This window comes from Apodemus sylvaticus, chromosome 11 (assembly GCF_947179515.1).
Source record: "Apodemus sylvaticus chromosome 11, mApoSyl1.1, whole genome shotgun sequence".
In the NCBI taxonomy this organism is placed as follows: domain Eukaryota; kingdom Metazoa; phylum Chordata; class Mammalia; order Rodentia; family Muridae; genus Apodemus; species Apodemus sylvaticus.
Genome location: NC_067482.1, coordinates 81588277 through 81728929, shown reverse-complemented (window position 1 = coordinate 81728929; position 140653 = coordinate 81588277). Strand labels below are relative to the sequence as shown.

Genomic DNA, 140653 nt, shown 5'->3' with positions numbered 1-140653 from the left:
CTTGGTGGGCAGGGCACCTGCGTGAAGACCTGGGTTAGCATCCCCAGAACCCACGGAAAAAGCTAAGCAGGCATGGCAGACACCTGTAACCCCAAAACTCAAGAGGCAAGGAGAGCTTTCATATGTATGCACACATATATGCTTACACACACATACAAGCACAAACGTGCGCACACACACACACACACGGAGAAAGAACACTGTTATTTACATCTTGAAGCAGTAAGTCTGTAACACTGAGTCACAAACTGGTCCCTCCTTCCCCAGCTCCAGTTACAGAGACTCTACCCCAGCCAACCTCAAGGGGAAGGATCCTACCTTCAACAGCAGCTCCCAGTCTGCGCCTACAGTTTCCCCCTGGGAGGAAAAGGTACACGGCATTCCCTGAGCCACATGTTGTAGGAACTCTGTCCACTTTGGGCGATGAGTCCAGAAGGACAGAGGCTCCTTCTCACGCAGCCCCCACTTCTACAAATGCTATGCAGAAGCATGATCAGCCATTGATACTGGTTCTCCACTGAGCTTACAGGCCGGGAAGAGGCTGTACACTGAGAGAAGAAAGCCAAGGATGCCGGGAGCTGTCGTCCCCTTTGCCAATGCCTACTTCGAGGCCAGAAAGGCCTCTGTGACGGAATCAAGTCGCCGTAACACCTCAATATCCAGGAGAGTAACACTGAGGTCCCACCTAGTGGGAGAGGCAGGCTGTTAAGACAGAAATCTCATTAGTTCTGGTGGTGGAGATGGGTTACAATGTGAAACAGAGCAGAGGTCCGAGCCAAAGGTGTCACAGACGACAGAGCTCCACTGACTCCATTAAGGCTGAGAAGGTTAGTGGTGAGTGAGCCGCCGAGAAGGCTCAGCGGGTGTGGGTGCAGGGCACTAGCCGCCAAGCCTGATCCACATGGTAGAGACAGAGAGCGGAGTTCTGCGAGTTCTCCTCTGGCCTCCACACATGTATCCCCTGGAGGGAGGCAAAGTATGTTGAAGTCTTGGCTCCAAGCAAAAAACAGGATCTTTGCAGAAGTACTCACCTTATAATGAGCCCATTTGGGCGGGCCCCAGTCCATGTGAGCAGTATTCTCACAAAAAGAGATGCTGGGACACAGGGACGAACACACAGAGGGGAAGTGATGTGAGATCACATGGAATCACACTGAGAGAAGTTGGTCAGATGGAGGCGGAGTCAGAAGTCAGAATAACGCCATCGCCATCGCCATCACAGTGCAAGGAATGCTTGGGGCCATGAGAAGCCAGGCAGAGGCAATAAAAGATCATGTCCCCATCGGGGTCACAGAACTGTTAAGAGAAACTCCCACTGTGTCCAGTCACTTGGTTTCTGATTCTCGGTGGCAGCTACAGGCCACGATTAAAGATATAAAACACTGAAGTTCAAGAAGGACAGAGAACCCTAAAAAGAATCGCACTGGGTAGTGAGACTGAGTAACTGAAACCTTCTATAGAAACAACCCAGGCCCAGAAGACTGAACGGACAAACTCCACCAAGCATCTAAAGAATTAACAGAAACCATCCGCATACTCTTCAGATAACAGAACAGGAAATCCGGACTTCTCTGCTCTCTTACTCATTCTGTGAGGCCACTTTTACCTTGGTAGCAAAAGCCAAAGTCGTTCCTAGGAAGAAAGTGGTAACTCTCTCAAAAACCTTCGCTAAACACCAGCCATGCGAGTTCAGCAGCATGTAAGAATGAGTACACACCATGGCCAAGGGGAGAAAACGCAAAGATTGTTCAACATACAGAAACCAGTGCAGTGTACCGTGCAGAACGGAGGATGAGGGACCATGCAGCTCGGGAAAAACATTTGAAAAAAAAAATGTGTTTTGGACACACACACACAACCTGAAAGAGAATACATTCAAGGCTATGTAGGAAATCTCAGAGTTAATACCACACTCAGGGTTAAAAGGCTGAGGTATTTTCTCCTGGGGCCAGGAAAAGACAAGAATGTCTGGTTTTAGCACGTCTATTCAACACAGAGCTGGAGGTTCAAACCAGAGCAGTTGGCAGGAAAGAAACAAAAGATCCAAATTGGAAAGGAAGACCAGAAAGCAACCGAACTTTGAAAGAAATGGTTTTCCATGCACGAAGCTCTGAGGAGGCACACAGAGCTGAGAGCGAGACTCCACAGCTCTGAAAGGACACAGGGACGAACCAAGGCACACCTGAAGTTACACTGCGCTGGAGAGATGGCTCAGCGGTCAGGAGCACTGGCTGCTTTTGCAGAGGATCCAGGTTTGGTTCCTAGCACCACATGGTACTCAAAAACATCTCCACCCAGGTCCTGGAGATCCACACCCTCTCCTGGCCTCTCTTGGTATCAGACATGCATGACGTGGTGCAATACAACACACATGCAGGCAAACATTCATACACATAAAAGTAATGTCTATTTTAAGTACTAATAAACATCCATAAAGAAAGGAAGTAAATTTGATAATAATATAGTCAAAAAGAATTCTTGGTATTCAATTTATCCTTTGGATAGTTTGCATATGCTCGGCCCAGGGAGCAGGACTATTAGAAGATGTGGCCCTGTTGGAGTAGGTGTGTCACTGTGGGCGTGAGAAATAAGACCCTCACCCTAGCTGCCTGGAAGTCAGTGTTCTGTAGCAGCCTTCAGATGAAGATGCAGAACTCTCAGCTCCTCCTGCACCATGCCTGCCTGGATGCTGCTATGCTCCTGCCTTGATAATGGACTGAGCCTCTGCACCTGGAAGCCAGCCCCAACTAAATGTTGTCCCTTTAAGAGTTGCTTTGGTCATGGTGTCTGTTCACAGCAGTAAAACCCTAACCAATACACCAATCAAGGCCAAAATCTGTACTCTGTAAACTATAAAACCTAGGATCTATATACATGGAAAGTTAGCCCATGTTCATCAACTGGCATATTTAATATTAAGATGTCAGTACTACTGTGGTTAATATTGACTTCAACTTGACAAGATCTAGACTCATCTATGAGAAAGTCTCTGACACTCTTGTGATGGATTTTTCTTGATTCTGTTAACTGAACCAAGAACACCCATCTTAGATGTGGGCAGCACCTTCTGGTAGAGGACCAGATATTAAAAAAATCCTAGGGAGGGGCACTTTGCATTTTGCCTGCTTCCTTTTGCCTCCCGCTGGCTGGGTTTTCTGCTGTATCGCCATTGTCGCTGGGGTCGCCACCCTTTGCTGCCATCAGAACTTAGATTCTTCAGCCTTTAGCATGAACTGAAAACCAATGGCTCTCCAGCAGTCAACCACTGGCAGACTGGGGGTGCTGGGGTGTCTACCCTCACGGACGGAGCAGCTGCCGGGTCCTCAGCATCTTCAGTATGATGTCATCGACTGTTGCACTGCCCAGTCCTTATCCTATCACCAGGCTAATAAAGCCTCTTTTAGGTATCTATTCATCCAATCAGCTTCGTTCCTTTGGAGAACCCTAAGTCAGTTACCTAATGCTCTCGATCCAATGCAATCACTATAAAGATCACACAAGTGTCCCTTGGAGTAACTCAACCGAGTGGCAGTTAGGGGTGGTGGGGCATGGCTGGAATCTCAGCACTTGGAAGGCAGAGGCAGGAAGATCTGGGCTCAAGGTCATTTTCAGCTACATAGTGAGTGTATGGCCAGCCAACCACAGGCTGGAAAGATGACTCAGTAAAGCGCTAGGGAGCCAGCATGAAGCCCAGTTCCAGTCCTCAGACCCCCAGCAACACTGGGGCTTTTTGGTCTTTTTGTTTTGTTTTGTTTTGTTTTGTTTTGTTTTGTTTTTAAAGCAAGTGACTGGAGATACAGCTCAACATCTCAACAGTTGGAATCACATTCTGCTCTTGCAGAGGACCTGGGTATTGTTGGCCAATCAGTCCAACCAAATAGTGCGCTCTGATTTCAGTGAGAGGCCATGCCTCAAAAAGACAGGGTAGAGAGCCAAAGGGATGGCTTAGTAGTCAAGAGCACCAGCTTTTCTTCCAGAGGACCTGGGTTCGATTCCCAACACCCACCTGGTAGCTCACACTCCTCCATAATTCCAGTTCCAGAAGTTCTATTGGACAAGGGATACTTTGCAACAAAATGTATCTCCAGAGATAAAGAAGACCTTTAACAACCATCCTGGGTGGTTTTTGTCAACTTGACACAAGCCGGGGTCACCTGGGAAGAGGAAACCTCAGGTGAGAAAATGCCTCCATTAGACTGATGTGCAGGCAAGTGTGCAGGGCATTCTCTTGACTGATGTAGGAGGGCTCAGCCCACTGTGGGAGACGCCAGCCCGGGCAGGAGGTGGTCCTCCTATAAGAAAGCAAGCTGAGCAAGAGGCCAGTAGGCAGCATCCCTCTGCCTCAGTTCCTGCCTCCAGATTCCTGCCTTGGGGTCCTACCTTGATGTCCCCTCATGACAGGGACAAGTATATAAAGCCTTCCCACCCTGAGTACTTTATGGTCATAGTGTTTTATCACAGCAATCAAAGCCTAGCTAAGACACACTAAAGGCTCAATTCAACAAGAGGATTCAACAGGCCAAAGCATAATCTTTCTACCAACAGCATCAAAATACACGCTCCAAAACCGAAGAGGGCTGAGAATCTTAATTGCTCTTGCTCTTAATAATTTAAAGAAAACACAGATTTATATAAATGTTTTGTTTTATGTTTTCTGTATGGGCATGCATTGTGTCTGTCTGAGCATATGATACATGTATGATATGATACATACGTCTCTGTGCCCTCAAAGGCCAAATGCAGGTCTTGAATCCTTTGAAGCTGATCTCCAGGAATTTTGAGCTGCTCTCATGTGGGTGCCAACAGTGGAATTCATGTCTTCTAGAGGAGCAGGAAGCTCTCTTAACTTTTAACTTCTGAGCCATCTCTCTGGCCCCAGAAACAGACTTCGGCAAATAAATCAAAATTTAGAGAATTCTGATGTTTTCCATAGGCATCTACTTACAAAATCTCCTTTGAGATCTGAGCCAGGGTCACACCTTTAATACCAACCAGCACTCCGGAGGCAGAAGAAAGCTGATCTCTGTGAATCTGAGGCCAGCCTGATCTACAGAGCAAGTTCTAGGACAATCAGAACGACACAGAGAACCCCTGTCTCAATAAAAGGCAAAAGAAAAAAGAAAGGCTTTATACCACTGGCTCCCAGATTCCTGTTCTCTGCTCCCACAGACTGGCTGCTCCCAGCCTCCAGTCACCCCTCCAGGGCCCCGAGGCTGCAGACTATTCCCACACACGGCTGTCTTCTCCGTGCACCTCAGGGTGCTGACACCAAGTTCTACTTTAACCTACCTCTAGGCTCTGAAGTACTTCAAAGGGAATAATTACACAAGGTGTCCTAGTTTGCTGGTCTGTTGCTGTGGTAATCACCGTCCGAAACCAACTTAGAGGAGGGAATGGTTCTGTTGAGCTCACAGGTTCACCATCAGGCGAGGGGATGGCAGGAAGTGACCTGAAGGCAGAAACCATGACGGAAAGCTGCCCGTGGCTTGCTTCCCCTGCTGGCTGGAGACCTTGCTTATACAACCCAGAGCCACCACCCCAAGGGTGGTACAGCTCATGGCGCCCTAGGGCCTCCTGCATCAATTGGCAATCAAGACAGGTCAGTCTGATAGAAGCAATTCCTCAGTTGTGGCCCTTCTTCCCAGGTATGTCAAGCTGACAACCAAGATTAGAAAGAAAGACAACCTTTTGAAGGTGAGCCAAAGATACTCCTCCCTGATTTAAGAGGGGAGAGGGCACCAAAATGTGCCCACTCAAAACCACAAAAACTAAGAGCTCTAAGCCCAACCCTTCTAGAGAATTCTATCTCTGAGGGTAAACACATGATCTAGAACAGGACAGCGGACTGGGCAGCACACTAAACCCCCCTGGGCCCCAGCCTGGGCCTACTGAATGGGTGAGGTGAGGACCGGAGGGTCCCTGTTTGTTAAAATCCCCAAAGTGTCCACTGTAATGCACCCAGCAGGCTAAGAATGCACAAGAGAAAGCATGTGCATTCAGGTGTACAGGCCTCACGCAGAGCTCATTCTCCGCCGACATACTTGGATCAGACTTTATCCTCTGATAAAGCCCCAAAGATGTCCCATCTGCAGGTCTGAGGACCGAGATGTGTGTGTAAATCACCAATCAGCAGAGAGCAGCAGCCCTGCCCAAGCACTTAGGCCTTGACACACTTAACCACTGAGCCTCAGCGTCTCTGGACCAAGGGCCTGCTCCCCACATCAACACCCGACTCCTCACCTTCCTCAGTCAATCTCAAGAAAGCATCATTCTTCCTGCCCCCTCCAGTTAAATGACAGGAAGGCCACGCCCTGGAAATAAAGCTGCTTACCCAAACACAGAGTGAGCATCTGAGCCAGGGCCATCTAAGGTGCCAGCCGTGTCCCCTGCTCAGCAGCACTTGGCACGCCTGATAGGTGGAAAAGCGGCCCTGCCTCATGCCGGGATAGTCCCTTAGGGGCTGCATGCAGGCAGATGACAGTGAAGACACACTATGTTCCTTTCTCCCATAGGCCTCCTTGTTCCATAAACACCCTGCGTCTCCCCGCCCAGGGCTCAGAAAGTCACTGGATGCTTACCATCTCTGCATTCCCAGATGAGGCCTTGTGAGTCCCTGCTGCGGTCCTCTCAGGACCCTAGCAGAGGGTCTGACCTCCACCCAACATCTGAACAGACGCCAGCCAGGCACACCCCACCCATCACACGCTCTGGTGACCCACATTCCCACTCTTGCCCTCCTAGACCTGGGCCTAAAACAGCCCCCTCAGCCTGCCCAGCCAACCAAACCACCAAGGTCCTCCCACTCCCCTCCCCCATCTCCTTTTCCATTCTGCACCTTGATCATCTTCTCTCTCCCTCTTCCTTTTCTTCTCTTCACCCTGGACGACAGAAAGAATTCTAGGAGGCAGGTGAACGATGACTGATTTCCTCCCTTCCATCACACACACACACACACACACACACACACACCAGGTCTGGTCGGAACAGGCTTGCTCAGCCCTTCCTCCACGTCTTTACCACCCTCAGGCAAGTGAACCCAACTTCCTAAGAAGAAAGGGTGAGGAGTCTCTCTCTCACCACACTCCTGCCTCCCAGCTCTGCCTTAAATCCCTGCGTACCCCAGTTTTCACATTTTCCAGTGTTTCAGTGTGCCCCAGAAGCTTTGCATACCCTAAAACTTCCATGTGCCCCAGAAACTCCACACCACCAAAACCTCTGTGTGCCCCAGACCCCTCTGTGGCCCCATAATGCTCACATGCCCCAAAATCAACACACACCCCAAAATCTCCAAGTGCCCCAGATCTCTGAAAATCCCAGTATCTCCAAGCACCCCAGGAATTACTGTGAATGCTAGAATCTTTGCCCATTTCCAGAAGCCTTGTTTACCCCGGAACCCCTCAGGGCATGGCCTAGCAAGAGTCTGTCCCAGGCAGGTGTGAATTGCCATCTAGAACTGTGTGCCACCCTCAAGCAGACCTTCCCTGCCCTGATCAGGGGTGTTTCAAAAAAGCTCTGGGCCCACCCTAGGCAAACATAGGGTCACAAGTGCCCTTCCAGTGTACCCCAGTCTGTCACCATTTCAGATGCATACAAAACTAAAAGGGCTTCCAGAGCCACCCCACAACCCACCCAAAATGACAGCAATCTTGAGTATAGATCCTGACCCCTGGGACTTCATGAAAGTGGGTCACCGCCACTCAAGCTACTGGCTGATCTGTAAAGTTCTCAGGAACTGGGACCCATTCCGGACGGTTCCGTTCTGAAACAAAGAGCACTCAGCCCTGTGCGACTTTTGTCTCGGTGACTTCCAGATGCCGAGAAATGATAAACGGCCGGACAGATGCATTTCCTAGAGACCGGTCCTTTGTCGTCAGTCATCTGGAAATGAAGCCAGGTGCTTTCATCTTCCATGGAAATGGACACAACCAGACTGGGGTGCATAGGCCATGGGCTGCTGGCATTGGGGGGCTCTAGGCTGTTCCGTGCCCTGTGCCTATGCTAAGGGCTGTTCTCTCCCTTCACCTGAATTCCCATATGGGAAATGGGCCAAAGGGCCTCCAAAGGCAGCTCCAGCACTAAAAATCCCATGTTTAACAAAACACCTTCTTCAAGACCTTACGTCTCCAGCACTGCCTACCACCCACTCGGCGTAAGATGAGTGTGACAGGTGACACGGGCGGCAGAGCACATTGCTATAACTCAGGATAAGAATTGGGACACCATGTTTATATTCCTGGATACACACACGTGCACACACGCGTGCACACACAGATCCCAGGGGTGCTCTCACTCACGGTGGTAAGAACACATGTACCAGGGGTCTCCTCTGCTCTACCATGAGCATTTTGGCTCCGCAGCAAAGTGACTGGCCCGAACTCAACTGACTCAAGCCAGCCAACACAGCAGTACTCCGCAGCTGCACTCATGCCGTAATTAGGGAAACTGAGGCTAAGAGCCAATATGTGGATACCTGCTGGACTCCTCACCCCAGAACCCTGAGCAGCACTAAAGTGTCCCTGTAGAGTACTTTAGAATTCAAGGACGCCCACAGGCCCAGACCTTTATTGTTTGGACACGATGACTCTCCTGACGCTGCTCTCTGCAATGACTAGGCCCCGAATCTACACAGCCTAGAGTTCCAGACATCACAGGGTCGGCAAAGCCCTCATGGCGGTCAGCATTCCTAGGAGCTAGGAAGCTCAGCTCCTCCTTTCCAGAGCTCAGAGCCCACCTTGGCCAGACTGCATGTGACAGTACAGGTTTCATCTCTGACTCGGCTGGCCAGAGTCACAGCAGCCAGGTCTGTGAGAAGGCTGGGCCTGACCAACCACTAAGAAGCCCGGGCCCCTGGGTGAGGAGGACATCGGGGACTTCCAAAGCAGGGTGGGAAGGTGGCCATTGGAGACTAGGACTGCTAGGATTTCATGCGGTTTCTATGTTGCTTCCCAGTTCCAGACTAGGAACAGGCAGGAGAGACAGAGATGCAGTTTCCTCCCAAATAAACTCTGGACCTTCTTTCCTCTAGAAACCAAAATCCCCACCAGGGAAGCCTTGCATTGGAGGCTTGCTGAAATCCCAAAGCAGCACACTGACTTCTGGAAGTGGCCACAGTCCCAGCCCTTCAACATAAAACTCTATCCTAGCCTGGGCGCCTACCGTGGAACACAAAACACAGCCTCACCCTGCAAACAGAGACCTCTTCAAAGGGAAAGAACTAACTGCTGGGTCTGGCCCACCTCTGTCCCAACTCCCAGACCGCATCCCAAGTCATCAACACTGGGGAAGATGCTGCAAAAAGGTCCAACTTCATCTTACGGCCGAGGAGGCTAAACCAGAAGAGTGAGGAAAAGATCCTAAAGAACTCAGGGGCCATGGCCCTGGAGGACAGAGTCGTGCACCCCGCCCCACCCCACCCCACTCCCACCCAACCCCCCACCCTCCTACTACACACACACACACACACACACACACAGCCAACTGCTTCCCTCCCAGTTCTGGCCAGGCGCTGGTCTGCCCAGCAGCTCCAGCACTTGGTGAGCCCTTCTCCCATCAAACCACTCCTCAGACACACAGATACAGTCATTCACACTCAGAGGCACAGATACATGCACACACGTGTGTAAACATACATATACACATACGTGTACATATATCATCTTATTTATCCTTGGGTAACTTCTTCAGTAAGATACTTCTTTTTTTCCTTTTGTAGTATTCCTTTTTTAATAGTTTTATTCTTTGAAATTTTATATGCGTATACAAAGTATTTTGAGCATATCCACCCCTACTCTCCCCGCCCCATTAAGCTCCCTCAGGCTCCCTTAATATGTCTCCCTACTAACTTTATGCGCTCCACACCCCTTTCAAAACAAGCTTAATATTTATTCCATTTCTGTCTTGGAGAGCAATGTTTCTCTCTGAGTCCAATTTTCTCACTGGAAAAGGATTCTGATTACCTGCACCTGTGTGCCACGCCACGTGCTCAGGGCAGGACGGGAAGCTCACTGCCTCACCCAAAGACCCTTCCCTAGACCCCAGGACATCGCAGCGCCGCGAGGAATCCTGCGCGTCCTTTGCAGCCCAAAACCTTTTCCCTCGGCTCCTCTCAGGTTGGAGGAGCCATGAAGACCCGCCACAAAACCTGCAGGATGCGCTGGAGTCAGCGCGCCTGCGTCCTTTCCAAACTCTGGTACTAAAGGAGAGCGCAGCCTAGGCTCGACGCGGGAAGGAGAGAGTCCGCGTGGGACCCAAGGCCCCGAGGAGATGGAGTGCCCCAACCCAAATGTCTCCTTACCGCAAAGCAGCAGCAACAGAGGGAGAAGGTGTAGCGGCTGTGCTGGGGTCTCCATGGCCAGCTAAGATGCACCCGGCTTGCAGCAACAAGCAGAGGTGGGAGGTTTGGGGCGGGACCAGGGCGGGACCTCAGAGAGCCCCAACCCAGGCCACGCCCCTACTCCGCCCCCTGACTCTCGCCGCTGCCTAAAATCCTCAGCTTTTTTCTGGAGAAGCAGGTGACGGGGACTGGAGGTGTGGAGAGAGGGGAGTCGCGTTGGACTCTGGACTGGAACAGAGGAAGGGAAAGTGGAGTCGGGTTCGGGAGAGCTATCCCAGCGGCGGGACTAGGAAAGGGGTTCTGACCGGAAGACTGCGGTTCTGGCTGGGGTGAACTGGATACACACCTTAGCGTCAAACTGGGAAGCCAGCTGGGGAAATGAAGGGACGCAGTACAGGTTGATAGAGGGGAGCCAGGCAGAAGATGGACAAGAGGTTGAACCTGGAGAAATCCGGAGTTCATCCTTGCAGGTCCCCGTGGGACCCCTGTAAGACAGGCACTTAAATTTAAACAGAGACAAGTGTGAGAGCCCTGTCTCCAAGGGACAGGAAAGACTGAAGAAGGCTGCTACCTTCTACCAGACTGTCCTACCAGACTGAGGCAGTGAGGAGGGGAGCTTAGGTGTGCACACGGGCAAACACAAACCGCTAAGTCAGAAGCAAACTGCGGGCAGGCAGGTCCGTGAGTGCAGCCTTCGAGGGCCTGGCTTCTGGAAGCGTCGGGTAGGAAGAAGAGAAAAGTCTCCAGTTTCTCCCACCATAGGTCACTTAACCAAAACAAATCACTTCTGTCCCTCAGCCCCAAGACACCTTCCCGTCCCCAACGTTGGGACCACTCCTCAGCAACAGAAAAGCAGAACCCTTTGTCCCCCGGAAGCTTTTTGTCCCTCCAGCCCTGGGAAGATGGCTTCCCCGCCTGAGCAAGCGCTCCAGTCTCCCACAGCCCATCACTGAGCCCCGCTGGCCTTTCCTGACCTAGAAAGGCTCCCTACAACTTTCTGTGAATTTTCACTGAGAAAATTCTGGTCGAAGCCGGAACTGATTCAGGGGAGAGAGTGTTTGAAATTTTAAAAACAAACAGAAACAAACAAGCAAACAAACAAACAAAAACCTGTAACTAATTTAGGGCTGCAGAGATGTCTCAGTGGTTAAGGGCATTCACAGAGGGCTTGGGTTTGGTTCCACAGGTAGTGGAGGTGGTTCATGGTCACCTGTAACTCCAGCTCCGTGGGACCCAGTCCGTTCTGGCCTCTGAGGGCACCGCGTGCAACTGTGCACACCCATACACATAAACTAAATAAATCTCAAAGATTAAAAAAAATATATATATAGCATTTTTAAAAGCCAGATAGCAGAGAAAGCCTAGGAAGCCGGGGCTTGCTGCAACAACAACCAAGGAGTTTAGTTAAAATTAAAATTGATTTAACTTGGTCAGTCAACCTGCTTCAGCCTAAAGAGGTACAGGACAGGTCTAGAGGAGCCAGCATCTAGGCCACAGTCCCCTCCCCTGTGCTAAGAGGTAGAGACACTAATCAGGACAAAAAGGATAACCCGGCAGGTTGTTCTTGGAGGAAGTTTGGGTTGGTTGTCCCACAACCTGAAGACAGAAGCAGGAAGACGGACCGTGCACCAGCTCAGCCACGGCTCAGCAGTGACAAACACTCAGCAGTGACAAGTGACAAACGCAGCCTGTGCCTCAGGTGGCACCAGCTCAGGGCAGCTGGGGTTGCATCCTTGGCCTATGTGGGAAATGCTCACTGGTTCTGCTGTGGGAAAACCTTACTCAGTCCACAGAGGTGAGTCCCAACCCCTCAGCTACACAGGGCTGCCCATCCCCCTGGCCCGCCCCAGGGCCTCTGATCCCGCTGAGAGGCAACTAGGCCACATCTACAAAGCAGAGCCTTCCCTGCCTGCTCAGCCCGTGGCCTACTGTGACAGGGTCTGCTACTACAGGTTGATTTAGCATAGGTTGTGAGGAAGGGCAGTGCCAAAGAGAGGCCAGCACGAGGACCACCATTCAGCCTTCCTGAGGTAGGGCCACCTGCTCTGCCCATCCTTCTCCTTCCCACCCCGTACCCTGGCTAGGTGGCACAAGTGGCCCTGCACAGAACTGTCTCATCCACTCAGAGTCACCAGCACAGATCCTGCTCCCTATTCTACGTAACGCCCAGACGGACTTCTGGGGCCCTGGCAGTGCCAAGCAAGCTGCCCAGACAGGCATGGGCCAGGGACAGTCAGAGCCAGGCTGCTTTTGGTGGTCTGCCCACAGAGATCCTCTGACCATAGGGATACAGGGCTGAGGGACAGAATCCCTCTCAGAAGACATCCGCCACTGTGGAGAAGCATCTGCGGACACGCCGGAGGATCCATGGTTGTCACAGACTCCCATTGTCCGTCCACAATACCCTGACTCCTGGCCTGAGCCAGGCCTCTCTGATGGCCATGATCCCTCAAATTTAGCAGCAGTAAAGGGCTGGAGAGGCCTGGGCTAAGACGTAATAACTTGGATGCCTCATTTTCTCTCTCAGCACTTGGTAGGGCTGGCTTCTTAGGGGAAAACCGGAGCTGTGTCTGGCCTCCCTGGGGTAGAGAGCTTACCTAATGGTCCAGTTCCGACAGGAACGTGGTTGAGGGTGGGGCTTGAGCAATGCCAACCCAACCTGCCCCACACAGATTCCCCTGCCCTAGGGTTCTCGGCAGCTGAGGTGATGCCGCATAGAGATGAAGAGGGGTTGCCCTGGCAGAACAGCAGGCATGGGGAAGTGGAGGATGGGGGCTAGGGCAAGGCCCCTTGGCTGATGCCTGAAGTCATCATGCCTGTGGGCTGGATGCCCTGGGGTCAGGAATGCTGACCATCTGCTGGGGCCATCGTTCTGAGGACAACAGCATATTAATCAATGAGCAGTCAGCCCTGGAACATTAGGCAAGGACCTCTTAGAGCCATCCTGGGACAGGAGGCCCCACAGTGGCTACTGCATCCCTCATATACTCTCAGCCCGCCAGCAAGACCACCGGGGAATCCAGCTGTTAATCTCAGCTATTTTCCATCCACTACGGGAATGGTCCCTCCTCCCACACGTGTGCACGCGGAATGGTCCCTCCTCCCACACGTGTGCACGCGGAATGGTCCCTCCTCCCACACGAGTGCACGCGGAATGGTCCCTCCTCCCACACGAGTGCATGCATCTATAGTCTAGGGCTCGCCAAGCTGAGCCCTCCTGTGCCTGCATCTTGTGCTCTAGGGTTCTCTGACCCCAACGTCATTCACAAGCCGCCAGTCAATTAATCTTCCTCTTAAATGTTTAAGGATGTTCTCCTCCACACTCAGCTTCTAAGAGGACATTGTGATCAGATAGCACCCCATTTCCACCTCACAGGAATGCACAGCATCTTGCCTGGCCCTCTCCCTGAACTGCACACTTCTGCCATATAGCTGCACACACAGGCACATACATGTGCATGCAGTGTGCACACACAAGCACACATACACATTGCACGTATAGCACACACATATGTACACATAATACAATACACACATATACGTGTACACATAAAACACATCGTGCACAAATACATGCACACACACATACAAGACACATACACAAATCACACACAGACATACTAACTACACATATAACACCACACACAGAGACACAGACACACACACACACACAATTGCACACGTACTCAAGAAACATCAGAGATCTCCGTTTCTTTTCCCATCAAGACTGCCTCAGAGACATTCCTGATGATTTGGCGCCCCCTGCTGGAACAATATTTAAATAACAGCCTCTCATCGTAGATAAAGTTGATACACCTGCAGAAGGGAGAATTACATAAAGGAATGTTTCTGACCCAGCCTACAACTCACTATCCAAGTTTTGTCTTCTTTTTAAAATGTATTTTAATTAATGCATAGTAATAATATATATTTATAAGGTCCAGTGAAGCTCTTCAATACAATGACCAAGTCAGGGAAACTGGCCTATCTATTGCCTCAGACAAATGTCCTTTCTGTTGAGAACCTTTAAAACCCACTCTACTGACTACATTTAAATATTCGTTTTAAATCACTGTCAATCACAGTAATTCTTTGCTATAAAACATTTGGAAGGGACTGGAGAGATGGCTCGGTGGTTTAGAGCATTGGTTGCTCTTGCAGAAGAGGTGGGGTTTCTCCCAGCACCCACCTGGCAACTTGAAACAGATCCAGTTCCAGGGGGTCCAACACCCTCTTTTGACCTCTGCAAGCGCCAGGCATGTACATGCAGGCAAAATACTCGTGCCTGTAAAATAAGCATTCCTTAAATTATAGCCGATCATTTAGAAGCGTATCCTTTCTGCCCCTCCGTTTCATAAATGTCAGAACCTAGACACGCCAGGGAAGGGGGATCGAGCTGCCTCCGTCAGACTGGCCTGTGGAGCATTTTCTTGCTGGTTGATGTGGAAGAGCCCAGCCCACTGTGACTGATGCCACCCCTGGGCAGGTGTGCCTCGATTACGTAAGAATCAGGGCACAGTAAGCAGTGCTCCTCCGTGGTTTCTGCCTCGTGCTCTGGCCAGAGTTGTACCTTGGCCTCCCTTGGTGGTTGACTGTAATGTTGTAAAATGAAATAAGCCCTCCCTCCCCTCCCCCATGTTGCTGCTGGTCGTGGTGTTTCTCACAGCCACAGGAAAGCAAACCGGATCTCTGCCGTCCACTTACATATACACCCATGAGCCAGACGCTCTAGGACACATTGTTCTAGTCTCCGATTCTCTGGAAGCAACCTTATTTTGCTTGATGTCACACCCCAGTTCCATCCCTGCTGCAGAGCCACAGAATCTCATCCTCCTGTGGCTTAATACCTGTCTGTCATATAGAGGAACTGAATTTTCTTTATTTCTGCATTGGTGATCGACTCCTTCCCTTGACTGCTGTGAAGAGTGACGTGTAAGCATACAAGTGTAAGCGCCCCTCTGTCTGACCGCCTCCAGTTCCGCTGGTTAGACCCACCAGCAGAATCATGGCATCGGGCGATAGCTCTATTTCTAGCTTTTTGAGAAAGATCTGGGCACTTTCCATGACTGTACTAATTTACAGACAGCAAGGGAGTTTGTCCTTCCTAACATATTAGCAAGCATCAGATTATTTTAATAAATCATTCTCTTTTTTTAAAGATGTATTTATTTTATGTATGTGAGTACACTGTAGCTGTCTTCAGACACACCAGAAGAGGGCATCAGATCCCATTACAGATGGTTGTGAGTCACCATGTGGTTGCTGGGAATTGAACTCAGGACCTCTGGAAGAACAATCAGTGCTTTTAACCACTGAGCCATCTCTCCAGTCCCAAGCATCAGATATTAAAACAGTGTTTTTTGGTTTTGTTTGTTTGTTTAAAATTAGGGCTGGTTTTACATTTTTTGGCTAATTGACTATTTAAAAAAAACATAGCCATTTATTCAGGGCACCTGTCTATTTTTAAATCACACTATTTGACTTTTGCTGTTGAGTTCCTTACACATTCCTGAAATTAATCCCTTGTAAGATAATAGGAAACATTTTCCCCTAATCCCTGAATTGTTATTTCACACGAGTCTCTTTTGCTGATAGAAGCTTTTAATTTTATATGATCTCCTCTGTCAAGTTACTTTTGTTTTGGAATCATAATAAAAAAGTCTTTTCCCAGAGTTAAGTCTTGAAGCATTTTACACACACACACACACACACACACACACACACACACACCACACTTTTAGAGGTTTATTTGTATTTTTTAATTGTATTGTGTGTTTTTAGTACTTTATTGATATCCATATTCATAGGGATGTTGGTCTATAGTTTTCTTTTTTCTGTGCTGGTTCTTTTAAAGTTTGGTCAGACTCAGTATGAAAGCCCCCTGGTCTCAGGATTTTCTTTGCTAGGAGCCTCTTTATTACTTATTCCATCCTGTTTACCAGACTGCTTGGGTTTTCTGTCTTTGTGTCCTGATTTTAGTAATCTGTATTATCTGGAATGACTATATCCTACCTTTAATCCCACTCAGAAGGCAAAAGCAGGTGGGTTTCTGTGAGTTTGAGTTCGAGGCCAGCCTGGTCTATAGCAGGAGCTCCAGTCCATCCAGGGCTGCATTGTGAGACCCTTCAATAGATAGATAGATAGATAGATAGATAGATAGACAGACAGACAGACAGACGGGTGCGTGTATGGATGCATTGATAGAATCATGGGCGGATGCATGCATGGATAGACACACGGACACACGGACTCATGGGCGCATGGATGGATGGAAAGGATGCACCGCCCCACTCCCTCCTGTGGGTTTCTGTTGAGCAGTCTGCTCTTTGTGAGTGAGGATTCTGTCACATATGAGTCTTTGTCTTGCTGCTTGATGACTCTTCTTGTCCCGCTTTTGGCAGTAATAGGCCTCAGACAGGATCTTTCTTATTCCTTATTGAATCTGTTGCAGGTTCCCTGAGCTCCCTAGTATCTTGTCATTGCCCCAAAATACAGCCTTTAGCAGTTAAGTCACTGCGCAGGTCTTCTGTGTTCTGTCCCTCCTCCTTCTAGACTGCTCTCTATTTTAGTTGTATGTTTCTTCATTTTTAATTTATGTATGCGGTTGATTTGCCTTCGTGGATGTCGGCGCACCACTTGCACGAAGCGCTTGCAAGTGTCAAATCCCCTTGCAGCTGGAGTTACCCACGCGGTAAACCACCAAGTGGGTGATGGGAAAGGAGCCCCGGGTCCTCGGGAAGAGCAGTCAGTGCTCTTAACTGCTGAGTACCTCTCCAGCCCCAAGGACTACTCATTATGTTAAGGTTTGCTTGCTTAGCAAGTATCGTATCTCCTTTATCCTTCTGTTCCTCTGTCCCGGGCATGTGTGTGTGCGTGTTTTATTTCAGAAGACCTGCCTGAGAGCTCAGAAGTTCTTCAGCCTAATCAACTGGACCCTTGGGGGTCTCCACTGTGCCATTCTTTTTTTTTTTTTTCCATATTGTCTTTATTTATGGAAGTCTTTAGCTACAGGGTTTCTGGCTGGCACATTCTTATGATCTCTAGTTCTGCTGAATGTATCATTCTCTTGAATCCTTTACTAGGCAGTTTCCCTCTGGAGGCACCACGGCGTCCCCTCACCCTCTCCCGCTCCCGGTGTCCCTGGACTGGTGTCTGTGTAGCAGCTACGTCAGTTGCCCTTACCAGGTTTTTTAACAGTGTTATGGGAGCTTTTTGCTTTGTTTTTTTTTGTGTGTGTGTGTGTGTTTTAAGATGGGGTCTAGCATGTAGTCCTGGCTAGCCTGGCACTTTATATATAGACCAGGATGCTGCAAACTCACAGAGATTCCCCTGCCTCCGCCTCCCAAGTACTGGGATTAAAGATACATATGCCACCACTTCTGGACGACCTTTACTAATTTAGTAGTGTGATTTATATAGTAAAAGTAAAAGGTATATTGGAGATGTGTCCCAGCTGTCGATGGGATATTCAGCGCCGACTTTGGTTCCAAGTCGAAGGTCCAGTATGACACACACACAGCAGTCCCATAGTTCCTCGGGGCTTGGCAACATTTGAGAGCCGTGTGAGGACCAACTACATCAGTGAGTTAAAATGAAGCACCTATCAGTGCTGAAAGCTATGTGGGAGAATACACTGAGCTTCCGTAGCGGATCTGTGCATAGAGGCACGTCCCTCTTCCCCATGGCCAACAGTAGGCAGAGCTGAGATCAGCATCTCAGGGCCTGGTGCTGTTATGCCATATTTACTCAGTGAGAGTTTACGTGTTGTCCACACCCGTGGGTGCAGTGTGGTCCTTACAAGTGTGAGATATATAACATGTGAGAGGTGTGATCGTATGAGTGTGTGATGTGTGTGCAGTACTTGAGTGTGTATAATGAGTGAATGTGTGTTATGATAGTGTCCATGATGTAGAATGCTCTGTGTGTGTGTGTGTTATATGTAAGTGTTCAGACAGAGTCTCAGTGGCCTTAGAGGGACAAAATTAGCAATCCCTTTCACCTTCCCATGACTTCTTTCCCTCCACTATGGACTATGACCTTACTAATCTCGCTCCTGCCAGCTGCCTGTGAAGGGTCAGAACTGGCACCTGGAGCCTACCTGTGGTCCTCAACAGAGCCTTCCCTTATTTGATGTCAGCAACCTGAAAGTATCAACAGTAGCAAAATTACAGTTGTGAAGTAGTAACAAAAATCATTTTATGATTGGGGGTCAGTACAACATGAGGAACTCTACTAAAGGGCCACAGCATTAGGAAGATTGAGGACTGTTGTTTTACGGGGAGATGACACACATTCTACCCTGCAAGAGAACACATTAAGCTCAGAAGGTAAACAACTCAATGGCTCCAGGAAGCCTTCGAAGCTGGCGCGATGCACCAGGCCCCTCCTCCCTAAGCAGATATAAGCAGTAAAGAATGCTGAGACACACTCTGCAATGAACTGAGGTGCTGGGCAGAGGTCCAAGCCAGCTGAGCTACCTGGAGACGACACTCCCCAAGCTTTCGAGCTGCCTGCAGGCTGTGCAGCCTGCTCCAGGTTTCCAGCTTCCTGTAAATTGCCCCCTATGCTGGTGCTGATGCAACTGTCTTTGAGTCGTTTCTGCGCCTGAAGGTAGCCCCGATAGAGCTCACTAGTTCATCAAGAGGGACTTTGGTAGCACCCTTCCTTTAATCTTTCTGTAATCAATAGACAATTGTTTGTGTCTCCCCAGAAATGGTGTCACACAACAGGCCTGAACAGCACATTGCGAGCATAAAGCAGTTCCTTCAGGCCTGGATTTTCCATCTCCTGAGAAAGGATAGTGCCAGAATTGTTTCCTCTGCATCCTTCAGGGGAGAGTTTTCAGGGCAGACTATGATGTGGACTTGTGTAAGCACACGTGTACAGAAATCTTGCAACCAACAGAAGAAAGTAAAATAACACAGGTAAAATTTTAAGTTTGTTCTGCAGCAAATGTAGACAAATTCTCTTTTGGGTGAGTTTTCCTTCAATATGTAGTCAGTATGTAAAACTCTTTTTTTCAAAGATTCATTTATTATTATATGTAAGTACACTGTAGCTGTCTTCAGACACACTAGAAGAGGGTGTCAGATTTCTTTACAGATGTTGGTAAGCCACCATGTGGTTGCTAGGATTTGAACTTCAGACCCTTGGAAGAACAGTCAGTGCTCTTAACTGCTGAGCCATCTCTCCAGCCCCCCAGTGTGTAAAACTCCTAATGAGGTCATCTGCATTGCTCTTTTACACTGTCTTGTTTGTTTGTTTGTTTGTTTGTTTGTTTGTTTTTGGAGACAGGGTTTCTCTGTGTAGCCCTGGCTGCCTTGGAACTCACTCTGTAGACCAGGCTGGCTTCGAACTCAGAAATCCACCTGCCTCTGCCTTCCAAGTGCTGGGATTAAAGGTGTGCGCCACCACTGCCTGGCTCACACTATCTTTAAATTTTGCTTCATAGTTGACATTTAAAATTCATTTCAGCAAAAAAACAAAAAAAAACAAAAAACAAAAACAAAAAACAAAGGCAGTGATGGCGCACGCCTTTAATCCCTGCACTTGGAAGGCAGAGGCAGGCAGATTTCTGAGTTCAAAGCCAGCCTGGTCTACAGAGTGAGTTCCAGGACAGCCAGGGCTACACAGAGAAACCCTGTCTCGGGGGAAAAAAACAAAAACACCTAAAATTCACCTCAGTTCAGATAGTACTCCTGGATCTGCCTTAGTTTTGTTTGTTTGTTTGTTTGTTTGTTTAATTTATAGTTGAAAAAACAGACTCAAGACTGAGTCCCAGCACTTGGGAGACAGAAGCAGAGGGTGCATTTGAGGCCAGCCTAGGCTACAAAGCAAGGCCCTGTCTAAAAAGGGGGAAGGGAGGGTGGAGCAGGGACATGGTTCGGAACGTGAAGACGCGACGCCTGGGAGCCCGAATGTGAGCCCTAGGGATCACATGGTAAGAGAGAAACAGCTCCAGAAGCTTCTCCTCTCATCTTCACATTCACACACTCATACACACTCATACACATACTCACACATATATACATGCTCTCACACACACACATTCACACACACATTCACATACACACTCACGCATACTCACACATACATACATGCTCACACACAGACACACACACATTCACACACACATTCACATACACACTCACACATATACACACATACACAGTCATACACACATTCACACACATACACACACACACATACACACACTCATACAATATGCATACATGCTCACACACATACACACACACATTCACACACACACATACATATACACACATACACATGCTCACACTTACGCATACACTCACACACACATATAAAGTTAATAAACATATTTCTAAAGCAGAAGTAGATCAAAAGGCAGCTAGCTCCCCAGCTGCACCTCTCAAGCTGGAGGACCCCATGAGTCGCGCTAATGCTCAGAAGAAGGGAACAAAGCTAACAATGGTCCAGAGCGCGAACAGAGGTGAGCTGAGAGCCCCTAGCCCTGGTTAAGATGCACGCAGCTTTTAGGCGAACAAGGATATTCACACAATCTCCCCTATATTCTCCAAGAAAGACGTAGTATTCTCCACACAGATGTAGTCACTTGACCTCAGAGTCAAAATCTCCAGGAAAGAGCCATCAGGAAAGCGGTGCGGCTGAACAGGCTGGGTCAACGGGGACAGCACATACCATGGAGGAAGCAAGGAAAAGAACCGGGAGCTCAGGACTTGGCTTTGACCTAGAAAGGATGGAAGAAAGCCTGGGATTGGGCAACCAGAAGCTGTTTCTCATAAAGCATCTGCAGTAACTCACGTGGGCCAGTAGAGGGAGCTGTCGAGCGTTTTGTAATTTCCCGGGGGGGGGGGCGGGGGGCGGTGCTTGTTTGTTTGTCTTCATTTTTTGGTTTTTCGGTTTTTTGGGGGGTGGGGGATGGCTTTTTTGTTGTTGTTGTTTGGGTTGTTTTGTTTTGTTTTTGTTTTGTTTACCTGAGTTCCCATGGCAAACTCAGGGGCTTTGTCTGAGGTGGATATGCAACAGAGCAACAGAGACGCAGCTTTGAGATGTCAGGGCCGCTGTTCTTTCTCAGCAGAGGAAACGCCTGGCAAGAGCTATCCAAGGTTGATGCTACCAGCGCTGCGATGGCCACACGGGTGTGAGCTGGCCCTTCTTCCTTCCCTGCTTTACTAGGTCTGACCAACAAGGAGGCGGGAAGCAGCAGCTCTTCTCCAGGACTGCGAGCTGAAGATGCCCACGGAGTTCCTGGCTTTCTCATCTCGCCAGCGCTTTGGCTTCGAGACTGGTTCCCAAAGAGGAGGCGGGTCCAAACTGGCTGTCTTCTGACTCACTAGCACCCAGGAAGAGCCTGTCCACCATGCAAGCCATGTCCAGAACATGCCTGAAAAGGGGTCTCTGCCCAGGGGCTTGTAAGGCAGACTTGCAAGGAGGCCGCACATCATCTTTACAATGAGCACGACGTTAAACAACTCCGTAACCCTGAGTAACCAGAGCTTGACCAGTAACTGACAGCTTTCTGTTTTCTAGCCCTACTTCAACCCGAGGTCAATCAGAGAAGACGCCCCCAGCCTCCCCAAGCAGCTGCCAGCGGGCCTCCCCTTCGCTTATGAAGCTATCAGCTGCCGTCTCCCCTGGCTGCCTGGGACTCTATCACTGCATGGAGGTGGCTGGCCCCTTGTCGTACCCCTTCTGTCTACCAACACGCTGTCTTCATTTGAATGGTCTTTGCTTATTCTCATACCAGGAAGCAAAGTTGATAGTGGGCGTGGCCACGCCCAGGGAACTCAGGCGTGCTCATGTGCTCCCCATGGGCCAGCCGCTCAAACTTCAGTCCCTGAAGGTGGACAGGGGGAGGGGGGCGGGCAGTTAGTGGGTCTCTTTGTCCCTCTTCCCACTGTGGCCACATTGAACAAATCTCATTTGTTAAAGTTGGCCCTTCTGGTTGGTTTACTGAGGAGAGGTGGCTGACCCTGACTGAGGGCAGATTCTGATGCCCCAAGTGTAGCAACAGCAGTGTCGTGATAATGTGCGGTAGAATGGTCTCTGGGATTCACGCAAACTCCGTACCTGGGAAACTTTGCAGCTTCTAGCTTCACTGACTCCAGACTACACACGGTTCCCGTAGTCCTCGTCTTCTCCAGAGTCTTTTTCTCCTTCTTCTTTTGTTTTTCATGTGTATGGATGTTCTGCCTGTGTATGTGTCTGTGTACCGCTGGTGTGCCTAGTGCCCTCAGAGGATCCTCTGGAACTAGAGCCTATAGATACCACCATGTAGGTGCTGGGGCTCAAACCTGTTCCTCTCTGGACGAGGAGCCGGTGTTTCAAGTCCCCTTTTTCACTCACTTTCTAACATCCAGTGAAGAGCAGAATGTCTAGCCTGTGCTGGTACTCTAGGGTGACAGTCCAGGCCTTCTGCAGATTCTCTGCCTGCTCTCTCTCTATGGAGAGAGAGGGGGGGGAGGGAGAGAGAGAGAGAGAGAGAGAGAGAGAGAGAGAGTTTTATGCATGAGTGCTTTGCCTGCATGTGTGTCTGTGCACTGTGTGTATGCAGTCCTCAGAGACTAGAAGAACCCACTGGTGGATCCCCAGGGACTGGGGTCACAGATAGTTGTGAGCCACCGTGTGGGCGCTGGGAACCGAGCCAAGGTCCTCTGCAAGAGCAGCCAGCACTTCTAAGCACTGAGCCACCTCTCCAGACCTGCTGCTTCCTGGGGGCATAATGTCCACCATCTTCAACTTTTTATTTCAATCTTTTCTTCTTTTCGCTTTGGTTTCATCTTCACCCTTCCCTTTTTCCCAGGCTTTGACAAATCACTTCACCAAGCCAGTCTTGATCTCCTCCTGTGGGAACCAGCCATGGCCCACTGAGCATCCACAGAAGATTTTTATTTATATCTGTCTATTATTATATTTAATATAAGCATTAAACACATTCAATGTTATTAATATATTTTATATTGTGCTTGTTAATATTTATAATTTATGAATATTTATTAAGACTTATGTGTGTGTGCACAAATGCGTGCATGTGTGAAGGGATGTCACGCGAGTGCAGGCGCCGAGGGAGAACAGAAGAAGGCCTACGTTCTAGAGTCAGAATCACAGGTGGTTGTGCGCCAACAGATTTGAATCCTGAGAGACAAACTTGGTCCTCTACAAGATCACCAGTACCCTTAACAACGGAGCCATCTTTCCAGGCCCTGAAAATAATTTTTAATGGCACTAATAATTAGGGGCACTAATAATTTTTCAAAGATTTTAGTTATTTGTATTTTGTGCATATGAATATTTTACTTCATGTAAGTGCAGTACACCCGCAGTGCCCACAAAGGCCAGAGGCAAGTCCCCTAGAGCTGGACTTAGGTGCCATCCTTGGAACCATGTGGGTTCTAGGAACCAAGCCTGCATCTTCAGTAAAAGCACCAAGTGCTCGTAACTGTTGAACCACATGTCAGGCCCTAAAAAGCAACAATTTTTATGTGTCGAGGGCAGTTCTGGCTCTGGGCTCCCTGAACCACTTTCAGCAGACTGGAACACCTGACGAAGTCTCTATTACAGGGAAAATTCAGGGACTCCTCCCAGGCATTTCCTCTCAGACCCAAGGTTGAGCCCCAGTGAACTCCTCACCCTGGCCTAAGAAGTGGAAAGAAAGAGAAAGTTCAGGCTCCTTTTCCAAGGCGGGGCCCAGCTTGATGCTCTGATCCCTACTATCTTCCAAGATCTGCAAGACTGCCCTGAATCTACCTCTAAATCACAGCATGACTGAAAAAAAACATCCCCCCTAGACCCTAAAGGGTTTCCTGGGCCTGTTTAGAAACTACTTTTTTATCGCTTGCTAATTCTCCACAGTCACTGATCTGAGTCCTGAGACCCTCCTGGCAGGTTTCTGGAGGAGGGAGTAGCAGCTTGAACTTCTCCTCTCACCAGAGGAGAGCCCAGGCTCTCCCCCTTCTCACCAAGGGGCTTAACACCTCACCCCTTCTCTGCACCCCTGCCTTCTTGCTCAAACATGGCGACCCCAGACTCCATGACAGCCAGCCCCTGCCTCCTCTATACCATGCTGTCCTGGGGCAGCAAGTCAGCTTGCTTCCTTTCACATTTGTGTGTGTGTGTGTGTGTGTGTGTATGTGTGTGTGTGTGTGTCAGTGTGGAGGTCAGAGGATAGCCATCCATCCTCCACGGTCTACCTCAGGCAACTGCCTACACCTGCGCTTTAGATACCTGGAAGCCTTTCACCTTACACCAGTCAGAATGGCTAAGATTAAAAACTCAGAAGACAGCAGGTGTTGGCAAGGGTGTGGAGAAAGAGGAACACTCCTCCAATGCTGGTGGGATGAGGACCCTGCAATATCACTCCTGGGCATTTACCCAGAGGATTTCCTGGCATGCAATAAGGACACATGCTCTACTATGTTCATAGCAGCATTATTTATAATAGCCAGAAGCTGGAAAGAACCCAGATGTCCCTCAATAGAGGAATGGATACAGAAAATGTGGTATATATACACAATGGAATACTACTCAGCAATTAAAAACAACGAATTCATGAAATTCTTAGGCAAATGGTTGGATCTGGAAAATATCATCCTAAGTGAGGTAACCCAATCACAAAAGAACACACATGGAATGCAGTTACTGATAAGTGGATATTAATTAGCCCAGAAGCTCTGAATACCCAAGACACAATTCACATATCAAATGACTCCCAAGAAGGGGGAAAGAGGTTCCTGGTCCTGAAAATGCTTGTTCCAGCATTGTAGGGGAATACCAGGACAGAGAAGTAGGAGGGGGTTGATAGGAGAATGAGCGGAGGGAAGACGGCTTAGGGAACTTATGGAGATGAGGGAACCGGGAAAGGGAAAATCATTTTGGATGTAAACAAAGAATATTGAAAATTAAAAAATTATAATAAAATATAAAATAAAAATATAAACATCAATTCAAAAAAAAGCCTCACAGCTGGGGAGGAGCTGCTCAGGGAGCACCTCTGGAGGCTGCATCCCATCCCCCGACACAGACGAGCACTAGCTAATGAACCACAAGGGAACATGCTAATGCTGCGTAATCCAGGACAGCAGCCATGCAGCTGCCACCTCCTTGCTGTTGCCGAGAGCAGCCAGCGCCAGCTGGGGTGTCTGACACACTCGCCCTTGGCGCTGCCGAGCAGGGCACAGACCACACTATATACGGATACGATGAGGAGTGTGAGGGTGTGGAGAGAGCCTCAGAATGAGCAGGCAAGGACTATGGCTAAGGTCTGCCCTCAGGGCAGTGACCCCAGCGACAGGATGACACACAGCCATGACTCCGCTGGAGAGGGAGAGACCCTCACTCAAAGTTCCTAAATGCCATGGCCAAGAATGAGGGTAGGACGTTCACCTGGGAGCCATAAAATCACTACAAGAAAGAAGCGAGTTCTTGGAGCAGCCTGTCTGCTGCTCAGAGGTTTAGGGGAAATCCCAACCCAACCGACCCTGTAGGACAAAAAGTGCAGAGTGTGCTACCAAAGCCCGGTGCCCTCCCCATCCCCGCCATGCAGAGTCGACGGGGCATGACGGAGCCCATACACATTGGAAGAACAGCCTGACACAGGCAAGCCAAGAACCAGAGCACCCCCAGGGCACAAGAACCCCATGCCCCTTGCCGCTGGGCCTGGTGAATTCAGAGTACCGGCTTCATTCCTAGAACCTTCTGGCTTCCCGACCTGGCCTGCAGGCTCTGAGATGTGTGCACCAAATGAACTCCTTGTTCAGCCAGGGCCTCTCTGTCCTCCCTACACTTCCCCCACCACACAGAAACACACATCCTCAACTGACCAGGGTCACCCTGGGCCCCAAGGCCAGGTTCCCTCAGGTACTAGGACAGAAGTACAGACTTCTGCTCTCCCCTCTGTCCATACAGAGTGCAGAGAGGAGAGATCCCACAGTTGCACCCTAAATCCAGTGTGCAGTGTTTGTGATAAGGGTCTCTAAGTAGCCCTCGCTGGCCTCGAGCTCACTACGTAGACCAGGCTGGCCTTGAACCCACAGAGATCTGCTTGCCTTTGGCACCTTCTTCTGGGATCAAAAGTGTGTGCCACCATGCACAGCTCTAAAACTGATTCTTATAGAAGCTGAGAAAATGCTTCAAAATGGCAGCTTCAAATTGGCAGCCTTGGGCTGGAGAGATGGCTCAATGGTTAAGAGCACTGACTGTTCTTCCAGAGGTCCTGAGTTCAATTCCCAGCAACCACATGGTGGCTCACAACCATCTGTAATGAATCCGATGTCCTCTTCTGGTGTGTCTGAAGACAGCTACAGTGTATTCACATACATAAAATAAATAAATGAATCTAAAAAAAAAAAAAAAAAAAAGATGTCAGTAGCCTGCTAGCAGAGCTGACTGTTCCCCAACCTCTAACAGTGCTTCCTGAAAATCTTGACAAGATGTCCAGGACTGCCCACAGCTCTGACACTTTCTGTGTGTATGCACGGAGGGAGAATATAATACAGGCATTTCAAAATATAGATGCAAGTCAGGCGGTGGTGGCGCACGCCTGTAATCCCAGCACTCTGAGAGGCAGAGGCAGGCAGATTTCTGAGTTTGAGGCCAGCCTTGTCTACAGAGTGAGTTCCAGGACAGCCGGGGCTACACAGAGAAACCCTGTCTCAAAAAAACCAAATCAAAATAAAATAAAAAAATAAAAAACAAAATACAGATGCAGATATATATAGTGTCTCTCTCTCTGTCTCTGTCTCTGTTTCTGTCTCTCTGTCTCTGTCTCTCTGTCTGTGTGTGTGTGTGTGTGTGTTGCTGGAGAGTGTATCCAGGGTGCTTTCTTCACACATGGTAGGCAAAAGCTCTACTTTTGTGCATATACATACATATATATACACATGTGTATGTATGTATGTATGTGTATATATATATATATTTTTCTCTCCATGCTGTCCTGGAACTTCCTCTGCAGACCAGGCTGCTCTTGAATTCACAGAGATCCACTCGCCTCTGCCTTCCAAGCGATGGTTTGCCCACCACACCTGACCAGAGAGGATCTTTCCAAGCTTCCGTGGACACCTTCTGCTCGGGGGAGGGGGGAGGGGAGGTGTGCTCTCATTCTTCATCATTGTGTTGTGAAGTATGAAGTGTGTCCAGTATGAAAGCTGCCGCTGCTCCCTCCATCTTCAGGGAGCTCTGGGCGCAGGAGCAAATGACTTACCTGAAGTAGAGTGAAGACAGCAAAGGCCAATCCCCAGGGCAGCCCTGCTTGGGGGCCATGGGACTGAAAGGGCAGGAAAAGAGGAGGGACAGGGCAGCTGTGGTGCAGAGTAGGGGGGGGGGACTGCGCATCTCCTGGAGAGCCTGAGGAAAAGATGAGTCTGACCCAGTGCCTAACCCATGAGCAGGAGCAGCTCTGGGCGGTTAACACACAGGAGAATTTTACACGGAGGAAAATGACCCTTGGTGTCCCAGCCCCATACAAAAGTACTTAGGGACAGAACCACAGGGTTAATTGTGACAGGAAAAACAGAGGCCCAGGCTCTGTGGCTTCAGTTGTGAATCCAGGCACTCGATAGGTGGGGGCCGGGTGAGGGTGCTCAGCCTTTAGGAGCACTGGTGGCCCCTTCATCTCCCTGCCCCCACACAGCAGATCACAACCGGCTGGAACTCCAGTTCCAGAGGGGCTGATGCTCTCTTTGGCTTCGATGGCACTGCACACATGCACAGACATATACACAGACATATGCACAGGCAAAACACACATACACACAGAGTAAAAATAGCACATTGGTATTAGTGGGCTGGTGAGGTGGTGGAGCAGGTAAAAGTATTTGCCATGCAAGCCTCACTTGTCTGACTTTGATCCCTGGAGCCCACAGTGGAAGGACAGAGACAGCTCCTGAAAGTTGTCTTCTGACCTATACACACACTCACACATACACGCGCACACCCACACCCACACTCACACACACACACACACCATAGCACACATGTTGTGTATTCACCCACCTCTCTGTACACACACATACACACACTCACACACACACACATCATAGCACACATGTTGTGTATTCACCCACCTCTCTGTACACACACATACACACATTCACACACACACACACACACATACCATAACACACATGTTGTATATTTACCCACCTCTCTGTACACACACACACACACACTTACACACACCATAGGACACTCAAACACACTCAAACACACACACTATAGACGTACTAATAATAAACAATGACGTAATAGTGACACTGCATCTTTAACTATCAGTCTATCCTCATGGGCAAGATGCGTGCGCTTAATGGCTGGTGTTGAGAAGATGGAGCCCTTGTGGCCATCTGTGCCAGCAGGAGTCCAGAACTGGGACGGCCTCCTGGAAGAAACCTAGACAGGACATGGGCAAAACTTGAAACCTGTTCCTCAACAAGGCTGCTTCTGTATTTGAATCCTGCAGAGCCCTTTCTGCCCTTGTGCACATTTGTGATAGTAACAAATCAGGCACAAGGGGTAGAGGGTGGGCCTGGAGAGATGGCTCAGAGGAAGGAACTTGGTATTCTATACAGCAGAGAACCCAGCATCAATTCCCAGCCCCGAAATGGTGGAGCATAAGCATCCTTAACTCCAGTTGTAGAGTCTAACACCCTCTTCTGGTCTCCATGGGCACCAGGCATACATGACATGGAACACAAAAATACAGACAGACAAAACATTCAAACACTACATGTAAAATAAAATAAGGAATCAGGAACATTTCCTGGATAGACCAGGAAATAGGTGGTCACATCCATGACGCTATGGGGTTGGGAATATATGGAGAAACCCTGTGTTTACAACTGTGATCATCAGCTTGAAATTCTCAGTTGTTTCTCCTTTGAGCCTGTGTCCGTAAGCACAGCAGGACAGTGATACACAGGCAAGAATAACAGCCAGTGGGCATAGGACACAGAGTGCATCAGGCCTGGCTCCATACATACGGAGCCCCAGCAAGACACAGGGAGAACAGAGCTCTGGCTCCTAAGACACAGGGCCTTCTGGGAAACTCAGGCAGACGAGAAACCCTGGCCAGCCCTTCCCTGGTGGCCCCCCTTCTGTTCCAGCAAAGGCGGAAATGGAAACAGGGGTAGAAGCAGGGCGTTGGCAGAGCATAGATGTGACTTAGACCTGGATAACACAAGCATGGTAGTGGCCTGAGAGTGGCCTAAATGTGGGGGTGACTGTGACTGCATTAGATGGAACAGCAAATGCTAATGTGCCTGCTGTGGAACACCGGCCCACACACGGGACCGGGGCACCGCAACTTCCACAAGGCAGAGAAGCCTAAAAGCATGCTCAGGAAGAAAAGCATGCTCACACTCAACGGGCTGCCTACCGTCAGGTCCCGTTTACGTGAGACACCCAGAATAGACAAACATGGGAACAGAGCAGAGAGGTGATTGCCGAGGTCTGGGGGCTCAGGGGACTAGCCAGAGGCTGCTAGTAGGCACAGGCTTCCCTTTGGAGCCGGCCTGAAATGAAATATCAAGGCTACATCCTGAGAGCGTGTGCCCTGAGACGACGTATCCAAAGAGAGGCCATGGGCCACCAGCGAACACCTCTGGCCAGATGAAGGAGTATGGCCTGCACCACGGGCTGGCGCTGACGGAGGCACACAGTCACTCTGTGTCATTACACCCCCTTCCTTGCAAGAGAAATCAAGGAAATGTCCCAAGAGCCATGGGGCACAGTGCCCAGCAGGACATCCCTTCCTGCCCCATGACACCCTTGGCACAGTTTGGGCCTTTCTGGGAAGTGGCCTTCCAGTGTGCCCTGCACAGGTAGCTCCTTTGCCATGTGTGCAAGGAGCAAGTGCCACCACATTCCTGTAAAAACTTTTTAGAAAACTCCAGAAAAGCACCCGGAAAAGAAGTCATCCCCTGATGTAACCCCAAGCAGGGGCTTGTTCGACACCCCCTATCTTATTTTCTATGTGACTGTACAAATTTGGAGCTCAGAATTTACTTGGTCTGTGAAGGGTTCCAACACAACCATTCAAAGTGACACTTGTCACATTCGTCACAGATCTTATTTCTTCCTTCTCTGGTCCTTCATTTTCATAATAAAAAAGTATTACCTTTTAAGTAGAAAAAAATGACCACCCTTACAAAGCACTTTTTAAAAATGGCCTCCATTGTGGCCTCTATTCCTGGCAGCCTGGGTCTGCTCTCTCTGTGTGTCCAAGAAGGAAGTGCTTTAGCCCATCTAGGGCTATGCCAGCCTGCCCCCTCCCCAGTCTTCCTCCTGTGGGTCCTTTAAATGCAGCTGGGCACGCAGGCAGCCACCAGTCGCTTGCCTGCCACCAACACCATGCGTTGCTTCACCAGCCTCGTGCTCGGCCTGCTGGCCCTGGAGGTGGTCCTCGCTCGGAACCTGCAGGAACAAGTCTTCAACTCAGGTAGGCCCCCCGGGCTGATCCCAGCTGTCCATGCTGAAGAGGCAAGGAACGAAAGGACACCCCCAGGGGAGAATCCAAGGATGGCAGGAAGTAGGGGCCTGTCCCACACAAGTGGCACAGCCAGGGACCTGGGTGGAAAATGTTCAGGTGGAGAGACAGGTTGATGGGAGTTACCCTCAGGCCCTGGTCACTTCTGGTCAGATTCATGATGCTCTACCTATAATGATGAGCCTGTGGCTTACTGCTCCACCCAGGACCATGAGCCTGTGGCTTACTGCTCCGCCTAGGACCATGAGCCTGTGGCTTGCTGCTCTGCCTAGGACCATGAGCCTGTGGCTTGCTGCTCTGCCTAGGACCATGAGCCTGTGGCTTGCTGCTCTGCCCAGGACCATAAGCCTGTGGCTTGCTGTTCTGCCTAGGACCATGAGCCTGTGGCTTGCTGCTCTGCCTAGGACCATGAGCCTGTAGCTTGCTGCTCTGCCTAGGACCATGAGCCTGTGGCTTACTGCTCTGCCCAGGATCATGAGCCTCTGACCTAATGCTCTGCCAATGAACATGAGCCTGTGTCTCAATGCTCTGCCCAGGACCACAAGCCTGTGGCTCAATGCTCTGCCCAGGACCACGAGCCTGTGATGTGCTTCCTAACATTCACAGCTGCATTCTCATGCTTCTATCACCCAGACCACAATGCTGGCAGGTTTTTGGGGGGTTGGGGGTTTTTTTGGTTTTGGTTTGGTTTGGTTTGGTTTGGTTTGGTTTGGTTTGGTTTGGTTTGGTCACCTTTAAGACTCCTCAAAGGCTTGGTTCTTTGTAGCTTCTACCCATGTCTCCAGGCCTTTTTCTGAGAAGCCTTAGAAGTGAGGGTGACATCTGGGCCCCCATTTACCTCCCTGTCTTCTGTGCAGTTCAGTCCATGTGCCCTGACAGCTCCAGTGAGGAGGAAGGGTGCATCAACTGTCAAAGCAGAGAGGCGTGCGCCCAGAACACCATGTGTTCCTCCAGTTCCTGTGATCAGACCAGCAAAATTGTCAACAGTAAGTCCCCACCCAATCCTGGTGGTGGGGAGGAGCCAGCAGGGTCAAGAGTCTTCCTGGGAGGACACATAGCCCTTTACCCACACACCAACTCTGTGAGCCCCCATCACCTGCCAGACCCTCCCTGCCGCCTGCTGCCCATCCTGGCCCCTGGGGTCTTGGGCTTCCAAGATAGGACAGACCTCAGCCAATGCCCCTTCACAAAATGGGGTCTTTTCAGTCAGGAGTTCAGTAAGGTGCACTCAGCAAAGCTTGGTCATGAAAGGGCTTCGGGAGGTAAGAGAGTGACCATCTCTCCCCAGTTGGTGTTCCAAAAGCTGGCCGCTGCCCCTGGAATCCACTCGGGATGCTTGCTGCTGGGATATGCCCAAAGGTGGGAGGCTGCTTCAGTGACAGTGAATGTTCTGGCAACATGAAATGCTGCAACGTTGGCTGTGTCATGCAGTGTACACCCCCAATGCCAGGTATGCAGCATCAAGACCCTGGCACCCCCTCTCCCCCAGACCTCCTCTGGCCACCACCTTACCTTTCATCAGATCCAAGAGCAGATACGATGTGAGAACAGCCCAGGACTAGGTCCCAGGGTAGGGGAGAATGTCCTAGCCAGTCCACGGACACCACCTGCAAGCCTGTGGGGACTTGCTGTGGCCAATCATGGTGAAAATGAATGTCAGTGAACAAGGGGGCCCAAGAGAGCAGAGCACCGCTCTAGCACTCAGAGTGCATCCCAGTGAGTCTAGGAGCCACGTGGTGCCTTTGGCACTTAACCCGAGGAAAACTGTGAAGTGCTCAAAGTTGAGAAAGTGAGCTCAAATCCAGCTGTCCCTGTCCACCTGGACGTCCCTCCTGGAGGTGAGCGTGTCTCACCCACCTGTCTGTGGCTGATAGGGGGGCAGTGTAAAGAATTGTGCATGCTCATCTGCAAAGCCAATAAAGGTCCCCCCCCCACGTCCCTGGAATACTGGATCTGACAGGGACAGAAGCAGAGGTAAGCTCCCTCTTCTCACTCCCATCCATATCCCCTACAGAGATACCCTTGCAGTGAGCAGCCGGCCCTGGGATCCCTGCCTGTCAGGAGTGACCAGCCCAAGCCTGTACAGCAAGAACCTTCGCTCTTGGATCCAGAGAGAACATAATGCTTTCTATCTGCTGCTAATAAAATCCATTTGGCTTTATGTCTCTGTCTGTCTGTCCTGCGCTCCTGAAAGAATGGCAAAGCAAGCACGGGCCTGCATTACCCTAGGATCTCCAGGGTGGCAAGGCGGCCACAGGTGATTCCCCAGTGGTGAACAAGCACGGGAGGGTGGGATGCTGAGTCAGGCTTGCTGAGCCGCAGCCAAACTCCATCCAGACTGTGGGACCGAGGTGGACCTCAGGACCAGGAGAGGCCTCGTTGTCACCTGGCTCCAGAGGAAGGAGCACCTTCTGCATCTGAGTCCTTCCAAGGTGTGACCAGCCCCAGCCCCAGACAGAGCAGACGCTAAGTTTGCAAGGGGCTTGTCTTAATTGGGGTTTCTATTGCCGAAATAAAACATGATGACCAAAAAAGCAAGCTGGGGAGGAAAGGGTTTATTTGGCTTATACGCTCGTGTCATTCATCGCTGAAGGAAGTTGGAACAGAAAATCAGACAGGGCAGGGACCTGGAGGCGGAAGCTGGTGCAGAGGCCATGGAAGGTGCTGCTTACTGGCTTGCGTCCCCTGGCCTTCTCAGCCTGCTTTCTTATAGAACCCAGGACCACCAGCCCAGGGATGGCACCACCACAGGGTGGCTCCTCCCACCCCAATCAATAATTAGGTAAGAAAATGTCTTATAGCTGGATCTTAAGGAGGCATTTCTTCAATTAAGGTTTCATCCATTCAGATAACTCAAGTTTTACATCAAGTTGACATAGGACTAGCCTGCACAGGGCCCTGAAACCTTAGCTAGACTGGGAGCATGGAGGAAGCAGGCACATTAATCGAGTGTGCAGGGTAGGGTCGGCCACTCACTGACACAGCTCCCAGCCAGCCTCGCATGGGCTCTCCAGCAAGGCGTGTGTGCCCTACTCAGCCACAAGCAGCTTAACGCACAGCTCAGGACAATCCTGACACTGTCAGCCTGGATTCACGTCAGACTCCACAAGTCAGAGGTTCAGAGCCAACTTCAGATGCCAGCTCCAAGTCTGGAGAGCCCCACATTCCCGACTAGGTCGCTCCCACTGTCCCTCAGTAACTGGAAGCAGAGATGTTCTAAAGAGAGACTCGTGACCCCTCCCTTCGGGTATCAGGCTACTGAGGAATCCCGCTCTGGGAGATTAAAGGACAGAAGCGCTGGCTTGTCAGAAGGAACCTGTCTCTTGTACTGGTCATTTGTTTTGTTTTTGTTTTTCCATCAACTTGACCCAAGCCATGGTCACCCAGGGAGAGGGACCCTCATTTGAGATTCCCTCAGATTGGACTGTAGACATTCAGGGCATTTTCTCGATTAGTAATTGGTGTGGGAGAACCCGGGTCACTGTGGGTGGTGCCATCCCTGGGCAGGTAGCCCTGGAGGTATATTAAAAAATAAAGAAATAAAACCAGGCTAAACAAGTCAGAGTGAGCAAGCCAGTACAGTCCCTCCATGGTCTTTGCTTCAGTTCCTGCTTTGAATTCCTGCCCTTCAAAATGGACTACACTGAAACTGTAATAAGCCCTTTCCTCCCCACAAGTAGCTTTTGATCATGGTGTTTATCACAGCAATGCAAGCTTCCCAAGAGGAGATTTCACATAGAGCTGACAATTCACCAGACCACCATACCTTGGGATAGATTGGAGCAGAGCCGACGACGGGTCGGTGATGGGCAGGACCACATCTTGTCCAGGACTGCTCAACTGTGTGTGCCTCTTGCCCCCTATGTAAGCTAAACCTCACCCAGGACCTCAAAGATGGACCTAGGGAGTCAATGGGCCTCTTTTACTTGTTCCTCAGCATAGCTACAGTGAGTAAGTCTCCTTTCTGTTTTTCACTACTAAATGATTCTTTAATTGGTGTACTGAGGACAGACGGCTGAGCTAGCTTGTTAGGGCTGCCAGAGCCCAGGCCTTGACACTGACTACTCCAGAAATAGCTTCAAGGTAAGCAAGCCATTAGAATAACTCATAAAAGCACTTCAAACACCAAGCTTATAAAAATGCATTTGTCGTGAAGGACAGAGATCAGGAGTAGCCAGATTGTCTCAGTCAATGTTTTATTGCTGTGAAGAGACACAGTAGCCACAACAACCCTTATAAGATTTTAATTTAAACAAGGCAGTGGTGGCACACGACTTTAATCCCAGCACTTGAGAGGCAGAAGCAAGCGGATTTCTGAGTTTGAGGCCAGCCTGGTCTACAGAGTGAGTCCCAGGAAGTCAGGGGCCATACAGAGAAACCCTGTCTCGAAAAACAAACAAAAAATAAATTAATAAGAAGAAGAATAAGCTGGGCGGTGGTGGTGCACGCCTGTAATCCCAGCACTCTGGGAGGCAGAGGCAGGCGGATTTCTGAGTTCGAGGACAGCCTGGTCTACCGAGTGAGTTCCAGGACAGCCAGGGCTACACAGAGAAACCCTGTCTCAAAAAAAAAACCAAATCCAAAAAAGAAGAAGAAGAAGAAGAAGAAGAAGAAGAAGAAGAAGAGGAAGAGGAAGAGGAAGAGGAAGAGGAAGAGGAAGAGGAAGAAGAGGAAGAGGAAGAGGAAGAGGAAGAAGAAGAGGAAGAAGAAGAAGAAGAAGAAGAAATTTTAATATATTTTTTTGGTTTCTTGGATTTGGTTTTTTTGAGACAGAGTTTCTCTGTATAGCCCTGACGAACTCAACCTACAGACCAGGCTGGCCTTGAACTCTCCCAGAGTGCTGGGATTACAGGCATAAGCCACCACCACCCAGATAATTTTAATATAATTTAATTGGGGTCTACATTTAATTGGCTTACATTTTCAGAGGCTTAGTTCATTACTGTCAAGATGGAAGCCTGGTGGCACAGAGGCAAAGGTGGTGCTAGAGAAGAAGCTAAACATTCTACATCCCAACCCACAGGCAACAGGGAGAGCGGGTGCCACTGGGCCTGGTTTGGGCTTTTGAAACCCCAAAGACCACCCCTAGTGATATATTTCTTCTAACAATAAGGCTATACCTCCCAACCCCTAATGGCCAAGCATTTACATCTTCGAGCCTATGGGACCTCTCTTATTCAAAACATCACACATATGAAGAGACACGGGGTGGGGCCGAGGGGTGGAAGATGCAAGAGCATCCCTATGGGACAGACACCTACCAGGCACACCAGAAGTTTTCCTAAGCTTTTAAGAAGGTTTCATTACATAATCATGATCGGTTAAACTAATGATTGATTGTTGGTGACTGAATTCAACCACCATCCCCTCTCTCCTACCTGAAGGTCGTGAGTTGAGCTGGGGTCCAGCCCACACTAATCCTGAGCCCAGCCTTTGTGGTGACCAGCCCATCTGAACCTGCAGAAGCCCCCATATGAGCAGCCCTTATTTGAAGCTGTGGAACCCAACCTCTGAAACCTCTATACTGGGAAGATAAACATCTTGGTGTTACACACACACACACACACACACACACACACAAAACCACATGAAAAATGCAAAAGTAATTCAGCAAGGGCAAGGCAATTTCTTTTTGAAAAAGGAAGCTTGTGTCAAAAACCAAACCAAGCTTGGCGGTGGTGGCGCACGCCTTTAATCCCAGCACTTGGGAGGCAGAGCAGGTGGATTTCTGAGTTCGAGGCCAGCCTGGTCTACAAAGTGAGTTCCAGGACAGCCAGGGCTACACAGAGAAACCCTGTCTCGAAAAAAAGAAAGAAAGAAAGAAAGAAAGAAAGAAAGAAAGAAAGAAAGAAAGAAAGAAAGAAAGAAAGAAAGAAAGAAAGAAAGAAGCACTCTTGGCCAAAATAGCCTCCATCTTTCAACTCTGATGTAAGTGGTGACTGTGTTTCATCCCATTGCTGGGAGCTCAACTTCATAATTGATGGGACTGACATTCTGACGTAATTGGCTAATGAGAATAAAGAGGAAAGAGGGGACTTGGAAAATATGGGTCCTTGTTAGGCTAACTACCTGTGTAGGAAAATACAAAACAAAGCTGATTCTTATACCCATCTGCAGCTATGATTTGGCTGCATCTCAAATGAACTGGATCAGACTAGGGTAGTATTTTATAGTACTTTCCTCTGAGATAAGAATCCTCCATCTTGGAGAGAACCCTAAAAAGGCAAGGGATTTTCTAAAAAGTGGTAAGGGGTGGCAGCTAAAGCTAAAAAATTCCATCCTGCAGAGAAGCTAGTTAAAACTCAGGGAGTTAAGTTTATCCCAGCAACCCCATGGTGGGTGGCTCCCAACCATCTGTAATGAGATCAGATGCCCTCTTCTAGTGTGTATGAAGACAGCTACAGTGTACTTACATATAATAAACAAAACTTTTTTTAAAAAAAGCTCAGGAAGTAAACAACACAAAACTTTCAGAAAGTTTCTGAAACTGACCATCTGCACTAAGCTCCTCATTCCTCAAATTTATATAAGCAGTAAAAAATGAGACACACTTAAGCCAGCAAGCCCCGTGGAAAAACTCAGACCAGTGAGCTACCTGTAAAGGACCCTCTGCAACCCATTCAGGCACCTACAGGCTGTGCAGCGTGCTCCAGGTTCCCAGTTTTCATGAGCCTTACTCATACAGGGTGGGCTTTTGGTGATTAAGTTGACTTTGAGTCACTCTGCTCATATAAGTGACCCTCTGTGGTAGTCTGAATGAGAATCGTCCATAGGTTCATGTGCTTGAATACTTAGTTCTCAGTTGGTGGAACCCTTTGGGAAGGATTAGGGGGTGTGGCCTTTTGGAGATGTGTCACCAAGGTTTCAAAAGTCCATGCTATTCCCAGTGTACGTTCCTTGTCTCTCTGCCTCCTACTGTGGATCAAGATGCAAATCATCAGCTACTGCTTCAACTCTGTAAGTAACCCAAAGAAAACTCATTGTTTCATCAAGTTGGACTTTGGCGGAGCACTTATTTCAGTCCACTTATTGGTACCCTGTCAGGGCTGAGTAGACATGTGTTCATGTCTCTCCTTTCTTGCCCCTTACCAGTCAGAATAAAGGGTAGGTCATGTGGCTTTGCTATCTTAAGGCCCAAGTACTGGGAAGGTTAATTGTAATTGTCAATTTGACTGGATATAGAATCAGCATGGAGGAGCTGGAGAAATGGCTCAGTGGTTAAGAGCACTGGCTGTTCTTCCAGAGGTACTGAGTTCAATTCCCAGCAACAACATGGTGATTCACAACCATCTGTAATGGGATCTGATGCCCTCTTCTGGTGTGTCTGAAGACAGTGACAGTATACTCATATATATAAAATAAATAAATCATTATGGAAAAAAAGATAAAATCAGCATGGAAACAGACCTCTGAGTGTGCTTATTAAGATGTTTCTAGACATTAGTCATTAGGGAAATGCAAATCAAAACAACCCTGAGATTTCATCTTACACCAGTCAGAATGGCTAAGATTAAAAATTCAGGAGACAGCAGGTGTTGGCGAGGATATAGAGAAAGAGGAACACTCCTCCACTGCTGGTGGGGTTGCAAATTGGTACAACCACTCTGGAAATCAGTCTGGTGGTTCTTCAGAAAACTGGGCATGTCACTTCTGGAGGATCCTGCTATACCACTCCTGGGCATATACCCAGAGGATTCCCCAGCAGGTAATAAGAATACGTGCTCCACTATGTTCATAGCAGCCCTATTTATAATAGCCAGAAGCTGGAAAGAACCCAGGTATCCCTCAATGGAGGAATGGATACAAAAAATGTGGTATATTTACACAATGGAGTACTATTCAGCCATTAAAAACAATGAATTCATGAAATTCTTAGACAAATGGATGGAGCTGGAGAACATCATACTAAGTGAGGTAACCCAGTCTCAAAATATTAATCATGGTATGCACTCACTAATAAGTGGATATTAGCCTAGAAAATTGGAATACCCAAGACATAATCCACACATCAAATGATGTACAAGAAGAACGGAGGAGTGGCCTGGTTCTGGAAAGACTCAGTGTAGCAGTATAAGGCAAAACCAGAACAGGGAAGTGGGAAGGGGTGGATGGGAGAACAGGGGGAGGGAAGAGGGCTTATGGGACTTTCAGGGAGTGGGGGGCCAGAAAAGGGGAAATAATTTGAAATGTAAATTAAAAATAGATCAAATAAAAAAAAAAGAAAAGAAAAAAGATGTTTTTAGAAGAGTTTAATGAGGAAAGAAAACCCACTTGAATGGGGGAGGGGTGGAGAACACCAGCCTGGGGTCTAGACTACCAGACGAAATGAAGAAAAGAAAGTCCAAAGTTAAAGCCAGGCATGGTGACACACAACTTTTTCTTTTAATTTTATTTATTTATTTTATTTATTTAATGTATGACTGCTCTGGGGCATGTACATCCTCAGGCCAGAAGAGGGCACCAGATCCCTTTACAGATGGTTGTGAGCCAACATGTAGGAATTTAACTCAGGACCTCTGAGTCAAGTCAAGAGGTTAAGTCAGTGCTCTTAACCTCTAAGTCATCTCACCAGCCACTCGCACACATCTTTAATTACAGCACTCAAAAGGCAGAGGCAGGGGAATATCTAATTTTAAATTATCTTTAAATTAAAATTTAATTTTAAAATATCTAATTTTTTAAAAAGGCAGAGGCAGGAGAATCTCTGAGTTTGAGGCCAGCCTGGTCTACCAAGTGAGTTACAGGACAGCCAGGACTGCTCTGGAGACTGTCTCTAACCCTCTCTTCCCCTCAAAAAAAAAAAAAAACAAAACAAAACAAAAAACAAAAAAACAACTGACCATCATCATTCCTTTCTGCTTTCTGACTGTAAAAGTAATAGTGACAGAAGAAAGAGCATCATGATCAAAATGGGGAACTAGGGAAACAGCTCGGTGGGTAAGAGCACATCCCGTGAAAGTAAGAAGCCCTGAGTTCGGATCTCCAGCACACACAGGAAAGCTGTGTGTGGCTATATGTGCCTGTAAACTCTAGCACTGACGGTGGAAGAGGAGAGATTCTGGGAATTTGCTGGCTGTCAGACTTAGCTAAAGTGGCACGCTTCAGTTTCAGTTAAGACTCTGATCAACACCCAACATTCTCCTCTGCCGTTCATAGGCAAGCACACACACACACACACACACACACAACCAGAGCAGTGTATAACAAAACTGCACACTTGAACACCTGGGAGGCGAGAAGAAAGCACTTATGCAAAAGACGGGTAAAGGGTCCTGCCACTGGGGAACTTGGGATTTTTCCATTCTCGGGAGTATTTTTCTTTTTGTTTTCTTAAGGTTTATTGCTATGCGCAGTTGTTTACATGAATTTACATGCATGAGGAGGCCAGATTCCTTGGAACTAGAGTTGCAGGCTGTTGTGAGGTGCCATGTGGGTGCTAGGAGGCAAACTCCGATCCTCTGCAAGAGCAGTAGGTGTCCCTAACCCTTGACCCATCTCTGGAGTCTGTTTTTCTTTTTCTTAATGTCTCTATCAGTATCCAAGTGTCTTTGGTCCAGTTCCTTGTTGTTCTGGGACACAGGGACCTGGAACTCTCAGCAGGCTCCCCTCTGGACTCAGAGCCACACCTGTAACAATGTTACTATGTCTGGACTCAGATCCACACCTGTAACAATGTTACTGTGTCTGGACTCAGACCCACACCTGTAACAATGTTACTGTGTCTGGACTCAGACCCACACCTGTAACAATGTTACTAGCTGTGTCTGGACTCAGACCCACACCTGTAACAATGTTACTAGCTGTGACTGGCTCCTGCTGCTCTACCTTCTCCTCCTGGAAGGACTGAGCCAAATAACCCCTCCCTTCCTCCCTCCTTTCCTTCTTCAGTTACTTTACTTTTGGTCACAGCAACAAGGAAATGTGGAGCTATTTCTTCTTCTTCACAGGTCTTTTTCTTTCAGATGCTGCCAATGCTGGCTAACTTATTTTGTTTTGTTTTTTGTTTGTTTGTGTGTGGGGGGGGGTATTTTGTTTTATCAACTTGACACAAGCCAGGGTCCTCTGGGAGGAGGATCTCAGTTGAAAATAATGTCTCCATCAAGACTGGCCTGTAGGCAAGCCTGGGGAGCATTTTCTTGATTGATGATTAATGCGAGAGGGCCCAGCCAACTGTGGGCAGTGTCCCCCCCCACACACACACACAGGTGGTCCTGGATGCTATAAGAAGACAGGGGAGTGGCCAGTTCCTTTATGAGCTATTGAAGTAAGCTTATGGATTGTTTCTAGCCTGTGTAGCCCCCAAATAAAAGGCGCGGAAACATGATATCTTATTAGTAAGCTGTTGGCTTCAGGCTGGGCAGACTCTCACCCACACCCCAGCATAGGACCCATGGGACTTGCCAACTGCGTCCTGCTCTGTTTGCTTTGCTCCATGTGTGTCTTCATAGCGGTTTTCTCTTGACCACGCGTCATCCTGCCGTGTGGCCACCTCTTTCTCCCCTACCTTTTCCCTTCTCCTCATGGTCCCTACCTGAGACCCCCTACTCCATCTTAAGTTCCACCTTCCTCTCCCTGCAGCCCAGTCACAGGCTCTAGTCTTTTATTGTCCAGTCAGAGATTATTGGGGAGCATTCTTTCTTGAATCAGAAACCTGCTTAATAAAATTATGCATATAAATAGGGAATGCATAATTTTTATTCCTAATCAGACTTGAACTCAGAAATCCACCTGCCTCTGCCTCCCAAGTGCTGGATTAAAGGCACATGCCACCATTGCCCGGCTAAGATACTACTATTGTATTGATCCAAAGTGGAGATTTATATGTGTAAGAGTGTGTGTGTGTGTGTGTAAATATGTATGTGCATAATACATATATTATACACATACATAAACATGTTATGTAATATGTATGTGTAATATATATGTGTACAGAATATCTTGTGTATTATATGAGTGGATTACCTGTCAATTGAAAAACATATGACCAGAGTAGAATAGAAGGTTGGACATCTGGGAGGCAGAAGTAATTCTGGGATAGAGCCAGGAGTGGAAGATTCACCAAGGAAGATGTGATTAGACAAGATGCATGGTACCTGAGCACAGGAAGCCAGCCACACAGCAGAATGTAGATTAAAGTAAATGGGTTTTAATAAGTTATGTTTTAGTCAGAGAAGAGCCTAGCTATACGGTCAAGATATTTGTAATATTTTGAGTCTGAGTCTTATTTTTGGGAGCATGGGGCTAGAAGGAAGAACCAAGTCCTAACATATACATATGTATGTACACATATATTATTATATTATAAATATACCATTATATCATATATAATTGTCTTAGGTTTCATTGCTGTGAAGAGACGCCATGACCAAGGCAACTCCTTTTTTTCAATATTTGAAATTGTGCTTTAATTATAACCTTCCTCCCTTCCCTCCAAGGCAATTCCTATTTAATTAGGACTGGCTTACAGCTTCAGAGGTTCAGTCCATTATCATCATGGCAGGAAGCATGGCGGCATCCAGGCAGACATGGTGCTGGAGAAGATGCTGAGAGTTCTGCATCTTGAGCAGAAGGCAGCCAGGAAAATCCAGCTTCCTCAGGCAGCTAGGAGGAAGCTCTCCTCTGCAATGGGTGGAGCCTGAGCATAGGAGACCTCTGAAGCCCCACCCACAGTGACAGTTCTCCAACAAGGCCACACCTCCTAACAGTACCACTTCCTATGGACCAAGCATTGATTCAAGCTACCACAATATTTTTATATTAATATATTATATGTCATCAATATATAATGTAAGTATTCTGATATATATGTATGTATGTATGTATCTCCCAGAAAGAGCTGAGGGAAACTTCATTAATAGTTGTTTGTCACTGGCATTTCTCATACCAGACAGCTGTACCTCTCTCTCCTTTGAGGTGGTCTGACTCACTGGTGAGTACAGGCTCATAGTGATTCAAATCTTTCATTCAACTAAGCGTGTCACTTCAATCGCATTGCTTATACTGCTGGTTCTATATTTTCCATTCTAAAAAATAATCTTTCTGCATAGAAAGGCCAGTCAAGCAAAAGTTAGTGATTCCATCTTGTACCTTCTGGGTCTGAGGTGAGGTGGTGTCAGGCTCTGCTGGCTGCTGTGTGCTCAGGTGACTCTGTGGGCTCTGTGCCTGGAGCTGAAGGCCGGTTCAGTTTCAGCGTCTACACCATTCACTTCAGGAACAGTGATCCTTCCTTTCATTCCCTCAAGTCACCACAGGACTAGGCTCATCCTCCCCACTGAGGCCAGATGGAAGCAGCCCAGTTAGGGGAACAGTGTCCACAGGCAGGCAACAGAGTCAGGGTAAGCCTCAAGAAGCATTTTTAACAGCACATCAGTCAATACAATGCCCATGTCCAGATTGCAACCTGATTTTGGGTCACAGAACTTAGTATTTAAATACATCATGCACAAGACCAACCCCAGCAATGGCCTCTGCTCCAGTTTCTGCCTTGAATTCCTGTCCTTTCTTTGATGATGATATATGATGTAGAAATGTAAGCCAAACAAACCCTTTCCTCCTCCACAAGTTGCTTTTAGCTATGGTTTTTATCACAGCGATAGAAACCTAACATTGGCCAAAGTCCGTCTTAAATCCCCTATCTAATACTTTGGGGTCCCTTGCTCTTTTCCTTTTTTTTTTTTTTTTTTTTTTTTTTTTTTTTGTGCTAAATTCTTTTACATTCCAAATGCTTTCCCCTTTCCCCGTTCCCCATATGTCCCATAAGCCCTCTTCTCTCCACCCATTCTCCAATCACCTCCCTCCTTTTTCTCTGTCCTGGTACTCCACTACAATGCTAGATCAAGCTTTTCCAGGATCAGGGTCCTCTCCTTACTTCTTCAGGGGAGTCATTTGATATGCTAATTGTGTCTTGGGTATTCAGAGCTTCTGGGCTAATTAATATCCACTTATCAGAGATTGCATTCCATGTGTATTCTTTTGTGATTGGGTTACCTCACTTAGGATATTTTCCAGTTATAACCATTTGCCTAAAACTTTCATGAATTCATTGTTTTTAATTGCTGAGTGGTATTCCATTGTGTAAATATACCACATTTTCTGTATCCATTCCTCCATTGAGGGACATCTGGGTTTTTTCCAGCTTCTGGCTATTATAAATAAGGCTGCTATGAACATAGTGGAGCACGTGTCCTTATTGCATGCTGGGGAATCCTCTGGGTATATGCCCAGGAGAGGTATAGCAGGGTCCTCCGCCAGTGTCATGTCCAGTTTTCTGAGGAAACACCAGACTGATTTCCATAGTGGTTGTACCATCTTGCAATTCCACCAGCAGTAGAGGAGTGTTCCTCTTTCTCCACATCCTCGCCAACACCTGCTGTCTCCTGAGTTTTTAACCTTAGCCGTTCTGACTGGTGTGAGGTGAAATCTCAGGGTTGTTTTGATTTGCATTTCCCTAATGACTAATGATGTTGAACATTTCTTAAGGTGCTTCTCAGCCATCCAAATTTCTTCAGGTGAAAATTCTTTTAGATCTGTACCCCATTTTTTGTTTGTTTGCTTTTGGTTTTTCGAGACAGGGTTTCTCTGTATAACCCTGGCTGTCCTGGAACTCACTCTGTAGACCAGGCTGGCCTCAAACTCAGAAATCTGCCTGCCTCTGCCAAAGTGCTGGGATTAAAGACATGCGCCACCACTGCCCAGCTTACCCCATTTTTAAATAGGGTTATTTGGTTCCCTGGGATCTAACTTCTTGAGTTCTTTGTATATATTGGATATTAGCCCTCTATCAGATGTAGAGTTGGTGAAGATCTTTTCCCAATTTGTTGGTTGCTGTTTTGTCCTTTTGACAGTGTCCTTTGCCTTACAGAAACTTTGTTATTTTATGAGGTCCCATTTGTCAATTCTTGATCTTAGAGCATAAGCTATTGGTGTTCTGTTCAGGAACTTTTCCCCTGTACCCATGTCCTCAAGGGTTTTCCCCAGTTTCTTTTCCATTCGTTTCAGTGTTTTTACTGGTTTTACATGGAGGTCCTTGATCCACTTGGAGTTGAGCTTAGTACAAAGAGGTAAGAATGGATCAATTCGAATTCTTCTGCATGCTGACCTCCAGTTGAACCAGCACCATTGTTGAAAAGGCTATCTTTTTTCCACTGGATGTTTTCCACTCCTTTGTCAAAGATCAAGTGACCATAGCTGTATGGATTCATTTCTGGGTCTTCAATTCTATTCCATTGATCCACTTGCCTGTCAGTGTGCATCCTTTCATGCTAAAAGTCTTAGAAAGAACAGGAATTCAAGGCCCATACCGAAACATAGTTAAAGCAATATACAGCAAACCATGGTAGCCAACATCAAACTAAATGGAGATAAACTTGAAGCAATCCCACTAAAAACAGGGACTAGACAAGGCTGCCCTCTCTCTCCATATCTTTTCAATATAGTACTTGAAGTTCTAGCTAGAGCAATTAGACAACATAAGGAGGTCAAAGGGATACAAATTGGAAAGGAAGAAATCAAATTATCATTATTTGCAGATGATATGATAGTATACTTAAGTGACCCAAAAAACTCCACCAGAGAACTCCTACAGCTGGTAAAGAACTTCAGCAAAGTGGCAGGTTACAAAATCAACTCAAGCAAATCAGTTGCCTTCCTATACTCAAAGGATAAGCAGGCTGAGAAAGAAGTTGGGGAAATGATACCCTTCACAATAGCCACAAACAATATAAAGTATATTGGTGTGACTCTAACCAAACAAATAAAAGATCTGTATGAGAAGAACTTCAGGTCTCTAAAGAAGGAAATTGAAGAAGACCTCAGAAAATGGAAAAATCTTCCATGCTCGTGGATTGGCAGGATTAATGTAGTTAAAATGGCCATCTTGCCAAAAGCAATCTACAGATTCAATGCAATCCCCATCAAAATCCCAACTCAGTTCTTCATGGAGTTAGAAAAAGCAATTCTCAAATTCATCTGGAATAACAAAAAACCCAGGATAGCTAAAACTATTCTCAACAGTAAAAGAACTTCTGGAGGAACCAGTATCCCGGACCTCAAGCAGTGATACAGAGCAATTGTGTTATAAACCGCATGGCCTTGGCCTTGCCCTTTCCCAAAGCTCTACTTGCCTGTCATGGTGGCTGACCTGTAAGCCCCAATCTCAAACTGGGTGGCTCCAGCTCCTAACCGCGTGGATGCCTGCCACCCAGTGACTGACTGGTGAACTGCCCAGCTCAAGTTGCTGTGGCTCTACCTTCTCTCCTCCACTCCCCAGCTCTCCTCCAGGCAGCTTGGAGGTTTGTGGCTAACCTGCCCTGGGGTTTTTTTGTTGAACTCTAATTGTCCTAGGCTTCCATTTGGGTGTGTTTCTGAATTATTTTATTAATAAGAACCCTAAGAAAGAAGCCTGATTCCCCAGGCACTATATAATGGCTCTCCTGGGGCTCCCCAAGAACACATTTTCCCTACCTTTTAATTATTTAATTGGCAGAGAAAATGAACCCATTCCCGTACTTCTAGCTGCCATCAGTTCTGCTGGCCATCTGGGGCTACAAGGCCTCTGGCACCTGGCCTAGCCTGTGGTGCCAGGGAACTGTGACTAGGTGTGGGCAGAAGGTGAGGTTGGTACACAGCTTTGAGGAGCCTTGAGTGGAGGTGCTGTCTTCAGAGGCTCCAACCCTTCACTGAACTGTTGCAGAATATCTGATCACACTTTGAGCCCAAGATTGTGTTATTTACTGGAAAACCTGTTGTGGTGTGGCAGCTCTTAGCAAACATCTTTAATCCCTCTAACTGGAATGCAGACACACCCTTAGCACACACTTTTAATCCCAAACAATGAAGGTAAAGTTAGTTTGTAGAAGGAAGTATTCATGTTAGAAAGTTATGTCTACCTGAGTGGCAGATGAAGTGACAAATCAGAGAAAGATTTGACACAACAGGATCTTCCCAGTTCTCAGGAGGAGAGGAAAGAGAAACTACTGGGGGCAGCACAGAGAAAAGGAAGGAGGCAGTTTGACTGCGAGAATTATACAGAGACAGACTGCAGAGAACAAGTTAGACACAGGTGAAGACAGAACAAGCCAGAGAATGAGAAGGAACAAGAAGGCTACAACAGATTGCCAAAGTTAGTAGGAGTCCAAGCAAAACAAAAAGTCAAGAGGCCAAGAACAAAGCCAGCTTCAATCAGTCAGCATGGAGGGGAGTTTGAGCCAGAGCAGCTGAGTTGAACAACCAGCCAGAGCTCAGAAAGAGCTAAAAAGAGCGAGATTACTCAGCACTAAGGCTCAGAGGCTGAAAACATTCTAGGCTTAGGTAAGATTGTGCAGAGTCTAGACACTTCCAAGACTAGGCCTAGTTAGCAAACAGAGGCAATAAGCTTTTGAGACGACAATTACATCAGGTAAATAAAAGATACTTTTACACTGAACATGAGACTCCACTGTCAGCCCTTTCACGAGGAGCTTAGGTCCATGCTTGCCTTGAGCCTGTGTCTTCACGGATCAGAATCCCATCTGGCTTGCCAGCTATGGTTTGAATAGGCTCATATATGTCAATGCTTGGTCTGCAGTTGGAACTGTTTGAGAAAAATTAGGACACAGGGTGGGAGGGGAGGGCTTTGAGGCTTTAAAAGCTCTACCAATCCCATTTAGCCTCTTGCTCTCCGCTACTGCTCCTGCCCGCCTGCCTGCTGCCAAGCTCTGCCATAATGGTCTGAACTCAGCCTCTGCAACTGTAAACAAGCTCTCAATTAAACGCTTCCTTGTTCATAATGGTTTTGACAAAGCAATAGAAAAGCAACTAAGAAACCAGAGATGTTTCCCACCACTGGGCTGTCTGGGATGGTTAGTTCCCAAGATATAGGTCACCTCCTATCCTGCTCTGGGAAGACCCTTCTCAAAACTCACAACTAAGGATAATAGTGTAATTCATGGGCTGGAGAGATGGCTCAGTGGTTCAGAGCTCTGACTGTTCTTCTGAAGGTCCTGAGTGTTGGTATCAGGACCTCCAAAACCTGTGACATCACATAAGCGACAGCACGACCTATACACCTGTTGCCAAGGCAACAGCCACCATAGTCCCAGAATCCACTGGGCTCACCTTTACCTGCAACCACGTCACCATCCGTGTATATATGAGAAGCATCCCCCTTTCTCTCTTCCCCTCTCCTCTTTCCACCATCACCTTTGCCCTTTGCCTTCTCAATAAACCTCATGTGGAACTGTTTGGCCTGGTGTGGTCTTTCTGGAGCTGCCGCTGCTGCCCACCGACCCCAACACTGAGTTCAAATCCCAGCAACCACATGGTGGCTCACAACCATGTATAGAGATCTGACGCCCTCTTCTGGTGTGACCGAAGGCAGCTACAGTGACTTAGATATAATAATAAAAATCTCTGGGCAAGTGGCTGACCAGAGCGAGCAGATGTCCTGAGTTCAAATCCCAGCAACCACATAATGGCTCACAACCATCAGTACAGCTACAATGTACTCATATACATAAAGTGAATCTTTAAAAAAAAAAAAAAAAAACTAATTCACAGTGAGGAGACCACAGTCACCAGGAGCCTACATTACAGGGGAAGCCCACACTCACAGGTTGTATAACCTGGTGATACCACTCCACTCAGGTTTCAGTGACCACAAAGACCTGTATATTGGTGCAGTATCAGAGGAGATGGGGAATCTCTATGTAGCCAGGCCAGGCTCTGAAAGACCAGAAAGCATCAACTCTCCAGTTGCTCTCTAACAATCTAAATTATGCTTATTGATAAAAATGTGAAGAGCTTAATTTTACTGTTTTGTGTGTACGGGTCTATGTGTGCACCACCCCTTGCAGTGCTAAGAGAAGTCAGAAGAGGTCGTCAGATGACCCAGGGCTGAAGTTGTAGAGGGCTGTGAGCCACTACATGGGTACTGGAGATCCGATCAGGGCCCGGGGCGCCCTGGAATAGCCAGCTCTTAACCACTGAGCCTTTTATTTCATTAATCCAGTCCCAGCACTAAGAATTTTAATCTTCCTCAGCTGGGTGTGGGGTGATGGTCTTTAAAGTCCATTTTGTCTTTTTGTTGTTGTCGTTGTTTTTGCTTTTGGTATTCTAAGAAACTACTGTTTAATCCAAAATAGTAAAAAACTGTGTTTCCCCTTAAGAGTTTTACACCGCCGGGTGGGGTAGTGGTGGCGCACGCCTTTAATCCCAGCACTTGGGAGGCAGAGGCAGGTGGATTTCTTGAGTTTGAGGCCAGCCTGGTCTACAGACTGAGTTCCAGGACAGCCAGGGCTACACAGAGAAATCCTGTCTGAAAAAAACAAAAAAACAAAAAAAAAAGTTTTACACCTATATATCTCTGACCTATTTGAGCTAAATTTTGTATTCAGTAGGAGACTCTTAAACAAGAACAACCTGGTGTGACAATATAGTCCTAGCTACTGTGAGGCTAAAGCAAAAGGAGCTACCCTGGGTAATTCAGCAATCTGTTGTTAAACAAGAACCAGAGTTTATGCGTCATTTTAGCCACAAAGAGGAATAGCAATACACTCTTACAAACATAAAAAATTTTTAAGGAATAAAAAAAGTTAAACGGGCTGGAGAGGTGGCTCAGCGGTTAAGAGCACCGACTGCTCTTCCAAAGGTCCTGAGTTCAAATCCCAGCAACCACATGGTGGCTCACAACCATCTGTAATGAGATCTGACGCCCTCTTCTGGTGTGTCTGAGGACAGCTACAGTGTACTTACATATAATTGAAAGAAAGAAAGAAAGAAAGAAAGAAAGAAAGAAAGAAAGAAAGAAAGAAAGAAAGAAAGAAAGAAAGTAAGTAAGTTAAACTTTTCTGTTTTACAAAATCAGGGCCAGCAAGATAACTTAGTGGGAACCTGGCAGTGGTGGCCCATGCCTTTAATCCTGCACTTGGGAGGCAGACGGAGGGGTATCTCTGAGTTCAAGGCCAGCCTGATCTACACAGTGAATTCCAGGACAGCCAAGACTACATAGAGAAACCCTGTTTAGAAAAACAAACAAATAGTTTAGGGGGTAAAGGCAATTTCCAGGATCCCACATGATGGAAGAAACACATTTCCCCAAATTTTCCACATTTGAACCAGAGATCAGAAATCCAGTCTCTGCTTCCCTAGCACTGGGAATTCAGGGAAGATTCGCCGCCCTACCATCCTACTCATCTCCTGACTGGGATTTTAAAGTGTGTGCCATCACTCCCGGCTGTTCTGCTTCCTGAAACGGAGTCTCGACAGTAGTACAGGCTAGCCCTCAGACCCCTGCGTCCATTACTGAGATTACGAGAATTTATAGGTGTGCCATTGTATATGGTCTGATCTTTAGCTGTTTAATCTAGACAAACTACTTGCATTTCCCAAAAGACTTTCAGCTGGAGCTACAACTCGCTTCTCTGTAATTAGTCGCCACTCTCACGCCTCTCCTACAAGACCTGTGAAAGGCCCAAGGAAATAGGGCAGAACGGACCGACATTAGAGTCGCTACCCAAACACCGCACAAGTGGGAGATTCTGGCCCGACCTACCCTGCCTTCCAGAATTCACCTTCTCCCTTCCGTCTCAGTTTCCCACTACCAGCCTCCCACTACGCTTCTCAATACCAGAAGCCTGAGCGCTGCAAAGATGGCGACTGCGCAGAACGGGCGGAGGGCGTGGCTTCCGCACCAGAGCACTCAACCACCTAGCTTCCGGCGCGCGCCGGTGACGTACGTGAGCGCGCCGGGCCGCGTGGAGGCGGTACGGCTGATGGAGGTCAGTGAGGGTGATCGCTGCACCAGTCTGGCGTCATGGAGAGACTGGGTTTCTGAGCGTGGGTATCCGAGACGGGAAGGGTGACTGGGAAGGGCAGCAGTTGGTAAGGGCCGGCGGGGCTGTTGTGGGGGCAGCCAGGAAAGAGGCTTTTGACTCCGTGACCCAAGGGCGCTGGCCGGTTGCGCATTCGGTTCCGGCCTGCGATTGCGCACGCGCCCCTCACCCCGCGTTGGACACGAGGCCCAGCCGGGGAAGCTATACTGCCCGCAGTGACCCTTGGCGTCCCCTACCAGTTGCTTTTCGTGGTTCTGCATTTTAGATTTCAGGCTTGATATTTACTTAGTCGCAGGTTTGATTTAAATTGCTTTTTAGAGTTGTCTTGAAAATCGATAATGTTTGTCAGCGCTTCTTTACTGTCTGGGTTCATTAAGTGGTGGATATTGGGTTTGGGCAGATACCCCCTTCCTAAGCCATGTTTTATATCCCTATAAGTATAATTAAGACAGTCTTTTTACAGCTGCAGTAATGTGCTCGTGTAACAATAAAATAAGCCAGCCCTGTATCCGATTTCCGGAAGCAGAAACAAATTTAAGATGTTTTCTGCTTTGGTTGAAGCACGGCCCAGTAACTTGTCTCATCTGGTTCCTATCTCACTTTAGGGAACAAGACTGGCAGAATTGTCGAAAGAAACGTCATGTGGATATGTAGCATGTTCTAGAAAAAGGTAACATTTTGCTGGACTTAGAAAAAGGCAGTGTTTTGCCATGCACTGTGGAATACGGAGCCTGTATTTTAGGGATTGAGTTAAGATTGGCAAGGTGGTGACTCGGGGTGATGTTAGGGCTTGTTTGCAGTGATCGATTCAGTGTTTGAGTTTTGCTTTTAAGGGTTCTGGGGTGTGACTCAGTTGGAACTGCTTGTCTAGCTCACATAAAGACCTAGATTTGATCCTTAGCACTGCATAAAACCAGGAGTGGTTGGATATCTATAATCTCAGCACTTGGAAGGTGGAGGCAAGAGGAATAAAAGTTCAAGGTCATCCTCGGCTTCATAAAGTAATTGTCTTTTTTTTTTAAAGCCTATTAAAATGTTTTTCTTCATTTGTACGTCTGTGATGTGAGCATGGATACACATGCAGGCACACAGAGGCCCAGAGAGTCAGATCCCTGGAGCTGGAGTTACAGGCAGTTGTGAGTCACTCAATGAGGGTGCTAGGGTCTGAATTTTGATTATCTGGAAGAATCATGTGACTTAGAATATTTAAGCCAATAATATTTTGGTCCTGGATACCTTTGAAGTTAGGAACAAAATAACCTAGTGTTGTGTAAGACACACATGCCCAGATTTGCATCAAGGAAGCATTAAGGGGGGACCTGAGGAGTTTGAAAGTACAACTAAATGCTGAGCTGTGATATCTGGCCCTCTGTCCTGAAGCAGAAGCTCCCAGGACTTAGGCCTCAGAAAGTGTAGTTTCATATGTAATGGGTGTTAAAACAAAGGATTGAGGCAGTTAAAAATCGCTGTATCTTCCTGTCATTACAGTGGTTCCTGTCTAAGTTCATGTAATACTCCCTTTTCTTTTCAGGACTTTGGAGTCCACTACTAGGAGTCTCCCCTCCCTCCCTCCTCCCTGTCCCCACCATCATGGCAGTTCGCCTGATGAAGCAGTGCACCTGCCTGCTCAGAGAAGCTACCCGCCTAGTTCCTATCGTTGCTCCAGTTGGCCGACTAAGACTTGCTGGAGTGGCCTGTAAGACTTTGACTTCCTCCGTCAGTTCCCCCTCCTCAGGTTCCTTGACGGAGCTGTTGGGGAAAGAGCAGGTGTTTACTCCCTACCCAGAGCACCAAGAGGTAGACTACCTCATTGAGAAAGCCACCGAGCCAGAGAAGCTGCTGGAGCTGCTAGGCACGCATCACAGCCTGCACCACAATCAAGCGGCCCTCATACTCATCCGGCTGTCCTACCTGCTGTCTGGGAAGCCAAAGGAAAAGGCCTTGCTTGCAGAGGATGCTCGCTTTCAGCAACTTGTCAGGCTCGTTGACAGTCAGGTGAGCAGTTACCATGTACATGGGGAAAGTAGCCACTGGTGATGGCTGTAGATGGGCCTTCTGGCATTTGGGTTGGGGCTAGGGGGTTGATTTTCCTTTTTTTTTTTTTTTTTTGGTTTTTTTCGAGACAGGGTTTCTCTGTGTAGCCCTGGCTGTCCTGGAACTCACTCTGTAGATCAAGCTGGCCTCGAACTCAGAAATCCTCCTGCCTCTGCCTCCCAGAGTTCAGGTGTGCGCCACCACGCCCGGCTCCTCTTGGCATTTCTTATTCTAGTTCTCAAAGATGATTGCTGTGCTTTGTGTTTATCCGCTCAGGAGCCTGTTAAGTCATTCAGAGACAGGCAGCCATGCCTGGCATCAGAAGTAGAGGAGATGAGCCTGGTCCTTTCCAGTTCCTTCTCAGCAGCAGAGCCTTAGCTTACATCCCTACCAATCCCTCAATGTCTGGTTGCCCACTGACACCGTTCTTGAAGTCAGAAGAGATTCAGTATGACTAATGGAGGGTCCCTAAACCTAGGACTGCATTCTTGCCACATTCAGACCTTCAAAGAATGAATGTGAGGATGAGATAAGGCCTATTTGTATGGTTCTGCAGCCCTTCTCAACAAGAGCCAGTTTGTGTCTGTGAGGAAAGACTCCCTCACACAGCTCTTCCCTGGGTTCCATCAGCTAAGAGGAAGTACAAAGTACAAACCTGCACTGGCCAAACTGACCCTCGCTTCCTAGTTCTGTGTGATAAAGGTTGAGCTAAATGCTTAAAAAGTTGTAGGTTTCAAATCACTGAAAGATGTGGCTATTTTTAGCAAGGTACATGGTATAGAAAGAACTCTTTCTTGTTCTCTTCATAGTTAAGCATGTTACATAGCTTACACTGCATTAGGCCAGACTCACTTGTTTCTTCCTGAGTATCTAGTTCATAAATAATCTTAAACCCCTTAGTCTGTGAGGTTCTGGGTTGTTGGGTTTTTTATCGTTCGTTTTTGTTTTGTTTATTGCTCCCATAGATAACTTAAAAGTCTTAAAATATAAGACTAAACTTTGTTTTACAGAATTATAAGACAATAACAGTAGAAACAAAGAAGTTTTGTAGTTTTAAATGGTTATTTGTTTTATTTGTTAGTATTGAATGCATGCAGAAGTCGGAGTACACCTTAGAGAAGTCAGCTTTCGCCATCCACAGGGCTTAACCGCAAGCATGTTGGCCTTCTAAATTATCTCCAAGGTCGAAAAACAGGCCTTTATGGTGTAAAATGATGGTGGGGTTTGCTGCCATCCAAGTTTGAAAACTGCAGCTCTAAAGCCTCTGCCTAGAAATACAGAGGTCCAAGAGGCCCCACATGGCCACAGTTTCCTAGTAGGCTCCCTTCATGCAGAGCACTGCTTCCTGTGTGAGCTCTAGCGTTCCTTGAGACTCTGTGCTAATCCCATTGTGTGTGCGCGAACATAAGGTGACTTATCGAGGAGGGTGTGAGGGTGCAGGCTCCCAGACCTGCCATGCTTGCCCTGCCTGCTCAGCCCTTCAGACAGCAGCCTCCCCATGCCCGGCCCACCTCCTTCACCATGCCATCCTTCAGAGGCCATGAGAGGCGCAGACTTGCCACGAGTAATGACAGTCCTTCTCATCACACCATTTGCCCACCCCTATGGTGGGCTCTTAGCCAAAGTGGCCTTTCCCCATAGCTCCTAAGTCAGTCCGTACACAGATGAATCAGTGTCTTCATAAAAGTCGGGTGGCAGTAGAACAGGATCTGGACTCAGAACTATTTTGAGACTTGGGGGGGGGGGGGGACAATGTCACATCACCAGAAACTTGTTGAAGAAGGGTTGGAGCCTTACAGGTTCAAAATAATTTTTCTAAAGAAAAATTGTGGGTTTGTTTTTATTTGCTTTCTTTTTCTTGTCCAATACCTAAAAATGTGTCATTGTAAGCAAAAGTAGTAAGTCTATCCCAGAACTGGCCCGAAAGCTGTGCTGTGGGAGGCAAGGCCCACAGTTAGCTGTCGAGTTTGCAGCTCAGGAACACACCACATGGCTCTGTCAGCCACATCAGATTGAATCTGTATTCAGGAGTCTCTTAACACTTAGGACTCTTTCTCGCACTGGCAGACTACCTAGGCCGCCCGCCTCTGGTAAAGCACTACATTCTTGGGAGGCTGAGGGAGTATGCTCCCGCACACAGGTCCTGGGAGGTTCTTGTGGGAGTGGCTGCTCAGAAGAGTTGTGTTAAACACCCTTGGAAGTGGCTTTGTACCAGCCTGGCCTCTTTTGTATAGATAACGTCTGTCTGGCATGGGACCCTCGTAAAGCTGCTGCGGAGCCTGTACACACTAGTGCCTCCTCGGAGCTCCAAGGAGCTGCAGTCCGTGGAGCAGGAAGTGCGCTGGCGGCTGCGGAGGCTCAAGTACAAGCACTTGGTCTTCCTGGCTGAGTCATGTGCCTCCTTCATGAAGGAGCAGCACTCCCAGGAGCTGCTGGCTGAGCTGCTGATGCACCTGGAGAGGCGCTGGACAGAGATCAATGACAGCCGTACATTGGTGACCATGATGACAATGGCTGGGCGCTTCTCAGAGTCCCTGATGAACCACCTGGAAGACAAGGTATGGGGCTGAGAACACACCTTCTGGGACTTTGGGCCTCTTCCTTGGGTGATAGTCTTCCTCAGAAAGGGAAATGGGATTGGAGCCCTGAAAGCGTCTGTTCAGTCTCAGCCTGTAATCACATGGGAGAGGGCTCCAGCCACACAAATATAGCATCTAACCATAAGAAGTGGGTTTGGCGGACGACTTATGAAGTTAACACAGGAGTCCTGGTTAGACCTGCGCTATCCCATGCACAGCTCGGCTGCTAGCTGTCCACTGCCCCTTCCTGTTGCTATCCCTGCAGTCAAGTCAAATTCAGTTCCTATCCTCTCATGATGGGAGCTGGCCCAAATGGCTGCTACAGCAAGCTCTGCTGCTCATGGGCCCTATGTCCCTGGCCCTGGGACCTAGGGATAAGTTTGGTTGCAGACATTGCGCTCCAGGCCCACGAGTCCCTGGGGCAGGCAAGAAGGCTGGTTCTGTGTAGCCGGGTCTGTGTTGAGTCAGCTCAGGCCCAGTTGCTGTCTCACAGGGGCTGCACTGGATGGGACCCCTGCCCCCAGCTCATCCCAACCACCTCAGCTGATCCCTGCGCGGCTGTGGTTGACAGTGCCTGGAGCTGGTGGAGCAGTTTGGCCCTGATGAGCTGCGGAAGGTGCTAGTGACGCTGGCAGCACAGAGCCGGCGGTCGGTGCCCTTGCTGCGGGCCATCTCCTACCACTTGGTACAGAAGCCCTTCCCGATGACGAAAGGCATGCTCCTGGACCTGGCCTATGCCTATGGTAAGAAGAGAGCCCTGGCCAGAGGTGCTTGCAGCTGTGTCAAATTCAGTGCCTGTCCTAATGATGGCAAGCACTGGCCAAGAAGGCTGCCATAGAAACGCTTGTGACTGCTGAGCCCTGTCCCCCATGCTAGGTTCAGGGATAAATTTAGTCACAGACATCACGCCCCTAGATGTGAAGTCTACAGTGGGGTGGAGTGTGGGCGTGGGACGTTGACCTCCCCACAGCTGATCTCTGGTGTCTGCTCCTTCCCACAGGGAAGCTCAGTTTCCACCAAACCCAAGTGTCCCAGCGCCTGGCTGCTGACCTCCTACCCTTCATTCCCACCATGTCGCCTGGGGAGGTGGCCCGCTGCGCCAAGTCCTTTGCCTTCCTCAAGTGGCTCAACCTGCCTTTGTTTGAAGCCTTTACTCAGGTGAGTTGGATCACAGGGCCGTCTGTAAGGCCTCCGTTGGGAACCGCTGCTTAATCATGAGGGCAGAGCCAAGCTGTACAGCCTCGTTTGTGGTCGGAACTACAGATTTGTCTCCTACTTGGAAAGTAGTGTCTGGTGGTGAGGGGAACATACTTAGCAGTTGCCTGTTTCGTTCCTGAGTGTCCTGTTTCCACTCATCCTGGGGCAGCCACAGCGGCACCCAGGAAGGGGAGGCAGCTTGTACCCCCAGCTGTTGACCGCGCCCAGCAGTATTGTGTGAAGACATGGAGCTCTTGTGCGTGTCCCTGTAGCTGGCAGAGGGTTTCTAAAGCCACTGTGAGGGCGCTGAGGTCTGAAGCTGCTGCTGGCTAAACAGTTGGAGCTCTAGGGGGAGAACATGGCTGCTGGGCTCTGACTTTGCCCCTCTGATGTCTTAGCACCTCCTGAGCAGAGCGCAGGATGTCTCCCTGCCCCATCTGTGCAGCATTCTGCTTGCCTTTGCCCGACTGAACTTTCACCCTGAACAAGAGGATCAGTTCTTCAATTTGGTATGAGCACTGAGCCACCACTTCCGACACACTGGCTTCTAGAAGTGGGGGTGGGCACAGCATTCGACATGGGAGAATGGGTAGACTACTGGGGCATTGCCTAGTGTGATTCTGGGAGCAGCCAGCCAGGGCCAGCAGCTACATCACCATCTAGGAGCCCTGACCAAACATTCTTAGGTCATCTCAGCGCCTCGGGGAGTATCACAGGGGGGGTTGAGACCTTGGATCGCTGCTACGGGCTGGGTTGAGTCAAATGGCTAAATAGCACCAGGATACTGGAGTCCAGGCACAGGGAAGAGTCCTTGTATGTCTGGGGTTGGTGTAGGCCTTACCAAGTCAGGATGTTGGTCTTGCTTTCCAGTAGCCGCCTCTGGCCCCAGTAGGACAGGTCAAGAACACAGGTTGGCTGCACACTTTCCTAGCTGAACCTGCTTTCTTTACTGTACTCCTTGCCCAGGTGCATGAGAAGCTGGACTCCATGCTGGGGAGCCTGGAGCCAGCCCTCCAGGTGGACCTGGTGTGGGCACTGTGCGTGCTGCAGCAAGTGCACGAGGCAGAGCTGCGAGCAGTTCTCCATCCTGGACTCCACACGCAGTTTCTAGGTGAGGCTTCTTCCTGCACACATCGTAAGCATGTACTCTACTGTAACATGGAGGCTCTCTGGTCTACCAGCCAGGGAGGAAACTGGAGCAGAGACAGGAGAAGGCCAGAGCGCACAAAGCACATCCTCAGGGCTTTTTCCACCACTCCCTGCAGATGGCCTACGGGTGTTTTTTTTTTTTTTTGGTTTTGTTTTTGTTTTGTTTTGTTTTTTGTTTTTTTTGGTTTTTTTTTTTGGTTTTTTGGATTTTGGGTTTTTTTTTCGAGACAGGGTTTCTCTGTGTAGCCCTGGCTGTCCCGGAACTCACTCTGTAGACCAGGCTAGCCTCGAACTCAGAGATCCGCCTGCCTCTGCCTCCCAGAGTGCTGGGATTACAGGCGTGAGCCACCACTGCCCGGCGGCCTACGATCTTAACTTTGGAACACCAGCCTAGGGCTGGGTGGGAACTACTGCTGTATTTCTTTTTCTTTTTTTTTTTTTTTCTTTTTTTTTTTAAGATAGATGTATTTATTTATTTATTTATTTATCTATTTATCTATCTATCTATTTATTTATTTATTTATTTATTTATTTATTATATGTACATACACTGTAATTCTCCTCAGACACCAGAAGAGGACATCAGATCTCTTTACAGATGGTTGTGAGCCACCATGTGGGTGCTGGGATTCGAACTCACGACCTTCGGAAGAGCAGTCGGTACTCTTAGCCGCTTAACTATTTCTCCAGCCCTACTGCTGTATTTCTTGTGATGCCCATTCTGCACCTGCTGCTGTACATCAGCCTACCTTTTCTCTCCCTCCCCCAGAGAGCAAGTCTCCAAAGGACCAGAGTACCTTCCAGAAGCTGGTCCACATCAACACCACCGCCCTGCTGGAACACCCTGAATATAAAGGCCCTTTCCTGCCAGCCTCGGCCGTAGCCCCCAGTCCCTCACCCTCTAATAAGATGACACCCCTACAGAAGGAACTGCAGGAGACACTGAAGGCACTGCTGGAGAACACTGACAAGGGCAGCCTGGAGGTGGCCACACAGTATGGCTGGGTGCTGGGTAAGGGTTCCCCTCCTCTGGGAAAGGGTCTGAGTCTTCTTTTATTTATTTTTTTTTTTTTTTTTTTTTAAGATTTATTTCATGTATGTGAGTACACTGATGCTATCTTTAGACTTACCAGAAGAGGGCATTGGATCCCATTACAGATGGTTGTGAGCCACCATGTGGTTGCTGGGAATTGAACTCAGGACCTCTGGAAGAACAGTCAGTGCTCTTTACTGCTGAGCCATCTCTCCCGCCACCAGGGTCTAAGTCTTACCGGGTCCTTTGTAACCCTGCATGGCATAGCAGGCAACAACCCAGAGAACTGTGGGTACCTCCTGCTAATGCCTATCTGTGTGTGCACAGTGGGGTCTGAGGCATCACCTACAGGTCTCATCCTGTCCCCTCCCTGCAGATGCAGAGGTGCTCCTGGATGCTGATGGCCACGTTCTGCCCCTTAGAAATTTTGTCGCTCCTCACCTTGCCCAGCCGGTTGGGAGCCAGCCATTACCCCCAGGAGCTAAAAGGTATGTGGCCAGGGATCCCGGTCATGTCCTGGTAAGGGATGCAGCAGTACTGCTGTTCTCCAGTGCCCTTAATGCCTAGCTCTTGATCTGAGAACAGGCTTTAGGAGCACCCTTTTCTCTTATTAGGATCGCTTTCCTACGCTGGGAGTTCCCCAACTTCAACAGCAGAAGCAAGGACTTGTTAGGCCGTTTTGCCCTGGCCCGTCGACACGTGCTGGCTGCAGGCTTCCTGGTGGTAGATGTGAGTACCTGTTGAGCAAGGTCACTGCAGAGGGAGAATCCCAGAGAGCTAGGAGATGGATGGATGGATGGATGGATGGATGGATGGATGCCCAGTTCTGGAGCCTAAGCTAGGCACCTCTCCCCTCCCCCACCGTGCTGCACAGCCCGGGGACCTCTTGCTCTGCCTTTGGAGCTGCTGTGACCGCTGCTGCTGTGTGACTGGAGCTGCAGCGCAGGAATGCCTCAGTGCTCAGATCACATATGAAGTGCTGAGTTTCCTACAAAACGAACAGTCATAGCTTTGAGTGCTACATAAAGTTTCTGTCACATTTTCTTCAGTAGCCTTGCTGGGACCTATCTGGTTTGCAATCTCTTTGTCCCTGCCCGAACCAGGGCCTTTCCATGTGCATAGCCTCGCACTCTGTGCTCTTCCTGAACACTTTGAGGCCAAGGCCTGGGTGTTTAGAGCTGTCAGTCAACAGCATTGATGGAGTGGGGAGGCCACCATAGTCCGTGTGACCTGTCTCTGCTGCCCTCTTCCAGGTCCCGTATTATGAGTGGCTGGATCTGAAGTCTGAGTGGCAGAAAAGCGCCTACCTCAAGGACAAGATGCGGAAAGCAGTGGCTGAGGAGCTAGCCAAATGACCTTTCCCATCAGCTCAGGCTGCTCCAGAGACCTGACTCTCAGGGACCCAGCAGAGAGTGCCGGCAGGGCAGAGTTGTCGCCCACCATCAGAGGTGAACTGTCTGTAGGGCTTTGGCCAGAGTAGGGGGTGCTCAGCATCTCCGAGGGACAGGTGGTCCTAATAAACTCTTTTGTTTTGGTGGATGTCAGGTGTCTTCCCAGGCTCTGTATCTGTCTCCTCTCTCCCTTATTTTGGACACATACACACACACCCTCCTCCCAGTTCCCCAATAATGCCCGCATGGTGTGTGTGCCACGGCAGAGAAGGACCGACTTGAGAGACAGAAGACCTGAGACTTAGTAAATGGGTGGGGTCCTGGACACTGGAGCTTCCCAGGAAGTGTACTTGGAGTGTATAGCAGAGTTGTGACTGCTGTCCTGAGAGGTCCCCACACACCATGTCACTAGCGTGCATGAAGGGGACAGGTGCTGTGAAGGCATTTGGAAGGCTCTGGTTCTGGGACAAGAGTAAAGTCCACTTGGCTGATACCACAAGATCCACAGTCAGACTGTCACTCTCATGACTAATACATCCAACGTGGGGGCCACCCTTCCAGGTGGAGCCCTGGGTCCTCTGCAGCTGTGAGTAGCAGCAGATGTCTATCTTCTACCTTCTTCAGGAGACCCCCATGGGGAGTCATACAACAAAGGGGTTTTTGTTTTGTTTGTTTGGTTTTGGTTTTTTCGAGACAGGGTTTCTCTGTGTAGCCCTGGCTGTCCTGGAACTCACTCTGTAGACCAGGCTGGCCTTGAACTCAGAAATTCACCTACCTCTGCCGCCCAAGTGCTGGGATTACAGACATGCGCCACCACCGCCCGGCAACAAAGGGGTTCTTACCCTACTTGGTACATTCCTCCCAAAGCACCAGTCTGAGTCCTCTGTGTGACTTAGCACTTCTGTTGTCCTGCACAGACTGTTGGTTACCACAGGTGAAGAAGCAGAAAAGCAGCTAGAACTGGCTTACAGGAAGGAGCATCTGGCCACATGTATTGGCTAGTTTCAACTTGACACAGGCTGGAGTTATCACAGAGAAGGGAGTTTCAGTTGGGGAGGTGCCTCCATGAGATCCAGCTATGGGGCATTTTCTCAGTTAGTGATCAAGTGGGGAGGGCCCCTTGTGGGTGGTAGCACCTTTGGGCTGGTGCTCTTGGGTTCTATAAGAGAGCAGGCTGAGCAAGCCAGGGGAAGCAAGCCAGTAAGAAACATCCCTCCATGGCCTCTGCATCGGCTCCTGCTTCCTGACCTGCTTGAGTTCCAGTCCTGACTTCCTTTATGATGAACAGCAATGCAGAAGTGTAAGCTGAATAAACCCTTTCCTCCCCAACTTGCTTCTTGTTTGTTCAGGAATAGAAACCCTGACTAAGACACCACAGTTTGTCTAGGTTGAGGTGGGTCCGCAGTGCTGACAGGCCAGATGGTGTATGAGGAAATAAAAATGGTGCTCACCACGTGGGCCACTGGCTTTTCTTTTGAGCCAATGGAGATCTCCAACTAATACTTGGGTGGCTTTGTCAGTGGTAGAACTGCTACAGAGCCACCCTGGTGCTGGCAATCAGAAGTCAGCTGAAGAGATGCCCGTCATCACAGGTCCTTAGGACACCTGGCCCATATTAACTACCTGTAGCTGTCACCGTTCCACTGATACCGTCTTCTCTAAGAGTAGAACGTAGGGGCTCCGGATGGAAGCTGGCAATACATTTTCTAGATTGATGTAGCTAGTCCAGTTTTGTGTAGGTGTGTGTCTCCGAGTGGGCGTGTGCACACGAGTGAAGGTGCCTGTGGAGAACAGGCATCAAGTGCCCTGGACTGATGTGGGTGGTGAGACCTGAACTCAGGTGTTCTGGAAGAACAGCTAGTGTTCTCGGTTGCTGAGCTCTACTCAGCCTCTGTTGCAGTACTTAGAAATTGCTTGTGATGGGGGTTTAAGTTACTGGTATTTTCTGGGCATCATTTGTCTTTGATAAAACTGATGAGCATGTGTTACCTGTCCGTCTTCTGAAATGTGCCAGTACTCTGTGTTGAGGTGGTTTTTATGGTAGAGTGTGTGTGGCTGTTTGCAGTGCTGAGATCAAACCCGGGATCCTGCACATGCTTGGTAAGTGCTCGGCTGCTGAGCTATGCTTCCAAACCTAATCAAGTAGGTTTGATGGTTTTAAAGGATTCTAGGTCTTAGTCCTTTGTTGGGTATGCAATTTGCAAATATCTTCTTCCAGTCAATAGCCCTCGTAATTGGGCTTTTTATAGAGCTCGAAATTTTCATTAACTCAGTTATTCATTTTCCCTTTTATAGGTTGTACTTCTGTGTCAAATCTTATGAATTGTAAGAGTCCCAAAGTTTTCCTAAAAGCGTTGACGATTTTAAGTCTTTGATCCATTTTTTCTCATCTTGTGATGAGCATTGATGTTATATCTGCATGCGTGTCTGTGTGAGGATGTCAGATCCCGTAGAACTGGAGTGAACAGGCACTTGTGAGCTGCCATGTGGGTGCTGGAAATTGATCCAAACTTGGCTTTTCTGAAAGAGCAGCCGGTGACGGCTCTTAGCCGCTGAGCCATCTCTCCAGCCCAGTGCTTGTCTTCAATGGGAGGAACTTCTTGCTTGGCTTCTTAGTGCACTTGAGTGTGCAGACCAGAGTTCAGCCTAGGTGCTAGTCCTCGGGCACTGTCCACACTTTGTTGTTTACTTTCTGATTCATTCATTTATGTATTTATTGGTGATGTGGTGTCTCACAGGATTTTGCCAAGTAGGCCAGACTGGCTGGCAAGTGAGCCCTGGGGTCCTTCTGTCTCTGCCTTGCCAAGTCTGGAAGCACGTGCACTCTCGGGTCAAGCTCAGGTCCTCGCACTTAGAGCAAGCACTTTACAGTTTTTGTGAGGCTTGGGGTGGGGGTGGGGCTTTAGGTTGTCAGGGTGCTCCAGATCCTGTGTTGGGAAGCCCTCCTCCCCTGTTGGTTTTTGTATTTGTACTTCTGTAAAAAGTTTACATATTTTTCTGTCCATTTCTGAGTTCGGGGGCTGTTGATATGCTTGCTGTCTGTGGCAGTGCTAAGTATTCTAAAGTCCCATGGCTTCACAATCGCCCTGGGCCGGGCATGGTGCTGTACTCCTATAACCCAGTACTTAGAGGAACTGAAGCAGTAAGATTGCACGTTTGAGCTAGCCTGAGCTATCTGTGTTTAGCCGGGTATAGGGACTCCAGCTTTAATCCCAGCACTTGAGTGACAGAAGGAGGCAGATCTGAGTTCAATGGTAGCCTGATTTACAAGAGTTCTGGATAGCAAGGACTACATAATGAGACTCTGTCTCAAAAAAATTGCTTACTGAGTCCTCTTGTTCAAGAAGGTTTCAGTTGTAGCTCCTTTGTCTTTCCACTGAGGTTTTAGTGTGAGATTTTAATAGAGATTGCACTAAGTCTACTGAGCTATTTGGGGAGGCATGTCATTAGTGTCCTGAATTGTTCAAAACAAAATGTCTCATTTCTTTGTAGGTTTTTTTTTCCTCCCCTCTTCTCTTCAAGACAGGGTTTCTCTGTAGTCCTGACTGTCCTGGAACTCATTCTGTAGACCAGGCTGGCCTTGAACTCAGAAATCCGCCTGCCTCTGCCTCGCAAGTGCTGGGATTACAGGCGTGCCCATCACCACCGGCAGATCTTGAATTTGTAATCCTGATCTTCCTGCCACCTCCTCCCAAGTACCTAGTCCTGGAATTACAGGAGTGTGCCAGTATTCTGTGTGCTGGGTTCTCTAGGGGAACAGAGCCAGTGGACGGCTTGCTCTCTTTGCATTGGAGAGCTGAGACCCTGGTGTTTGCTTACCCTCAAGGCCAGCTGACTGAGTTATGTCAGTCTTGTGCTCAAGATCTGGAGCATTCCTGGAGTCACTTGTCATCAGTCCAGTTTGAAAGGCTGGAGATGTCGAGTTCCAGTGTTTAGTCAAAGGGGCGTGGCAGCAATGCCAGCAAGGAGCAGTGTGGACAAACAAGCTGTGCCGTGCTCCCTCTGGCCAGGGGGTACATGTGCTCAGGTGTTTGGTGAGCCACCATGCTTGGCAGGGGGCTTCTCACCCTTGTAGAATTACCTCAGTTGTTTTTTACATATGGTTAATGTTAGTGAGGCCATAGGTGATTTGTGAACCACGCAGATGTTGGAGAGTTGGATGCCAAGCTCACTTGACTTCAGTGTGCATTGCTGGGGTAGTCAGTCTTTAGGTTTGCTGTTTCAATGGTTCGTAGTCATGGCTGCCTAGTTTTTTTACTTTATAATGGTAGCTGGGCATGAAAGCCATTGTATGTGTATGAGAGTAAGCTAGAGGATAGTTTGTCCGACTTTAGGTGTATATAGCATGCTAGTTAAAAGTAAACACAAATGCCTGAGTGTGTGTGTGTACGTGTTCAATGGACAACATTATTCACAGTCCTTGCTTCTGTGACTTAACAAGTGTCCTTAGCTGGTGTCCTTAGCTGGTGCCTTCCTCTAGTCCTTCACCCACGGCAAGCATGTCAACAGGCCTTGGCTCTTTCATCCCTGAAGGGTCTGGCCCTTGTCATTCCTATTTGAACTGGGTTGGAGCTTCCCAGTGGACTTAATCACAGGACATGGCCACACCAGAGTGTCCCTGAAAGGATCTCTGCACTGATAGCCTGACTTCCACATTGGAGAAGCAATCCAGTTCCCTCTTGGTCATAAGTCACACCTTCAACACAAGAATTGCTTGCTTGAACTTGTTTAAGTCTGTTTGTTGGGGGAGGTGTTTGGTTGGTTGGTTTTTTTGAGACAGGGTCTCTCAAAGCCCTGGCTGTCCTGGAGCTCACGATATAGATCAGCCTGGCCTCAAACACAACAGAGACGCACTTGCCTCTGTCTCAAGTGCTGGAATTAAAGTTGTGTGCCACCACACCCAGCTATCTACTTTCTTAACCTGTTGACTCAAGGGCATCAGGAGCCCAAACCGTCTTAGCTTACAGTCCAGTGGGGTGTTTGTTGTGCTTCTGGGCAGAGGCATTCCCTGTTCTGGTACCAGAGTTTCTTGGCCAGCAGAAAACAATGTTGCAGAGTTAGAAAGCAAAAGGTTTTTGTGTCACTAGGAGTGGTAGTGAGTGGTGCTGTTCATACCCCTCGGTTGCCATACCCATGAATCCCTGTCATATATTGAATAATGATTCAGAGCACAGGCTTCTGGGGAATCGTGACTCAGCCCTTGAATTTTGGTTGAATTTACTTCCTATTCTTCGATGCACATATGCTTTACAACAAGTCCAGTATAGCTGCTACCTTGAGCTCACCTGGTTTAGTCAGCGTGATGTCATTGAGTGGACCAAAAGCAGCTAGGAGCTCATGCCAAGCAGGGCACAGGGAACACGGGATGGCAGGAGGCGTGTGAAGTCTCAAAGCCTGCTCCGGTGACACACTTCCTAATCCTTTCTTAATGGTTCAAACTGAGACTGTGTATTCATACACCCCGGTGGGGCCATCCTCACTGAACCACACTGCTTCACAACAGATGGTAAGTCTCAGGAGAATTATATCTGGGACTTCCAGCTGAGAAGTCCTGTTAAGATGTGGGTGACATAGTGTGAGAATGTGAACCATTCCTACCTAGAGACTGCTTTGCTGGGATGTGGGGTCCAAATGTCAGCTTGATATGACATGTCCTGCGCCTCCTTCAGGTATAGTACAGGGGTCTGAGGAAGAGGTTGGGCTCCGCCAGACAGCCCTGCAGTTGGGCCAAGGGCCTTGAAAAACAAATGATGACACTGGTATTTTTTCTGGAACAAATTTTTAAATTTTATGTTAATTTCACTTTTTGACAGAAATTCAATCTAGTTTTTGGTTTGGGGTTTTTGTTTTGTTGTGTTTCTTTGGAGACAGAGAGTCTTATCAGGTAGTTCTGACTGAGCTGGTACTCACTGTGTATACTAGGCTGGTCTTGACCTTGGGAGTAAATTCTGTTTCTGTCTCCCAAGCACTGGAATTTGTGGGACATACTCTCAGGCCCTGCTTTGAACCTGAAGATTTATTTTACTTTCCCCCCTCCCTTTTTTTTGGTTTTTGTTTTTATTTTTGTTTGTTTTGGGTTTTGGCTTTTTTGAGACAGGGTTTCTCTGTGTAACCCTGGTTGTCCTGGACCTCACTTTGTAGACCAGGCTGGCCTTGAAATCCGCCTGCCTCTGCCTCCCAAGTGCTGGGATTAAAGGCATGCGCCACCACTGCCCGACTTTGTTTTCTAAAACAGGGTTTCTCTGTAGCCCTGGCTGTCTTGGAACTTGCTCTACCTACCTCTGCCTCTGCCTCCCAAGTGTTGGAATTAAAGGTGTAGGTCACCGATGCCTGACTTGCTTTTATTTTTTTTAGACAGGGTCTTACTGGTTAGCCCTGGCTGTCCTGCAACATACTACCAAGCCCGGTTATTAAATATGTTGGTACTGTTTTATAGACTAGAAAAAATGTTTTGAGGAATCTAAGGACATTCTGGGGGAGGGGGAGTTGTTTGGTTGGTTAGTTTGGTTTTTTTCGAGACAGGATTTCTCCGTATAGCCCTGGCTGTCCTGGAACTCTGTAGACCAGGCTGGCCTCGAACTCAGAAATCCGCTTGCCTCTGTCTCCCAAGTGCTGGGATTAAAGGTGTGTGCCACCACCGCCCAGCTCAGACATCTTTTAAATGTATGTTTTATGAGACTGTCAGAACGACTCCGCTGGTAAAGCCACTCTCCGCCAAGCCTAACCACCTGAGTCTAATCCCTAGTACCAGCATGGTGGACACAGCCAACTCCTCCGAGCTGTTCTCTGATTTCCACATATGCAGTGACATGTGCACACACCACACAGTGGCCTTTAATCCCACTCAGAGGCAGACAGATCTCTGAGTTCGATGCACACCTGGTCTACATAGTTAGTTCCAGGACAGCCAGGGATACACAAGGAAACCCTGTCTTGAAACAAACAAAAGCATAATTTAAAAAAAAAAAATCAAGACACTTGAAAAGTTAAGTCTTGGTTCTGGAGAGATGGCTCAGTGGTTAAGAGCACTGACTGCTCTTCCAGAGGTCCTGAGTTCAATTCCCAGCAACCACGTGGTTGCTCACCATCTGGAATGAATGAGATCTGATGCCCTCTTCTGGTGTGTCTGATGAAGACAGTGATAGTGTACTCATAAATAAATCTTTAAGAAAAAGAAAAGTCTTAAAAATCCAGTCTCTCAACTGTGGACTTTTGTAAAATGCAAAATAAGTAATGCACTTGTATTCCAGGAGGGAAGAACCAGGACCCCGTTGCCAAGGCAAGCCCCAGCAGTTCAATATAGTTCAATGGCGATCTGGGCTCCCAACAGGCCCGTGGAGTCTTCCAAGCTCTGTCCATGGAGGTTGTCTCCAGACCCCACCCACAGCTGTTATTAGTGGTCCCACAGACCTGGGGTCTCCGATACACTGTTCTCAGCTGCTCTCCATAACCATTCATGTCTTCAGTACTAGTAAAGTAATTGCAAAACCATCTGGGATACTCTTACACAATAAAGCTCTACAACCAGCCTGAAATTAAGCTTTGGTCCTGCTGGGTCACAAGTTCTGTGTGCTGACCCTGAGAAAATACTTTCTCAGAAGATTTTGCCTCAGTGATGCTAGTCTCTATTAATCACAGCTCAGCTTTTTTCCAGGCCCAGCTAACCATTGTCAATTGTCTCAGTAAAGCAAAGGTTCACTTCAGTGGTTCTGGTCTCTTGTTAAAATCATAGCTGACTCTTAAGCCCCAGCTAACCAGAAATCACAGAATTCTTGTTTGTTTGTTTGTTTGTTTTGGGGTTTTTTTCGAGACAGGGTTTCTCTGTGTAGCCCTGGCTGTCCTGGAACTCTGTAGTCCAGGCTGGCCTCGAACTCAGAAATTTGCCTGCCTCTGCCTCCCAAGTGCTGGGATTAAAGGCGTGTGCCACCACCGCCTGGCGAAACCACAGATTCTTAATTCAAAATATTACACAGATGCCCCCAGTAGAGTCTTTGCTTTAACAAGCCAGGTCTCCATCCTTTGCACCTCTCTCAACATTTTTGTCTTCAAACCCTACCACAGCTCATTAAGCTCTCAGTAGCCAATGGTCTTTTCTAACCCAAAGCTCCAGATGCTTCCACGATCTTCCCACAGAACAACGCGATCACACCACCACAGCCACACACCCAGTTTCTGGTGCCAGTTGTTGGATTAGTTTGCTTTCTGTTGCTGTGATAAACACCAGGAACAAAAGCAACTAGGGGCTGGGTGGTGGTGCACACCTTTGGCCCCAGCACTCTAGAGCATGCAGATGATCTCTGTGAGTTCGAGGCCAGCCTGTCTACAGTTTGAGCACCAGAACTACACAGAAAAAAAAAAAAAAAAACTTCAAAAGGTGTGGGGGGGGGGGTCACAGGAGGAAACAACTTAGGTCCTTGGAGGTGAAGTAAGAGTCTTTAAGTGGAATATAAAGTCAAATATCAGGAGAACTGGGTGGTTTGTCAGCAACAGAGAGGCGTGGGGCAGTTTTGCAGGAGATGCTGGTCTTAGGTTTGGATTTGGTGGAGGATAATGGTGCCGGGGGACATTGGTGTGCACCTCAAGTCAGGTACAGGGGAGTAGGGAACAGCACCTGGCTTCCTGTGGACCCAGAAGATCCTATACATTGGACACTCCCTCCTTGCTTGCGTCAATAGCTACTAATTTCCCTGGCTCCAGCTCACAGATGACAATGTGTCATTCATTCATCTGGTGCCTGGCACTGAGAGTGGAGGCCCGGGGACGCACTGAGCATTGCAACAGTCGGGATGGAAGCATAGTCCATTTCAGGAAAGGAAATGGTAAGCATCATCTCTGGAGATGTGGCACAGGGCTGGCGGAAAGAGAGTAGGGTACATTTCTTCCCTGACCTAAAGAACTGAAGGGTGAAGGAAACAAAGCAGACCGCTAGAAGTCAGAGCTAGAAGTCAAAGATCCGGCTCAGCCCAAGAGCTGGAGCCACTTCCCCCGGCGGCGCACTCAGTTCCATCTCCCGTTGCCACAGAGACAGGAGGTAGTTGCTATGGAGACTGCCTGCCAGGACCAGCCAATCCCAAGCTGCTGTTTCAGCTCATCTTGGGGCTTAGGGGCTTAGGATCCTTCCCTGGGTTCCCTGTGTCCTCTGTCCAGTCATTGAGCGATAGGTTGGGCCATCACTTATTAAAGTGGCCCTTCCCCTTCTGCGGAATATATAGCTATTGTCCCATATTAACCCGCACCCCTGGTTCTGGAGACACCTTTTGCCTCTTTCCAGTTAAGAGACGATGTCACCTTGGGAGGAGTCTGGCCTCCTAGCGGGTCCTTGGATGCTGCGGGAAAGGCAGGGCAGGGCGCAGCCTTCTGGCCCTAGACTCAGCAGTGGGAGAGAGGCGAAGGGATGAGCGAAGGGAACGAGCGCCCTCCCTCTGGCGCTCCGCAGTGCTCCGCGCGCTGGCGCACGCTCACTCGGCTTGATAGGCGGGCGGGGCAGCGCTGACGTCATTTACGCGCCCCCCTCCCCCAGCAGAGGGGCGGTGGCCGTGCTGGCTACTCCCAGCGCATTGACGGACAGAGGGACAGAGAGCCAGGGCTATCGGCAGGCACACGTCCAGGCCATGCCCGGGGAGGCTGCGGGCGCTGAGCTGCCGCTGCCTGAGGCAGGAGGGCCTGGATCCCGCACAGGTGAGACCGAGACCGCGCCGGCTTCTCTTTCTGGCTCAGTACCTTTCTCTGGCTTTCTCTCTCCTCCATCCCTCTGCCTTCTCACAGTCCCCTCCCGTCTTTCCAGACCAGTTCTTCCCTCCACCTGCGTCTTTCCCCATCCCCTAGCCCCAGGATTTCATGAAGCCTGGAGGCCACAGACAGCACCCTCCCAGCCTTGAAGCGCTGAAGGGCAGCGTCTCGGCCTTTCACTCTGGGCTGAGGGGGACCGAACTCTTTGGACCAAGTCCCATATACTTGTGTCTCTGTGCCACATTGCGTTCCATTGTCCACAGAGAGCTGAGCCCCAGAACCGAGCGTGGGGTGGCAGGTTTGGAAGTGGGAGGCCCAGAGGGTCCTTGCAGACTCATCCTGTGACCACCAGAGGGTCCTTAGAGGTACCTTGGGTGCCCAGGGGAGCAAGTGGCTAGACTTAGAAGGGAGTTGTAGGACCGATGGAACCTGGGAGCCCAGCCAGAGGACACAGGCAGAGCTAGGTCCAAGAGGTGGGGCCCTGAACAGCTTTCCCAGCCAGCAGTGGTCTTACTATGCAGCTCTTGGAGAAGAAGAGGCATTAAATGTTGGTAGAGGTCAGTCCACTTGCAGGCCTGAGGATACTCTAAGTTTGAATGGTCCCTGCTGGAGATGGGCTGTGTGTAACTTGGGCAAAGCCAAGGGCACCTTGCTGGGTGCAAGAAGTTATCTAGGGACAGGATGGACAAGAACGGGGATGGTACCCAGTGCTGTGCCAGGGTCCTGATTGAGGGCTAACAGTTCCCACCCTACTCTTGCTGGGGGACAAGCAATCCAGGCTGGGACTCCTCAGACACAGTCATAAGCTGGTTTGCTTGGTGACCTTGAATCTCACACACACACACACACACACACACACACACACACCTTGGCTTTTTATTTCCCTTCCATTTTAACCTTGGCCCAATTCTGCCCTACTGCCCTGGGGCCACACTAGGAAGTAGAGATGCCAAGAGCCTGACTTGGGAACACCCAGTGAGGGCTACTAGCCACACCCACGTCCAGTGCCATGTCCCTCAAAGAACCTGAAGGAAGCCCTTTCCCTGTCTGTCAGGAACCCTGATTGCCCTAATAGCCCAGCTTCGGGTCAATGAGTCCAGCTGATGTCAAAGAGCCCAGTGCTCAGACCTTCCTGAGAGCAGATATCAGGGAGGTAAGCTGTCTCCCCTCAGCTTCCCTCTCATCCTGGCTGAGAACTGCTCAGCAGCTGAGAAAGACAAAGCCGCACGGTGCAGGCAATGTTGCCCTGTCACCAGCGAGCATGGTAAAGCCAGCAGCAGCGTTGGCTGTGTGCCTGCTGGAGCGGCGGCCCCTAGGCGCTGCCCCTCCCCCCTCACAGAGGACGAGAACTGAGCTCTGGGGACACGGGAAGGCTTTAAGTGGATACTTCAAAGAGATGTGTGTCTGGCCATGGTCCAGGTGAGGGAGGGGCTGTCACAGAGTCTTTAAGAATGGGCACTCAGAGAAACGCTTACATGGTTGAGCTAAAAGCCAGGAGACTTGAGTGGATGTGCAGAGTGACCTGAGTAGGGGACGTGTAGCTCAGCAAGAGGCAAGGCAGCATTAGCCAGGAGGATAGGAGGGAGTGTGGGGTGCGGCCATCTGGGGAGCTTTCTTGCTACCTTCCTAAGTCCCTAAGTACTTTCTGACCCACAGTGCTCCACGGCCTGAGCATGTATGTGGTGGAGCACATCTGACACTCCAGAAAGAGTGTCAGCTTTTGTGAGCACCGGTACCTGACCCAGAGGGTGCCTGAGACCTAGAGAAGGACCCCAGGGCAGGCCAGGAGCTCCCAGCATGGTAGAAGACCTGTGACCATGAGCGGCCGCCTCCATGGAGAAGACATGGACAGCCTTCCCTCAGCTGTTCCTGTTCCCATGGGCATCACTTCCCACCACAGCCCTTTTGAGCGGGTTGCTGCAACTCTGTGGTGCATGTCTGTCTCTATTCTCCAGAAATTTAGCTCTGTGCAGGGTTATGCTGAGAGCTCTGAGGAACCCAAGGTTGGCCTCAAGTAGAGGCACAAGGGAGGAGAGACATGGGCTAGGGGCAAAAGGTCCTGCTTACAGTAGACCTGGAGTGTTCCAGAGCTGTAGTGTGCAGGACCCCTGCCCTTGTCACAGGAAGGAACTGGCGCTGTCCAGTGGGCTCCCATGCCGCTCTGTCCCTGCCAAGCCCAGCTGAACCAAGCTGAACCAGGAAGCTGGATTCTGAACAGATAATTGCTAGTTGTGCCTTTGCTGAAGTGCCCCCCCCCCCCCCGCCCGCCAAAAAAGGCCTCAGTTTCTAATATACAACAGCACTCACGCTCTCCTTCTTACAAAGCCTCTGTCAGCAGCTGCCTGACCTGCTGAAACACCTGGAAATTCTTCCTCAAATACACTTTGCCTACAGGCCACTGTCTTCTCCACTAACCTCCCTGAGCAGCCCTCCTCTGGAATTGTATCCATGGAAACCCGCCCGTCTGCGTGCTCAGCGCCTCACCTGACCTGGCCCTCAGATGTGTCCAGAGGGCATCTCATGTCCTTTTCTGTCTCCACAGATCGTTCATGTGATGCAGCTATTGCAACCATCCTGAAAGAGGACCAACTAGAGCCCCATAGCCTGACCCCGGGGCCTAGTCCTCTGGCCCTCACATTCCTGTCCAGCAAGCCAGGTGCCCGGCCCCCGCCCGAGGGGGCCAGCTGGGATGCAGGGCCCAGTGGGGCTGCCTCAGCCTGGGTGGACCCAGCAGAGGGCAGCCCAAGCCTAGTGGTCCTCCCTGAGGACCTGCCTCTCCGGCCTGTGCCTGCCGAAGTCCCTCTCCCCACCACCCTGGAGCCCCGCATCGTGATGGGTGAGGAGACATGTCAGGTCACTCCTTCCCCCAGGGCAGCCTGGCCAGTGCTCAGGGACCAGGAGGGTGGGCACATTGCCCTGCACCCCCCTCCGGAGCTGTGTTCTCAGGGTGATCCTCCTGTGCCTTCCCCTACCCCTGATCTCGAGTCTTACTTCACACCGCCCTCTACTCCAACCGAGACCACCTATGCCCTGCTTCCTGACCGTGGGCCCCACAGGGACGCCTGGGATCTGGAGGCCGAGCTGCTGGGTGAGCTGCTGGATTCAACGCCAGCCTCACCCTCCGGCTCCTACATCACAGCAGATGGGGACAGCTGGGCCTCATCGCCTTCCTGTTCCCTCAGCCTTCCAGCTGCAGCTGAAGAGTTGGACTTGCCCTCCGACTGGGGCCTGTCCCCATCAGGGTCAGTGGTAGATGAACTAGAGCCACACCCCGCAGACCCTCCAGAGCCCCCATCCTCTGAGTCCAGCCTCTCTGCAGACAGCAGCTCTTCCTGGAGCCAAGAGGGCCATTTCTTTGACCCGAACTACCTGGCTAACGACCCCATGATCCCTGCCACCCTACTACCCTTCCGGGGTAGCCTCATCTTCCAGGTGGAGGCTGTGGAGGTGACACCATTGCCCCAAGAGGAGGAGGAAGATGAAGAGGAGGTAGGTGGTACTGCTGATGCTGCTGATGCCGCCGCCCCAGATGGAGAGGGTGAGGACGACAGCACATCTGCCTCCTTCCTGCAGTCACTGTCCGACCTGTCCATCATTGAGGGCATGGATGAGGCCTTCGCCTTCCGGGATGATACCTCGGCAGCCTCCTCTGACTCAGACTCAGCTTCCTATGCAGGGGCAGATGACGACAGGCTGTACAGCGGGGAGCCCCATGCTCAGCCCAGTGCTACAAGTACAGGGCAGGGTTGCAGAAGCAGGGCCTCATGGCCAGGGGTAGAGTGCACACCTCAGACCTCAGAGCAAGAGATCTGTCTTACCAATAGCCAGGAATCCGTTGCAGAAATAGCAGAAGAGATCCTAACTTTAGGCATAGAGTCTGAAGCTTCCAGGACACCTCTGGATCAGCAAGTAGCTCCAGGCCCCCAGTTGGAGGAAGCTACCACAGGGACCCCTAGGGCAGGGAACAAAGTTGACTTGGTTGCTGAACAAGCATCCAAGGCTCTTCCTGAGCCCTGCCAGAAGGGGGGAAGCACGACCTTAGGCTGTAAGCCCCTCAGTGCAGAGGCAATACCAGATCTGCAGGAAGAAGCAAGCTCCGCCTTGTGTCCAGTCCTTCTTGAGAACTTGAAGGAAGCAGGCCAGGGCCTTTCCTCTACACTGGAGTCTGTGGTTGTGGCTTCAGTGGGGCCCTGGAAGGCTGAGGGAGGTGTCACAATACCACAGGATCCCCTTATGACACTACTCCCACCCCTGCAAAGTCCAGATCCCTCCTCAGGTCCAGAGTTTGTGGCTGTAGTTGCACTAGAGCCCCAGCAGGATGAGGGGTGTGTCACAGTACTCCAGGATGTCCCTGTGGTATCACCTCCACCCCTACAAAATACAGATCCCACCTCAGGTCCAGAGGCTACGGCCAAGGCTATATTTGAGTTTCAACATGCTAAGGAAGGTATCCCAGGACTCCAGGATTCCCCTGTGGTATCATCCTCAGCCCTGCAAGGGTCAGACCCCACCTCAGAGCCAGAAGCTGAGGTTGTGGTCACAGTGAGGTCCCAGCAGGATGAAGGGGTTGTCACAGTACCCCAGGGGTCTCCTACAGCATCAGCTCTAGTCCTGCAAAGCTCAGATCCCACTTTAGACCAAGAAGCTGAGGTTGCTGCCACACTGGGACCACAGCAGGCTGAAGAGGACACCTCCATACCCCAGGTGGCCCCAATAGCATTACCTTCACCGCTGCCAGGCTTAGATTCAACCTCAGACTTAGAATCTGAGGTTGCAGGCACATCGGAGTCCCAGCAGGATGAAGGGATTGCCACAGCAACCCAGGACACCCCTGTGGTGACACCTCCACCCCTCCAAGGTACAGATTCCACCTTGGATCCAGAGCTGATGATAGCTCAAGACACCTCTCAGGCCCTGCAGAGAGAAGCAGGCTACACCCCAGAGACCACGCCTTCTGTCTCTGAGGCCCATCAGGAACTAGGTGTGGCCTTAGGACCAAGGCCAGTGCCTAAGGAGCAGGATGCGGAGCCTCCTCCACACCCAGCATGCCCTGCTTCAAAGCAAGCCCAACAGAATGGCTCAGAGCCAGCTGTAAAGAGCGACAACTTCGGGACTCCAGGAGAAGAATCAGGTCCCACGTTGAGCACAAAGACCTCTGAGCCCACATCGTGCATGAGGGAGAACGTAGCTGAAAACATATCTGCAGCCAAACAAGAAGCACGTCTTGAAGCCCACGATGGGATCAAGACCCACTCACCTCAAAGAGAGGCCTTGAGGGCCAAGAACAAGCGTGGTAGAGGCCCCAAACCACCAGGGCAGGGGAACGGGCCCAAGTCAGCCGCAGCCCAAGGTACCACGGAGCCTTCCAAGGCACACTGTGCTGCGCACTCTGGGGTCAGCCAGCCACAGCTGATGAACCCAGCCGGACAGGGGAAGAGCCTGGGCAGCAAGCACACCTCAGGCCCCAGGCTTCCTGCGGCTCCATCTGTACAAGCCAGGCTAGGTTCCTGCCCAGGGTCCCCAGCAAGAGCCACATGCACACCAAGCAGGGTGTCCTCTGAAGAGACTGCCGGGTGTGAACCAGCCTTCCCGCACCTGGAGCCTATGCTGGGCCTGGGCACTGGAGAAGAGCCCAAGGGGACCCCTGGTACCTTTAATCTTTCCCCAGAAAACTCTGCTGGCGACCCACTCACCACACCTCAGAATAGGTTTCTGGACCCTGACCCTGACCCTGATCCTTCTGCTCCCAGTGCCCTCGACAGGGCATCCCAATCATCCCCAGGGCCCCCAGACCCCTGCCCGTGCCCCAATCCCCAGAAAACCTCTGCGGAAGAGAAGCCCCCAGCCTCTCATGGTCTGCTGCCTCGGGCAGGAGCCCAGGGAGCTGCCACCATTATCACCTCAGGATCCACAAAGCCTCTGGGAGCCCGGCAGCGCGTCAGCCTCTCCCCTCACTCCACCCTCAACGCCAAGGTGACCCCCACAGATGCCAAAGACCTGGCTTGCATCATCTCAAGCCCCTGCCAAGTGCCTCCTCCCTCTGGGACCCAGAACCCATCGGGCCCTCGAGGGTTCTCAGCTCATGAAGAAGAGGATGAGGATGGCCTGGAGGAAGGTAAGGGGATGGTGGGGGTGGGGTCAGTGCCTGGGCCAGCCGGACTCTTCCCAGGGAGGCACTAGAGGATGGGACTGGTGGACCCTCGGCGCGGGTAAGAGGCCTTCATACCATCCCCCTTCCCCAGACTCGCAGAGGGCCCCAGGCTCTGGCCAGCATTCGGATAGCCACGGGGAGTCGTCCGGTGAGCTGGATGAGGAGCTGTCACCTCAGAGATCGCAGTGCCCCGCACAGGTGCTGGCCCCAGACGGGTGTGGGTCTCTGGGTGAGCACCTGCCCAGCTCCTACAGACGCTGAGCCTTTGCCTCCCTACAGGGCCCAGCAGGCAGCACTGAGGAGACCATTGCCAAAGCCAAGCAAAGTCGCAGTGAGAAGAAGGCTCGAAAGGTCAGCTGAGACCCCGAGAGTCCTGGGAGAGGACACAGAAAGGGAGGCGTCCTTATTAACTAACGCCCCTCAGACCTGGCAGCCTGTGAAATGCTATCCACGAGGAGGCTTGAGTCAAATCTAGTAACCCAGCCCTCCCACTGAACCCTGAGGAGGCCCTTACAGAGGGAGGCCTGCCTGACAAGGGGAAGGGCAACCATCGGGAAAGGCTCTGAATCTGCCGCTCTCCGCCTCAGGCAATGTCGAAGCTGGGCTTACGGCAGATTCAGGGAGTCACCAGGGTCACCATCCAGAAGTCCAAGAACATCCTGTTTGTCATCGCCAAGCCAGATGTCTTCAAGAGCCCTGCCTCAGATACCTACGTGGTCTTCGGCGAGGCCAAGGTCTGTGGGGGCTATGACCGCGCTGTGGTCTGGGGGGAGGGCGGGAGTCAGCGAGCTCTGCTCACGGCTATCTGCCCTGCAGATCGAGGACCTGTCCCAGCAAGCACACAAGGCTGCGGCAGAGAAGTTCAAGGTGCCCTCGGAGTCCTCAGCCCTGGGCCCTGAGCTGGCACCTGGGCCCCGTGTGAGGCCAGAGTGTGAGGAGCAAGAGGAGGAAGATGAGGTGAGGCCCGGAGGCTCTGGACACTTTGGCAGTGCCTGGGTGGAGGTTAGGGTGGGGTTTACTCTGCCTGGGCAGCACCCTGCGTCAAGGGGTCTCGGCAGCTTAAGTCACCTTCTTATTCCCTTCCTCTAGGTAGAGGAGGCTGGGCTAGAACCTCGGGACATTGAGCTGGTGATGGCCCAGGCCAATGTGTCCAGGGCAAAGGCTGTACGGGCCCTGAAGGACAACCACAGTGACATTGTCAATGCTATCATGGTGAGCAAATATGGGCTCTTTTTTCAACCCAGATGTCCCTAGGAGGTCCTTCACAAAAGACCCTCTGCTAACATGTCGCTTCTTCTGCAGGAACTGACAATGTAGCTGCTGACTGGAAGCTGGGGCCTTTCTGCCTCTCCTCAGCTCCACAACTCAATAAATTGGTGTCACATGATCACCCTCTGGAGTCCCTCCCCTAAGTTTTGTGGTATGGGCTCTTCACCCCAGGTGTCTCCTCGCGGCCTTTGATGTCTGGTCACTGCCCTCTAGTGTCCCCTTGGCACCTGGTATCCTTTGCTACCTCGGTCACCTCATTGCTCGGCACCATCACTGATCTCTGCTGTTACCTCACTGCCCTCTGGTGTCTCCCTCCTGTGGCCTTGTCATCCCCAGGGTCCCTTCGCCTCTCTCTGGCACCCACCATGCCCATGTACCCCGCCCTCTCCTCCTGTAGCTCTGGCTGCAGAAGTGTGGCTGCCCCAATCCTTTACTCCCAGGTGCCCCTGCTAGTGTGCATATAGAACACTAGGACATAACTGAGCACAGGGTGGACATCAGCCTGTCTGCAGTAGCTTCACTTCAAGGGGAACATGAGCTGCATGTGAAGTGGGAGACCACCTCAATAGTGTCTCGACTTCCTTGGCTTGGCCTAGGCTCCCATGTCTAGACCCAGGACAGGTGACAGGGGAATTCTGTCAAATACTATCCTAAAGCCATGGTACTGCTGAGGAAAGCACCCCAGGGACACTGTGGCTTGTGCTGGATACAACGGAGGTGCCCAAAGAGCCCCAAGGGCTCTGGCACAACCATCCCAGGCCTTCTGTCCAGGACACGGAGCCTCCTCCCCAAGTATGGACGGCAGAGGCGTGTGACCAGTCTCCTCGGCCTAGCTTTCTAGGGCAGCCTGACCCCAGGTCACGCCCCTCCTCTTCCAGTGACTGAAGAGCTTATGGGGTCTAGGGCGTAGAGGCCAGAATGAAGTTGACAGGCCTGGGAAGAGCTGCCGGACAGGGGCAGAGTGAAGGCCTTGGGACCCATGCTAGCCTTCCTGCAGCCGAGTCCCCGCTCTGCAGGCTGCACTCTCCTTACACACTGTACTCCAGATCAGCAAGGAGGCCTAGGGACAGGGACAGAGTGTGGGGCTGTCCTTGGGATAATCTATACACAGAATGCATAGGTCAAGGTAGCCCTGACATGTGAGAGATACCAAAATGCCCGCTCCTGTCCCTTGTCCACAGAGCCAAGCAGAAGCCCCAGTGGTCCCTTCTAACCCAGCCTAGGAAGCAATGGGCAGTCATGGTCCAGGAGACAGGCCACAACAGACCCCTCCCCATTTGTGACAACATGGCTTTCAACCAATTGGAATAGAAAAAACTGCTTGACAACTGGAGATTAAATTATTCACATTGCAGTAAACTTCTTTTTAAGGTCTCTGAGGAGTAGAAGAGGAAAGTCATGTGCAAATATCAGCTGTCCACGGACGGCCAGGCCAGCAGGACTGCTCTCCCTGCCAGCCGCACCTGGCCCTCCCCGAGTGGGGATGTGCTACAGGCATTGCTGAGCCCCTGAGGAATAGGCACAGAGGTGTCTGCCCAGGGTTGGGCACATGTCCTGTGGCAGCTCTCCACTCCTTCACAGTAGAGGACCTAGCCTGGAGCCACCTTCGTTGGCAGCCCCTCCCTAGCTCCAAGCTGGGAAGGGCTGGCACTCAGGCCTGGGCGCTCCTCCCAGGAAGGCCTGGGCCGGCCGGCGGTGTGAGACAAGTGTGTGCTGCCCCGCTCCTTCACGCTGAGTCCTGGTCCATGCTGCAGCCTAGCGCTTCAATGTCACTACTGATGTCCGAAATCATGCGGTCCCATTCATCCCCCTCTGAGGGCGCCGAGTGGTCATCAGGGCTGCCTGTGGTCCTGTTCCCATTGGTGGTGGATGTGGAGGTGGTGCTCAGGGCACGGCGATGCCTGCCAAAGCTGTCAGTGATGATGCCACGGCCATCTTTCACGCCAATAGTCTCCAGGAAGTTCTCAAAGTGCTGACTGTCCTTCTCAGGTATAAAAGGCCTCAGACCTGCGAACATAGAACACCAGGGTGACAACTGGGGAGGGGGGCACTCAGGACCCCCACACCACACAAGCTGTGCTCTGGAGCCAGGTTTAATTAAATCTGCCTGACAAGGGCCCCGCTATGACTAGCTTGCCGTCTGTCAATCTCACCCTCTTTGGCTTTGAGGCGTGGCATCAGCCTGTCTAAGAGGACAGAATGCAAAATCCACAAAGCCATTGGCAATGAGGTCTGTCCTCAGGGCCAGGACTCATGCTAACACCAGTCCTACTCAGGAGGACCAGTATCTCAGAATCCCAGAACCTTGATGTGGGCAGGCAGGCTGGGTTCACCCAGAGAGGCTAAGTTTACAGACAGCATTCTCCTGAGGTGGAGCCTTTAAGAGAACCTCCACGTATCACTTACACTACTAATTACAAAACACAGGAGACAGAAGGTGAGGCGCTCGAGGCCATCCTCCCCTATACAGAGTCTGGCCAGCCTGGCCTGCGTGCGACTCTGTATTCCTACAAACCCTGCTTAACTGGGGGCCAGGAGCTGGGCAAGGCCTGGAGGCTGACGGAACTGCCTGCCCGATGCAGGCCCTGAGCAGCAGGTACCCACAGCTCAACGTTCTTCCAACCTACTTTTTCTGAGTCTTGCTACATAGCTCAAAGCTAATCTTGAACTTGCTATCCTGCCTCTGTCTCCTACGTGACTGGGTCCTATCGTGCCTGGCTCTAGTGCCATTTCTGGCATTGAGGTAGCCAAGAACAAAATGGGAAGGAGCGGCTTCAGGCTTCTGAATGTGCATTCTGGGCTAGACGCCAGGGACCTGACCCTGCAGGGAGTGAGGCGCTCAGACTAGACTCTTGTTTCTAGTCTCCAGTCCTTCCCGACCAAAGACAGCCCCAGGCAGGCAGCTGCCGCTCACCAGGCCAATACAAAACACCCTTGATTTCCTGAGAGCACAGGGAAGACCCTCAGACTTCCAGTGAGCTGCTGCCAGTTCACTGGGTGCTGACTGCTGGACGAAGGGAAACCACAGAGGCACCGCTCGCTGTTCCTTCCAGGGGTGAGGCTGATGTGGCAGGCCGAAGGCCTAGACTGGCAGCGACTCTGAAGACTGCCAGGTGCTCCGGGTGTCTTGTACAAGGCTGGGTCCTTCTATCTAGGCGGTGTCTTTACTTCTCCACTCAACACATTTCTACATGCTCCCCAAAACCCACTGAAAAGACACCCCCTTAAAGAATCCCCTGACTCTTTGCAGCAGCAGTTGATTTGAGGGGTTTTGTTTAGACTCAGTCTCAGGACCCTCTTCACGCTTCCTGGCAGAGCCATCTGCTCAGCCCAAGGCTCTGAGCAGAGTGAGGAGGGTGGACGGGCCCTTCCAAGGACATGTCAGTGCTGCAGCCTCAGCCAAGCTGGGATGAGACACACGAGATGGAGCTCCTCCCCTCTGCACTCTGCACAGTCCCAAGGGGACCAGCAGCCCGGAGCCCCACTCACCAAGCAGCAGGAACTTGCGGCTGTCTCCATAGAGCTGCCGCAGGCTGATGCAAAACTCGTGGATAGAGGCCCCATTGCGGTACTCATGAAGCAGAGCGGCAAACTGCTGGATCTCCTGTGACGACAGCTTGGTACGTAGCTGTGAGGGAACAGAAGTGCGGAGGAAGGAGGACTTAGCATGAACCTGCTCTACAGTCAGCATGCTAGCCATGTGTCTTGTCGTCAGGCCCAGCAGAGGAGCTACACAGGGAACCAGGGCAAACAGATCTGTTGGCTGCTGTGAAACAAAGGTCCTCAGGAGGGCTAAAGGGGATGAAGCTAGCTCTGCATGAACAGCAAGGGCACATACATGACCTGGGGGTACACAGATCCAGAAGGTGACTTCAAAGACAGAGGCATCAGGCCTAGGCACCAACCAAGCTGCTGTTTCTAATCAGTACCTGCACAGTCCAGCTCAGGCCCACAGACCCCACAGACCAGATGGTAAAAGCAGGCCAGTGACGTGGCCGCCGCCTACCGTGAGCATGTAGTCCTGCAGCAGCTCCGTGGCACTGGTACTCAACTCACTCTCGCTGACAGTCTTGCTATGGGGTGACGTCTGCATGCAGAAGGGCAAAGGTGGCAGGCCTCCCGTATCCCCGGAGTCCGGGAAGCAGCTGCAAAGGCACAAGGCACAGTGTGGGTGGGCCCCTCACAACCCAACCTCGTGTTTCTGGTGCGGGCTGGGGCCTGTCATCCTGGTCACAAAGACAAGCAGCGGACACTGACTAAGGAACAACTGCTTGGGTATAAGCCTCATGTGGGGACCAAAGAGATCCCAGGGTCAGCCAACCTCAGTTAATCTGACACCTAGTGAAGTGACTCTCAGATGGACCATAGGCAAAGGGAGACAAAAGGCCAGCTAGGGCAGAAGGCCTGGCCAGAGCTGACAGACAGCAAAAGAGGGTCAGGAAGGCGGAAGAATGTACAGGCAGAGCTAACAGGCTTTAGAAGAGTGCAAGGCAGCACCATTTTGTACCTTTTCCAAGGTCCCTTCTGGAGGCCACAGAAGGTAGGGAAGAGGGACTGGCAGGGCCTAGAGGTGGACATTGGGGATATTGGGCTCTGTGGTGCTGAAGAGAACTTGTAGGGCCAAGCTAGAACCAGACACATCAGACCCAGCATCTGATTATGCGCAGTGCGTGTACTTACAAGGTGCTGGCGTCGGCGTCGTAACCGTCCTTCATGTCCACTTTCGTGGAAGAGTCATCTGTGCAAAAGGTGGAGAGGACATAGAGGTTGAGAACCGCTGCTCTAGAGGCTTCAGTCACCTTCACCACATGGACATCTCTGCCTTTCTTTCTTTTTAGATTTATTTATTATTGTATCTAAGTACACTGTCTTCAGACACACCAGAAGAGGGCATCAGATCTCTTTACAGATGGTTGTGAACCACTATATGGTTGCTGGGATTTGAACTCAGGACCTTTGGAAGAGCAGACAGTACTCCTAACTGCTGAGCCATATCTCCAGCACCCTAAAGCCATTCTTGTATTTTTTCTTTTGAGGGGGCGGGGAGCATCTCTGCCTTTCTTGATAGCCTCGCCTCCCACTGACACACAAGGAAGCCATGTTGAGCTTTTCCTTACCATGATCCCTCACCCAGCGTCACAGACTGAGCAGACACTGAGTTTAGCCGTTCCAGTGTGCAGACCACTATTGCTGGACTACCCAGCCTGTGCTGTGTGGGCCAATCCAATGAACCCTTTGTAGTATACATTCTATAGGGTTTGTTCCATAAAGAACACTAATAGATTATAGGATGAGGAGCAGGGCCTTGGCAGAGAGACCTGAGTGTGTGGTTTGTAGACCTCTGAAACTGGCCTGTAGGAGGAATGTGGAAGTGTTGAGAACTTAGGGCTTACCGGGACATTCTGGAAGACCAGAATGGTGACAGAAATGCACATGGTGAAACTGCTCACACATTCAGATATGGACCAGGCTCTATCGGGAACTAGGTTAGAGGCCATTCAGGTTACATCCTGGTGAAGAAGCTGGTAGTATCTGCTCGTGTCCTGAACAATGTATTTATTTCATGGGAATTTCAAGGTGGGACAGCACTAGGCGTCAGTGAGATCACTGCTCACCACCTGATCTGGGAGGACGGGGAGACCTCAAATAAAGCTGAAGGGGCTTCCTGCTCCTTGGAAACAATTACCCAACAAAGTGTGTGCTGCTGCCACTGTGATCCATGAGGTCAAGAGTGGGGTACAACTTGACAGTGCTGTCCACGTGGTATTGGTGACACAGGCATGAAGAAAGCAAGACTGAAGGACCGAGGGGCCGTGGCATCTTACTCCACAGTTACAGAAAGCTGCTAAAGCCGAGCAACATTCAGTAGGGTCAGAGTCCCACAAGGAGGCCCAGAGGTGAGGTGCCACTGTGTGGGCTGGGTCGGAAGGCTGTGTGGCATCCGTAGCTGAGAAACCAGGAGGGAGAAGAGCAAGTGGGGCTGGAACACATCGAAGCTAGTGACCCCTTCCCGGGGAGCCTTGCTGACCCCCACCACCATGCCTTCCCCTCCAGCGCTGACTGCCCCCACCACGAGGAACAGGCAGTAATCCATCCCTCCCCTACATTGCACCTTGCTAGGCATTCAGGTACAGCAATGAGAACAGTAACTCATGTAAGAAGTGTGCTTTTTAAAAACAGGGTCTGGGGCTGGAGAGATGGCTCAGCGGGTAAGAGCACCAACTGCTCTTCCAAAGGTCATGAGTTCAAATCCCAGCATCCACATGGTGGCTCACAACCATCCGTAAAGAGATCTGACATCCTATTCTGATGTCTGAAGACAGCTACAGTGTACTTACATATAATAAATAAATAAATATTTAAAAAAAACAACAACAACAGGGTCTGGCTCTGTAGCCCAGGCTGGTCTCAAACTTGTAGCAATCCTCCTGCCTCTATTTCCTGGGTTCTAGGATAACAGGTATGTGACCACACCCAGACAGGAGCTGATTCTCCAAGGTCCTCTGGCTCTTCCTGCCACTCTCCATTTGCTGGTCTCAGCCTCTCACAAAGCAGAACAATGTCAAGCAGTCTGCCTGTGGTCTTGCAAGGGACTGAGAGCTGCTGAGGTATACCAAAGGGGAGGGTCCAAAAAGGAGGGTCCCCCAAACATGCTCCAGCCAGCCAGTTCCACAGCATCCCTGTCTGGGAGCACAAGCTTCCAGATGAACTGCTCACACCCCTACCCAACCCCCCCACTTCCATTCAACATACCGCTGTGCAGGGACAGGTGGTGGGTAGGCGTGGAGGCCCCATCAAATATCGCTCTGTCCAGAAAGTCGATGGTGGACTCCGTGTAAACAATCTGGAAGACCTGGCTGAGCAGGGAGCACAGCTCCTCGGCAGCGACCTACGGGAGTGAGGGACAACGGCTGTCCTCAGTGGCTAAAGCTGCAGACAGCACTTTCCCAGTCTCTAGGGTACCCATAATGTCTCAGAGGCACCACAAATAGAAATGGGGAGCAGAGCAGAACCAAAGGGCCCAGTGCCTCCCACAACCCAGAGGGTTATCCGAAACAAACGGTGCCTGAGAAGAGGCCCATTGAGGCCTCACGGGCCTCTAGAGACCACGCTAGACATGGGTGCTGGCGTCAGCTCTGCCTCCTCTCTCTCTAACTGGTCATCAATATGTTCAAAATTCCCGTCTGAGCTCAAGTAAAAGAGAGAAGACCCTGGTCTCACTTCTGACCTTAGAGACATTTCCAAAAGAACTATATATGTAGTTCTATAACAGTGTGTTGTTTAAAACAGGGCTTCTTTAAAGGGTTAATTTTGTCCAGAACCGTAGATGTGCCGGTATCTGGGGACATTGCTCTATACTCTACAGTGCATGGGTAACTGCCCACAACACAGTAGCTGAGTGAGCGCATCACTAGCATGTAGGCCAGGGGAGTGAGCCAGAGGATGGTTAGGTGGGCAGTCACCACAGCCAATGAAAGAGGCAAAAACTACGTGGAAGATGTCACGTGACTGCTGAGGCTCCACGGCTCCCCTCTGTGCCACTGTGACTGCCCATGTGCTGAGGAAATGCTAACTGTGTTTGAAGTACCAGGCAGGTGTGGTGTGCAGGTCACTATGCCTGTAGCCATCGCTGTCAGTCAGTCAGTGTGAGGGTGGGGAGAGGCACTCCAAAGAGTAGACAGGTAAGCAGACGCTGCGGACCATCTCAGGGACTGGCCAAGAGAGCCCTGGGCAAGGCTGCCAGAGGACAGCGAGGTAGACCCAGGCACGGGAGGTGCACTCTGGGGCCCGGGAGTGTGGGCGGGCTGCTGTGGTTACACGTGGGGACACGGATTAGGTCATGGGCAGGACTTGTGCAGGGAGAAACGGCGGGCGGGAAGGGACGATGTGTGAAGCAGTGCTAGACAGTGCTGAAGAAGGGGCTGGCTAGGGCCAGGGTTCTCAGGAGGCCATGAAGAACAGTGCTAGGGTCAGGTCTTGGGTGGGGCTGGGCTAGAGGCAAGGCAGTCTCTGATCACAGGCAGGACCAGGGTGTGAGCTGGGTCTTGGGCAAGACTTGGACTGCGGATAGGCAGAGGCTGTGGATAGCTCTGGTCCACAACAGGGAGGTCTCACCTTGCTCTCTGTGGCCATGATGACCAGGCAACATGCCTCTACTGGCCCCACTGCACTTTCTGACAAGGAACCTGCGCTGAGGCCTCTAGAACTTTCTGCACACAGACTTTGGCTGGGAGAGATGCCTGGGTCCTGGGCTGAGAAGTAAACACATCAGGTTAGAGCAGTGCATGGGGCAGGCAGGAGGGCAGCTGAGGCACCAGCAGGAACATTCACTCCCCAAGGGCCTGTGAGATGTCTCAGTGGGAAAGCACTTGCCACACAAGGCCGACAACCTGAGCTCCATCCCCAGAGACCCAGGATGGTAGGAGAAGAGAAGCAACTCCACCGAGCTGTCCTCTGACCTCTACGCACACACCACATCACACGTGTTCACCTCAGTAATGTGCACATCCACAATATGTGTGCCTGTGTGCCTCTCTCTCTGTGTGTGTGTGTGTATAAAATAAAAATATTTAGTTACAAATAAATCAATAAATCAAATCCAGCCCCTAGTCCCTCCAAACAAATCTAGCTTGTGAGAGGCGCGGGGCACCTAAGCACCCATCTTCATACCCCACTATGTGCCAACCATGCCAGCTGGTACTCAACTGCTCCGAGCTACAAAGGCAGGAGCTCACACAACTCAAGTTAACAGACTACAAATACTCCCAACAGGGGTCCACACCTCCAGGGAGTTTGGGCCTGAGGCACACTCTTGCTGCAGATGGACCTGAAACCTGTGCATGGCCTAGCTATGGATAAGGACAGGCCCAAGGCCACATCCTCACACTGTACACAAAATGTCGATACAGAAAACACAAAGCTGTCCGGGGAGTGGGGCTCTGAGGCCAGCCTGGGAAAGCGCTGGGACCGTGCACTAAGCTGAGAGGTGGCCTATTGTCACTCTCCTCTGTGTGTGCCGAAGGCAAAGCTGGAGAAACATGAGGCTTTAGCCACAGACCTGGGAACACAGGCAGAGACAGGCTTAGGCCAGACGGAGGTGGGAGTGAGACAATGGCCTTGAGCCCCAGTGAGATCCTGGGACAGCAGTGTCCTCACAACGGCACAGACTAACGGTCTTACTGAGCACAGGGTTTCTCTGAGTGCATGCGCCATGCAGCACAGGCAGAATCACATCCAGGGCTTGGCCATTTTTCAACGAATAACTAGCTCAGTCTTCTTCATATTGTTCACATGCTCTCACTGCAGCATACTAGATACAGGAGGAAACTAAATATACTATTAAAGCCAGGCACGGTGCAGCCTGCCTGCAATGCCAGTGCTTGGGAGACAAGAAGCAGAAGAATCATCTTGAGTTCAAGGCCTCCGTGGGCTAGCCAGTGAACCTAAGACCAGCCTCAGCAAAATAGTCTCAAAAATATTAAATAAATTAAATGAATATGAATTAAAAAACCCAGAAGGCCAGGGCTGTGGCTCAGCTAGTATATGTCTACGCCCCACCCCCACCACAGAGAGACTATGAATGTATTATTATAAGTTAGTTCACTTGTTTCTATTTTTGTTAACATTTTAAACCAGCTTCTTGGCCCTCGGTGGGCAGCTGTGAAGTGTGGGTGCCAGCCAGATGCCATCTGTGAGGATGTCACTTCTCCCCTCTGGGTGGCAGGCTGAGGGCCACCCAGGCTGCTCTGTGCCCCAGCCTCAGACCTGCCCGTCTCTCCTCCATCATAAAAACACTCTGGCCGACGCTCAGGCTCCCCGTTTCACCCACTCTCCAAGGTGAATGGGCCCTGAGCTCTCCACACTGGCCTGCCCCTAGCGACCCTCTGGACAGAAGAGGCACACAGGTGCTTGCCTCGTGCAAGGAGGTGTCCAGAGAGCAGTACCGATTCGTCTGCCTGGCTCTGCATGGGGAAACTACAAGCCAAAACCCAAACCAGCCCAATGTGCCGGAAGCCTCAATCAGAGCGGATGCACAGACGCTCCTGCCAGAGAGGCCAGCCCTGGGACACGGGGCTGCCTTCCCTGCTGCTGAGGGAGGAGCTCAATCTCTGTACTGCTTCTCATGTTTTTGGAATGTTCCTTATATGGAGGGAAATCTCTATTTTTCTCTTCCTTAACAATTTATTCTAATGATTCAAGCAGAGAAACATTCCTGCAGCATGAGGAATATAGGGACCACTTCTCTATACCAGCTTAAAATGCCCACAGGAACCTGGTCAGGAGCCGGTCTCCTCCCTCTCTTCTCTGAGGGTCAAGAGCCAAGGAACACCTTGGTGATGCTGGGCAGAGTGGTGGGACTAAAGCAGAAGGAACCAGGTCAAGGCCACCTACCCTCACCCACTTGTGAGAGGAGACTCAGAGGCTCCTCTCCGGTATATTATAGATGTTAACTGAGGTAATTCTTGTCAGGTACTTTGTACTAGGTTTGAGTCATGTTAAATTGACATTTGTTTGTTTGTTTGTTTGTTTGTTTGTTTTCTGAGACAGGGTTTCTCTGTATAGCCCTGGCTGTCCTGGAACTCACTCTGTAGACCAGGCTGGCCTCGAACTCAGAAATTCACCTGCCTCTGCCTCCCAAGTGCTGGGATTAAAGGCGTGCGCCATCACTGCCTTTGTTTTTGTTTGACATTTTTACAGATTAAAACAGTTAGGGACAATTTCATACTGCTCAACCTAACTCAATGCCTAGCATCAACCGAACAGGCTCATTCAACTCTGAGAAGAGAAACAAAGCACTATGATTTGGATGCTAAATATGTGGCAAAGACTTGGCCTCATGGTGGCGCTACCAGGAAGTGAGAAAATTTTCAGGAAGTGCTTTGGTCACCAGCACGCTCTCAAAAGAAGCCATGGGGCCCAGCCCTCTTCCTCTTTTGGGCTTTCTGGCTGTGAATGCCATGCAGTCCTCACCTGCACCAAAAGCCTAGAAGCAATGGTCTCTTGACCACAGACTGGAACGTTGGAAGCCAAGAGCCAAGCAAGCCTGGTCCCCTTGCTGCAGGCTGAGAATGGCGGCTCACCTGTGGAACCCGCTGGAGCAGGACTGCCATAAGTAGAAGGCTGCCCCGGACCTCAGGGTGAATTCCAGGTCAGATGCGATTAGAGTGAGATCTTAACTAAAAATAAGCCTCTGCACTCCGTAAGTTAAATAATTCAGGGGAGCTTGTCCAGATGAACTTGGTAACAGACTGTCGTCTGTGTGAGGACAAGTATCTACCACATGTATCTACACACGTGTGGATGTGACTGAGCTGGGCAGCCAAGTGCATTCAAGTCTATGGGTGTATGACATCCACAACTGTGTTTATGTAGTGTGTGTGGTATGGGACGTGGGAGTTGGAAAAGAAAACATGGTGTGTGAGTGTGCGGGGCAGGGAAATGAGCCATCCTACACAGACAAGGCGGAGCAGTCTACAGACAAGGTGGAGCAGTCTACAGACAAGGCGGAGCAGTCTACACAGACAAGAGGGAGCAGTCTACACAGACAAGGAGAGCAGTCTACAGACAAGGCGGAGCAGTCTACAGACAAGGTGGAGCAGTCTACAGACAAGGCAGAGCAGTCTACACAGACAAGAGGGAGCAGTCTACACAGACAAGGAGAGCAGTCTACAGACAAGGCATAGCAGCTAACTCATTACTAGTATCAGAAGCCACTCACACTCTTCCCATACCGTGAAGAAGGCTAGACCATCTGACCCTGTGCCTTGTCACCAGCCTATCCCAAACACTCACAGTGGCGCAGCAAGCCTAGGCCGGTGCGCCTGGGCCAGCACAGGCCGGGCAGACTCCCCCTCATTTCTCACTGGCTTAGATGTTAGGGTGGACACCCAGAAGCTCATAGAAGCTTGGGTGTGAAGGCAGGCAGGACCCGTGAGCATCCGCAGGAGGAGCAGCACCCTGCTGTCAGAACATGGAGGCAGCACTGGGGCCGGGAGAACTGTCTTTGCTGTCCCAACTTTGGAAACACTGGGGCTCAAAATGTAGACTGGAAGGCTAGATGTGGGGGGCACACCTTAACTTCAGTATACAGGAGGCAGAGTCGGGGAGATCTCTGAAAGTTCTAAGACAGCCAGGGTTATGTAGAGACACCGTCTCATTAAAAACAAACAAAACTAAAACAGAATAAAACAAATGTGGGTTGGGTTCAGAGGAAGTCCCTGTTACAGCTTCGATCACCACCCTTCTTTCTGTACCTAAGCAGTGGAGGCGACATCAATTATGGGGAGCAAGGGCTGAGGAGTCACCAGAAGACAGGTGTTTTCGAGACAGGGTCTCACTATATAGCCCTGGCTGTCCTGGAACTCACTTTAGAGACCAAGCCTGAACTCACAGAGATCCACCTGCCTCTGAGCACACCTGGCCCAGGAAAAACTTTATTTGAACACTGACCCTGAATATTGTATTCCTCAATTCTCCAAGGGCCCTAAGTGTGGCAGGGACCCTGGGTCAGAAGCTCACAGCAGGAAATCTAATTTATAGCCATAACAGGTGGCAGAGCCTAGCCTGGAGCTGCAGAAGCCATCTCCACCATGTCAGGAAACCAGGGATCCTCCTTAGGAGGTGGACCCCCAGACCACCCACCCCATCCATACCTGTTTTCAGGACCACCAGGTGTGCAGCATCGTCTCGGACGTAGGAGACAGCAGCGATGTCGTGGATGGGCACCCTGAGGATAATGTCCTCCCCGTCCCTCCAGGCCAGCTTGACATTGTAGGCAGACAGACTGAGCACAGCATCATGCTCCTGAGTCAGGTGCCCAGGGAGTTGGTGGGAACGCTGCAAAGAATCACAGGCATCAGAAATGCAGGGCCACTATATCTCGCCCTCCTCGGGGAGCGCGGTGCTGGCCTCAGTCCGTGCAACTGGTTCTAAGCCAAGGAGAGGTGACAAGTGCTGCTCCCTCAGCACTCAGCACTCACTCCAAGGGTGTCAACGTGTTTGAATCATGTGGGGGATTCTTCTGGAACTACCTTTTAGATCCAGATTTCAGTATCTGGAAATCTAGAATATCTTCAAACTGAGTTTGGGAAGCAGCTCAAAACCAAGTCTAAAGATTAAAGGTCCCAACTAGGAAACCATCTTTGTCTGAAGACTTTGTAGAGCCAAGAACACCCACAAAGGGATAGAGCTGGGGGGTCAGGCTGAGGTCAAAGGTGAGGGACCAGGGGCTGCTGCAGGCTAAGAGCACACTCCGGAGGGGCTATTACCTTTGCCTTGTCTATGAAATGCAGGATTTCCGTCCTACTGGAAGGGTTCAGGTAGCCGGGAATCGATGTTAACTGGCCTAAATACTGCAAGAGAGGGAGGAAAAGTACTGTGAGAACAGTCAGGACTACTGCTGTCGCTACAGAACACAGATCCATAGCCTGTCCTGGGGCCACCAGGCCCACTGTCTTCTGCACTCTCAGAAGAGCCCTGCTTTTGTTGTTGTTGTTTTTTTGTTTGTTTTGTTTTTGGATTTGGTTTTTCTCGAGACAGGGTTTCTCTGTGTAGCCCTGGCTGTCCTGGAACTCACTCTGTAGACCAGGATGGCCTCGAACTCAGAAATCCGCCTGCCTCTGCCTCCCAGAGAGCTGGGATTACAGGTGTGCACTACCACCGCCCGGCTTTTTTTTTTTTTTTTTTTTTATTTCAAGACACGGTTTCCTTGTGTAGCTCTGACTGTCCTGGAACTCACTCTTTAGCCAGACTGATTCATTGATTGTCTGTCTGTCTGTCTACTTACCTATCATGTGCTTTGTATGTTTTGTTTTTAACTTGCGTGTGTATCTGTGTTTGCCAGGGTCCTCTGGAAGAGCAGCCGCATTGCTCTTAAGCCCTGGGCCATCTCTCGAGCCCCTAGTCCTACATGCTTACTGAAGTCTCAGCAGCTGTACAGAATCTTCCCATAGTTCCTACTGTTCTGTGTTCACGACTGGCATCCAAAGTCTTTCAAGACTAGTTTGGATAGAATAGAGGCCTAGATGCTCACTGTTGGGGCACTGTGTATAGCCCTACTAAAAAAAAATTTTAAAAGGGGGCTGGAGAGATGGCTCAGTGGTTAAGAGTACTGACTGCTTTTCCAGAGGTCCTGAGTTCAATTCCCAGCAACCATGTGGTGGCTCACAACCATCTATAAAGGGTTCTAATGCCCTCTTCTGGTGTTTCCGAAGACAGCTACAGTGTACCCATATAAATAAAATAAATCTTAAAAAAAAAAAAGCGGTTCATTCCACAAATGCACACAAATGGAAAAGTGAAGTGTGTAGCTTGAATGCACCCCCAGAATCCATGTTTGACACTTAACCCTTCAGTAAGAGCATTGAAAGGTAGAGATGGGGGGCGCGTCACAAAGGCTCTGCCCTTAGAAATGAGTTAATGACACAACAGCAGAAGCAGGGCCTTGCTTTAGCCTTTTAATTTTATGTGTGTGGATGTTTGCTTGCATGCGTCTGTGCACCTCTTGTGTGTCGTGCCCTCACTGGCAGGAGGCATGAGACCCCCTGGAACTAGAATTACACACTAGATGTGAGGCACCACATGGATGGTGAGAATAAAACTAGGACCGGCTAAGAGAGGAGCCACTGCTGCTAACCACTGCGTTACAGATGCTGTAAACACAACTGCACTTACACATTGTCATGGTTTGTCTATGCTCAGCCTAGGGAGTGGCACTATTACACCTGTTGGAGTAAGTATGGCCTTGTTGGAGTAGGTGTGTCACTGTGGGAGTGGGTTTTAAGACCCTCATCCTAGCTGCCTGGCAGCCAGTATTCTGTTAGCAGCCTTCAGATGATGTAGAACTCTCAGCTCCTCCCGCACCATGCCTGCCTGGATGCTGCCATGCTCCTGCCTTGATGATAATGGAATGAATGAACTTCTGAACCTGTAAGCCAGCCCCAACTAAATGTTGTCCTTTTATAAGACTTGCCATGGTCATGGTGTCTGTTCACAGCAATAAAACCCTAACTAAGACACGGACCACAAGAGGACATTGAATTTCCTGAGACTAAAGTTATAGATGGTTGTGAGCCACCACGTGGGTGCTGGCAATCATACCCAGGTCGGCTGGAAAAACTACTAAGGATCTCTCGACTCCTTCTATCTTTCCTCGACAACATCTTGCTACGTTCTGGCTGGCTTAGAACTCACTATACAATCCAGGCTGGCCTTAAACTCCCAGCACCCACATGGCAGCTCACTACCATCTGTAACTCCATTTCCAGGGAATCCAACGCTGCCTTCTGGCTTCTCCAAGCACCAGATGCACATGTGGTGCACACACACACACACAGGCACTCACATATACACATATACACAAGATACAAATAAATACATGAAATAACTTGATCAGAATCTGTGATCTACATGAAGAAATAATATGTAAATAAAGGTAAAACCAAATCTTCTATTTTCTTATTTTAACTGCCCTAAAAGCAGCTGACTGAGAATAAACACAGCAACAATCCACGGGGCGAGAATGGTTTAAGAGTAAGTGAAACAGCAAAGAAAAAATAAAAAGCTGTTCCTGGGATGGGGATGGGCTGCGTATCCCTAATCCACAACTCTGAACATTTTGAGGGTCAACATGATGCCTGTGGTGGTTAGAACAGCTATGGCCTGAATGCTTGGTCCAAAAGGAGTGGCACTATTAGGAGGTGTGGCTTTGTTGGAGTGGGTGTGGCCTTTTTGAAAGTAGTATGCGACTACAGGGGTGCCTCTGAGGTCTCCTATGCTCAAGCTCCACCCACTATGGAATTCTAGTCTCCTCCTGGCTGCCTGTGGATGGAGATGTACAACTCTCAGCTCCTTCTCCAGCACCATGTCTGCCCGCATGCTGCCAAGCTTCCCACCATGACAATAATGGACTAAGCCTCTGAAGTGTTAGCAGCCTCCAACTACCCTTCATAAGAGTTGCCATAGTCATGGTATCTCTTTACAGCAATAAAGCCTGAACTAAGACAAGGTTCAAAAGTCCCAAACTGTGGAGTGTTCTGGATTTCCAGGGATGCTCAACCCATAAAACATTATATAAACATTCCAATGTCAGAAAACACCAATATCTGAAACACCTTTGTTGTTTTCCTGCTAAAGGTTACTCAAGTAGTCTTCAGTAGTAAAACAGCCACAACTCCGTATGAAACAGGACTACAGTGTCTGAAAGCAGAGCAAGATTAGTTGTAAATGCTTTCTGCAAATCTAAAGGTATTAAATTAAGTTAATATAATTTGGATTAAACTTGTATGTATGTATGTATGTATGTATGTATGTATGTATGTATGTGATATGGCCAGAGAGAAGAAAAACATGACTGTACAAAATGTTCAGATAAAACCAAAAAAAGCAGAAAGAGAAAGAAAAAAAAACAAAAAACAAAAACCAAGGGAAGGAAAAAGGCTAAATATACCAAGTATTAACCTAGCTACCCCACTATTTACTCTAATACGAGTAGTCTAAATATACCAGTTCATAGGGAGCCTGGGTACTGGGAGTACAGCATGTGAGATGTGAGGCCTCACTTCAATCCTAGTACAAGGTACACACACAAGGCACACACACTCATGAGGCGCGGGGGGAGGGGGTGGGGGAGGGGGAGGGACACACAAAAACACAAAGACCTGGGTTCAAATCCCCAGAGCCAATATACAAAGCAGTGGGCATGGTCCCACGGGTACCTGTAACCCTAGTGCTGTGGGTGGTTAAGACAGGAGGATCGCCAGATTTGTTGGCTGCCAGCCTAGTCCAGGAAGAAAGCCTGTCTCAAGGGAATATCGTAGAAAGTGATAAAGCAGGACACCAGATGCTCTTTTCCTGGCCTTCGTGAAACTACAGGCATACACACACACACACACACACACACACACACATACACACACAGAAAAAAGGACAAATACTGTCAGACTGGATGTTACTTATTTTATATTGTTATTGTTTGCTTCGAGACAGGGTCTGTGTTACCCTGGCTACCCTGGAACAGACTGGCCTCCAACAAGTTCCTTCTGTCTCCCCACTACTGAGATTACAGGCAAGAACCACTCAGCCCAGATTGGATTTTAAAATAAAGCAAGACCTAGTTATGTTCTCTAAAGGAAAGCATTTTGCAAATGAAGATGTATACAGATTAAGAGAAAACAGAAAAAGTTCTCTTGAGGTAGTGCTCAATGAAAGAAAACCAATGCTGGCACACCTGTAATCCCAGCACTTGGGAGGCAGAGGCAGGGGGATTTCTGAGTTCGAGGCCAGCCTGGTCTACAGAGTGAGTTCCAGGACAGCCAGGGCTATACAGAGAAACCCTGTCTCGGAAAAAACAAAAACAAAAACAAAAACAAAAAATAAATAAATAAATGTTCATTCACAAGCTAACACACACGCGCACACACACACACATGCACACACACACTGTTTCTCTATACAGTCCTGGCTATCCTAGAACTTGCTGTGTAGACCAGCTGGTGTCAAACTCAGAGATTCGCCTGCCTCTGCCTCCCGAGTGCTGGGACTAAAGGTAAGTCACAATCACCAAGCTTCAAGTATTTTCTTAAAGAATCACACTGGAGTAGAGATTTATGTCCTTGAGACTGGAAGGTTTTGTGTTGATTTTATTTTATCAGGGTAATAAATGTGCACGATTAAAAATCAATTGTGTATAGACTAATATAAAAACCACCAACCCAGTCAACCAGAACAATCCTATGAGCCATTTATAACAGGCAGCCTTGCTAGAGTCTGAGCCTGGTGCATGGCCATTTAAAATAAATATTGAATTTATATTGCTATTGTTTCATTTATCATTTTTAAGACATTATCTTCCAATTTTTCCTGGCTGTCCTGGAACATGTTCTGTAGACTAGGCTGGCCTCAAAAAGATGCCTCTGCCCCTGCCCCTGCCCCTGCCCCTGCCCCTCGAGTGCTGGGATGAAAAGGGTGCGCATGGCCAAGCTGATTATTTGCCACTTTAAATTAATGTTATTGCCAACAGTCCATCCCTTCCCCCTCCTTTTATTACACCGCCCAGGATGGCCTTGAACTCCTGCTCTCCTGAGCAGCTGGGACCACAGAAGTGCATCACCATGCCCAGCTATGCACAATCCTTTGGGGGGGGAGGATTTGGATTTGGTTTTTTTGAGACAGGGTTTCTCTGTGTAGCCCTGGCTGTCCTGGAACTTACTCTAGCCTTGAACTCAGAAATCCGCCTGCCTCTGCCTTCCAGAGTGCTGGGATTACAGGTTTGTGCCTACACGATCCTTTCTTTCTTCCTTGTTTGCTCTGTCTCTGTCTGTCTGTCTGTCTGTCTGTCTGTCTCTCTCTCTCTCTCTCTCTCACACACACACACACACAGTAAACTTTGTTTTTCATGTAAACAAACCTTTGCAGTTCAGTGGGATAAACGACTTTTTAGAAGTCAAGTGTTGAGCAGCATCGTAACTAACACTGGGGTTTTAAGAAAGGGCAGACTCCCTTCCAGCATCAAGCTGAGAGCCCGGGCTTTGCATCCTCCCCAGTACCAGGTACTGCTACGTTTTACTCAGCTTTTGGTTAGCAGTGTGCTGCTATGTGGCTTCTGCCTGCACTCCCCTGCCACCTAGGCCTGCAGAACATTCTTCTATGCCTAGATAGCTCTTCCCTTACCTCCTCACTGCAGTGTCTCTGCACCTGCCCTAACTGAACTGTATAGTGTTCACACTGAGTCTGCAAAGGTTCTCCTGTATTCTAGATACTAGCCTGAGTCAGACATGTGGTTTGCAAATATTTGTGTTCAGTCAGTAGGATGTGTCTCATCTCTTCTTTTGTGGTATGAGGATAGAACCCAGGGTCTTGTGCACACAGTGAACACGCTGCTGCTGTCTCCATCCTCACATGCAGGGTGGAAATTTTCAGTTTTCCTTTTATGCATCCTTTCTGGTGTCATCCATGACCTCTGCCTGGCCAGAGACCATGGAATTACTTTCTTTCAGTCCCCTCCAACGCCCTTACAAGTTTTGTTAAGTGGGCCCTTAAGCCCACAGTCCATGCTACGTTGGCTTTGGTGAAGGTGTCCAGTGGCAGGCAAGGTCCCTTTCTGTCTCTGCTGCTCTGGGATGGCTGCTGGCGTGGCACCTCCCCTCCCCACAGCACGGCTCTTACCCTGGCACCGTGTGATCCACGCGGGCTTACTGGTACACTCATGATGCTCTCCTATGGCCCAGTTCATGGCAGCCCGCTGCATCTGGGTACAGGAACAATCCAATGCAAGCCGAACCTGGGCGGCTGTCTGACCACTCTTCTACAGTCTTTGCAGACACATTTCTGACTAATCTTGCTTCTGTCTACAGAAACAGCTTGCTGGTCTTGTGACAGAAACTGTCATCACAAGCTATTCAGATCCCCTATTCATCCTGGGGCCTAGCTCATGCTTTCCAAGCTTCTGGTCCATTCCTAGGACCCTGAGAATTGACATGAATTAGGCGAACCTTCCAGCTTACAACACATGCCAGCGTGCGTGCGTGCGTGCGTGCGTGTGTGTGTGTGTCTGTGTGTATACACACATGTGATGTATATGCCTATGTGGAGCCCTGCGGTGGAGGTGGTTGTTTCTCTGGAGCTGTCCACCTTGTTGGTTGAGTCAGGGTGTCTCTCAAGGTCCTAAACGACTATTCTTTCAGAGGACTCGCATTCCCAGCATCTGCTCACGTGCATACATACCTCTAACCTCTGCAGGCACTATACTCAACAGCACACAGACACACACACACATACACACACCACATATACTTAAAAATAATAAAAAGAAATTTAAAAATACAAAATTAGAATCTTTGTTATTTTGTTATTAACAGTATGTCCTCTTGTCTTTTTGAGACTATTATATACAGACATGTGCTGCCTAGTGATGACTTGGCCAACAATAGCTAATATAACAATGGTTCCCTAAGATCATGAAGGCACCAATTTTCCCAATGCTAAGGAACTGTGTGGCCATCTGAACATCCCAGTGCAACATACGGGTCAATCCACAGTGATATGGTCTAAACAAGGTGGAATACATTAAAAGCTACACAAGAGCAATATAGCACATGTACAGCACTCAGTCATAATAAATGCCTGATATTAATATGTCAACCTGACAGAGTCTAGGAGCCAAACCTGTAGGCAGGCATGCCTGTGAGAGAGCGTCTAGACTAGACTACTGAAGTGGGAACTATGGAATTATGACAGGCCACCCTCGCAGCAGGCCACACAGCAGCATCCCAAACTGAGTAAAAAGTCAGTGAGCGGAGCGTTGCCATGCGTCCCCTGTGCCTCCTGCCGTGGGTGCTGTGGGACCAGCGCCCCATGGTCCTGATGCCTTGACTTTCCAGGAACCAGAAGAAACCCCCCTTGGTTGTTTGTACCAGCTAGTTTGTTAAAGCAGAGAGAAGTACTTAATATAACTGTGTTACTGGTCTTTGTGTTTACTTTGTTATACTTTTTAGCATTTGAATACTCCTATCTAAAAGTTTATAAGCCGGGCAGTAGTGGCGCATGCCGTTAATCCCCGCACTTGGGAGACAGAGGCAGGCAGATTTCTGAATTTGAGGCCAGCCTGGTCTTCAGAGTGAGTTCCAGGACAGTCAGGGCTATATAGAGAAACCCTGTCTCCAAAAACTAAATTAAACTAAACTAAAAAATACAATACAATACAATACAATACAATACAATACATATAATACAATACGCACCCACCCATAACCTGGTCTCTTGGGAGCAGAGGGAGGAAGACCTTCAGTTAAGGGCAGCCTGAGACACACAGTGAAGTATTGTCTCAGAAAAGCAAACCAGAGCTAGAGAGACGGCTGAGGTCTTCCAGAAGACCTGGGTTCCCTTTCTCAGCCGCAGATCCAGGGAAGCCCACATCCTCCTCTGGCCTCTGTGGCGCATATGGTATACAGACATCCAGGGAAATAAAACATCTGTATGTATAAAACCAATCAATCCATACATTTAAATATTTTAAAAACCAAAATCTCAGTTTGTTCTTCTCAGCTGAAAGCAGTTCACTAGCAGCCAGTGGCAGACCAGCCCGTCTCCTCCCATCACTCATCTCCTGTTACCCCAAAGAGTGACTGGTTACACCCATCCACACATAGGTTCGCACTCTGACGTTCACAGCAACAAAGCTATCCAACAGCGTGTTCCTCAGAACACAGCCCACTGTCAGCAAGCACAGTGCCCACTGCTGCCCTCACTTCAGAGCCATGGCCTTCACATTCATGTGCATTGTCTTGGGCTCAATGTCAGAAGTTTGCCACAAACGTGTACTTTTATGCTCTGCTGCCTGGGTTTAAAGGAGGCCCTGAAGAGCTGACTGAAGATGTACACTGGGCAGAGTTTGCATCCCCTAGCTGAATAGCAGATAATTCCTAGGGTCAGTATGGAACTTCCCAGCTACATCAAGGAGACGCGACACTTGGGTAGGAGAGGCCCATTCGGACATTCTGGAAGCCTGGACACAGGGGCTGTGGATTCACGCCACCCCTAACAGGCTCCGACTTAGCTTCCCTCCTTCAGATGGGGTCTCTCCCACCCACTCCTATTCCAGGTGTCAGTAAAGCCAAAGCCCACCTCTCAGTGTGGAGGGGGCCTACGGATCCATGTTTAGTCAGCCCAGGAGTGCCCTGAGCCACTGGACTCTGTCCTCCGCAGGGACCTGACCCAGCTGGAGCCAGCAACGAGGCTACCAGTGGGCTTCCGTGGCCATCACCTGCCCTCTTCTCGCTGCACTCATGGCTTTCTATCATTTTAGGGACATAACACAGCTTGAGTAGTCTTTTGGGCACAAGCCCGAGACATAAGGCCTCCAGTGTCAGGCTGAGTGTAAGGGCCTGGAACAAGCACCTGCTATCATCTGCAGATTGGAGGAGGTGAGGTTTCCCTGTTCTACAAGCTATTCATGGCCTTCAACACAGAGTGGTGTTCTGCCAAACAAAGGATCAGAAACCAAAGCTTGGGACTGGGATTGGGACTGGGACTGGGACTGTGTTTAAGTTCTCATCATTAGATCCATCCAGAGGCAACACAGAGGGTAGGGCACAGGCCGACGTATCTGTGCAGAGCTGGCCATGACCTGCTTGGCAGGCATGCCCTGTGGCCCACGGTGACTTACCTTCACCTCCTTCTCGATGTAGTCGCTCAGCAGTCTGTCTGGCTCGACGCGCTCAGGCAGTGCCAGCACCACAGTGTGCAGAGGGCGCCTCTCGGTCACCTTCTCATGGGCTTTCTTATCTCTGCTCTTTTCACCTTTTAGGAATACTCGTTTAAATGGCGACACAATTCCAGGCTGCAGGCAGAAACGGCATGAGTGGAGTTCATTATTCACACATTTGTGTTGTACCTACCACTAACAAACAGAAGTACCCCAAAACTACTAGCACAGTCGCCATGACACTAGGAGACTGTCCACAGCAGCTGTGGCTGAGGCATGGCTCCACAGCCGGCTCACACACCGTAGCAGGGTAATAGTCCAAGCAGACTGCACAGAGGACAGACAGGCCTGTTAAGTGGCTCCTGTCACACTCAGAGGGCAACTCTCGCTGTCATGAAGCGAACAGTCCCCCAGAAGAGAGCTACACAGCAGAGCTCCAACCAGCCCTATGGGCCATGCCATCTCAGCTCCGAGGGTACAAGGGGGACAAGGTTGCCATCCACAAAGACATCTGTCTGAGCAGCCAAATCAAGTGAGCTCTAAGGAGCCCAGACCCTAACAGAGCCCCACGTTCCCTCTGGTAGGGCTCCAAGCCGGCCAATGACATTCACAGCCTCACCCTGCTGGAGGTGAGGTTAGTTAGTACCAAGGCTTTGAAGACCTGTAATCAAAATGAACTTGTGGGCTAGGGAGAGGGGAATCAAGCCTAGTGCCTCCTAAACGCCCGCAGCAGAGGCTCTGCGGAAAGATGGCGCGGCCAGCCCTTCTCACCAGTCAGAGAAACAAAGAGACTTAAATACTTCATCCACAGCAACAGCTCACAGAGACCAAAGCCATGAGCTTTGGAAGAAAGAGACGATGCCCTGGCTGTTTCTCTCTGCAGTAGACAGCTGGGAGAGAGCTGTCCACATTTCTCCTGACGCTCGCCCACCAGAAAGACAAAACAAAACAAAACAAAACAGATGTTGTGCAAGCCTGTAATCCTAGAACTAGTCCTCAGGATCAGGAGATAAGGCTGCAGGTTCTCGTCCTCAGCTACACAGTGGGTTTGAACTCACTCTGAGTTCTATGAGACGTCTCACAGATGTCATGAGACATCTCAGCCTGAGCTCTATGAGACATCTCGGAAAAAGTAGCTGCAGTACCTGAGCTTACCACTCAGCTACAGCTGCTGTAGTTCCTGGCATCCGATTTCACTCTTTTCCACACCAGCAGGAAACTGCTCTGTGTGTGTGAGCATGAATGTGTGCATACGCACGTGTGTGGGGTGTGTGTGTGTGTCTCTGTGTGTGTGTGTGTACGCATGCGCGCACGCGCACACGTGTGCTGATCAAAACAGGACCAGGGTCAATGACAGACTATTCCAGGTCCCAGAGGCAGAGAGAATTATCTGATATATCATTTACTGTTATATGAGTACACTGTAGCTGTCTTCAGACACTCCGGAAGAAGGCATCAAATCCTATTACAGATGGTTGTGAGACACCATGTGGTTGCTGGGATTTGAACTCAGGACCTTCAGAAGAGCAGTCAGTGCTCTTAACCGCTGAGTCATCTTACCAGCCCCTAATAATTTATTCTATACATTTTTTATTTGTTACTAGTTTTGGGGGGTAAGGGAAGGTCAGAGTTGAGAGCCTGATGTAGTTTCCCAGCTGCTGTCTGGGTGCCAGGAACATGGTGGGCGAGCGTCAGGAGAAATGTGGACAGCTCTCTCCCAGCTGTCTACTGCAGAGAGAAACAGCCAGGGCATCGTCTCTTTCTTCCAAAGCTCATGGCTTTGGTCTCTGTGAGCTGTTGCTGTGGATGAAGTATTTAAGTCTCTTTGTTTCTCTGACTGGTGAGAAGGGCTGGCCGCGCCATCTTTCCGCAGAGCCTCTGCTGCGGGCGTTTAGGAGGCACTAGGCTTGATTCCCCTCTCCCTAGCCCACAAGTTCATTTTGATCACAGGTCTTCAAAGCCTTGGTACTAACTAACCTCACCTCCAGCAGGGTGCGAGGCAGTGCTAAGAAAACCCAGGTCTTCCTCCACCTGCTGCATCCCTAGCCCATCCATTTTTTAAATTTAGATTTTCATAACAGTACAGACTTGAGAGAGATGAACAATTGCCGCATACCACTGGCCAGGCCTAGACTATAAGAGTCAGGAGAACAAAGATCTGTAGAAGGTGACAAGGTGACAACCAGCAGAAAGGACGGGAGGCACTTCCAGAAGAGCTACCCTGCCAGGTCCCCACTCTGAGGTGAGTGAGGAGAGGCCGTCATGCATCTTTGGTGCATTCTCCGGGAGCTCCCACAAATGTTGCCTTCGGCCCCAGGATGAGATTAGACAAGTGACGGGAGGACGGGGCAGGGACAGGATGATCTCAGAGTGGCGTTCAACAGTGAGAAATGGTCACTTGAGACTTGCCAGACAACCTGACAGTAATCTGCAGGCTAGAAATAACCCCCAAATTTAGGAACATATTTGAGCAATGAAGACAACTGTGATTTCTTCACCATGGGACCTCTGATCAGACAGTACTCAAATCATGCTAAATGTGATGTGTTTGATCACTTTACTTTTCCTGTTTTTAAATGTCCTTATGTTTATGAACACCACCTTCCAGAAGTGTCATCTCTACAACCACAGTCCGTCACTCTGGGTAGAAGAGTGTCTATCTACACCCCTTCTCCAGCAGCCCCACAGAGCTCCTTCCCTCACCCACAGTTCTTTGCAGTACATAGTGACTGAAGGCTGGCTCCTATAGGCAGGCAGCTCAACTCCATCTGTCTGCCCTTCCAGTTGTCTGCCAGTCTAACTCATTATTAACTTACACATGGAAGCAACAGGAAACCAACTGTGAAACCAGAGGTTTGCCAAGATAACCTCTAACCAAGCTCTCACCAAATCAACAGGCCCACAGACCACAGGCCACTTACACTGTTTCTATAACAGTGATACACAGACATAAAATAGAGTGTGTTGGGAAAGACCCTGAGGTGTCTTGTAATCCCAGTCCAAAAGATAGACAGACCCTCTATAATGAGGTGACATGGGCTAGAACTCTGCAAGGAAACCAGGCCAGATCCTGATGCCCCATCCATGTCCCTCACTGCCTGAGAGTCCACGCTCTCCAGTCCCACGCGTGCCCAGCAAGTGCCCGCCACAGAGCTGGATCCCTTGTCTGGCCGTTGCAGCTTACGTGGCTTCCAGCATCCACTATGTATGTAGCATGCATGCAGCCTGTACAGACTACAGTAAGTAATAAATCCCACTGCAGAACCTTTATTTTGTCTGCCTACCAGACTGGTAACCCAGGAAGGCTGTGGATGAAAGAGTCCCTACCCTCAAGAGGGCTATAGCAGAGCAGAAAAATCAGGACAAGAGCAGAGTCAGAGAAACTAAACCCATGGCAAACCAGCGAGAAGCTAGCAGCTCAGCAGTTTTGGGCGGCCTACTGTAATGTCAAACCACCTCGGTTTTGTGCTACCCTAAGCAGCAAGGAACAAGGAGAGCTGACCAGAATCGCTATCACCCTCGGTCGACTCACAGACTAGCCAGGAAAAGCCCAATCCCCAAATCCCAGGCCTAAATCATGAGCCTTCCAGTCTAACCAAGCTCAGATAATCAACTGAAACAACAATGTCCCTCAGCCATGGCCTCACCTCCCAGATCTCAGTTACCCACAGTCAACTGTGACTGCTCAATACTAAATGGAGAATTCCAGAAAGTAACAATTTGGAAATTTCAAATATATTTAAATATACTTACTACAGGACAGTGTTACAACTGCTACATAATCATTTATGGTGCTCATCTCTACACTATCCTAGGACTTTAGCACAGGCATGGAGGTCCCAGGAAAAAGTCTATATAGATATTGGGCTTAGTACTACCCTCAGTTTCAAGCATCTATGGGCCTTTGATGCACCTGTTTAAAGTAGGAAAAACACTGTTGGTGGAGGGAGATGTGTCTGGCCCTACACTGAGTCTTGGATATAACAAGAATTATGTGCCACTATCCCCATGCCCAATGCCTCAAATTATCTGAGTTGGTTCCTACGATGTAGAACACTGAAACCCAGACCACAATAAGAAATGCCTGGTGCTCTGGTCGGGCTGACCAATCCATTAGTGTTACCTCAGCTCTCAGCTAGTGGGGACAAACAGCTAGGACAGCAGGACTGGAGGGCAGCATTCAGCCTGAACAAGGAGGAGGACTGTGATACTGAGGCGGTAAGATTGCAAGATCAAGGTTAGACTGGGTCTCATAAATAACAAAGTGCTGCGGACGCACAGACCGGGAGCTTCTGCCTCGCACGGGAAAGCCAAGGAAGAAAAGGGGGGTGCTGTAGCTCAGATCGTAAGTTGCTTTTTCTTTCGCTGATTTGGTTATGAGTCTATTTTTGGTAGGTTTCTTTTTGAGACAGGGTTTATTGTATAGCTCAGGCTTAGGACAGAATCTGCAGACTTCTGAGTGGCTCAATTACAGGTGAGAGCCACCACACTAGCTCTTAACATGAAGATGTAAAAGATTATGGTTAAAGAGCAAAGGAGCTAGACGTGGTGGCACATGTCTTTGATTGGGAGGATCTGAGTTTGAGACCAACCTGGTCTGAGTTCCAGGTCAGCCAGGGCTACATAGAGAGATCCTGTCTCCATCAATGAATCAATCAATCAATCAAGTAAATGTACAAATAATATTTTGGTGGGCAGAGTCAGATTTCAGTAACTGATCATAAGGTCTTTAATTTGCTGTGATGTCCTATAGATAAATACACCAAGAATAAAAGGCTGATTTGGCAACTGCTATTCTTCATTTTGTAGCATGCTACTGCGTGTGCACGATTTGGACCCCAGAGGAGCAGCAGGGCCCAGTAGATCCCAGCACAGGCGGGTCTTCCAAACCAAGAAACTGAGTCCGCAGGTCGAAGGGAGCAAGCCAGGGTCCAGCTGAGAAAGGAGTATGGAACACAGGAACAAAACTCCTGGACATACAGTGAGAAGTTTTTCCTGTCTCTCTGAAAAGCCTCTCAGATCCTATCAATATTTTTCCATTCTTTGCTATCTTATGCCCAAAATAGTCCTTCAAGTTGGAAACGGGAGTGAGCATGTGGCTTGGTAGCACAGAAATTACCTCACCAGCAAACACAAAGTCCTTGTTTAATTTTCAGTGTCACAGAAAGAAGAAAGGTATGTGTGTGTGGGGGGGGTGGGGGTGCAGACTAGGAATCTAACAACAACAATAACAAGAAAACCACAACTATCCAGAGAAGCGTGTGGCCGCCCCACGATAACGGCCCTTGGAAGCAGGAAGATCTGGAGCTGGATGCCACATAAGGAAAGTAACTCACTGGTCTTTTCATGTAGTGACTCTGTCCTCCACATCACTGTGGCACAGTTAAATATGTGTGTGTGCATGTGTGTATGTATATGTGATGGCTGAGAATGAGCCTTCAAGTGTAGCAATGGGACCTCCAGGGGGAAAGATCAATCGTCCCCGATGGAGCTGAAAAAGTTGCTCAAGCCCTAAGAAGGAAGCGCCAGGCACCAGCTGAGAGTTGGAAGGTTAACTACGAGGCACCACCTTAAGAAGCGGGTGTGCAGTGCACTTGCCAACATCACGTTATCTAAGAAGCCCAAGAAACTCTTGCAGGAGATCTGACTTGCTCAGAAAGAAAAAGCAGCCACGGAAGTGGAAGCACCCTCCAAGACAACCAGGACTAGTGAGCCACTGCAAAACGACAAAAGAAGATAAAGGCTCCCCTATGGAGGGAAGAGCTACATTCCTACATCTACCTCTTCTACCAGAAGATTCTCAACTGCACTTAGCAGGGTTTGGAGGACTTTGGATAAAAATATTACCGTATTTCACTCTCCCAGACCCCTCTTCTCTCATGGACTTCTGACCTCCCCCTGGGGGTATATTCTGGGAAGGAAGAGGACACAGAAGGAGTGGAGAGGGCCCGCTCTAGCAGTTAGCTCTTTTTGTAATAAAAGCCTTAGTGGGTGTTCTCCTTGCAAAGACCCAGCTCAGCACGTGATTCTGGAGCAGGCGCGAACTGACAAGCCTGAGAGAGAGACAAACTAAGGCACAAGGCCTCAGCAGTCTGACACGTGCTGTCGGTTATCTTCACCACCAGCTACTTAGTAGTTCATCTCGTCCTAAGACTACCCCCATACTCAAAGCCACAGGCCGTGTCCATCAGGATGGCTACAGACTGTGAAAGTGAAGGGCCTGCCTCCCCTCCCCACCCCCAGTCTAACAGGAAGACGGACAGCAACTGCACGGAGGGACTGTAAGGGGAAGAGGCCCAGAGGCCAGTGAGAGGGTCTGAAGGGAGGCCTGCGGATGGCTCTGCACCGCATCTCATAGATTCCACCTATCGTTCCTCACAATCACGTCCTGCCTAGGCCGCATCTTACACAAACTCTAACAGAAAGAATTCCTAGCTGGAGCCAGGGGGTGAAGGTTGGGTGGGGATGTGGGACCCTCCTTTAATCCCAGCACTCAGGAAGCAGAGACAGAGATCTCTTGAGTTCCAAGTCAGCCAGGGAGGACTACACAGTAAAACCTTGTCTCAAAAAAGCCAAAACCAAACCCAACAAAAAGGAGCCCTTCTGCTGGCCCGACCGTACTACAGCCTCACACAGCGAGCAGCTTCGGGCGCTCAGCAACCCCGGTGACACATTCACTTGTTTCTCTTTCTTTTTCTTTCTTTTTCTTTCTTTCTTTCTTTCTTTCTTTCTTTCTTTCTTTCTTTCTTTCTTTCTTTCTTTCTTTCTTTCTTTCTTTCTTTCTAAGAAAATCAAGGGATGGGGGTGTAGTTCAGTTGCCCAAGGCACTTGGTTTGGTCCCCAGCTCCTCATAAAAACCAGGTGAGGTGGCACTCTGCAGATGGAGGGAGGAAGATTAGAAGTTCAAGGTCATCCTCAGCTAATGACAGACTGGGATATTGGAGATTTGGGGGAAGGGAAGGAAAAAGAAGGGTGAGTAAGGAGAGTGAGTGCTCCAGGCCCTACCAATGGAAAAGGACCTGGGCATATGGACCAAGACAATGGGCACAACAGGCCTGCACACAGCCTGCCTCAGCATTCCCTGGTTCTGGGGGAATGCAATCAAATGGGACCTCTGCCTACTCCTGCTCTACTGGTAATCCCACGAGGGCTATGCTGGGTGTAGGCCGGGGTCCCTGTGACAGCCCAGTTCTGTTATGCATTCATGGACTGTTGTACACTCTAGGGATAAGGCTCCTCAGAGTTCCCTCAATTTCTCAACCCTTTTTCTTCTGCCAGCTTTTAACTGTGACCTTAGAACTCATGAGACTACAAGTCCGCAGGAAATATCTTCCCTGAAAGACACAAAACCCATGGCCTCTGTGGCCATCAGTCTAACCTCAGCTGGACAGGACAGCCACCCAAGAGCAGGCCCAAATCTTGGTCCCCACCCTCCTCCAGCACGGTGTAAATGTGCCACCCAGCATCTCTGGGCAGGGCTCAAGGCTCCAGTATGAAAGCACACCCTGGAGGCAGCTTGAATGTTGGTTCCTACGAGGACATTCTCTCTGACACTGAGTCTGAACATACCTCGTTCTCCATGGGAGTTCTCCAGGGGCACTAAAGTTGGAAGAGTCTCTTTGGAGGAATCCTGGTTCCTCCCCGTCTGCCGACAGCTGCCGTGCCTTTTCTAGTCCCCTCTGAGATGGTTGAAAAATATGATCAGATGCTAAGCCCTCCCTCTAAAAAACACGAGCACACAGGAAGACCAGAAACCACAGCTTCCTTCTGCAAAGCTTACTGAAGTTGTTTACAGTTTTGAGAAAGCTTAAAGAGCAAGAGCGTCCAGAAGCTGTTGGCCAATTCCAAGGAGACTGCCTGCAAGAGACACAAAGTAAACTAGCGGACGTTCCCCCACTGCTCAGAGCGGAGTCCCACAGGCAGCCCAGGCAGCCCATGGCCATTTCCATCCCACTTGCAATCCATTGCTGATGGAGTTTATTTGGAAGCCTGAGCATAGGCACACTGCAGGGCTACATCATCAGGGAGGGCCCAGCCCTGTGGTCCTGGTGGCAGGAGGATAAGGAGCATTTCCAGGTGTGCTAAGTGCTCGCCTATAGTAGCCCAGGGCCAGGAGACCTGAATTTAAGTCACCAACTTGCAACAAAGCAATGTGTTAGTAAGCAAGTTGTTTTAATTTCCTCACAGTTAAACTTCCTCATCCAGAAAAGGAGAAGTTACATTTATCATTATAAAAGTTCCTTACAGTTGAAGGTTCCAGAATAGCTTGTAATAGAAATGGCTATTTAACTGGTTAATTAGTATGACTCTATACACCCATAGACCAATAAGCAAGTGTAAGAAAATGCAGATGTTCCTGGCCCTGTGGTGAATTTCGGCCCCAGTGAATCCATCACAAATTAAGTCGAAAGGTATCTAACCTAGGAATCTAACCTACCTGCACTCAGTGTATCTCCGTGTAGCTGCATCTGCCGTAAAGGAGCTACCTGAGCTGCGAGCCTCAGCCCCACCAACAACACCGAACCCAGCAGTAGGTAATGTGTAATCTATCGAATTCTATACACTGAACATGAAGACAGACCGTGTGGGTACCTTTTGTGTCATCATACAGCTGAAAACCCAGTAAGTGTTACCACCCTGTAAGGAAGCGCACTAGCCACTTTGTGAATTCCATGCTGAACTGAACCAAAACCGACCTGAACACAAAGCCTGACGTGTCCTAGCCAACTCTGTCCATAAAAGGGCAATTTCATATCGGTTTGCTTCACTGACCTACAACAAATAAATTTATTCCTTCCTGGTTCCAAAAAACTGTTACTGCAGACCAATTCTGTGTTTCAATTATTCACCTGTGTGCCAAAACTCAGAAAGCACAAAATAGAGAGAGAGAGAGAGAGAGAGAGAGAGAGAGAGAGAGAGAGAGAGCAGTCCCACACACTCATGACTCAGCACCTGACACTAACAGCCTGTCACGACCTCTTTAAATCAGAGCAGTCACAGCCTCAGGCTCCTTTCTAAATGCCTTACAGAGAAGACGCAAGTAATCTGACCGTGACAGACAGGGGAGAGCAGGTAAGACCAACAGAGACACAGGAGGCCACACTGCTTTTGTTATTTCAGCCCCCCCAACATGGTGACTTAAAAGGTGATCAACACTAATCCACCAATCAACACAATCCTTCCTCCACAAGTCCAGGGGATCAGCAGGAAAGAGAAGGCTTCGGGCACACAGCATCCAGGGAAAGCTGTTTAAGAACTACAGCACAGGGCTGGAGAGATGGCTCAGCCGGTTAAGAGCACTGACTGCCCTTCCAGAGGTCCTGAGTTCAAGTCCCAGCACCCACATGGTGACTCATAGCCATCTGTAACGCGGATTCGATGCCCTCTTCTGGTGTGTCTGAAGACAGTGAGAATGTATAAGGAAGGAAGGAAGGAAGGAAGGAAGGAAGGAAGGAAGGAAGGAAGGGCTGATAAAATTAAAAAAAAAAAAAAAGAACTACACCACAAAACAAGAACAGACAGTTAAGAAAAGAGAACAAGTATGCTGTCTTAGAGGTTAGAGAAGTTCATTAGCTATAGCTAAACCAAAATGAATGACCAGGAGTTGGATAGACTGGGATTGGCCAACATCTGCTTGTTGCTTATAGGCCAAAAATACAAATAAATGTTTGTCTTTATTTTCTGGAGTTGGAGATTGAAGCCCCAGGGCCTTGTGTATGCTAAATACGCATTTGTCCCCCCCCCCCCCAGCCCAAATCTTGGTCCCCACCCTCCTCCACCCAGCATCCCCACGCAGGGCTCAGAGCTCCGGTGTGAAAGCACATCCTGGAGGCAGCTTGCATGTTGGTTCCTCCAAGGATATTCTTTCTGACAGAGTCTGATCCACCTCGTTCTCTACGGGAGAGCTCCAGGGGCACTAAAGTTGCACTACTTGTACTTTTACAAGTCAACATTTGTGCCAGGAGTGAAGGCACATACTTGCAATCTCAGCACTTGAGCGGTAGGTAGGTCAGAGGAGAAAGAACAAGGCCAGCGAAGTGTTAGTCACCAAAGAGTGCCAGTCTCAGTCAGAGAATCCTATTAGAAAAAACTGTTCTGGGCTGGAGAGATGGTTCCACCATTAAAGGCCAGTCTCACAACCAAAACTACAAGAAAAACTGTGCTCTAAAACAGGCATGGTGACACACACTTCTAAGTCCAGCTAGTGCTGGGAGATATAGGCGGGAGATTTCTGGGAGTTCTGGTCTGTAGACCAGTCTGGTTTATATAGCTAATCCCAGGCCAACTAAAGATACTCAGCAAGACCCTGCCTCAAAAAAATACAAAACAACCAACAAAACATACTGTTCGCCTGGCACATGCCTTTAATCCCAGCACGTGGAAAGCAAAGACAGGGGGATCTGTAAGTTTGAGGCCAGCCTGGTCTACAGGGCAAGTTCTAGGACAGCCAGGACTGCCCAGAGAAATTCTGTCTCAGAAAAAAGAAAGGAAACACTGATTACTCAGTGATTATAGCATTCGAAACTTTTCAATATAAACTTTGTAAAAGTTCTTCTCCTTTACTGCTCAAGTATCTACTTAATGGCCCAGAGTCTAATAAAATATTTTCTACTTGGTCTTTACAGGAAGGTTGATTTGTTGATTTAATTTTATAAATATACGTGTTTGCCTGTATGTGTGCCTGTGCACCAAGAATATGTCTGTTGTCTAATGTTACAGATGTTTGGGAGCTGCTATGCGAGTGCTAGGAATTGAACCTGAGTCCTCTAGAAGGACAACCAGTGCTCTTAACCACGGAGCCAGCTAGCTCTTTAGCCCCCTGCAGGAAGCATGCGGTAGTGACTGGTCCTGTGACAGGGAAAAGACATGAAACCGCACTCCCACATAGCAGGGGAGTTACTGGCAACTCATAGCTGCGCGAGAGGCCAGCCGTGACCCAGTGGAAGGCTATACACCCGTGAATATATGGGCAGCACAAACTGGACTTGAGAATAGGGGATTTTAAAAAGACAAATGTGGGGCATAGGGAAGGAGGTGGGATGTGGGAGAGTTGGGGGAGGGGTAAATATAGTAAAAGGTCAACATACAAAATTCTCAAAATTAAAAATTTCTTTGAGAATTTTTTTTTTTTTTGCCTGTCATGGTGCTCATGCCATAATCAGGGGGCTAAAGCAAGCACATAGTTATGACTTCAAGGACAGCCTGGACCACTAAAGTGCCAGAAGAACAGGCTACAGAATGAAACCTTGTCTAAAAAAGAAAAAAAGGAAAGAAAAAATTTAAATACAGACACACACACAGACACACACAGATATACACACACACACACAGACACACACAGATACATACACACAGAGACACACACACACACACAGACACACACACAGATACATACACACACAGATACACAGACACACAGTGATACATACACACACACAGAGACACACAGAGACACACAGACACACACACACACATTTGCCAGCGACAGTAGTAAGATTCCCCTCAGGGCTTTGGGCAGATTTTCAGTGCCAGGCATAAATTCCCTACTGTGGAGCAGGCTTCAGATCTCATTCAGAAAAGTTTCTTTCTTTTCTTTTTTGGACAAGGTTTCATTCTGTAGCCCGTACTTCTGGAACTTAGGGGTCCAACTCATTGGTGCCCAAGAAGTCAGAAGATGACACTGGATTCCCTGTAACCAGAGGTCCAGGTACCTGTGACTACCAAGTACTCTTGACCAGTGAGCCATCTCTCCAGTGAACCATCTCTCCAGCCCCTAAATATTTATTGGTACACGTACAGATCTATGATGTTCTCAGGCATAGCCAGAGCACCGTCTTTTACAGTAAGCCATGATTAATGCAGAGATTCATAACTGGTCCAAGTCCTGAGAGAGGAAGTAATTGTTGAGTGCTTGGTCTGAAACAAGACATCTGCGGCACCCGTGAGGACCAGGAACGACCCAGAAGAGGGAGCAGAAGGCAGGAAGATGAGGGCGCTATGACACGCTGTCTTTGGTCACTGCAGACATGCACTCAGCAGGCTGGAACGATGAGTCAGCAGCTGAGAGTACTAGCCGCTCTTCTGCAAGTCCAGCTTCAGGAGACCCAAGACTCTTACACAGACATACATGCAGGCAAAATACTACGGCACATAAAATAAAAAATATTTTAAAAGCCAGGCGGTGGTGGCGCACGCCTGTAATCCCAGCACTCAGGGAGGCAGAGGCAGGCGGATTTCTGAGTTCGAGGCCAGCCTGGTCTACAGAGTGAGTTCCAGGATAGCCAGGGCTATACAGAGAAACCCTGTCTCGAAAAAAACAAATCCAAAAAACCAATATATATATATATATATATATATATATATATATATATATATATATATATATATTTTTTTTTTTTTTTTTTTAAAGAGCCGGGCGGTGGTGGCGCATGCCTGTAATCCCAGCACTTGGGAGGCAGAGACAGGAGGATTTCTGAGTTCGAGGCCATCCTGGTCTACAGAGTGAGTTCCAGGACAGCCGGAGCTACAGAGAAACCTTGTCTTGAAAAAAACAAACAAACAAACAAAAAACCAAACAAAAGAAACTATTGCAAGGGCTAGGGATATAACTCATAACTTAGTGGTAAAACACTTGTCTAACATATGAGTGAGGTTCTAAGTTCAATTCCCAGGACAAAAAGAAAGAAAAGAGAAGGGAAGGGGAAGGGGAAGGGGAAGAAGGGGAAGGGGAAGAAGGGGAAGAAGGGGAAGGGGAAGAAGGGGAGGGGAGGGGAGGGGAGGGGAGGGGAGGGGAGGAGAGGAGGAGGAAGGGAAAGGAAAAATGGAAAGGAAAGGAAAAGGAAAGGAAAAAGGAAAGGAAAAAGGAAAGGAAAAAGGAAAGGAAAAAGGAAAGGAAAAAGGAAAAGGAAAAAGGAAAGGAGAAAGAAAGAAAGAAAGAAAGAAAGAAAGAAAGAAAGGAAAGAAAGAAAGAAGAAAGAAGAAAGAAAAAAGAGAGAGAGGAAGGAAAGAAGGTGAGAGAAAGAAAGAAAGAAAGAAAGAAAGAAAGAAAGAAAGAAAGAAAGAAAGAAAGAAAGAAAGAAAGAAAGGGAAAGGGAAAGGGAAAGGAAAAGGAAAAGAAATGAAAAGAACATTTGAGAGGCAGAGACAGGCAGATCTCTTTGAGTTCAAGGCCAGCCTGGTCTACAAAACCAGTTCCAGGGCAGCCAAGCAGCCAAGGCTACACAGAGAAACCTTGTCTTGAAAGAAAGAAAGTTGTTAGCAAACCTCCCATTACAAACATAGATGCTGACACATTCTGGGTAAAATAATGTCTGTAAAATCCTTTGAAACAGGGCTTGAGGCCAGGCAGTGGTGGCACACGTCTTAAATCCCAGCACTTGAGAGGCAGAGGCAGATGAATTTCTGAGTTCGAGGCTAGCCTGGTCTACAGAGTAAGTTTCAGGACAGCCAGGGCTACACAGAGAAACCCTGTCTCAAAAAAAAAAAAACAAAAGAAAGGAAGGAAGGAAGGAAGGGAGGAAGGGAGGGAGGGAGGGAAGAAGGAAGGAAGGAAGGAAGGAAGGAAGGAAGGAAGGAAGGAAGGAAGGAAGGAAGGAAGGAAGGAAGGAAGGAAGAAGAAAAAGAAAAGAAGAAGAAAAAGAAAAAGAAAAAAGAAAAAGAAAGAAAAAGAAGAAAAAGAAAAAGAAAAAGAGAAAAAGAAAAAGGAAAGGAAGGAAGGAAGGAAGGAAGGAAGGAAGGAAGGAAGGAAGGAAGGAAGGAAGGAAGGAAGGAAGGAAGGAGAAAAAGAAAAGAAGAAGAAAAAGAAAAAGAAACAGGAGGGCTGGAGAGGGAGAGATGGCTCAGTGGTTAATGCTGGCTTCTTCCAGAGTTCCATTCCCAGCACCCACATAGTGGTTCACAGTGTCCCTGACTCCAGTCCCAGGGGTCCTTTGCAGGCACTAGGCACACATGTGGTATACAGATATCAGCATAGATAAAACAGCCCCACACATAAAATAAACCTTAAAACTGTAAAGCACGGGAAACCTGGGGAGATGCGAACTAAGAACCTAGAGTTCCAATCTTCATGGAAATGCAGGTGAGGGAGCACACACCTGTAACCTCAGAACACCTGAGGAATAAAAAGAAAAATATCAGAGCTCATAATGAAATGCTAGAGAGCTGGAGACAGCTTAGCAGTTAGAGCACAGGCTGCCCCTGCACTGTATGTGGTTCAATTACCAACATCCACACAGCAGCTCACAAATGTCTGTAACTCCAGTTCTTGGGGACCCGATGCCCTCTGCTGGCCTCCTCAGGCACTGCATGCACATGGTGCATACACAGGCAAAACATTCATGCATATAAAATAAAATAAAAATGAATAAATGTTTAAAAATAAAATAAAATGCTGCTGTGGTAGCTGGGTTAAAAAGGAAAACAGCCGGCCAATGTGGTGCACACCTTTAATCCCAGTCCTTGGGAGGCAGAAGCAGGTGGATTTCTTGAGTTTGAAGTCAGTCTGGTCTACAGAGTGAGTTCCAGGACAGCCAGGGCTACATAGAAAAATCCCTTCTCAGAAAACAAACAAAAAAAGCAAACAAAGAAAAGAGAAAGAAGAAAGCTCAGAAGCCCTGAAGTCCAGCCCTGTGGGTTTCAGGACAAAGACGACACTGTGTGGAATCTCAAAACGGAAGCCGGCTGGGGTCTGACAGCAGATGTTCAACTGCCAGGAGCTAGGGAGGGAGTTACTGAACAGCAGACACACAACTGCTACATTATCAGACCAGGATATACTCACATGTGACAGAATGTGAGCCTGCCAATCTAGGTTGTCTCTTTTCTCTTTACATTTTTTCTTTTTAATGTGTCTGCATGATTTGCTTGCATGTATGTCTGCCTGTACCACATTCATGCCTGGTGCCCGAGGCTACAAAGCAGATGTCAAATAGGGTTACAAACAGCTTCTAGCACATCTATTCTGGGAATCAAACCTGGGTTCTAGAAGAGAAGCTAGCCAGTGTTCTTTCTTTACCAGTGAATGAGCCGTATCCAGGCCCTCCTCCTCTTTGAGACAGAGGCTCACTATGTAACCTGGCTGGCCTAGAACTCACTATGTAGACCAGGGTGGCCCCCAACCTCCAGAGATCCACCTGTCTATGTCTCCCAAGCTTTGGGATTAAAAGTATGCATCAGCCGGGCAGTGGTGGCACACACCTGTAATCCCAGCACTTGGGAGGCAGAGGCAGGAGGATTTCTGAGTTCAAGGCCAGCCTGAGTTCCAGGACAGCCAGGGCTATACAGAGAAACCCTGTCTCAAAAAAGACCAAAAAAAAAAAAAAAGTATGCATCACCATGCCCAGCCCCTAGGTTTCCTTAGTAATTCACTCCGTGTAAAGCAACGAAGGAGACAGAATTCTCTAAATCACAGAAGATGCTGTGTCACAGCACATATAAAGTAGATTAAAAACTGTCAGAAAAATGTTCATGGAATTTTAAACTATAAGATAGATACAAACATTTTTTTCTTTTTCACCCCTCAAGGCTACAAGTAATTATGCACATGAAATGTACTTTATACGCACATGACCGCGCACGGAGTCCTGTAAGGTAAGAACAGTAGCACACCGGCTTAGGCTGACCACTCCGATCAATCACAAAGCTCAGCCATCCTTTCTACCTCCCTGGGTGACACAATACACCACCTTAAGCCCCAAACAAAAGCCAAATTTCAACTTCCTTCTGTGCTTATTAAAGAGGATTACTTTCATTGTATACACTTAATGCCTGTAGTCAAAAGCCTAATTCTTCACACAATCCAAACAAAAAATTGTTACCAATCAGGCACACTTGAGAGGAAAAAACTGCCACAAAGTTGGCGCCAGCACAATGGTAAGGAAAAAAGTTTCCTATTTGTACTGGAAAAAGAAAAGAAAAAGACCTGGCTTGGGGGAGTGGCCCAGTGATAGAGCCTCGGCCTTACATTCATGAGGCCTTGGGTTTTTCAACCCTCAGTGCCAGAAACCCAAAACACCAAACATCTACTGTCTGTCTCACTGGACAATCCAAACACAAACCTGTTCACTTCTCATAGTCAATCAGGAACTGCTGCTACAGCCATGCACTTGCCATTAACCCTAGCACTAGGAGACAGGCAGTCAGGTTTCTGAGTTCAAGGTCAGCTTGGTTTACACAGCTAGTACCAGGCTGGCCAGGGCTTCATACCCTGTATTGCCATAAATAAATAAAGTTAATTTTTTAAAAAGATTTATTTCAGCCGGGCGGTGGTGGCACACGCCTTTAATCCCAGCACTAGGGAGGCAGTGGCAGGCAGACTTCTGAGTTCGAGGAGTGAGTTCCAGGACAGCCAGGGCTACACAGAGAAACCCTGTCTCGAAGGAAAAAAAACATTTATTTCATTTATATGAGCACACTGTAGCTGTGTTCAGACACAGCCAGAAGAGGGCATCTGATCCCATTACAGATGGTTATGAGCCACCATGTGATTACAGGGAATTGAACTCAGGACCTCTGGAAGAGCAGCCAGTGCTCTTAACTACTGAGCCACTTCTCCAGCCCCAAAAAGTTAATTTTTAAAAAAAGGCTTCCTTGATCTGTTGAAGCTTATTCTCTCCCAGCTCTGGGAGCGAGTGGGAAACTCAAGATCAAGGTGTAGGCAGGGCTTCTCCTGTGCACAGTGTTGGATAGCATCTTCCTACTGGATCCCACACTGTCCCTATCTCTTCTCACAATAACAAAATTCAAGTCAGATCTCAGTGAGCCTCAGGTACACTATTTAAACTTAAGCATGTCTTGCCAGGCATGGTGGGGCATGCCTTTAACGTCAGCACTGTGGGAGGCTAAGATAGAGTTCCCAGGGCTTCAAGACCAGCCTGGGCTACAAAGTAAGCTCAGGACAGCCTAAGCTAGAGATACTCTCAAAAACAATCAACAAGAAAATTTAGGCACCCCTTTAAAGCGCTCCCCCTCCATATACAGTCACCTCATGAGATTGTGGGTGTGAACTTAGGAGCTGCAGGGATAATTCAACCCACACAGGTACAAGCAGGAATGAGAAAAAAAGTAAAAAGGGCGCCTACACATCAACCCTGTTTGAAGTCAGGCATGGGGGTGGATTCATACTTGAAGTTTTCATAATCAAAAGGTTTTCCTGATCCTTTGTATCAAAACTTCTTCACCCTGTCCTTGGCTGCACTTCCTGGGTCAAAGCTGCTGCCTGGCACTGGTGGTGCTGACCAACACGCATCTAATGGATAAATAAGCAGATTACTACAGCACAGCTCTGTAACAGCTTCAGTGCACATAGACCAACATGAATCTCCTGTAGTCCATCAGTCTCGCAGAGTTAAGGGTGTCTCTGTCGCTTCTTAGTTTCTGACCTTCAGTAGTAGCACCAGATTCCCACCTACAACCTGGTGCTATCTTCTCATCTTTCTTAATACACTGCAACATCTCTCATATTCCCAGAGTTGACATCAAAGGGGCCAGGTTCCTAAAGCTTAAGTCCTTAGCCCTCCCCTCTCTATGCTAAGCATGGCTCGGGCACATGAGGAAATACAGACGACTTCACAGCAGACAATAAGTAGCTAGGCACAGTGTCAGACACAGCTGTCATTTCACCACCTGAGAGGTAGAGGCAGGAATCAGCAGTTCAAGGTTATCATCAGCTACAAAGTAAATCCAAGGCCAGACTAAATAGCAGGAGACCCTCTTATTTTGTGGGGTTTTTGGTTTTGTTTTTGTTTTAAAAGGTATGGTGTCCCAATGCCTTTAATTCCAGCACTTGGGAAGCAGAAGCCAGCCTGGTCTGCAGAGTTCCAGGACAGCCAGGGCTTCACAGAGAAACCCTGTCTTGAAAAAGAAAAAGAAAAAACAAAAGCCCAACAAAAAGTGTTAGTGCGCCTTTCATCCCAGAAATTGGGAGGAGGCAGAGGCAGGAAGGATCTTTTGGAGTTTAAAGCCAGCCTTATCTGCACAGCAAGTTCCAGGCCAGCCAGGGCTACATAGTGAGACCTTGTCTCAAAACAAAACAAAACAAAACAAAACAAAATTCTCAGAGATCTACCTGCCTCTGCCTCCCGAGTGCTGGGATTAAAAGCACGTGCTACCACGCCCAGTAAAATTAATATTCTTTATTACCATTTAGCATCCAATTCTATATTTCTTGGGACTATCATACCTTTTTTATGTAAATAAAATTGTAAGTAAAGTAAATAAATTTTTTTGTTTTGGTTTGGTTTTTTCAAGACAGGGTTTCTCTGTATAGCCCTGGCTGTCCTGGAACTCACTCTGTAGACCAGGCAGGCCTCAAACTCAGAAATCTGCCTGCCTCTGCTTCCCAGAGTGCTAGGATTACAGGCATGCGCCACCAACACCCAGCTTAAGTAAATGAATTAATCAACAGACTATCTAACTTGGTTCAGATGGAAATGGCGGCCATTCTGTGCGCCAACCTCAGGGCTGAGGCATGGAAGAGGAGGCCGGCAATCCAGCCACATGGCTTTTCCCTGAGTAGTGACCCTCACTCAGGTAGACTATAAAACATACTTCCTGGGCTGGAAAGAGGGCTCAGCTGGTAAGAGCACTGACTGCTCTTCAGAAGGTCCTGAGTTCAAATCCCAGCAACCACATGGTGGCTCACAGTCATCCCTAATAAGATCTGACGCCCTCTTCTGGAGTGTCTAAAGAGAGCTACAGTGTACTTACATATATTAATAAATAAATTTTAAAAACAAACAAACATACTTCCTTACTCAGATACACACGAAAATTTGTTACAAAAAGGAATTGATCAACAGATGAAAAAGATGGCTAAAAGATATCAGATAAGCTAAGTTCCCACACCAGGACCCACATGGTAGGAGAGGGCTGTCTTTTAAGATTTTACTTAGGCTGGCATGGTGGAGCACTCCCTTTCCAGGACAAGCAGGGCTGTGTAGAGTGATCCTGTCTCAAAAACAAACAAACAAATAATTAAGTAAAACAAAAAGAAAGAAAAGAATTTATTTTGACCAAGAATGGTGGCACATGTCTTTAATCCCAGTACTTAGGAAGCAGAGAAAGATAGATCTGTGAGTTCAAAGCTAGCCTAAGCTACAAAGCAAGATCCAGACCAGCCAGGGAGAAATGGCCAGACTAGCTGGGTGGGGGACGCCTGTAATCCCAGCACTTGGGAGGCAGAGGCAGGCAGATTTCTGAGTTCGAAGCCAGCCTGGTCTACAGAGTGAGTTCCAGGACAGCCAGAGCTATACAGAGAAACCCTGTCTCGAAAAAAAAAACAAAGCCAAAAAGCCAAAAGAAAGAGAGAGAGAGAGAGAGAGAGAGAGAGAGAGAGAGAGAGAGAGAGAGAGAAATGGTCAGACTCTGTCTCAAGAAAAAAATCTATCTATATGGTGTGTGTGTGTGTGTGTGTGTGTGTATTTGAGTGTATATCGTCCTTGTGTGAGCACCCATAGAGGCCAGACAAAGGCATCAAATTCCCTGGAACTGGAGTTACAAGACACTTTAAAGTCACCCAAAGAGAGTATTAGGAAGTGAGGTGACACCCAACAGGTTATTTTTGACCTCCACATGCCAATTAGTGGACACACAGAACTAAATGCAGGGCTAGAGAGTTAGCTCCTCGTGCAGAGAGCCCAGGTTCCATTCTAGTCCACTGGGACACGGCAGGTCACACCCTTCTGTAACTCCAGTTCCAGGGGATCTAACACCCTCTTCTGACCTCCTTGGCCACCTGCACACATACGGTACACAAACATGCGGTTTAGGTAAAACATTCATACACAGCCGGATGCTGGTGGCGCACGCCTGTAATCCCAGCACTCTGGGAAGCAGAGGCAGGCGGATCTCTGAGTTCGAGGCCAGCCTGGTCTACAGAGTGAGCTCCAGGACAGCTAGGGCTATACAGAGAAACCCTGTCTCGGGAAAAAAAAAAAACACAAACAAACAAACACAGAAACCTAAAAATTAAAAATAATAATTTAAAAAAGTATGTACTAGCCAGGTGTGTTGGTACATGCCTATAATCTCAACATCTAGAAAGAAAACTGTGACAAATTTAAAGCCAGTAAATCTGAGGATAGCCAAGTCTTTACGGCAAACCCCTGCTTTAAAGAGACCAAAGAGTAACAAGATGAAGCTCAGTTGGTAGATTTCTGGCCTGGCAAGCACAAAGCTTGTGGGACTGATCCCCAACACTCCCAAACCCATCTGGACCATGAGACCTTGTCTGCGCATGTGTGTGTGTGTGTGTGTGTGTGTGTGTGTGTGTGTGTGTGTGTACACGCTCGCACACGTACACACGCGGGGGGGGGGGGGGGGGGGGGGAGCCGGGGATTAATTAGAGGGTCAAGGATATAGTTTAGTTAGCAAGCATTTGCCTAGCTTCAACAAAGCCCTGGGCTCAATCCAGCAATCCTTACATCCAGACAAGGTGGTATGTGCCTGCAATCCCAGTACTCAGGAGGCAAAGGCTCAGAGGTTGAATAGTTCAAATCATCCTTAGCTTCAAAATGAGTTCAAGACCATTTTGAGCTGTTAAGTGCTTGTCCTTAAAAGTAGTTAAGAAAACAGAATGTAGCTTAAATTGATAGAACAATTGATTGCCTATCACACACAAAATTCTGGATTTAGTCCTCATGCGCACACCTATAATCCCAGCCCTCAGAAGTGGAGGCAGGAAGATAAGAGTTAAACATCATCATCCATCCTTGACTATATAGTAGGTTCCAGACCAGTCTGGGCTGTGTGAGACCCTGTCTCAGAAAAGGAGAGCAGGGGAGAGGGTTACACTGCATCATATATAGTATAGTAAAATATTATAATATACAACATCTGAGATTAGTTCTGTACATAACAGCCTTATTCAGGGCTGGGGAGATGGCTCAAAAGCTAAAATCACTTACTGTTTGTTCTTGAAAAGGATTCTAGTTTAATTCCCACCACCCTATCTTGTGGCTCATAACTACGTCTAAGTCTAGCTCCGGGGAGCCATTGCCTCTAGCCTTCACAGGTCCCCACATGCATGTGAGCAAACCCCGACATGTACATATACAAAATTAAAAGGGGCTGGACCAATGACTCGGTGATTAAGAACACTGGCTGCAGCCGGGCGGGCGGTGGTGGCGCACGCCTGTAATCCCAGCACTCTGGGAGGCAGAGGCAGGCGGATCTCTGAGTTCGAGGTCAGCCTGGTCTACAGAGTGAGTTCCAGGACAGCCAGGGCTACACAGAGAAACCCTGTCTCGAAAAAAAAACCAAATCCAAAAAAAACAAAGAACACTGGCTGCTGGCACAGACTTGATGCACTATGGGGGGGGGGGGGGGGGGTACCCAGGGGGAACCCCATACAGGGGCCAGCAAATCAAATGGGATATAAATAAAATAAATAAATTAAAAGCAAAAACAAAAAGAACACTGGCTTCTCTTCCATTCCAAAGGACCTGGGTTCAATCCCAGCACTCACATGGCAGCTCACAACTGTCTATAGCTTCAATTCCGGGGAATCGAACACTCCACACAGACAGGCGTATTTAACGTATGCACCAATATACATAAAATAAAAATAAATCATTAAAATTTCTCAATTAGAGCTGGGTGAGGTGGTGCATGCCTGTGATCCTAGCACTTGGGGAGGCAGAGGCAGGCAGATTTCTGAGTTCGAGGCCAGCCTTGTCTACAAAGTGAGTTCCAGGACAGCCAGGACTACACAGAAAAACCCTGTTTCAAAAAACCAAAAAAAAAAACCAAAAAAAAAAAAAAAAAATCAATTAAAAGCAAATTTTTAATATAAAAACAAGAGCCTCATTCACCAAAAACAGGACCTTTCCATCTGACAGGTACAAACCACTCAACAGCAAGTGGTCACTCTACACCTCCTCCCAGGGCCCACAGCCGCAACCAGTTTTCCTGATGCATTCATCCCTCTGGCCTGGCCTGGGACTGAACCAGCTCTACTAGCTGCGCAAGCTCTCTAGCTTTTCTAGCATCTCCATGACTGCGGGTTCATGAACGCAACTGGCTCGACAGACTGATAGAGATATATAGTCACCATACTTCTGTTGCTATGATAGCTTCAAGACTGGCAGGGCCACTTGCACAAAATGAGATCTACTTGGTCCTCGGGATCACCAGCAGTTCTCTGATGTCTGTCTGAAGAGTAGGCCAGAGTAAAACCACTGCTTGGTAAGACATGGAGTACCCGAGACCTGGACAGGGCCTGCCAGTCCAGTTCTGAGACAGATCCTGATATACCCCAGGTTGGCCAGGATCCATGGAAGCTACCAGGGATGACCTTGAACTTTTGAGCCTCTTTCCCCTCCCCTCAAGTGCCAGGGTTACAGTATGCCATCAGGCCTCTGGGGCTTCCTGCCTGGCAGGCCAACACTATACCAACGAAGCTACAACTCCAGTACCCATTCATACTTTTAGAGGCTCGAGTTTGCACCTTTTCAAAGAGCTGGGTACATTTAAATGTCCAGACTGTAATAAAATTTATTAAGTTTGAATTTGTAGCCAGGCTGTTGTGGTGCACACCTTTATTTCCAGAGAGACAGGACAATCTCTTAAGGGCAGCATGATCTACAGAGCCAGTTCCTGGACACCCAGATCTGCACAAGGAATCTCTGTCTTGGGGTGGGAGATGAGATGGATTCATTAAATGTTTACAACAAGTACCTCTTGCTAACTGAGCATTATGAAAAGCACTTAAAATCCTAAGTTGGAGAAGATACTTCATATTAAACAGCATGATAAGAAGTCAGGTGTAGCAAGCAGTGGTGGCGCATGCCTTTAATCCCAGCACTTGGAAAGCAAAAGCAGGGATTTCTGAGTTCAAGGCCAGCCTGTCCAGTTCTACAGAGTGCGTTCCAGGACAGCCAGGACTATACAGAAAAACCCTGTCTTGAAAAAACAAAAAGAGAAAAAAGAAAAAAGAAGTCAGGTATAGGGCTGGAGAGATGTCTCAGCGGTAAAGAGCACTGGTTGCTCTTCCAGAGGTCCTGAGTTCAATTCCCAGCAACCACATGGTGGCTCACAACCATCTGTAATGGGATCCGATGCACTCTTCTGGTGTGTCTGGAGAGAGCAATGATGTATTTGAATACATAAAATAATAAATCTTTTTTTTTTAAGTCAGGTGTAGTGGCACAGCTTTTAACCCAGTACTGAAGAGGCAGGATCTCAGTGAGTTCAAGGCCAGCCTGGTCTAGATATTGAGTTGCAGGATAGCCAGGGCTATATAACAGAGAAACCATATTTCGAAGACAAACATGTGAGGAAGTTTCTTCAAGCTCCTGGTAAACCGTGTTAAGTCATGGCCTACATAGAAATTCAGGTCCCAAAGGTTGTCTCACTTGTTTACAGGGACAAGCTAAAGCAGGTGGAAGAATGCCTACATAGATCCCAACACAACGCATTATCTCCTTTAATAGACAATTAATCACTGTCTTCGTCTTTTTTTTTTCACTGCATGTAATTGTAAGATTTTCTTGCTACTGATCCAATAGCTCAGGGGGAAGTCTCAATGCATCTCTGCTCCTCAGCTTTCTAACCAAAATGGTACGCTATACAAAACAACAAAAACCAGGCAGGCAATTGGTCCCAAACAAGGACCAGAAAAACAGGGCCAGGTGTCTTACAGGGCTATAAGGTATGATACGAATACAATGACTAAGTCTCTAGGGACGGAGCTACTGGCACTGCAAAGACCAGCTGGCACAGGGCGGCATCATCCACACTTGGGCCAAGTCCTTCCTAAACAGCTCCCCTCCTTTCTAGCTAAATCCTTTTACAATACTCAAATCCCCTTTTTCTATATTTGCAGGCTGAATTACTTTGTTGGGCTGTTTCCCAGCCTTAAACCATCTCCGGAGGTAACAAGTTGATAGGACATCTAAACAGCAAGTACAAGTTTCTGTCTTAAAACAAAAGAAAGTGGGGTCAGCGCCGCTGGTCTGGACTCCCTGAAGGCCACCTGGCCACACTCTATTTCAAGTAAGACTTTCTGAAAAATGGGACACCTCCTAAAACAAGGTGATGAGTGGTGTGGCCAATTAACGGCTACAAGGAGGCTGGCTACAAGGAGGCTGGGTGGTGCTGAGCTAGGACATCAAAGTCGTTTTAAAACTTGTCCACAACGTGCACACATTTATCAAAATGAAAATGACAGGCAAACATTAAGATTGCAAAGCATTTATTTGAAAGGGATAACATTTTATCAAACTCCACTTTTCGCTTTAAAGGCAGTTAAAGCAGTTCATTCCCACATGGTCTTCCCAGGCTCCTGAAAATGTTCTTTATCAACTACTCAAGCCTGTAATTAAAGCCACATTTTTTAAACTACAGAAACGAAGGAGCCTCTTGAACCATGTCCTAAATCTTATTGCCAAACATAACGTCACTAAAATCACTCAGAGGTATTAAATACGAGCGACAGCCGACGAGCGAACCCGCCGAGAAGCTAAGTCCATCTCTGCTTTTTACTGGACATCCAAAAACAAAGCCAAGTGGGCAGCAAAAGCCTCGCCGGTCACGGCACAGCCCAGGGGCCCAAGTTCCAGCCCAGGCCACCTTCTGCCCCTCACTGGGCCCACTTCCTTTGTGGCCCCAGCCCGTCGCGCGGGGAAGGCGGGCCCCCTGTCAGACCGTCTGGAGCAGGCCGGGGGCGAGCAGCAAAAGGGACCCCCCCACCGGAAAGGCGCGGCACTTCCTCCGGGAGCCGCAGGCCCACCTGACCACTGTCCCTGCCCGCTCCGCCGCCCGCCCACCCCGAGGGACCCCCACCCACGCCCCCGCCCGGCGGCAGGACGCGCCGGTGAGCGCTCACCTTCTTGCCCTTCTTGCCCTCCTCCTCCATGTCGCCGCGTGCGGCCCCCGCGGCCCGCCCCGGGAGCCCCACCGCCAGCGGCCGCTACATGCTCGCTCTGGGCCCGCCACCCCCGCGCTCACCGCGCCGCCAGCCCGCCCGCAGTCTCCGCCCCGGCCGCGCCCCACCCGCACTTCCGGACCTAGGAAGCCAGCCCACCGCAGAGACCCCGCCCCCTCGTGCCCCGCCCACAGCCTCAGCACTCCCGCACTTCCGCCCAGAGGAACCCGCTGGGCCCACGGAGGGCGTAGCCTTGCCGGGCAAAGGAGGCTTTCCCAAATGCCCTGGAAAAGACCCCCGATCACTCCGGACCCCTCCACACTACCTCAGGGCGGAAGGAGCACACATGCCTACCCTCCAGTCCTTCCCATCCCCTCTGGAAAGGCGCCCCAATACCCCCCAGCTCTCCCGAACCCTTCAGGGCCGCGCGGGAGCGGCTCCAACTTTTCAATTCTGCCGCCATCTTTAGGGAGGCCGATTTCCCAGCCTGCCTCGCGATCAGGGAGGCGGGCCTCCAACCCGGGTTCTGGGCGCGCTGCCACTTGGCATTTCTCGCTCTTTACTCCGAGCCACAAGGAAACCCTTTTCTAGTAACTTTCTGTTCTGGCTGGGCGTGGCGGCGCACTGCTGTGTAATCATAGCACCTGGCTGGTAGAGACCGGAAAATGAGTTCAAGATCCTCTGTAGCTACAAGAGACTTTGAAAAAAAGAACCCAAAAATGTACAACAGCTGCCAACAGCAACCTCTTTGGCAGTGTATGCAACTTGTTGTCGGTATGAGTTGTCCTAAAATATCTTGAAGATAGCATTCTGGTGGATATTCACGTTCCTGAGCTTACCAGACTGGCCTCAAACTCAGAAATCCGCCTGTCTCTGCCTCCCAAGTACTGGGATTAAAGGCGGGCACCACCACTGCCTGACTAAAAAAAAATTTTTTTTAATTATTTTTATTTTATGCACATTGGCGTTTTGGCTGCATATGTATCTGTGTAAAGGTGTCAGAACTCCTGGAGCTGGAGTTACAGATGGTGGTAAGCTGCCATGTGGGTGCTTGAAATTGAACCCAGATCTTTTGGAAGAGCAGCCAGCACTCTTAACCACTGAGCCATCTCTCCAGGCCCTACATAGTAGATTCTTAACAGTCATCATATGTAGTTACTACATTCACAGAACAATTTCAGAGGATAGCCGGGCGTGGTGTCTCACGCCTGTAATCCCAGCACTTGGGAGGCAGAGGCAGGCAGATCTCTGAGTTCGAGACCAGCCTGGTCTACAGAGTGAGTTCCAGGACAGCCAGGGCTACACAGAGACACCCTGTCTCAAAAAAAAAAAAAAAACAAAAACAAAAACAAAAAACAAAAAAAACAAAATTCTTTTTTCAGAGGCTCAGGTGATTTTTCAAAAGTATGCTGTAAGCTGGCACCCCAACAGGTCTCTGTTTTGCTTTTATGCCAACCCACAGTACGGACTTTACTGATCCTAAATTAATACTAAACTGGGCTATGATGGCGCATGCATTTAATCCCAGCACTTGGGAGGCAGAAGGAAGCAGATCTCTGAGTTGGAGACCAGCCTGGTCTACAGAGGAGAGTTCTAGAATAGCCAGGGATACATAAAGAAAACTGTGTCTCCAAAGACAAAAAAAAAAAATACTAAATGAAGCCAATATTTATTTTAAAATACTAAATACCCTGCTAACTGTAGTGTGTTCTCTCAGGGCTACATGCACATCTTTACATCAGGAGGCCATGCCGTCAAAGAAATATGACTCCTCCCCTTCTGGTCCACACTTCTGGGGCAGGCTCGTGAATCCCTTCTTAGTCCATGCATGTTGACTGGCTTGATCTTGTGCGGGTCTTAAGCACTCATCCACAGCCGCCTTGAGTTCATGAGTACAGGAGTCCCATGTTCAGAAGACATGTTACCCGGCTGCAGCCCTTCCAGCCTCTGATCTGAGTATATAAACCTCACTGCCTTAGCACTTGCTGTGTAGAGCAGGCTAGCCTAGAAATCAGAGCTCTGCTGTCCCTGCCTCCCGAGTGCTAGGAATAAAGGTGTATACGAGCACCCTGCACCCCTGGCTTTTATAATCTTCTACCTTCTCTTCAGAGATGGCGCCTGAGCTTGGAGGATGGGAGGGTGATATAGATGTTCCATTTGTGGCTGAGCACCCCACAGATACTTATTCTATGCAGTGTTCTCATCTTAACCACTGAGCCACGGGGCTCTAGCCCCTATGGCCTGGGTTTTATTTCATCTTTTCACAAACTGTAGTTGCTAGAGAGGAGACTGAATGAAATGGAGTTGTTCTCTCCCAGTTCTGACTGCAGCTGTAAACAACACCGAGGCTAGTAAACATTGGAAATATTTCATAGCCTAGGACTCAGTATGGTTCTGAGCTGCCCCCTTGTCCACTAATGCAACCTCAGTCCTTCACTGCGCACACTGTGCACAAGCACCCTCTCTGAATAATGCAGCTAGCAACCTTGCACCTAAACCTGCATCAGGCACACACTCCTCTCTCTAAAAATAGTATAACTGTCTCTGTCCCAATGCAATCAAATGTAGACAGTTTTATTCAATTGCCTCTAATGCATCCTGCTACAGGATGGCGCATTCATTATCCAGCCTGAGCTCTTTCGGGATGCGTGCAGGGTGCTGTAGATCTGTGCCCCAAACAAACTTTCAGAGAGAGTTCCCCATTTACTAATTTACACCAGTGCACAATTGGGTGTACGCATGATTAAAATCGGGTAGTATAGGAAGAGATGTGTGCAGGTGAAAACATTAGTATCTGGCCTAACCTATCAGTCAGACTAGAGAAATGGGCATCCCATATCCCTAAGGCACCAAGCTCCCACTCTTGAATCCTAAAAGGAAGCCTCAAAACGTTGGGCCTTGAGTACTCTATCTCATAGGGCCGCTCAGCTCTGTACGGTAGCTTTGGTCCCAATAAAGTTGCTTGTTGCAAATCTGTGTGAGCCATTATGTGCTCGTTAGTGTCCACCAAAGTGACTCAAACTAGAGTCATATGGGAAAAGGAACCTCAGCTGAGGAATTGCTTCCTTCCATCAGATTGCCTGAGGCATGGCTGCCAGGCATTTTCTACTACTTGTTTTAAAAATTGTTTTTATGTGTATGAGTGCTTTGCTTGCATGTATGTAACTCTGTGTGTGTGTGTGTGTGTGTGGCACATGTGCATGTGCACTCCTAGTGCCCATAGCAGGCAGAAGAGGACATCAGATTCCCTGAAACTGGAGTTATAAACACTAATGAACTATAATGTGCTGGGAATTTAACCCAGACCCTCTGGAAAAGCATCATGTTCTCTTAAACACTGAGCCATCTTTCCAGCTCCAAATGTTCTAGATTAGTGATAATATGGGGGGGGGGGGGGTCCAGCTCACTGTAGGCAGTGCCATCTATGGACAGGCAATCCGGGTGGTCTAAAAAAGCAGCCTAATAGGGGCTGGAGAGATGACTCAGGTGAGACCATTGGCAGCTCTTACAGAGGACTCCAGTTCATTTCCCAGGTTACACATGGTGGCTCACAGTCTGTGGCTCCAGTTCCAGGGGAGCCCTCACTCGGACATGCCCAAAGGCAAACACCAATACACATAAAATAAATACATTATTTAAAAAAAAACAAAAACAGGCTGACAAGCCTGAGGATCGAGGCACTCCACGGCCTCTGCTTCAGCTTCTGCCTTCAGGTTTCTTCCCTGTAACCTGCAAGCTGAAATAAAACTTTGTCCCAGCCGGGCGGTGGTGGCACACGCCTGTAATCCCAGCACTCTGGGAGGCAGAGGCAGGCAGATTTCTGAGTTCGAGGCCAGCCTGGTCTACAAAGTGAGTTCCAGGACAGCCAGGGCTATACAGAGAAACCCTGTCTCAAAAAAACCAAATCCAAAAAAACCCAAAAAACCAAAAACAAAAACAAAAAAACAAAAAAACTTTGTCCCACATTTGTTTTGGACCAGTATTTTATCATAACAATAGAAAGGCAAATACAACCAGCACCACATTTTAAATTCTTGGACAAAACAGCCAAGAACTAAGAAACCTAGAAGGCAGCCGGATGGTGGTGGCGCACGCCTGTAATCCCAGCACTCTGGGAGGCAGAGGCAGCCAGATTTCTGAGTTCGAGGCCAGCCTGGTCTACAGAGTGAGTTCCAGGACAGCCAGGACTACACAGAGAAACCCTGTCTCGACAAAACCAAAAATCCAAAAAAAAAAAAAAGAAAGAAAGAAAGAAACCTAGAAGGCTGACTGCCTGGAACAGATTTATTTCCTTTTACAAATTTCTGTCTGTTTTTTGGTAATGGGGGCAGTAAGCCTTAGATTCTGCTTATAATACTATAGAAACCCTCTGGCCTCTAGCACTTCTCAGAAGTGCATATTTCCACCATGTTGGCAGATCAAACTGAGGTATGGGAAGTGCCCCTAGAGTCTTCCTTCTGCAACAATCCATAGACACAGACAAAAGTGTACACTTAGTCTTTACTCCGTTAATGTCAGGTGCCTGGCATTTAAGGCATTCCACAATCCTGCATTAATGGACCTTTCCAGATATATCTCTCTTGGTTTGTTTTGTTTGAGATAGGGTCTCCTATAATCCAATCTGGTCTCTAACACAAAAGGGCCTTGAGTTTATAATCTTCCTGCCTCTGTCTCAAGAGTTCTGGGATTACTGACATGTGCCACTAGATGCAGAGTTTATTCCGTGTTTGGGAACAAACCCAGTGCTTTGTGTTAACTTAGCAAGCACCCTACCCAATGAGCTGCATTCTTCCATATTTATTATTCTGTTAACACAGAAAATACCACTACATCCTCTCTTAGCATTTAGGCTGCCCTGGAGCTCCAAAGCTCCTGGAGACCACTTGACATGCCCCCATCTCTACATACACAGCCCAAGTTTCAAGTAAAAATCCATCTGCTGATGATCATATAATGATATCTATGTAAATAAATTAAAATGACCAAACCAAACAAGCAGAGACTTTTCCAGAGATTTGTCCAGAGCTTGCTATACTAGGGAGTTTGCTACAATCATCATGTTTAAAGACTCAAAGGCACACAGAGTGGGAAAGCTTTGTACTAGAAAACATTTTGAGAAGATTCTAATTTCTGGTCATGTGGCTCACAAGATCCTAGCACTCCGGAGGCTAAAGCAGGATGATTAGGAACTCAAGGCCAGCCTTAGCTACATAGCATGTTCAAGGACATCATGGGCCTCAAGAGATACTGCCTGAAAAAAGCAACAAACAAAAATGTCCTGGTTAAAGGAAGACTTGTGTGGGAAACCCTGCAGGAAGGGGCAGGTGCGTGAAGCCCAAAGACATGAGGGGAAAAAACTCGATTCACGTTGATTTCATAAACCTGGATCAAAACTTTTTTTTTTTTTTTTTTTGGTTTTTTGAGACAGGGTTTCTCTGTGTAGCCCTGGCTGTCCTGGAACTCACTCTGTAGACCAGGCTGGCCTGGAACTCAGAAATCCACCTGCCTCTGCCTCTCAAGTGCTGGGATTACAGGCGTGCACCACCACACCCGGCTTGGGATCAAAACTTCTAGAGAGTCTGCTGCCAGGAGATTTACTGCCAGTATATTTAAACCCAGTATAATTTGGGGGAAAGTATCCTGATGCAAAACAATCCCTGGTGCACAAGGAAACATTAATTATATTGAAACTCAACTCAGGGTACACATTATTTTTTCCAAGAAGATGGATTCTGAGCCGGGCAATGGTGGCACACGCCTGTAATCCCAGCACTTGGGAGGCAGAGGCAGGCAGATTTCTGAGTTTTAGGCCAGCCTGGTGTACAGAGTGAGTTCCAGGACAGCCAGGGCTATACAGAGAAACCCTGTCTCAAAAAAAAACCAAATCCAAAAAAAAACAAAAAGATGAAGGAGGAGGAGGAGGAGGATTCTGGAGATAGAATACTTGTATTAGCTTAAAGGCCCAAGGAAGAATACAGCCTGGTCTCTGTCATACGGATAGTGTAGAGGTCATATGGGCTATTAGCTACCTCTGGTCCTAATTCTGGGAGCTTAGGGGAGTCTCTGGCTATACAGATAATGTAAGAGTCATTTAGAATATTAGGTATATCTGGTCCTTGTTGTAGAAGCTTGTGGAGCCCCCTGGACTGAAAGGGTCATTTAGATTACTAGGTATCTTTACTCCTGGCTATAGGAACTTGGTATGGCCTGGTCCAACAGGTCATGCAGATCACCAGGCTAGTAACCACCTCCAATTCCCACCTTTCTAGATGGAAGAACAGGTTTGTTTGTTTGCTTGTTTGTTTTGGTTTTTTGGATTTGGTTTTTTTCGAGACAGGGTTTCTCTGTGTAGCCCTGGCTGTCCTGGAACTCACTCTGTAGACCAGGCTGGCCTCAAACTCAGAAATCTGCCTGCCTCTGCCTCCCAGAGTGCTAGGATTACAGGTGCGCACCACCAGCTCCAGGCGATGGAAGAACAGGTTTTACACTCATTCCTTTAGGAGGACAATCCTGTGTCCTCACCATCATGTTTTTCCTGGAGATCTTCATGCTGTGCTCTCAACAGGCTTGGTACATCTTGGTATGAAAGAGGCTGAAGAGAAAAAAAAAATTGCCAGGAGTTTGAGGTTTGAGCCCAGCAGGAGTACACAGCAAGTCTCTGTCTCAAAGTAAACAAGCAAACAAACTCAAACCTAAAAGACAAAGACAAGGACACGGCAGGGATGGGGAGGAGGAGGCCCTGATTAGATACTTGGAGTCTGTCCTCTGGATACATCCACACTTGGTTAGAAGCCATCCACTGTGGACAGCTCACACAGAAGGCCAGCCTGCGGTGTGCCCCTCACACGTTTGGTCTGTCCACTGTGGGCATCTGTTCACACATCTGATTATGGTCTGTCCACTATGTGCTCTCTCATATTTTGGATAGAGGAACATATCTGTCTTCTAGCTCATCTTAAATCTGAAGCAAGGGTATAAATTAGGAAAGCTGTCAATGATTAATCAGGTCCTGAATATTTGGACCTGGCAGAGAAGTTATAGATTGACTTTTCGATTGTTACCAGAGAGCACCCGGCTTCCTGCAAGTCTGACTTACAGCAAGCTGGCTTCCTGTGACAATGTCTGTAGCTAAGAGTTGGTTTCTTAGGCAACCTGCTGCAGGTTGTGGGTTGGACTCCCCAGTGTATAAATAAATGGTCTGATTGTGTCTTCGAACGCTTGAGTCTTGCTGGATAAGGCTGTTTTGGGAGGTTTAAGAGCATACTCCCTCTTGTTGGAGGGAGTATGTACTGGAGGAGAGCTTTGAGAGTTTAAAAACTCCTGAATTTCTGGTTCATCCTCTCTGCTTTGTGCTTACAACTCAAGTCATGAACTCTCTGGGCTGGAGAGATGGATGTTCAGCGGTTATGAGCACTGGATGATGTTCCCAAAGTCCCAAGTTCAATTTCCAGCAACCACATGGTGGCTCACAACCATCTGTAGTGGGAACTGGTGCCTCTTTCTAGCATGCATGAAATAAATAAATCTTTAAAAACAAACCAAAATGAGCTCGCAGCTTTCTGCCTCGGCCTCCATGCATGTTAAGTCTCTCACCTTTAGAGTGATGGACTCTGGAACCATGCGCCCAAATAAACGCTTTCTTCTACAAGTTGTTTCGCTCATGATGTTTTATTACAGTAACAGAGAAGAAACTAACATAAAATTCATTGGTAGAAATAACAGGCAGCTAGAATCATAATACAGTCTCATTTCTCCAAGGCACTGTTGCAAAATATCCTTATTCTCAAAGATTCATGAGTTCTCTCTCTCTCTCCTTCTCTCTCTCTCTCTCTTTCTCTTTCTTTCTTTCTTCCTTCCTTCCTTTCTTTCTTTCTTCCTTCCTTTCTTTCTTTCTTTCTTCCTTCCTTTCTTTCTTTCTTTCTTCCTTCCTTTCTTCCTTTCTTCCTTCCTTCCTTTCTTTCCTTTCTTTCTTTCTTCCTTCCTTCCTTCCTTTCTTTTTCTTTCTTTCTTTCTTTCTTTCTTTCTGTCTTTCTGTCTGTCTTTCTGTCTTTCTTTCTGTCTTTCTTTCTTTCTGTCTTTCTTTCTTCCTTCCTTCCTTCCTTCCTTCCTTCCTTTCTTTCTTTCTTTCTTTCTTCCTTCCTTCCTTCCTTCCTTCCTTCCTTTCTTCCTTTCTTCCTTCCTTCCTTTCTTTCCTTTCTTTCTTCCTTCCTTCCTTCCTTTCTTTCTTTCTTTCTTTCTTTCTTTCTTTCTTTCTTTCTTTCTTTCTTTCTTTCTTTCTTTCTTTCTTCTTCTTTCTGTCTTTCGTCAGGGCTGATCTCAAGCCTGATAAATTATCACCCTTTCAACTCTACCTCCCTGATTTAGTGACCTGGCTGATTTTGAGACCAATATGGTCTGCCTGGTGAGTCTCAGTCTACCAGTCCTCTCAGGACTGTAGAGTGAAAACCTGTCTCAAAATAACCAAAGTGAGTACAGAAACAAACGAATACAACATTCCCCTCACCCAAATCAGACCAATCCAGGGATGGCCTCTGCTCTGTACACACCGAATCAATCACAGCAAGACCACTTTGGGATGGTTTACTTTGCCGGTTCATGATTTCTATCTCAAGTAGAGCAGGTTTATCTTGTTACCATTAAGGAGTTGATAACATCCAGGACTATTAACCCCGAGTAGTCTGCCATCCAGTCTCCAATAACTACAGCAGAAGCTCCAGGAAGGGCCTGGTAGAAAACCGCAGGAAGAGCTCCTGGCTCCAGCTGCCAGGAATACTGCAGATGGAATCCAGGCTCTGGATGTGGGCAGAGCCACTGAGAACTGAGTGCTGCTGACAGTCAGAGCCCAGAGTGGCTACACCAGGGAAGCTGCACTTTGCCCACTTTTGACTTCGATCTACACTGAGCAAAAGAGGCCAGGCATGACCGCACACCAACATAATCTTCTTAGGATCAGAGGTAGGAGGATCAGTATTTCAAGGTCATAGCAAGATCAAGGCTAGCCCGGGTACATGAGACCTTGTCTCAAAAAACCAACTGATACTACCTGGCTGCCTGTTATTTCTTTCTTTCTTTTTTCTTTTTTTTCTTTCTTTCTTTTTTTCTAGAGACAGGGTTCCTCTGTGTAGCCCTGGCTGTCCTGGAACTCCCTCTATAGACCAAGTTGGCCTTGAACTCAGAAATCTGCCTGCCTCTGCCTCCCAAGTGCTGGGATTAAAAGCAGGCGCCACCACTGCCTGTTATTTCTACCAATGAATTTTATGTTAGTTTCTTCTCTGTTACTGTAATAAAACATCATGAGCGAAACAACTTGTAGAAGAAAGCGTTTATTTGGGCGCATGGCTCCAGAGTCCATCACTCTAAAGGTGAGTGACTTAGCATGCATGGAAGCCGAAGCATGAAGCTGCCAGCTCATTTTGGTTTGTTTTTAAAGATTTATTTATTTCATGCATGCCAGAAAGAGGCACCAGTTCCCACTACAGATGGTTGTGAGCCACCATGTGGTTGCTGGAAATTGAACTTGGGACTTTGGGAACATCCAGTGCTCATAACCACTGAACCATCCATCTCTCCAGCCCAGAGAGTTCATGACTTGAGTTGTAAGCACAAAGCAGAGAGGATGAACCAGAAATGCAAGAGTTTTTAAACTCTCAAAGCCCTCCTCCAGTACATACTCCCTCCAACAAGAGGGAGTATGCTCTTAAACTTCCCAAAACAGCGTTACCCAGCAAGACTCAAGCGTTCTAAGACACAAGTCACAGGGGCACATGTTCATCCAAACTGATAACAATGTGAAAAGGGCCTCGATCCATGAGTTTCTTTTATCCTGTGACTATAAAAAGTCCGTGATTTCTATAATCATATCTGGGGTGGCATATTCTGGTTTCCTACAGATATAAGCCTGAAAAAAATTACAAAAAGCAGGCTGAGCAAGCCATGACGAGCAAGGCAGCGACCCCTCCATGGCCTTTGCATCAGCTCTGCCCCCAAGTCCCTGACCTGCTTCAGTTTCTGTCCTTGCTGCTTTTGATAATGAACTGTTATTTGAAACTGTAAGTGAAATAAACCTGTTCCTCCCCAAGTTGCTTTTAGTCATGGTATTTTATGACAGAAATAGAAATCCTAACTAAGACACATACAAATAAAATAATTTTAAAAAATTAATGACTAACACAAGTAGGGATTAAGTTTTTAAATTATAGCTATTTAATGTGTATGTACATGCCACACTTTACATGGGAGTGCAAAGAACAACTTGTAGGACTTGTTCCTCTCTTTCCACCATGAGCATGCAAGGGGTCAAACTCAGGTCTTCAGGCTTGGTGTCAGTGCTTTACCCAGTGAGCCCCAGACAGGCAGGGTTTGCAATTTGGAGTCAAGGAACAAGTTCTTGTCATTAAATCATTGAAAGATGGAGTCTCCAGTCCCTTGATAAGTACGTTTAGAAAAGATGACTCCAAGTTGGGCCTGGTGAGCCAGGATTGTAATCCCCACTACTTGAATGTGTAGAATCCTGGAACTAAAGTTAAAGATTACTGTTGCCAGGCATGGTGGCACATGCCTGTAATCCCAGCACTTGGGAGGCAGAGGCAGGTGGATTTCTGAGTTCGAGGCCAGCCTGGTCTACAGAGTGAGTTCCAGGACAGCCAGGGCTAAACAGAGAAACCCTGTCTCAAAAAAACCAAAAAAAAAAAAAAAAAAAAGTTAAAGATCACCATGTGGGTGCTGGGAATTGAATCTAGGTCCTCTGTAAAGGTGGACCTTTTAATTACTGAGCCATCTTTGCAGCACCAATTATAAACTCTTTGTAATTTTTATTTATTTATTTTTGGACTTTGGTTTTTTTCGAGACAGGGTTTCTCTGTATAGCCCTGGCTGTCCTGGAACTCACTCGGTAGACCAGGCCTGCCTATGCCTCCCAGATTTCTGGAATTACAGGCATGTGCCACCACCGCGCCCGGCTGTAATTTTTATTTTTACATTTGTGTGTGTGTGTCCACTACGTAGGCATGCGTATCCCACAGCCTTCAAGTGGAGTGTGCAAACAATTTGATGAAGCCCGTTTTCCTTCCACCTTATGGTTTCTGGGGTTCAAACTTAGCCTTCATGGCAAGGGCCTTTAGCTGCAGATCCACCTCCCTGGACCAAAAATCAAGTCTTAACTCCTTTTTAGGTGTGAGCCTCTGTTTTGTGTCACCAGAAACTTAAGACACCCACCTCCAAAAGAAAGAAAAGAGCCGGGCAGTGGTGGCACACACCTTTAACCCCAGCACTTGGGAGGCAGAGGCAGAAATAGAAACCCTAACTAAGACACATACAAATAAAATAATTTTAAAAAATTAATGACTGGGCTGGAGAGATGGCTCTATGGTAAAGAGCACTGAATGCTCTTCCAGAGGTCCTGAGTTCAATTCCCAGCAACCACATGATGGCTCACAATCATCTCTAACGGAATCTGATGCCCTCTTCTAGTGTGTCTGAAAACAGCTACAATGTGCTCATATAAATAAAATAAAATCTTTAAAAAAAATTAATGACTAACACAAGTAGGGATTAATTTTTTAAATTATAGCTAGAGGATTTCTGAGTTTGAGGCTAGCCTGGTCTACAGAGTGAGATCCAGGACAGCCAGGGCAATACAGAGAAACCATCTGGAAAAAACAAAAACAAACACAACCCCAAATCCTTGGTTCTTGTGGTGCTTGTTTTTGCAGCAAATTCATGAAGCAGTCCATGTTGGAAGTGGGGGAAAAGGCAGACATATATTTAGAAAAGAAGGGCAGTGGTGTTGCCTGCCTTTAATCTAACACTGGGTGGGGGTCGGGGGTAGAGGCAGGTAGATCTCTGAGTTGGAGGCCAGCCTGTTTTATAGAGTGAGTTCCAGGACAGCCAGAGCTACACAGAGAAACCTTGAAAAACAAAACAAAAGCAAAATGTAAAGAAAATAAAGATTCTGGAAGACAAGGTTGACCGAGGTTTTCTTTCCTGCTCTCTTTCATTTGCTGGTCCATGCACATCACTTTCCCAAGTGTTTCCCGGGCTTTCCCAGCCGCGGCGCCCGCCTGGTTGGGACAGCCTGAGCTGCCCTGGCTAAGTCCTGTTCCAGGGCCTAGCTGTGGCTCCCGTATTACTAAGAGGATGTGATGCAGAAGGCGGCCTCCGGGGTAGAGGTCCGCATGTGGTCAACCGCCACCACCAGGGCGGGCCCAGCGGGTGCAGCCCGCTCAGCTCAGCCCGCGCTCGAGGCCACGCCCCGGGACCGCTGACGTAACGTCCTTGAGCCAGTGCAAGCTGCTTCGGGCGGGGCTGAGTGGTGATGTTACGCATGCGCGGCTCGCTGCTGCGGCCATAACTTTAAGCACACGTGTGCGTACTCGTCTGGCAGCCATGGCTGGCGAGTCTTTCCTCGCTTGTCCTGCGGCCCTCACCTTTTCTGCATCTTCCGTCATCAGGGCACAGGCGCAGTGCAGGGGTATTCCGAGTCCAGGTAGGGATGGCGGAGCTCCGTGGCACGAGGTCAGCCTGCGGTGGGGCAGGGACGTTTTCCCCGGGGGAGACACGTGCCACCGGGTGATTTAGGCCTGTGTCTGGGGATTTCTTTCAAACCCCAGCGAGTCCTGACGAAGCTAGCAGAAATCCCCTTAAGAGATGTCTTTTGCGAGAGAACGTTTGGAGGGGCTAGAACTGAGTGATACGCACAGGGGCTGAATGCGTCTTGTCTCCCTTCCTAGGTGGACATCGAGGCCAGGTGAGTGGCCCCACAGCCTGGAAGGGATGACCGAGCTCTTCTGGAAGATGCCCTGGTAAGTCAGTTGTGAAAGCAAGGTGGCCTCTTCAGCCAGAATAGAGGTTATTTGAGGCCTCTGAAGCCAAACTCCGTATCTTAAATTCACTTTCAGGACGAATTCTCTGCCTGGGAGACTGCAGTGTGGGTTGTGCAGGTTCAAGTGATGCACTTAGCAAGCCTCCAGCGTGCTTGGGTCTGCAGTGACCCTGTGCATTCCTACAGTGCTTGCCAGAACAATTTTGAAGTGGTTTGAGGCCTTGCCCTGCTCTCTCCAGAGCAAGGTTATAGAAATTTCGGACAATGCAAGCAAATGCCTGCCACGTGGGTTAAGTTACAAGCGGGTAGAATTTACAGTGCGCACTTTTCCTGGGTTTTTTGTTTGTTTGTTTGTTTGTTTTTTGTGATGAAAGTTCTGCACATGGTGCAGGTGCAAATTAGTCGTTTCTTTTTGTTTTTTGCTTTGGTTAGTTTTCTTTTGATGCAAGGTTTCTCGGTGGTTCTTTCCGACCTGGAATTCCGGAAGTGAAGGAAAATCTTAAAGCAATTACAAAATACAACTTGAGTTTGGTCCCCGGTGTGCAAATAAAACTCAAGGTATGGTTCTGGCTCCATGAGGGCCCTGGGCCTGGTTCTTAGAAAACAAAATCAGGGGCAGAGAAGAGAGGCTGCAGATGATAGAAACCTGGCCAATGTGCCAATACCTAAGGAATACCTCCGGTAGAGGAAGGCATTGATGGGAGGATTTTTTTTTTTTTTTTTTTTTTTTTTGCCAGTTAGATGAGGGTGGCTTTGAACTCCAATCCTCAAGCATGGACCTTCATGCTTGGTGGGGGTGTGTTTCATGCCAGGGGTTTCTGTGAACCCAGATCTGCTTGCCGCTGCCTCCCAAGTGCTGGGATTAAGGGTGTATGCCACCACACCAGACCCTATTTCACATATATGAACACACGATCTTCAGACGCACCAGAGGGGGGCATCAGATCCCATTACAGATGGTTGAGCTCACCACGTGGTTGCTGGGAACTGAACTCAGGACCTCTGGAAGAGCAGTCGGTGCTCTTAACCGCTGAGCCATCTCTCCTGCCCCTTAAGTCAAACCTTTAATTCTATTTCTTTTGTGTGTATGTCCATGTGTATGGGCCCATGGATGGCCGAGAACGACTTGAAGGAATTGGTTTTCCCCTTTCCCACTTGGTGGGGGGCCTAGAGATTAAATTCGTAAGGCGTGCTAGCAAGTGGTGCTTTTACCTGTTGAGGCTGTGTCTTTGACCCATTACTGTGTGAAGTGGTTGTGTGTCCAGGGGTTGGGAGGTTGAAATTTGATAGGGGGCATCTCTAGACTTACAGCCAGTCTGTTCTGGAACTCCGGTGAGCCGGTGGGGGGGTGCGTGGGGCACGGACAAGCTTAGTGATATAAATTCAGCTCACTGACTCTTCCTTCAGTCTAGGAAACCTAAGATGCTGGAGCTAGAAGAGGCTTGATGGCGCTTCAGAGGCCATCGGGCTGTTTGTGGAACTTCCGCTAGAGAGGTAAGGGTGCAAGACGACACTCAGGTCAGAGGTAGTGTCTCCTGTGAATTCACTGGCCTCGGAGCTGTAGCCAAGGGTGGCTTTGGACTCCTGAGCTCAGGCTCCACTGCTGTCTGACCTAGTAGTTGTCTGTGACTCAGTCACCTGGCTAAAAAGATGTATTTAAAAAACTTAACAACAAAAAAACCTCTTTGACCTTTCCATGTTGCAAGTCATGTGATTGAATTTCAGAAAGGTTAGCTGTGTTGACGCTTATGAAACTATTTCGAAATAGACTTCCTGGGACCTGATTCTTGTAGCTGACATTTGCCTCTGGTTTGATTTCAGCGTGAGGAGGTCATGTGTCTAGGTGGAGTGGGAGTGGGCCACAGGCCTATTGCCTCACTCGGGTGCCGGCAAGGCTCAGACTAGAGTTGGGCTTTGTCACTGCCCCTCACAGCAGCCTTAGTCTAGGATGGCGAGGGATGCTCTTCACAGCATAACTTGGTGTTTCTTATCTTTGCAGATGCAGAAGCTAAGACTCCAGCTGTGTTGCAGCCTCCCTTAGCCTGAGCTTCATTCTTTGTCATTGTCCTCCCAGATTCCTTCAGGTTTTGAATCAGGACCCCAGCTGGCCCATTGTCTGGCATCTGAGCAGAATAAAACCATGGGCATTGCAGCCTGTTAGAGGAAAGCACACATGCTAATCAGAATACCTCCAAAGGCAAGAAGATCAGATCAGACTGGGGTACAAAAAGACCCAGTCCCCGGTCTTCCCCCTCCCCCCCAAATAAATTGATTTTTATCTATGATTCATCTTAGCCTGTTTTCTTTCCACATTACATTTGCTAAAAAAACAAAAACAAAAAACTGGCTCTGGTGGCAGCCCAGATGAACCAAGACATTTGCATCTCGGTCCAGCACATGCAGCTGATGATTGCATGTGCCTGGATATGTACTTTAAATGACAGTTTGGAACTTGCACCTGGTTGAATGGGTGTGGAGTGGCAGTCATATCAAGACTTAGTTGGGGGCAATGAGGGACTGTGCCTGAGATCCTGAGGATCTGCTCTTGGCTTAAAGAAACTTGAGGTTGAGGGCTTAACAGTCAAGGGTATGTGCTTCCTTCTAGTACCTGTATCAGGCAGGTAACTGCAGTTCTAGAAGATAACCTGGCATCCCTGGCTATTCCCAACCAGAAGTGCATAGTTTAGCTTAGGCAGTGGTTGGGCACTCCTGTAATCTCAGCACTGTAGAGGAGGTAGGTCCTGGCATGAGTTTGAGGCCATCCTGGTTTGCAAAGTGAGTCCCAGGACAGGCAAGGCTGCTGCTGCCACCCAGGTTCAATTCTGAGCACCCACAGGATGGCTCAACCATTTGAAATTCTTGTGGTGGTGGCGCACCCTTTAATCCCAGCACTTGGGAGGCAGAGGTAGGCGGAATTCTTAGTTCCAGGACAGCCTGGTCTACATAATCAGTTACAGGACAGCCAGTGCTACACAGAGAAACCCTGTCTCAAAAAAAAAAATCTCTTGCTCCAGGGGCTCTGACACCTAACAGCTTCCTTGAGCACCAGTGCACAAGACAAATGGAAGCAAGTTTTGAGCATTTGAAAACCCCTATCTTAGTCTTCATATACCAGTAAGTAAGTGTCAGGATCAAGAATAGGAAGGAATGTTTCTGAGTGTCGAACTATTCAGCCTAAAAGTATAGTCTGTCCATGGGTGTTCCTATAGGAAGGATTGCTTACACAAATGATGGTAGGAAACATGGTGGGCAGGGCCTGGCAAAATTGGCCATTGAAGGGACAGTTTGCATTACTACTGACAGTGGAACAGAGCCCAGAGATGCCAAACCCCCTACATCCCTATTAGTCAACAAAAACTACCCAAACAAAAGACCAATTCCTGCACCCCAAATGCACAGGCACACTCTTTGTTCGTTTGTTTTGTTTTGGTGTAACCCTGGCTGTCCTGGAACTCACTCTGTAGACCAGGCTGGCCTCGAACTCAGAAATCCCCCTGCCTCTGCCTCCTAAGTGCTGGGATTAAAGGCGTGTGCTACCACCGCCCAGCAACACACTTTAAAAATAGATTAAAAAGCTGTGGTTCACCGGCCGTGGTGGTACACACCTTTAAT

At 48.8% G+C, this 140653-nt stretch overlaps 5 protein-coding genes, 1 long non-coding RNA gene, 3 other non-coding genes and 1 pseudogene across 15 annotated transcripts in view; 8 read left to right on the top strand and 2 right to left on the bottom strand.

Moving 5' to 3' along the window:
* Ramp3 (receptor activity modifying protein 3) overlaps nt 1–10397 on the bottom strand; it is a 17786-nt gene extending 7389 nt beyond the window's left edge. Inside the window, exon 1 of the mRNA XM_052198839.1 lies at nt 10295–10397. Within this exon, the coding sequence (XP_052054799.1) occupies nt 10295–10349 (55 nt within the window). The 5' untranslated portion in view covers nt 10350–10397. The remainder of the gene's footprint in view (nt 1–10294) is intronic.
* A 20285-nt stretch (nt 10398–30682) lies between these two features.
* LOC127696783 (uncharacterized) lies at nt 30683–50904 on the top strand. Its single transcript, XM_052199715.1, has 5 exons — nt 30683–30770; nt 31676–31804; nt 32107–32359; nt 50425–50572; nt 50740–50904. The coding sequence occupies exons 1-5, from the start codon at nt 30683–30685 to the stop codon at nt 50902–50904; spliced, it is 783 nt and encodes a 260-aa protein (XP_052055675.1).
* Tbrg4 (transforming growth factor beta regulator 4) lies at nt 50516–60157 on the top strand. 3 transcript variants are annotated; one of them, XM_052198821.1, is made up of 12 exons: nt 50516–50572; nt 51232–51296; nt 52158–52621; nt 54895–55218; nt 55811–55982; nt 56240–56397; nt 56835–56945; nt 57403–57547; nt 58355–58597; nt 58995–59106; nt 59233–59347; nt 59872–60157. In XM_052198821.1, exons 3-12 carry the CDS (start codon nt 52217–52219, stop codon nt 59971–59973), a joined length of 1887 nt encoding a protein of 628 aa, XP_052054781.1. In that variant the 5' UTR covers nt 50516–50572; nt 51232–51296; nt 52158–52216; the 3' UTR covers nt 59974–60157. The 3 variants fall into 3 exon arrangements, with proteins under 3 accessions (XP_052054781.1, XP_052054780.1, XP_052054783.1); XM_052198820.1 differs by having other exon boundaries at nt 50538–50630; XM_052198823.1 differs by lacking the exon at nt 50516–50572 and adding an exon at nt 50808–50921.
* On the top strand, nt 55500–55635 carry LOC127696885 (small nucleolar RNA SNORA5). The gene has a single exon (XR_007980334.1). It is a non-coding gene; the product is annotated as a small nucleolar RNA SNORA5 (small nucleolar RNA).
* On the top strand, nt 56012–56145 carry LOC127696884 (small nucleolar RNA SNORA5). Its single transcript, XR_007980333.1, has one exon. It is a non-coding gene; the product is annotated as a small nucleolar RNA SNORA5 (small nucleolar RNA).
* Nucleotides 60158–69542: 9385 nt separating the features above from the next.
* On the top strand, nt 69543–77292 carry Nacad (NAC alpha domain containing). Its single transcript, XM_052197991.1, has 8 exons — nt 69543–69687; nt 72281–75853; nt 75981–76087; nt 76169–76240; nt 76477–76623; nt 76706–76846; nt 76979–77101; nt 77192–77292. The coding sequence occupies exons 1-8, from the start codon at nt 69621–69623 to the stop codon at nt 77204–77206; spliced, it is 4245 nt and encodes a 1414-aa protein (XP_052053951.1). The 5' UTR covers nt 69543–69620; the 3' UTR covers nt 77207–77292.
* A 1201-nt stretch (nt 77293–78493) lies between these two features.
* Ccm2 (CCM2 scaffold protein) lies at nt 78494–124310 on the bottom strand. 3 transcript variants are annotated; one of them, XM_052197994.1, is made up of 11 exons: nt 124183–124310; nt 99321–99494; nt 90427–90510; nt 89812–89995; nt 85274–85410; nt 83912–84047; nt 82845–83105; nt 81839–81896; nt 81165–81303; nt 80648–80786; nt 78494–79165 (listed from the first exon to the last, which is right to left on the bottom strand). In XM_052197994.1, exons 1-11 carry the CDS (start codon nt 124210–124212, stop codon nt 78885–78887), a joined length of 1623 nt encoding a protein of 540 aa, XP_052053954.1. In that variant the 5' UTR covers nt 124213–124310; the 3' UTR covers nt 78494–78884. The 3 variants fall into 3 exon arrangements, with proteins under 3 accessions (XP_052053954.1, XP_052053955.1, XP_052053956.1); XM_052197995.1 differs by lacking the exon at nt 124183–124310 and adding an exon at nt 106929–107060; XM_052197996.1 differs by lacking the exon at nt 82845–83105 and having other exon boundaries at nt 124183–124306.
* A 592-nt stretch (nt 124311–124902) lies between these two features.
* LOC127696879 (uncharacterized) lies at nt 124903–125029 on the top strand (annotated as a pseudogene).
* Nucleotides 125030–136532: 11503 nt separating this feature from the next.
* On the top strand, nt 136533–139330 carry LOC127695848 (uncharacterized). Of its 3 annotated transcripts, none has more exons than XR_007980125.1 (5): nt 136533–136705; nt 136950–137021; nt 137474–137599; nt 138454–138535; nt 139041–139330. It is a non-coding gene; the product is annotated as an uncharacterized LOC127695848 (long non-coding RNA). The 3 variants fall into 3 exon arrangements; XR_007980124.1 differs by having other exon boundaries at nt 136535–136705; nt 137491–137599; nt 138449–138535; XR_007980123.1 differs by having other exon boundaries at nt 136536–136705; nt 138449–138535.
* LOC127696890 (small nucleolar RNA SNORA9) lies at nt 137176–137308 on the top strand. Its single transcript, XR_007980339.1, has one exon. It is a non-coding gene; the product is annotated as a small nucleolar RNA SNORA9 (small nucleolar RNA).
* Nucleotides 139331–140653: the final 1323 nt, after the last annotated feature.

Bases quoted from the DNA above. Each gene is read 5' to 3' on its own strand.
- Ccm2 (XM_052197994.1), bottom strand. From the start codon at position 124,212: ATGGAGGAGGAGGGCAAGAAGGGCAAGAAG. The intron at 81,897-82,844 runs GTAATTGTTTCC...CCTTTTGCACAG, and splicing joins AGCAGCACACACTTTGTTGG to ATGACTCTTCCACGAAAGTG. The intron at 80,787-81,164 runs GTAGGCGGCGGC...GTTCCCTCACAG, and splicing joins TGCAGGACTACATGCTCACG to CTACGTACCAAGCTGTCGTC.
- Nacad (XM_052197991.1), top strand. From the start codon at position 69,621: ATGCCCGGGGAGGCTGCGGGCGCTGAGCTGCCGCTGCCTGAGGCAGGA. The intron at 75,854-75,980 runs GTAAGGGGATGG...CCCCTTCCCCAG, and splicing joins TGAGGATGGCCTGGAGGAAG to ACTCGCAGAGGGCCCCAGGC. The intron at 76,847-76,978 runs GTGAGGCCCGGA...CCCTTCCTCTAG, and splicing joins AGCAAGAGGAGGAAGATGAG to GTAGAGGAGGCTGGGCTAGA.
- Tbrg4 (XM_052198821.1), top strand. From the start codon at position 52,217: ATGGCAGTTCGCCTGATGAAGCAGTGCACCTGCCTGCTCAGAGAAGCT. The intron at 55,219-55,810 runs GTATGGGGCTGA...TGTGGTTGACAG, and splicing joins TGAACCACCTGGAAGACAAG to TGCCTGGAGCTGGTGGAGCA. The intron at 58,598-58,994 runs GTAAGGGTTCCC...CCCTCCCTGCAG, and splicing joins ACAGTATGGCTGGGTGCTGG to ATGCAGAGGTGCTCCTGGAT.
- LOC127696783 (XM_052199715.1), top strand. From the start codon at position 30,683: ATGCGTTGCTTCACCAGCCTCGTGCTCGGCCTGCTGGCCCTGGAGGTG. The intron at 30,771-31,675 runs GTAGGCCCCCCG...TCTTCTGTGCAG, and splicing joins GGAACAAGTCTTCAACTCAG to TTCAGTCCATGTGCCCTGAC. The intron at 32,360-50,424 runs GTGAGAACAGCC...TCTCAATACCAG, and splicing joins GATCCAAGAGCAGATACGAT to AAGCCTGAGCGCTGCAAAGA.